The sequence below is a fragment of the Ctenopharyngodon idella genome, chromosome 7 (genome assembly GCF_019924925.1).
Source record: "Ctenopharyngodon idella isolate HZGC_01 chromosome 7, HZGC01, whole genome shotgun sequence".
Lineage (NCBI taxonomy): Eukaryota > Metazoa > Chordata > Actinopteri > Cypriniformes > Xenocyprididae > Ctenopharyngodon > Ctenopharyngodon idella.
In genome coordinates this window covers 22,584,753-22,697,500 of record NC_067226.1, presented here as the reverse complement: position 1 = coordinate 22,697,500, position 112,748 = coordinate 22,584,753, and the positions used below count along the sequence as shown (strand labels likewise).

Here is a 112,748-nt window from a genome sequence, read left to right as displayed (position 1 = left end):
ATGGATGTGGATGGAGGAGCTTTCTTCAGCTCATAATCGTTGATTTCACTCACTGCCCTTATAAAGCTTGGATGCGTCAGGATATTTATTAATATATCTCCAATGGTGTTCATCAGTAAGAAGAAAGTCATAAACACCTAGGATGGCTTGAGGGTGAGTAAAGCTTGGGGTAATTTTCATCTGAAAGTGAACTAATCTTAAAACTGTTTGTAAACATGTTCAACATGATCTCCATAAATGGGCAAAGCAACTGCATGATTCTAGAATCCTGTAAGGCCAAGCACACTGTATACTGTGTGTGTGTGTGTGTGTGTGTGTGTGTGTGTGTGTGTGTGTGTGTGTGTGTGTGTGTGTGTGTGTGTGTGTGTCTTTTTGTCGAGCTCCTCAGTAGTGTGGTGGATATATATTTTTGAGATATATAATTACAGTGCCCATAACCAACAGTGAAAATTATGATATTTTCAGTGGGCAAAGAGCCAGCAAAGCCAGTAGGTCTAAACTTACAGAGTAGGAGATGTGAGCTGGCCTGTGGGCGATGACATGACGGTACGGACTGCAGTCGTCCTCGCCCTCACCCTCCCCCACAAATAATTTCTCTCAGTCCATTACAATACATATAGCTACAACACACACGTCCATACTCTTACATGCATGCAGTAATGTTTTTCAGCCCAGCCTGTTATCAATCTTATGTGACAAGCCATTATCTTACCACACTTATATTCAAACAGACACAGAGAGCAAGAAATGCTGACAAAGCTCAACACAAACCACTCTCAGCAGATGTGTAGCACAGATTGAACACACACCCCCTCTAGCCTGCCCTAGACGAACGCATCCTTCCCATGTTTGTCCAGTCATTACATCTTCCATTTGCCCACAGCAAAATGCAAAAAGGAAAAAAAACATGCTTCCTGACTGTAAACTGCACTTACAGTACCAATGAAAGCACTACATATTCCATCAGCTAAAAGCCCTATACACACAACAATCCTCATATGAGCTACAGAACATCAGTACCATTAAGGTGCAGTCAATTTAGTGAAATTTTGTGGGCAAAAAATGTCCTTTGTCTATTATCAGTACTATATATGCAGTACAATACTTTCAAACCAAACAGATTTCTGTTGGTCAACACAGCAAATTCACGTGACCAACTTGAACCAGTTGCAAAATCCTTGAGGGGAAATATTTAAGCATCATGCAAAATTCCTAATATCATGGATTTCGATTGAAATTACTGGATTTTGCCCGTGAAAATTGTAACCGCACCTTTACAGCAACAGACCTTAGTCAGGGTAGTGCCATATTACATTTTTGACAGGAATTAAAATAAGGCTGTGAGGGATAGAAGTACAGTGCGTTCAACAGATTGTACCTTTCAGTAGACAGAAACTCAATGAAACAGTTTTAAAAGTTGTAAGATGTGAAAATTATATGATCTAGGATCTTTATACAATGCACGCCTTAAAGACTGTAAGTCTATCCCTCAAAGCCTCGTTTTCATCTGTGTTAAATTCAATATGATGTCTAACCCAACTAAGGTCTAAAGTGGAATTCGGTTCAATTCAATTCACATTTATTTGTATAGTGCTCAGATTTCATCAAAAATATCTTAATTTGTGTTCCAAAGATGAACGAAGGTCTTACAGATGTGGAACGACATGAGGGTGAGTAATAAATGACAATTTTCATTTTTGGGTCAACTAACCCTTTAAATGCAAACCCGCCACTGATTCTAAAGTTTTCATTGTTCGTGTCAATCTCTGTTGATCGCCTACACAACACTGATGCAAATACTAACACCTAACCCCTAACCTAACCCCCAACCATAACCTTAGACTAGCTTTGGTGGCACAACTCCATATACAGCATTACTGTTTGTCGTGATCGGATCCATATGGCTTTTCTGAGCTGTGAACTGAATTCATGAAATCTAAACTTTTGTTGACAGGTGACTGAGTAATTGAGTTGACCAATGATATCAGCAATGGGGCGGGATTTCACTTTGACAGTGATGCAGAAATGACACACTTCTCCTTTAAGACCTTATCTACAGCATATCTCCATATGTGTTAGCATTAACAGCAGCAGCTAGATGTAAAACATCTCACTTCCTCAGTGTACTGGTATGCAGTGGCAAAGTAGAGCGAAAGGTTAGAAGGCATTTCCCTCAATGGCATAGGCTCACTAGGTGGTGGGTCGGAAGCCAGGGGGCGGGGATTCTTCCTTCCTGGCTGCCTGTCAGCACAATAACAGGGTTTCCCAAATACAACAACACTGCTGGAGAATTACTGAGAAACTGCCACACACAAATGAGGACTAACAGGAAGGTTTGAGTGAGGTGTGGAGTGGCCTGTGGCCTGTGTGTGACAGGGTGTCTATAAGCAACATTAGATCTCTTTTTCAGATGCACAAATACCGCCCATACAGTGCTAGTATCATAATTTTAGCCTTCAGAATTACATAGTTCTGGCAAGAAACTGTGACGATGCAGGCTGATGGGTTTTAATTCATTTGGCAGTGATCACATCATTATCTACACAGCATGGCTGATTGGCTGCTGATGCAACAGCAACCAATGAGCTTGCTGCTGAAACATTCAAATATTTGGCATTGACGGCTGTTAGCAGTCTGCAGCGCGCTTTCAGATGACACCTAAATCAACATCTAAGATAATTAAAAAATGATCTTTTATTCCACATATGCGCTTTTGTGTGGTCCGGTTATCAGTTCCTAAATGAGCTATCTTACAAGATTATGAACTCGTCGCATTCAAGTGCTTCGTTGTTGGAAAGAACAGGAATCTTGGAGGACACCAGGTTTATTCTTACCTACTTACTGGGAAAGTCTTATTAAAGCCAAAATAATATTTAGCGTCCCATTCACTGACAACCATATAAACATTCACTGTGCTATCTAGATTGTCATCTTGCTATTTTCTTTGTAAATAAAACATACAATTCAAATGGTTATTCATATATGTAAATACGCACTACTTTAACGACAAGACAAGGTGATGTAGCTGTTGTGGAAAAAACTAATAAAGCATACCAGTCACAGCAGCAATCGTTCTCCCCTCCTCCATGTTTAAAATTTATGGCACACCCAACTCAAGAACTTGGGTACCAAAATTATCCCCGAGCTGTAACTGGAGAGGGCGTTCCTGTCCAATTTTTACTAGGAAACTCATATTTAATAATAATAATTATATTATAATTCCGATAGCACGTGAAGGCAGCATATACCTTTCAAATCATATGGATTACTTTTACGATGTCTTTATGAACTTTTTGAAGCTTTAACATTTTGGCGGAATATCAATGGAGGGATAGAAATCACTCAGGTTTCAATAAAAATATCTTCATTTGTGTTTCAAAGATGAACAAAAGTCTTATGGGTTTGGAACAACATGAGGGTAAGTAAATGATGTCAATTTTGAATGAAGTATCCAAATTTGACACACTATTAAGGGTTAAGTAAATGTTCTAAACCTTTTAGGGTCACGGTGTTAGATTTCATGTCATGAAAGTATAACATTTGATATGTATTATTAATATATCAAACATTTCATATGCATAGGTGCACTATCCTAGCAAAATACAAAGCACACACATTTATGCACATACATCTGATCTTCATTTCCTGGTGTCATGTTTACCGTAAAACTGGTCAATCAGGTTCAGTAACTCATCTGCAGTCTTTTCATTCTTTATTATGAAAACAAGAAACACCCCCACAAGCAGCAGTTGACTTCCATCTCTAAACCTTACACATCAAAGCTGTTAGACCAAATTCCTAAATATTTGACTACACACTCACAAACAAGTTTTAGTGGGTGGATGAATGCAGTGTGTAAGTTGTGGATTCTCCATTGCATTTTGTACTAAGGTGATGATGACTGTGTGCTAAAGGTAGATTGATTAAAAAAAAAAAACATCTGCCTGTGAGTGTGTGTGTGTGTGTGTTTGTGTGTGTGTTAACAAAGCAACACAGGTTGACCATGAATAAGCATCCCTCCAAGTGGGCCAGGGATGAGAAGAACGAAAGGACACAAGAAAGAGACACTATAAATGCTGGAAATGTAGGGTGTAATCAGGGAATGAGCAGTAATTCCATGAAATTTGTCTGAGCCTCACACACACACAATTGTGTGCCACCTGCTGATTAAGATAAACAATGTTTTGCCAGCACACTCAGCTAACAAAAGCCAGTCAGAAGATGGATCACATGACAACACACACCTGTAGCTATCCAAGAAGAGTCATTTGTGCATTAACAGCACAGCGTTATTCAGCGATATTTCAAAATATGAAAAAGTATGACAGAAACGTCCCCCCTCCTCTCCCCTCTCAATGACTTTCCCTTTGGTCACAGCACTGCCTGATCGGATCAGACCATTTACTGAATAGCAAGGGGTCTGTGGGTCTTTATGCCTAATATGGTCCAGTCATGAAGGCCAGACGGAGAGGCTGAATTCACCCTTTTTCTTTATTCATACTGGGCTGGTCGTAATACCCAAGGGCAGCCAGGATTACTGCCAGCCCACTACTAATGTCCCTATGCTTTTGTGTACCAGCAGAAAGTACAATCATTCACATTCAGCCTCTTTCTCTCAGCATCTCACTTTGTCTTTTTTTTCCATTAAAGCTTTGAAAGTGAAGATCAGAGAAACTGCTACGCTCACAAAGACAGTTTTCAGCAGTTTTTAGACAGTAATTATTTCTAAATGTAACTTGTTACAGGTTATTACTTGTTTTGTTTCACTGGCTGATATGAATTTCATCTTGGTTATTATTATACATCTCTATAACTATATATACATAAATATATAACTATATATAGCACAATATGTACACGTATCAGCATAGAAGCCACAACAGTTTTCTGTAGAAATACCCTATTTGCAGGTGTATGTCACCAATGAAAGAATGTCACCAGCGAACGTCTCCAATAACAGGGGGATTTCTGAGATAAAGTGAGTAGTTTTCATTCGGTCATATGATCTCGGCATGTCAGCCAGTATTATTTGAAACACATTTTTGTAAGTTGTAAAAGTCTTTACTGTCACTCTTTATCAAATGCATGTAAAAGTTTGTTCTTGTGCGTTATTCAGGTTCAGTTGAGCTTCTGCTTATGTTCGCTGATCAATGTTTATATGTAAATAAAAGCCTAAACTACTGAGTGCAACACTAGTGAACGATTTGTGCAAGTTTTTATGTACTTAACTCTCATCAGCCTCCTCTGTTTACTCTATGGGCTGTTAGAATTCCCTCCCTCATTTTTTGGCCTGCCCTCTTCAAGATGAACAGTAATCCTTGCAGTCTGGTTGCTAATCTTCTTTACCCGCCAAAACCAAGATGACCCAGACCTTAATCACCTGATCTCTCTACTGTAATTACATGATGAGGAGTGTTGGTGGTCTCGGCCCCTCTGCCCTCCACACACACATACATGAACACACGCACACGTGTGCGCACACACACACACACACTAACTGGTGATAGGGAGATTAAACTTGTGTTGTAGAAACTGGCAAGAACCAATGAAGGATGAGCAGATTATAATAAACAATACATCTGTTTTGCAAATATAATATTATATTTAATCAGGGGAGGATATCTATTTACACAATTTTCATATAAATGTCGGTAATAAAAGAATACACAAACAGAGTAAATAGCAGTCTAGCATTGTGTGAATGAGACATCTCTATTGTGTGTGTGTGTGTGTGTGTGTGTGTGTGTGTGTGTGTGTGTGTGTGTGTGTGTGTGTGTGTGCAGAACAGTTTACACCCACAGTCTCTTTATGACAAGATTAATGACAGTGAGGTCATCGCTATTTTGTTTGAATGTGGGTAGCATGATTCAAGTTTATAGTTTCTCATTTATTTCACTTCATGTGTACATAAGGGGTGACTACATGTATTTATTTGTTAGCTTAAAACTCAAGGCCGACAAGGGTTTTAATGGCTAATATCTACAACACAGGGTGACTGATGGCAGATGTAATGCCAATGTATATATAGCACCATGACAAAAGAAACATATAACTGTTAAAATCAAATAAACTCATATTTTACACAGTATTTATAACAGAATATCTATATTATGACCTGATAAGACTGAGCTCAACTACTGTTTATGAGTTCAGTAATGTTCAGGGGTCAGTAAGATTTTTTTTTTATGTTTCTGAAAGAAGTCTCTTATGCTCACCAAGACTATGTTTAATAGATAATTAATTGGCCTTGCCTATATCCATCGTCACTATTCAAGACAACTCAAAAAACAACAGTGGGCCCATTTAGTGACCAAGGCCAAAGGAGTGACCTAGAAATGCTCTAATTGGCCTCTACTATGTGTGTATGTGAATGTTTATGTACTCTGCAGCAGTCATTTTTACACTTTAGCCGCATTCCTGTTTGCACTTTATCACACACTGATAATGTCGAGCCAAAGGCTCACTTCCACTACTAACAATGGCGTACAAACACACTCACACTGTGGCATTGTCTGGAGGTCGCATTAATCTCTATCACACACTCTAATTCAAGGAACACAAGCTTTTTCTCCAGTTATACTGCCGTAATCTCGGTTAAAAGGCCTTGTTCAAAAATATTTGCTCATGAGGTTAGAGAAAGCAGAATGTGTGTTCATTTACTCATCCATTAATTATTAATGATTATCTAAACGGAGGAGTGCCTGCGATCCTGTTTAGATCCTGCTTTCCTCCTGCATCTTTCTTTTTGCTCTTATTCTCTCTCTAAGACCCCTCGAGGGGAGATCACTTCACATCAGTGTGTGTCTCTCTGTCGCTGTGGAGCATGAATAGATGCTCTTTCAGTGTAACACACACACACACACACACACACACACACACACACACACACACACACACACACACACACACACACACACACACACACACACACACACACACACAGCAGAATAGCAGGGAATAAATTTATCAGCAGTGCACTGACTTTCCCAGTTAGTGTCCTTGGACAAAACAATGGTACACATCTGAAAGCACAAACATAGTTGAGATAAACGCATTAACCACGGACCAACATCTGACCTCTCTCTCTTTTCTTGTCTCTCGTCTTCTATCAGGCCTTATTCTCTCTCAGTATGTCTTGCATTTTACCTTCAAATGCCATTGCCATTGTTTGTGTGTGTGTGTGTGTCATAAAGGCAGGATGCAATGAATTAACTCTTCAAGGCTATTATATGATTTTGTCTATAGCATACACACCCTTTAACAATAATAAATATTTATCCACGTCACACATACAGGTAGACCAGAAAAAAAGCTGGTTTTCATCTGGTCTTTCAACATTGATACTGAAAATGAAGCTGCTTTCTTGCACACATTCATGTGTCATCATATGTGTAGATGGGAAACTTGTGTAATTGAGACCGGGGATAGTTGTCACACTTTTCACTTCAGTGAATTTTTCTCAGCGCAGGTTTATTTCTGAAAATGAATTTTTGCATGGACACAGACCTTTAAATGCAAACAGATATTTAAAATAAAGTAATTCCAGGTAATTTCCAGGTTATTACTCAGGACAAAAGATGCAGTTCATTGAACAAATATTAAACTTTTGTGACATTTTCTCAGTCTATATGGCTTAAGTTGTCACAATGGGACCTGGGATTAAATTGGCCTATTGTGATTTCAGGTAAAGTTAAGCAGTAAAACAATTATGAAGCACAAAATGATGCGTGGAAATCCAAAAAGTAACATACATATAAAACCATTGAATTGGCAAAAAAAAAATATAATAAATTAAAGTATAATAAATTATTTTAATATTATAGGGGTGTAACGGTACATAGACGGTAGATTTTTGTATATGGGTCTTTCGGTTCGGCATGTGTACCGAACAAATACAGCATTGTTTTAACCGCTACATTTGCAGAACTTCTGTGTGCGGAACGTAATTTCAAACTCCGTGTTGCACTTCAAAGTAAACGATACATATGCATAAGTATTTATATGTCTATGAAATTATAAACCTATGTGGCTTGCCCTACCGTCAGATGCGTGTGTTGTTCAATGCATTTGATACACATTTTCCTCAGCACACAACAATATCTTACAATTGTATACTTAGAGTAAATGGTAAAAAGGCTATCCTGACAGCAAGCAGGTCTACGTTTAACATCACAGATTTCAATGAACGATTGCAAGGGTTGTGCTGTATTCTGACCCTGGCCGTATGGGTAAATTTAGGATTAGGTATGGGGGTTAGGATTATAGGCAATCAGGTAGCGGCCACAACGAGGGGAGTAATAATTTGGTGTGTGCATAACATGCTGCGTAACACACGAGAATGAACCTCATTGGTTACGCAGCACTTTTGAGCTTCCGGAAGAGGTTTGTTCTTGTGCGTCATTCATGTTCGGTTGAGCTTCTTTTTAGGTTTGCTGATTAAGGTTTATATGCGAATAAAAGCCTAAATTAAATCTGTTCATCATAAAAAGCGATCGAGTCTGTTCAGAAAATTTGGACTAAACCACTCGATTCATGTTCTTATGAAATTGCAAAGGCAGTCTATGGAAGGACAGAAAGCTCTCAGATTTCATCAAAAAGATCTTCATTTGTGTTACGAAGATGAACGAAAGTCTTATGAGGGTGAGTAATTAATCACAGAATTTTAATTTTGGGGTGAATTTCAAAGAATAAGTTTGCTAATTTTCAACCAGTTTTGTATTGTTACAGTGTCAGTAAATGGACAATATGTACTTTTTCTCCTTGTTACTACAGATCAAACTTCCACATTTTTGTATCCTCACCCATGGACAGTCGGATCAAAAGTGCCAAAAATCCTTGGATTTTTGGCACTTTTGGCACCACTTTGGGTGTTGAAGTTTTTGGCAAAATTGAGCGCCACAGCCCTTTTTCTCTGTTTTCTCTAGTCATGTAGCAAATTTCTTAAAAGACCATCTTGGCAGCGGTAAATTACCCCTTAAAAATGTGGCCCTTAAATTAATTTCTAATTGTATTGTGTTCACTTGTTTACTCAACAGCATCTATACATCACAATATGATGATATTGAGATTTTAGTTTGGAGGATAAACAATTATAATTTATGTGGGTTTTGATATACCAACATACAAAAACCACTGCTAAAGAAAATACATTTGTATAATTGGACTTTTCAAGGTTTTGAGTCAAAACCTTATTTCTGGCATATACACTGCTCAAAAAAAATTAAAGGAACACTTTAAAAAAACATCAGATCTCAATGGGGAAAAATATCATGCTGGATATCTATACTGATATGGACTGGGTAATGTGTTAGGAATGAAAGGATGCCACATCTTTTGATGGAAATGAAAATTATCAACCTACAGAGGACTGAATTCAAAGACACCCCAAAAATCAAAGTGAAAAAATTATGCAGCAGGCTAGATCATTTTGCTGAAATTTCATTGCAGCAACTCAAAAATGGTACTCAGTAGTTCGTATGGCCTCCACATGCTTGTATGCATGCCTGACAACGTCGGGGCATGCTCCTAATGAGACGACGGATGGTGTCCTGGGGCATTTCCTCCCAGATCTGGACCAGGGCGTCACTCCTGGACAGTCTGAGGTGCAACCTAGAGGTGTCGGATGGACCGAAACATAATGTCCCAGAGGTATTCTATTGGATTTAGGTCAGGCGAGCGTGGGGGCCATTCAATGGTATCAATTCTTCTCCAGACCCTTTCACGTCTGTCACATGCTCAGGGTGAACCTGCTCTCATCTGTGAAAAGCACAGGGTGCCAGTGGCAGACCTGCCAATTCTGGTGTTCAATGGCAAATGCCAATCGAGCTCCACGGTGCCGGGCAGTGAGCACAGGCCACACTAGAGGATGTCGGGCCCTCAGGCCACCCTCATGAAGTCTGTTTCTAATTGTTTGGTCAGAGACATTCACACCAGTGGCCTGCTGGAGGTCATTTTGTAGGGCTCTGGCAGTGCTCATCCTGTTCCTCCTTGCACAAAAGGAGCAGATACTGGTCCTGCTGATGGGTTAAGGACCTTCTACGGCCCTGTCCAGCTCTCCTAGAGTAACTGCCTGTCTCCTGGAATCTCCTCCATGCTTTTGAGACTGTGCTGGGAGACACAGCAAACCTTCTGGCAATGGCACGTGTTGATGTGCCATCCTGGAGGAGTTGGACTGCCTGTGCAACCTCTGTAGGGTTCAGGTATCGCCTCATGCTACCAGTAGTGACACTGACCCTAACCAAATGCAAAACTAGTGAAAAACGGTCAGAAAAGATGAGTAAGGAAAAAAATGTCAGTGGCCTCCACCTGTAAAACCATTCCTGTTTTGGGGGTCGTCTCATTGTTGCCCATCTAGTGCACCTGTTGTTAATTTCATTAACACCAAAGCCACTAAAACTGATTAACAACCCCCTCTGATACTTAACTGACCAGATCAATGTCCCAAGGTGCTATTCTCTGATTAAAAAGTGTTCCTTTAATTTTTTGAGCAGTGTATAGTGCAGCAACATTCTCATGTGACAACTAGCCCGTTTTAAAGTTGTATGATATTAAGCTCCTTCTCAAACATGTGCGTCAGATGTAAACAAACGAAACATAAATTTTTCAAGCAAACAAGCTGTGCCAAGTCTATATTTATAACACAAACAAACAAACAAGCACAGAAACAAATCTCAGCTGACTGTTGTCAGGCATGGTTGCCTGGTACCTCTGGACATAAGCTCTTACGTCTTACTCTGAGAGCCCTCAAGACTAATGAGAGAGAAAGCGAATGATGTAAAACACAGCTGCCTGTGTCCACTGTCAACACAGCCTTTGAAACTGTACATGTAAAACAAACACAATAGTCTGCATTCAGTCATTTCAAACAGCTTAAGTCCTAACACTATATATGGTCAAAACTCTAATATGCTTTAGTGGCTAAAATGAAACTGCACAATTTAAAATGTTTGACTAAATGTCATAACAAGATACAGTCAAATTTTTACCTGGTTTATTTGAGACTTTCTGCGTTGCTGTACATATTTAGAGTGACATCATCACTGTTTATACACCACTGCTGAGCTTTACAAAGTCTAGAGCGCACATGCTTATAGACACCCACTATACATCTGTAAATTGATCTGCTATATATTTATAAACTGATGCTATCGACCTCTGTCTCTGTGTGCATATGATGTGTTCTGGTTACAGTCCATTAGCATGTGGTTTAATGTTTATTGAACGAATGTTACTTTGTGTCCTAGCATTGTGACGGACATTGAGGGGAGTCGCTCACTTTATTAATATTAGGCAAACATAAGTTCCCTTACAATATATGATGAAAAACAGATCTTTTCATGTAATTTTACAGTAAAATACTGTAAAAAAGAAGAAAGAAGCCATCATAATTTACAGTTAAAAAGGTAGTTATGGTAGTTACTAAACAAATTTTAGTGACAGTGTTGCTACTTCATAAATTTACAAATTTTTTTGTAAAGGACAACAGTCTGTAAAATGTAGTTTGCTCTGTAAAGTTGTTTATACGTTTTTTCTGTACCAACCACAACTGCCAGTTATATTTAGTAAAAACATTTACTAAAAATCTCTTTGTGCTATGAAACTACCATTTAGCTAAATAATGAAGCGACGATTGTCTGCATTTCTGTAGAATATGATAGTAAGTGTCAGTTAACTGAAGCATTAATCTTTTCATTTTAAGTCTAATAACAGAACAGAACAGAACTGACAGATGCCACATTTCTCAATTCTCTGTTTGTGAACAGAGAAATCGTTTATATGGAATCTATCACCATATCCAAAATAAAGGTTCAAACATGCCTACGACCCTACTATATAGTAAGTGGAAAACATTATGTGAAAAAAGTAGTATGTTCACTTCTTTACTTAATAGCTGTATAGCAAAAATATGATGATACTGACATTTTAGTTTGGACGATAAAATTCACAAAAACAATTATAATTTATGAGGGTTTTGACCAATATACCAACATACAAAAACCACTGCTAGAGAAAACACACAATTGGACTTTTGACTCAAAACCTTATTTCTGATATACAGATATATTGAAGTGAAGTGAAGTGAAGTCACAGCCATTTTTGATGCGGCACCCAGGGAGCGATTGGGGGTTGGGTGCCTTGCTCAAGTTGTGGCATCTCAGTTGTGGGTAATGAGAGTGGAAAAGAGCACTGTTCATTCACTCCCCCACCTACATTTCTTGCCGGTACTGAAACTCGAACTTGCAACCTTCGGGTTACAAGGCTGACTTTCTAACCATTAGGCAACAACTGTTCACCTAAACCACTTGGTGCTTTCTATAGAGAGGTCTAACTGGAACAATGTATGATTATATGAAAACACACCTACACACTCAGACTAAGAGTGTTATATCTGATCTTTTGTCTTAGATGTCCTATTACACATCTATTTTATGGAGCCTGATACCATGCATGTCAATGTGTACAAATATTATGTGTAACATGCCTTTTGTTTTCTCTTCGGCAGAAGGTGAGATCTAAAATGATTTCCTGTTGTAAAAGCACACCCTGGATGCACTTCCTGTCTTCGAAAGACTGGATGAAAGGGACTGTGATAGAGAGAGTGAGTTATATAACTTATCTCCATTGGACAAATGTTTTTGAATGTTTGGTACATTTAAAATTAAAATTTTTATAGTGACGTTTTTTCCGGAATTTACAAATGACAGAATCTTCAAGCTTCTCTTATGCAAATCTAATGCTCACTAAATGACTAACCAGTGAGCATAGAGCATCTGAATGAAACACTTGTTTTCTGCACCCAGGACAGACAAAAACAGGCTGTAGGAAATGTGTAACAGGTGGTTTATGGGGTGAGTCATTGAACGCTCAATAAAATAAAATAAGTCTGTAAAATTATAAAAGAAGAGATGAGGCGAAAATCCATGAATCAGTAAGAGCTTTAAACTGTAGCCAGGAAAACAATGCATTATTTAGTGACCTACATGTTGACTGGAATATTTGACTGTGAACATTAATGCAGAATCGAAGACACACCCATGAAAAACAAACTGAATTTTTATGATGATGCATTACTCTACTTTCCCCTCCCTTCCAAACTGATAGAGTGACTGAAATCGAAATCACCTTCTTAATCTCTCAGATAACGGTCTGTCTGTGTGCAATTCATGAAGACATGTCTACATCACATTTTCCTGCCAAATAAAAGGCAAATTTAAAATGACATTTTGCAGAAAGAAAATCTCATTAAAATATGTCACACTGTGATATTATATTCTGCAATGCATCATTACTACACTACTATTCAAAAAGTTTGGGCTCTGTAAGAGTTAGAAATGTTCTTAATGTTCAAGTGTTTAATGCTCTCCAAGGCAGAATTTATTCAACAAATCCTTTCTATTTTGATTTTATATGATTATATATATATTTCATTCACACGATCAGGCATAACATTATGACCACCTTCCTAATATTGTGTTGGTCGCCCTTTTGCTGCCAAAACAGCCCTGACCCGTCGAGGCATGGACTCCACTAGACCCCTGAAGATGTGCTGTGGTATCTGGCACCAAGATGTTAGCAGCAGATCCTTTAAGTCCTGTAAGTTGCGAGGTGGGGCATCCATGGATCGGACTTGTTTGTTTAGCACATCCCACAGATGCTCGATTGGACTGAGATCTGGGGAATTTGGAGGCCAAGTCAACACCTCAAACTCGTTGTTGTGTTCCTCAAACCACTCCTGAACCATTTTTGCTTTGTGGCAGAACGCATTATCCTGCTGAAAGAGGCCACAGCCACCAGGGAATACCGTTTCCATGAAAGGGTGTGTATGGTCTGCAACAATGTTTAGGTGTGTGGTATCAAAGTAACATCCACATGAATGGCAGGACCCAAGGTTTCCCAGCAGAACATTGCCCAAAGCATCACACTGCCTCCGCCGGCTTGCCTTCTTCCCATAGAGCATCCTGGTGCCATGTGTTCCCCAGCTAAGCAACACACACGCACCCGGCCATCCATGTGATGTAAAAGAAAGCGTAATTCATTAGACCAGGCCACCTTCTTCCATTGCTCCGTGGTCCAGTTCTGATGCTCACGTGCCCACTGTCAGACCACAAGGGCCAGCCTTCGCTCCCCACGTGCATCTATGAGCCTTGGCTTAGTGAATTAGACCCGGTGTCACAATGAAAAAAAAAACAATCTTGATGGTCCTAAAAATAGGCTTACTTTTCTTTTAAGTAAATAAAAATTCTTATTCTTTCTTTTAAATTTGGGGTGAAATAAGTTCTTGACAGGTTTCGTGGGATTCACATGAAAGAAGATCATTTTTGGTCAAAGACTAAGTATCACACTAAGACAGACCCCTCTAATGCAATCCTATTAGTGGATAATACACAACACTGAACCTCACACTATTAGAAGTCGCTTCTGGTGATGCTCTCATTCCTCTCCGTTACACTCATCTGCTCTATTCTGTTCTCTCTCTGTGTTCTTTAACTCCAGTCACTCTCATCATATCACAAAGCTTTCAGCCTGGTTAATATTTTCACTCAGTTAAGTCGAAGTATGAGATCAAAGGCTGTGTGCGCTTTTAGAGTTTCATCCTCTTTCTATGCATCTCTCGATCATGCCCGACTCAGAACCCCTTTTACGTTGCAAAAACACAACACTTGAATTACCATAATGGAACAAGGCAATAATGATTTTCTACCATGCTGCTTTTACCAAAACCAGAGGAGCACAAAGAGGGAGGAGAGAGAGAAAGAGAGAGAGCAGGAAACACACACTCTGCTTCCTGTAACACTCTTTCCTTGCCCTGCTTGGCTTCATTCCAAATCATTCCAATTTGTGAAAGAATCTCTCCAGAGAGACATGCATCAAAATCATTTCTTTGTCTGAGATTTATTCCTGCTCGCTCGAAAGAGATAATTCTCAACCTTTTAGCTTGATTAGATAGAGAAAGAGAAAAAGAGGGTGGCATCTGTTGCACAGCCACCCGAAACATATGCAAAAAATCATTCCGCATCTTTTTCCCATTTCCCTCCTATGTTACAGCCACCGCACAGAAGCTCAGGCTGTGCCTGGACTTCCCAGCATCCACTTCTTCCCATATGGCCACGACAGGGAGTCTTTAGTGCTTTTCTTTGCACTCTGATCAGATTGCAGGCTCAGGATTGGAAGGGCTGATCCTAGATCGGCATAAACAGGCAAACTGCAACGAAACCAGTCGGGGAAAACCTCTATTTGACAAATTAACCTTCCTCAGTGTTTCACAAGCCATCCCGTTTTAATTACCACCTCCAGTGGCCAATTACAGGCCAGCAATAAAGAAAGGGATGAAAGAGAGAATGGCATGGGTTTTACATCTTCTACCTTCACCTCCACAGCACAATCAGTGATTTCCATTAGTCAGGCCTTTTCTGATTGAAACAGGGGAGGGTCGTATACATGTTTGTGTGTATGTGTGTATGCGTGTTGAGAGAACTCCAGTCTTCCTTTGTTCTCTCAAGGCTGCATCCTGCCATTAGGGGTTTGAATGGTTTGCTGGGTTTCCTTGCTGGCACAGTCATGGTTGGAGCAGACCCCGAAAATAACACTGCCAGAGTGTCGCTATATGGTTACCAATCTAGGTGAGGGTGTAAGACTTTAACCATTTATTGATAATAAAATTCGGTAACACTTTATTTTACAGAGTTGTTACAAGTGTTACATGTACTTACTATAGCAATAACTATAAATTACGCATAATTACAAGCAACTAACCCTAAACCAAACCCTAATCCTCCTAACCCTATAGTAAGTACATGTAGTTACTTAATATTACTCAGTACTTAATGTGTAATTACAGTGTAACAAAGACACCTTAAAATAACGTGTAACCGAAAATTCTTCCACCAAGCAATGTAGTTCTTCAGAAATGTTTAATAGAATTATTGCAAAGCAACACATAACCACAGCGGCACATTAATACTGATGTAATTAGGTCACAGGTGTGTGTTTATAGAGTATTTTAGAACAGCTTCCAATGTGGTTCAGCCATTGGAAGCACTAGCATAAAGAAAAAAAGATTAATCTCAGGATTTTAAGAATTGATATCAAATTATTCAAATGAACATTGCGATTAATCAGAAAAGAAAAAAGATTTTTTTTCCCAGCCCTAATAAGACCACACTTCGCCCCAACTCGGAGCATGCATCTTTGCTATCTATCTGTGTAGAAACAGGTACAAAGATAGCAAGTCAAAGTCTAATGGTTTATAAAAAAAATAAATAAATAAAAAATCACTTTCCCCAAGTATGAATAGTCAGCACTCAACTAAAGAAAAAAATGGAGGTGGAAAGAGTAACAGTATGCCAGAGAGTGCATCAAACAAACCAAAAGAAAGGGCTTAAATTCAGAACTAACTCAATATCTAAGATCAGATCAATACACACATATTACTTGAACTGTGTCATCATGTCCCATCTTTCCTTCAGATCAATACTTTCCAATCAGTGCAGAGCTCTGCAGCTCTAGACTCTGTCCCCTCTCGCTGACCCACAGCACCTTCTTCATCAATCATGACGGCTTATCACATATTCATGAGCTGAGTCAGTCACTGGCCAATGAGAGCAGGTAACTAAATGTGTTCCATTGAGAAATATACAAAAAATGTACCATTCTAAGAGATCAGTAAGAATTGTAAGAGCTTGAGGCTGTCTACACTTCTATGGCAATGACGTTGCGTTGGTAGGCATATGCCAACAACAACAACCGCAACATAGAGGGGTTTGCAATACAGATGGTGTCTTATTTGCAGCATAACAATGTGTAGCCGCCACGTTGGACTACGTCTTAAGAGGCAGCGGCAGAAATGTAGGAGGCTGGTATGAGCGGCTTTATTCCGTGCTGTCGTCTCCGCCAGTTTCAAAACATGATTCCTTTATATTGTCACTTTCTGCTCGTCCGGCACTTTGCAACAAACACAACTTTGTTTCTGTAGCGATTTTCAGCATGTTTCCTCTAACAACGTCTGATGTCTACATTTTACGCGACGTGAGTAAGTCACATAAACCACCCAAAATCTGATCATAGCAGACTGAAACAGATTTCCAGAAATTAGATTTGAATAGGACTTTAAACCACATATGAATGTAGCTCGTAACGGATTTCATATGACTTTTTGCTGTTCACACTTGCTAAATCTGATCGGATTTCAATTGGATATGCACAAAAATCGGATTTGGACTGAAAGGCTGAACGTAGCCAAAGTGACCGTTGCAAATCAGTTTGTTCTTTGTATCATAAGTAGCGTGAGTGATTGAAGTATGTTAGAAATGGAACGGGCTATCAGTTTAGTGATGGTAATTTGTCATGTCGCGTCGTGCCACATCCAGTGTAGACAGCATCAATGATTATAATGGGTTCTATTTGGTTTTGTCATGCCACGTTGCACCGCTCGCATCTGGTGAAGACACGGTGTAAGGGTGTGTTCACACTTGTAGTTCGGTTCTCTTGCTCTCTTTTGGTCCGGAGCAAAAAAGAAAATGATACATTTAGTCCTAGTTTGCTTAGCATTCACACTGTCATTTTTAAACACCGAACCTAAAGATACAAAACAACAACAACAAAAAAGGCTTTTATGGCATATACTTGCATACATAAGATGGTATTTTTAGAACTTGCGAAGAGCTTAGAAAATGTGTAAAGGAGTCAAAACAGTGGCAGGAATTCCTCCGTTACACACTCAAACAAAGATATGCTGCAATGAGATGGCATTTGCGACGCCTGTACCGAACTGTAATAGGCAACATCATTATGAGAAAAAACAGGCATGCTTGAGCATTTTGTGCTTTTTAGGGTCGCATCTATTTCAGTCGAACCATACCAGAGTTCGTTTGGAAGCGGACCGAGACCCAACTTTTCAGGGGTCTCGGTCCACTTGTTTGGTGCACACCAGGGTTCGGAAGGCAGCATTCTCAACAGAGTTTGTTTTAATCTAACCAAACCTGCCAAGTGTGAACACACCCTAAGAGTTTAATGCAAAGACCACAACACAGACAAATGGAACCGTACTGCACATTTGTACCAGACAGATCCAGGCTGAGGAAAACAGATAGACACTCATTAAAAATAAGCACATGAAACATTTAATGAGACACGGAGAGCTGTTTCCTACCACCCTGCAGTGTGAGTTTTATTGAGGGTGAAGCAGTCTTTACTCAGCTCTTCTAGCGAAGGTTGCCACAGTAGGGACCATCCCACCTCCCCCAGAGGGAGCACACACATAGTGTGTTTATATGTCACACTTCACCACAGAAACAGGTCGTTACATCTCCAGGTGTGGCACACAGAAGCTCAAAGGTCTGCTAATATAAACATCCAATGGCTGCATTACTGCATAGCCTTGAGCTGCTGAAATCAAATCAGTTATTCCTCTGAAGCAATTTGAAGAACTTTATTATAAGCTATAAAAAATTAAGCAATAATGTCAGCTGCTGCATCATAATACAAAGCATACCAATGACCTCAAAATTTGTGTTCTTTTGATTGGTTGATAGAAAAGTTGTTCCAAGACTAACAAGGATTTTGATCCAGCACTATGTAGGTACTTAGTGAAATCCCGGTAAGCTTAAAGGAGTCCGTGAGCACTCAACACATACTGATGAGTCAGGACACTGCATTACTGTCCACTCATCCTCTGCTGGGGACAGTTAGCCGGGTATGTGTGACAGAGATCAGAGGGTGTGTGTGGCTGATGCAGACATATGTCTTTGTACTTCTGATATATCAAGACTGAAGATCTACTTGGAGCCTCCTGCAACACAAAACACTTTTGTACCAGAAAGTTGATCTGATTGTTAAGCTTGAGCACTAATGGATTAGAAGTACTATATGGCGTGTATCTTATTGGGTGTGAGCCTTTGTGTAGGATGTGTGCGTCAGCGCATTTAGTAAAAGGCACTGGGGTGAAGAGCAAAGTATGACAATAATGAGAAAACAATGTATTTAAAATGAGCATTCAAGAGCTTTTACAGTCCTACTCGTATTAGTTTAAAGGTGCATTCAGTAGTCCTTTGGATTGCTGTTGCTCGTGTACTTTAAAGGGTTAGTTCACCCAAAAATGAAAATTCTGTCATTAATTACTCACCCTCATGTCCTTCCACACCCACAAGACCTTTGTTCATCTTCGGAACACAAATTAAGATATTCTTGATGAAATCCGAGAGGTTTCTGATCCCCCATAGAAAGCAACGCAAGTACCACATTCAAGGTCCAGAAAGGTAGTAAAGACATTGTTAAAATAGTCCACGTGACTACAGTGGTTTAACCTTAATGTTATGAAGGGAAGAGATTTATTTTTGTGCACAACAAAAATAATGACTTTATTCAACAATTTATTCCGTCATTCTCCTACGCAGTTGACGTAGTAAATGCAGTGCAGCGCTTCTAGGTTCTACGTCAGAATGCCGACTCAGTATTGGCTAAAGCTGATCACGTGGGCAGCACGACGCATGTGTGTGATGCTGACGCAGGAGCCAGCCAATGAGTCAGCGTTCTGACGTAGAACCTGGAAGCTCTGCACTGTATGTACAACATCAACTGCGTAGGAGACTAATAGGAAAGAGAAGAAATTGTTGAATAAAGTCGTTATTTTTGTTTTGTTTTTGTGCACAAAAAGTATTCTCGTCACTTCGTAACATTAAGGTTGAACCACTGTAGTCACATGGACTATGTCTTTACTACCTTTCTGGACCTTGAATGTGGTAATTACGTTGCTTTCTATTGGGGATCAGAAACCTCTTGGATTTCATCAAAAATATCTTAATTTGTGTTTCGAAGATGAACAAAAGCCTTACAGGTGTTTAACGACATGAGCGTGAGTAATTAATGACAGAAATTTCATTTTTGGGTGAAGTAACCCTTTAAGTACCGATACTACAATGGTGTTAGACGCTGCACTGGATCAGCATTATTGTCACCGGGTTTTATGTAAATTAAACTGTCACTAGTGAGCTTTAGTGAGCAGTCTATGCAATAATTAATTCCCTTATCTGTCCAACAAAAAAAGAAGCAAGCATGGCAATACTCAGGATTTTCTCCATCAAATCTTTACCTTGTGTATGCAGTACCAAGGCTTGCGCTCATTTTTTGTCTTTGTAGGTCTTTCTGGCTTCAGAACATTTCTGCTTCTTCAGGCATAGAGTTGATTCTCCCATTGTAACTGGTAAAGCATGACAATAAGTGTGTCTAATTTCTAATTGTCTAATTTTTGAAACACCATGGGTCACATGATTTCAACATGATGAAACGCACTTAGGGGGATGACCCGTACCATACACACTCTTCACTAAAACACAATTTTTTTCTTGTATATGCATGTAAAACTTGTGAAAGTTCAAATTCGAAAAAAAATGAAATTCTGAATAAAATACTTTATTCAGGTAGGTTTTTATATACTGACAGAGTTAAAAAAAAAAAACTAGAACGCTTCATAGCTGGAAAATCTGGCTATTCTCAGACATATGTGTGTGCGAATTGATAGAGAAAAGTAAAGCGCACAAAAAAAATAAAAAAATTTGTTATATGCACACAGACATGCATCAAATATGGCTTCACTCACATTACAATCTACACCAGGTCTGTATTACAGAGTCAAGCAGACAGACGGCAAACACACGTCGTTTTGGCTCTCAGTGACGGATTTAGCATCCCTGTCTGAGAATCGGTTGGGACAAGGCCGTGGATTTGTGTTGTCGTGGCTGAAATTGTCAGTCTGGGTTGTTAGGTAATCTGTCTGACCCTTAATCAGTTCATAGTCATTTTGTAACATGGAGACGCAGAGCAAGAGGAAGAGTGTAAGAGAAACGAGAGCAAGAGGAAGAGTGTAAGAGAAAAACAAGAAAGCTTATATCCTTCAACAGACTAGACAACCTATTCACAAATGCAGCATGACCTTTGACATTTGACCTAAGCTGTCTGCCACACTGGTCTTACCCTCTGATGCCTGGAAGGTCCTTTATTAGACCTTGTGTACCGTTAGCCTGCTGTGCCGTTTCTATTATATTAAGTTTGCATGAATATACCCTTGAAAAGAGATAATCTAATCAACACTGCACTTTAAAGTGTTTCTAAAGACATGCAATTAAATTAGAGGGATTCCCAAGAGAGCCCCTTCTCAGACAGCTATAAAACATTAACATTGGCAAAATACATGTTCAAGAAAATAGGATCAGATAAATTGTGCACCTTGTGTCATAGAAAATATTTGGTATATTTATGGGGGACTAAGCAAAAGAATTTGCAAAATGCAGTACACAAACTCTTCACACAGAGTTAAATTGTTATAAAACAAAATTAATACAGCTCTCATCAGTGTGCTTACGTTAGCTATGACATTTAACACAAAAAACCCATTGCTGCTTTGTTAGGAATGCAGCACAAAACGTCTGTGAGTTTTTCTGCTGATGCACATAAGCCCATAACGCTGTAGGAGTGAGCTGTGAAAAGAATGCAAAAGTCATGACCATGTGTAGGTGGAAGTGAAATATCTGAAACCAACGCACAAGATTCACCTTATTAAACCTGTCTACTTATATATTCCTTTACTTATTACTGCTGTTCCTCCATGTTTCCTAACTGCTGCTCTGATGTTTGTTTTGAGACTCCTTTTCTACTAAAGACATGAATCTGCCCATTCCACATCACCAAACAACCAGCCCTGAATGTTCAAATGGAAATCCTGAATTCTACAAATTACACACCATTGTATAAAGCATGTTTCCAAAACAGGAGATTTTGATTCAGTCATGCTTCATAACATCACATTAATGTGTGAAACGGGGACCATTGTGTTTGAGCTCCTAATCATGTTCATGTGAGTAGAATTAGAAACATGACTATTCGAGGGTATCCATATGAGCCAAGGATTTTTCTCCACGCACTCAGGCAGAGAGGTCAGACATACATGGACTGCACTGGAGTATATAACACATTTTGATTATCACAGGAGTAAAGATAAGTACTATGACCATGGCTCGTATCTCCACAGTAGCTACAAACACATAAGAGAATAGAAAGATAAACATGTTCTCACTGCAGGTCTCAATGTACATTTCATACAACAGTGCTCAAATTTAATGGGTCAAAAGATGTTCCTGATATCTAGTATAACATCACTCGGCTTGCCTGTGTTCATGGCATTCCCAAAAATGTTGTAATGTGTGGATATCCAATGCAACAGCACAATTGCAAGTGTAAGAAACCCTTTTAAACACAAGACACTTAAATGACTGTCAGAAGCAACTGTATGGACAGAATAAGCTTGATGCAAAAAGGTGTCTGCAGTGTGACTGAGAGTGTAGTGTCGTTTGTAGTGTGTCGTGAGAGGACTTTTTGTTCAGACAGTGCTCAGGTTAAGGTGGGTGATGAGTTGGGTGCTTTAGTGTTTTCAAGTAGCTAAATCTTTCCTCTGAGTGGCATTTCACATAATTTCAGCACCGGCATGCTTATGGAAAGCGAAAATCACTGTCTAGTATGCATTATGCAGTCTGCCCCAAACTGTCAACCGCTGTTTCATGGTAGCCTACATATAAATGCGCAGGTCTGACTGTATCTGCACGAGGAGCGAACTGCTGAGTGAGAGAGTATCGCCAGAATAAAGTTAAACACGCGAGTGAAAACATCATTCACTTTCACAAATCCAAAAAAAAACAATGTTGGAGGGAACATGACTGCCCCCAGGAAGGATTTGTCTCACACAAATACATATATATAAAAATGCATTTCCCCCTTCAAACTAGGCTTCATGACATTTAGCCTATTTATCTAATGTGAATCATTACAGCCTATAAGACTCGTGAAGTATAGAACCACTGAAGATGCATAAAGCTTACGATTACATACACACATATAATACTGAATCGACAACTGCCACAAATTAAACTATACCGCTGTTGTGTTTTATTTCTATGGTTATGTTTTCCATAGCTTCCACGTGTGCGCGCGCACAGGTTGTCACCTGCCTCCCGCCTGTTACGTTCACAGACTTTTCGTTGCTTTGAAAAATGCAAAAGCTCACACAAACACACACACCAAAAGTGTCAAATAACACTTTAAATATTTGACTTTTTGTGTGAGTACTTCTCTGTTTCAAACATTTCAAAGAGAGATGTCATTCTAATAGCTATTATTATTTATTGCATCAATTGAACTGAACTCACCTCCATGGTTGTTGATAGTGGCGCTACAAGATGAGATCGTGTAACACAGCAACACAGTTGAAGCAAACAGTCCAGTAACTGACTTCATGTTCCAACAACAGGAACCGCTTACTAGTTCGGAGACAGTCCTCTGTTTCCAGTCTCAGCTCCGGGTCATTATAACGAGGAAGATTGTAGATTTGGCTACGCACAGTTTAAATAGATTAAATAGTTAAAATATGGATGCTATTTTTACTAAACTAATTTAAAGTCAGCATATTCTTGCTGTCCGCAACAGAACAGAAATTCAAAACGTCCACGCTGTCCTTTTTCTTTGAGTCTCGAAATAATCACCAGCACAATTCAGCGCATCGCACAATATGGGTAAACCAAATCTGCTTGCTTCCGAGAAAATGTTAAACTTTCCCGAAGTTTAATCCAATGTGAAATACATTCGCTGCCAGAAGCTTGAAGCAGAAGAAGCGCGTGTAGCCTGCCCTGGCGTTCAAATCCTCCAGCTCTGGCTTGAACACAAATTCAATTGTCCCGTATGACCACCGGATATTCCCGTCCGAGTAAATGATATGTGAATATGTCCAACGTGGGATTTCAAAAACATATACAACAGAAAAAGCCAAATGTACAAGCCTGAGAAAGAAAACCAAAAGCGTGAATTCGATTTCCAGCCGTCTCAGTAATCTCTAATAGGCACAGAGGCAGTCAAGTGCTAGGTGCCCGCCCCATTGTTTACGTCACAACACAGGTAAAGCGTCTTGATTTGGAAAGATGTCGTGATGAATTTAACAATTCTGATGCCAATTCTTATACTATTTAACGATTCTGGTTCTGTTAACAATTATTGTAGGCTGCTGCCCTCAGCAGTCTGTTGCCAAATGATACAGATATTAAATCAGAAATAAATTTAATGCAATTCTTTCAAAATTTGTATTTAAAGGGGCAGCATAAAAATGCAACTCAATATTTGTTCCTAGCCTAGGCTATATATTGAATAGAAATAGCCTAATTAAACAAAAAAAGTAGGCATGTGGGTATTTCATGCATTCATTCTTTATAAAATAGGCATTGATTCACGTTAAAAGAAAATTATGAATCTTGAATCAGGCTATAAAATGGAACCGGTTCTAAATAAGACCTTATAGCGGTCAAAATCTTTAGTCAGTAGTAATTATAATAATTAGATTATTCATTTTCCCACAAGTCCGATTAAATAGCCACATATTTCTATTAATTATATTAAAATACTTAAAATTTAAACAAAACCTGTCCCAATTAGTGATAGGCTTATATGGCAGGAGGAGCTGTCATATATTTCTATTATTTATGATTAATGCAAGTCGTTGTTGCGACGGGAACGTGCATGAGCAGGGCATAGAGGGAGTGCTTTGATAAATCTACTCTTATTCCCGACAAAAGCACGGGGGAGGGCGGATTTGCGCAGGCCACGACCCGCTGTCCATCTGCCTCTCTGTAATCCGCGCAAGAACAACGACATCTGAGGGCTTCAGCACTCTCTGGATTTCACGGGGCAGCAGGACAAAGGCCAGCGAATCTAAGAGGCGGCAAGCGGTCAAAGGTGACGGAGGAACAAGTTGTGGACTGAATAGATAAAGGTTTTCTGAGGAAATATATCTTGAGCAACATCCAGGTCATCGATGAAAACAAACCATACTTGATGACTGTCGTTTAAACGATCCTAGTGTCGTAATGCGCGGTTTGTTTTATAGGCTCTAATTACTGACATTCCTCACGACGCCCCCCTCTGGACAGGTGAGCATCCTGTTTTACTGGATAAGTATGTGCTTGATTTTTTGTTCTTTCTCTAATTAAAGGAACATTTTGGTAATATTACTTTAATTGGTGACCATTTCAAATGTCTTTTCTGTGTTTGTTATCTGTCCTTTTGTAGGCTAATATCTTTTGAACTAACAAAAGCTGGGTCATGAATGACATATCCTCCATAGTGACATCAGTTTTTGGTGAAAACAACACGAACAAGTAGCTAGTTCTGTTAGAAACAAAGTATAGAAATTTGGATGATAATAAAAGTAAAAAATGTCCCTTTCAAAAAAGCAAAATTAACTTGTTGACACTTTCATATAAGCTAGGCTAATTCTCAATTCCACAATAAACAATGGCCAGTTGTTCCAGTTTTCTTGCCATTGTGTAAATAACCAAGCTATAATTAATTACTCTGCCTTTATTATGTTCTTAAACTCTCATCTAGCTGGGCATGAGTTCCACTCAACCTTACTGAACTCCAAAAAACTCTTTTATGGACCAAACAAAAGGACACCATAGGTGAATTCCTGGAGGCCCAAATGTGCTGCATGCATTTAATAGGCCTAACTGTTCCAATATCAGCTTCCCATACCTTCATCATCGCAGATTACGTACAACAACTGATCTCTGATCAGCTTCTAAGGTCTTTTATAGAAAGGTCATTTATAGAAAGACCAATCAGCTATGGCATGTTGAAAAGACCTTAAAGGGATTGTCATGGAACTTATCTGGTGGAGGACATTATTATTCTTCCCCTGAGCTGAGCGAGTAACACACAGTGTGGGGCCTGAACCCTTGAAGTGAGGTCTCGCTGTCCCCTGAGCATAAAGAAAGAAGTGTCGCGGTTTACATAGAGACCCCTATGGAGACCTCTGATTGGGATATTTCTAAAGGGTCACATCAATAGTGTAATATCTTAATGGGGGGAAGTGGAGGAATTATGTGTGTGTATGTGGTTCAGGTATACATTATGGGGACAAAATGTCCCTGTAAAGCTCGTAATTTCCGAAATCCTTGTCCTTGTGACGACATTTTTTGGTCACCATGAGGAAAACAGCTTATAAATCATACTAAGTAATGTTTTTTTGAAAATGTAAAAATGCAGACAGTTTTCTGTGATGGGTGGGTTAAGGTTTTTTCAATATTCAGTTTGTATAGTATAAAAATCATTATGTCCCAACATGAAAATCCAACATCCACCATTTTATGACTTTGTTGCATTCACATCCAACATCCAACAATGTGTGTGTTGTGTGAAATGAGTTAACTCTTAAAATATAAAAATGTATGTCAGTATCTGTCACTATCAGTGGATATGTGCATAGGCGAGATTGAAATTATAGAGTTTATGACATAAAATCAGACTGAATTAATTGCTTGGTGATCAGTTAAATGGAAATCAGTTAGCAAGCTCTTTAATTATGTTCATGTGTGTGTATCTGCTTGTCCCCATCAGTCCCAGACTAAAAGATGACCTTGCAGAAAACAGCACAGCTATGGACAAACAATATCATAATTGGATTAAATGTTTGTCTGGATAGTCACAGCATACAAACCCTCATTAATTAGGTGCGTGCATGTGTCTCATTAAAATGACCAGATAATGTATTAGTGCACTGAGGTCAGTGACACTGTGCAGCAAATGTTAATGAGTCATTTGTTATAAGGATAACAATTCACAGAGTTCAAAACTGTAAATGATCATAAAAAAATATAGGAATATATGAAAATTGGTCTTCCAAAATAGAGCAAGCTCTGCAAAAGTGAAAATTAATTTCTACTTGTCTAAAAAATGTTTATATCAATTTTTTTTTAAATTATAAGCTTCACATTTCTGCTTTTAAATCCTCCCAAAATTTGCCCCATTTACTTTCATAAGTGCCTCACCTAATTTATTTATTTTTTTTTAAGAAAATGAGGGACGAGTCAAATTGAGTCATTATTTGTGTGTGTGTATGTGTGTGTGCTAATAAACATTATGCCATAAATGCTGTTAAGCTTAAAGGGGACCTATTATGCCCCTTTTCACAAGATGCAATATAAGTCTCTGGTGTCCCCAGAATGTGTCTGTGAAGTTTCAGCTCACAATACCCCACAGATCATTTATTATAGCTTGTCAAATTTGCCCATATTTGTGAGCAAAAACACACCATTTTTGTGTGTGTGTCCCCTTAAATGCAAATAAGCTGCTGCTCCCGGCCCGCTTTCCAAAATATGGCAGAGCTTTAACAGCTCGCACTTCAAATACTCAACAACAACAAAGCTGGAGAATCTCATGCAGCCAAAATGACGATTGTCAGTAACGGTGTTCAGCCTTACATTGTTCAAACCGGAGTCGGACACTGATGGAGAGACTCAAGAAGAAGTTACAAATTTTTGAATGCAAGTGGATGTTTCTGAATGGTTAGTGGATAAATTTATGTAGTTGCTGTGGAGTTGATTCAACTCATCGACTAACATGTTAATCTTTTGTGCAAATCCAGTGTTGAATTCACCCTCGTTTGTAAAGCAGTCTGTTTTTTGTAGTCCTTAAAAAGCGATTTCTATAAAAGAAAATATCTCCCTTTGCATTGAACTTTGAGCGTCGTAACTTTGCAGATGTTGTTTATGCTCAAACAGCAACATTAAGCCCGGAACACACCAAGCCGACGGACTAAGTTTTCTCAGTGTGTTCCGCACCGTCGGCTGAAGTTGGTCCTCGTCTTTTTTTTGTTGAATCGGCGTCGGAGCTCGTCAGTCAGTCGGGCCATCTGATCATTCTGATTGGCTGTTCAGCCGCTGCCACCTGCTGGTACGGAAAGGCATTTCTTCTTATGCAGGCGCAGAACAGACGTGCTACTCGGGTGTCGAGCGTCGGTTTGGTGTGTCAGGGCAACTTTGGACCCAGATGCTGCCGACGTGAGCCAACCCCGCAGTCTGCTTTCGTTGCCACTAGTTCGTCGGCGTCGGCTTGGTGTGTTTTGGGCTTTACACACTAACTAAAGTTAAAAAAGTCATAATCAAGGACCACTTTAACTTATATTGAACCCAGAATATTCTGTAATTCTATAAAGCAGTGCTTCGTGACCAAAAGCTGTCCAAGATGGCTTTGGCAGGCACCAGCCAACCCAGCATGCACCAGGTCAAATCAAACTAACTTATAGTATGAACACGGAAAGAAATGTGCAGACTAATGCATATAATAATTCTGGAATATCAACAGCTGTGGAAAGAAAAGAGAAAATCAGAAAATCATCAAAACACAAATGAATGTGCCCCAATCATAAGAGTTTTTCATGCACCAATGTGGGCACACATTTTTAGAGCCATATTTCATCAGTATGTGTATTCCAGTTCATTTACCACTTCTCCCCCTCCCCCCAGCCCTTGTCTCTCACCTCCAATAAGTCCTCACCTTCCTCAGTGTGCCTCATTACTCCAACACTGTTCATTGACTGGCTGAGGGAGCGTGTTGAGTCATCAGCAGCAGAACTGCAGGTCATTAAGCGGTCCTGCCATTTACCCCGTGGTCTTCTCCACCCGTGTAATAACAGTATTACTCACTCCTTCACCTCAGGCAACTGGACCAGCAGGACACAGGTGATGTGATACCATCTCTAGAGATATCTGTTCACTATCTCTGGGCCACATCTCCAAATGGCCAATCTGGTTAGTTGCCCCTGAGTAGACAGACATGTCAGATGACTTTTAGCTCTGTGCTGGTGCTGCTGAGGGGGATGGTATGGTGTTACATGTACCATGGATGTTTTCCATCCCCCATCCTTGACAAGAAAAGGAATCACTGAGAATGTCAAGAGGAGATTTAATGTCTTGTGAGTTCATGCAAACAAAGTTTAAGGGAGAAATTATATAATATTATTCAGAATTATTAATTAAAAATATGCTGTAGACATAAAAGGAAAAATTTACAGCATTATTCTCAGTTTGCATCATAATTTATAAAGTAAATGTAGGGGTCTTGATTTAGTGGATTTTTACAACTGAAAAAAGACAGTGCCTGCATCCGAATATGCACACTTACCTACTATATATAGCAGGTTAAAAACTGAAAAGAATAGTATGTCCGAATTCAAGGTAGGTGAAAAGGTCTTTTCTGGTGAGATTCTGAAGTGCACATAACACTTTATTATCCCATGAGGATTTGTGAATGGCAGCAAAGAGACACTCTTGATGCTGGTAGGCAGTGTTTGGGGTAACACATTACAAGTAACGTGAGTTATGTAATCAGATTACTTTTTTCAGTGAAGTAACGCATTACTTTTAAATTTACAACAAAATATCTGAGTTTCTTTTTCAAACAAGTAACACAAGTTGCTTGGTTTTCCCATTTATTGGCTGACAGCTCTCCTGTCCCCATGTTGAGAGAAATCGTGAGTAAGTGCAGAGGTGTTGTGTGCGCTGTGTAAACATGATGGTTATAGCAGTTTAGACTGAATGTGAGAATGCATTTACTCATCTCACTTGCACAAAAACAGATTCCGTATTCTTCAAAATGAATAAAAACAGTGAAATGCAAACTTAGAATAACCTGCAATAATTAAAGCTGCTGTCCGTAAGATTTGCCTCTTAGTCGCCATCTCTGTTTCAAACCTGCAATTGCAGTTATATGCAGAATTATTATCTGTACGTGCATTGTGCATCGGCACGGCTCCTCAGCGTGGATGAATCTAATGTTTGCTGTCAGTCACCACACCGGTGTGGATACTGTACTTCAGAATCACAGATTGTAGTCTTGAAGTATGACCAAAGTAGGAATTTTCACAGGAAAATGTCATCTGAACAAGTAACATATCTGACACTTTTGTTCTGACCAACTGAGGGGAAAAAGCATTAGCCTACAATAAATCGCGCTGCCAATGGTGATTAAATCTAATGATCGCTTAACTCATATAGCATCAAACCGTGCAAATTATTATTGTTGTTATACTTTGATCTCAAATTGTTAATGTTAACAACATCAGCATTGCGTGACTATGTGTATTTAGTGTGTATTAGTGTTACCTGTAGATTTCAGTTTCTGTAGCCACTCCGCAGTCCGAAGTCTTTTGCTTTTGACCACGGTTGAATCTCCAGTTGTCACTGATGATTGTCATTTGGACCTTTCTGGATTACAATCCGCCATCAAAATGCTAAGTTTAATTATTTCAGTTGCTGTGAGAATATAAATGATCCGCTATCTCCAGCATCCTATTTGCAGGGACTCCTTCCTTCTGTTTACAGACGTGACGTAATGACGCAAAGACGAACTGCTGCATGCTTGAATTTCCCACGGAAATCCACCAGTATAATTTTATTACAAAACATTATTACAAGTTTACTGTTGTGAATCAGGCTAAAGTAAGGAGATAGTTTTAAACACTGGCTGGTTATGTACTTAATCAAAAATTGATTTTGGATCATTTTTAACCAAAAAAAGTTATGGACTGCAGCTTTAAATATGTTAAATTACACAAATTTATGTATTGAATCTCACTTTATTAACCACTTTATTATGATAATCTAATTCAACTATACAAATAAGCTAAACATTAAATCTGTTTCTTTTTTATTGCTGAAGTAAGGCCCTGTACCAAATGGCACACTATATATGCACTTTCGGTCTTGTAGACTTACTATGGCTGCCACATGCACGCGTCCCTTTAAGTCCATGAGAACGTAGGGTGTCCCATTTGTCATTTTAGGTTTCAGAAGGGTGCTCATAAGCACCCCCTTTGCGGTCGATATGCGCTCTCGATGCGCACTGAAGCGAGCTCCACAGCAGACTTCTTCCCGACAGTCAAAGGCTGAATCCCAAATGGCACAATTCTATGCACTTTCGGTCTTGTGGACATACAATGGCTGCCGCGTACGTGTGTCCGTTAAGTCCACGAGTCCGTAGGGTATCCCATTGATCATTTTAGGTTTCAGAAGGGTGCTCACGAGCCCCCTTTGTGGCCGCTATGTGCCCTCGATGCACACTTCAGCTGAGCCTGCAAGTTTGCGAGCTACTCAGAGGACTTTACCCGGCAGTCAAAGCGGCATTACGTCACAAAAGTGCGGACTCAGAGGAAGACTGTGAGGGTTTAGGGTGCCATTTAGGATTCAGCTAAAGCAGCATTACGTCACGAAAGTGCGGACTCAGAGGAAAACCATGAGGGTTTAGGGTGCAATTTGGGACTGGGCCAAAGTGGTGTTACGTCACAAAAGTGTGTACTCGTAGGAAGACCGCGAGTGTTTAGGATGCCATTTGTGACAGGGCCCAAGAATGTTTGACTTTCTTCTCCTGCATCCTATTCTTCTACAGACCAGAATAGCAGCACAGCTGAAAGGTTTGTTTGAGCTGCGCCCTCTACTGTACAGGTGTAAATTTACATTTCCTTCAGCCTGAGGCTTATTCATTTCACTTTTGGTGTGAAAACGCCTTTACATTTGCCAAAAATAGAAATTTTTTTGTTATTTCAAAAACGCAAAAGTAATGTAAAGCATTACTTTCCATAAAAACTAATTGAGTAACACAATTAGTTACTTTTTTAGGGAGTAATGCAATATTGTAACGCATTACATTTAAAAGTAACTTTCCTCAACACTGCTGGTAGTTCACATGACAATAACAGCATGAGGAATGTAGTCTGAATTTAATTTATACCACACACATTCATACTGTATAGAACATACTTTCTATAATGGTTTAAAAGTAATTACTTCTTCAGAAGTACCTCAGAAAGAGCGATTTCAGATGCAGCCCTTCACTTGTTTCGTTACTTAGTGAATCAGTGTTTTAAATGAATCAGTTAAGTGAATTATTGAATAAATCACACATAAAGACAGTTACTTGTCGCCACCTGCTGCTGAGACACTGAAAACCCTCACCACCACTGCACAGACTGCCAACACTCTTGAAAGTCTATCAAAGCTCTGTTTGGATAATCAAAATCGAGGACCTGAATACGGTTGTATAATTAAGAATACAACAATATGCATACTTTTTATGACATGAATTGATAACAGTAACTTTGTTTTAGCAAATCAGATATAACAAGTAGTCAAAAATACATGGGTTTAAAAAAAGACAACCTTGGACTATCTACACCCACACACTCACAAACAAAGAAATGTCAAGCCATTCTGTGCCAACACAACTTCATCACCTCTAATGTTGGTTTATATCATTAGTTTACTGCAGTATGTTCTTGTACTGAGAAGACTGTTTGATTTAATAAGCTCCTTATGAAAGAGCCATTTGCTCAATTATTAAGATGAGCTTTCCATTAAAACTAATTAGCCTATTACTCAGACAGGTAGACACACTCACACCTAAAAAAAGACACACACTCGAACACACGCACTCATTTCCACTGTGTGTTCTCATATAAAAACCTTGCTTTTACCCATTAAACATAATGCACATGCTTTTGCCTTCTCTTTCTTTCAGTCTCCCCATCCATGCTGCCCACTCGAGCACATTTCTGCCTTTCAACCCCATTTAATTCAATTAGATTACAATGATGGACAGAAAAATGGAAGGAATCTGAGACAATGAAAGTAAGGTGGTAATGGAGTGAAATAGAGGAAAAACACTGAGAGACCAAGAGTAAATTTTGAGACAGAGAAAACGGAGGGTAGTGAAATGAGATTTTGCTACTTTTCCTGATTGAGTTTATGAAATGCACAAATGTGTAGAATAGATGATTAAATGAAACTATAATGCCAAGAATCATTGTGCCAGCATTAATAATTAGGGCATGACTGAATGCAATAAAGTCATAAAATGCTTCAATCCGAGACATTTATTTCTTCTACCATTTGCAGGACAGACATCCACAGTAGGGGGTGCGATAAGGGGATTGTGGTAATCTCACGCCACACAAAATATCAAATCATCCACCAACAAATCACTGTCTGATTATTCCTGAGCAAACATCAGGGTCTTACAGGTCTCTAAGGAACTACTAAACTTGCCCTCGCTAAACAAACCGGAATATTCATGACTAATCTGCATATCTTAAGGAAGGAAGGGTGACCTACAATCATTAAATGGAGGATGGGAAATTTTTGTTTAGCTGTTTATGTCAGGTCGTATTGGAAGAGGCTCAAAGATTAGCACATGAACTTTGAGTAAAATTTTATGGGATAGCTGAGTGTTGAAGGAAACACTAAATATAAAAATGAATATATAAACAAACATGTCTTAAGAGAATAAGAGAGAGTATTATTCGTTATTTTCTCTGACATGTTCATAAAACATATAGGATTGATAAGTAGTCTCAGAAATCAGGTCTCCTTATAAGTAGTGATGAATATGTACGAGGAGGCGGTATGCATAGATTAAGCAGTGCATTTAAAGAAGATGTCAGTGAGTGGTTTCGCCATACATACTCTTTACAATGAGTCATTAGTACTAATCCACCATGAAAGACCTAGAATTTCAAAGAAGGGCAGATATTATGCTTTCAGTCGAAGCCCCACCTAATTAAGTAATGTATATGCATGATGCAGAACAGCTAGGGATGCCAAAGAAGCGGATGGATAAGTTTATGGGAAATTTTGTTTACTTTTTAGCCACTATAAAGAGAATCAGTGTCACGAGTGGTAATGAAGGATGATATACTCTGTATCTTAGATTAAATTTGAATGTGGCAAAAGACTGCCAGTAAACTAGAGCACAAGCATGAAATAAATAGGGGTTATGAATATATAATTATGCATCACATTTAAAAAAAAAAATAATAAAATAACTTTCAAAAAAATGTTTTCACATAAGGAAGGGATTTGGGCAGATGGCTGCTTTTGGGATCATGTTTCCACAAATACACTCCCCAATGCTGCAAACACAAGATGACAGAACATTCCGGAAAAAAAAACTCTAGTCCTTCCCTGAAGCGGCTTTGGGAATGTTTCTCTCTGATTACAGGTCAAATGAAGCCAAACTAGGGCTCAGAAAAGTTCTGCAACTCCAATCCAATAAACTACTGGTTTATGCATGATGTTATGCTGGCACTGTGCTAATGATGAATTCTATATGATGGATAATTATAGAATATGATTCATCTGGGATCATGAGGGAACTATATTCCAAAAATAAGGATCATGTAAGGAACTATTTTAAAATTAGTCTATGAGTCATGAGTATGGGTTTAAGCCCCATAAGTTTGACCACATACATGCCACAAATTTTGATGGACATCACTGCTTAAATGAATTTTCAGGGTTCAGTATAAATTAAGCTCAATCTACAATAATTGTGGCATAATTTTGATTACCATATATATATATTATTCTTCTTAAAAAAAACAAAAAACAAATCTGGGTTACAGTGATGCAGTTACAATGAAAATGGGGCCAATCTGTAACATTAAAATACTCAATACAAATTTCAATAATATATAGCCACAAAGCATATTGCATGTTAACATGATTTTTAGTGTTAAAAATCACTTACTAATGTTTTCTGTGTTAAATTAGACTACAGTAAATTCAATTTTATAACTTTGTTTTTGAAAATGTGACAGCGTAAACCAGGGGTACTCAAGTTCGGAGGCCAAGAGGGACGCATTTTAACCACATGAAATGCAAAGGGCCACAAATTATAACTTGGATCGTACGACTTTTATTTAGGTCTACTTAAGACAATATTTGTAGTTTTACTGAGTATTTACAAGTGCAGTTTATTATCTAGCTAAGTCTTAGTACTTTAATGGTTGTCCTATTTAAAGTGTCACTGAACATGAAAAATGGTATTTAAAAAAAGGATTAATAGCTTGTCTTGCTGTATTCTTAATGCACAAAAAACAAGAACTGATGAAAACAAGTCCTTATTTATAGTGAAATGTCTGCATTGTTTTCACAAGTAATTTCAGGTCTGGCTGTTGTTCACTGGCTGATGAGACAGTTTGTCAGTAAGAAAACATTGCACTTTTTTTATAGTCTTTTTATACTCCATTGCACCTTTTTAACACTTTTTGTAGCACTTAGCCTATTTATACTCAGGGTCGCTCAAAGGTTTTAATATTATTATTATTACCTAACTTTAAATTTGGTCAGAATCCAACAATCTTTTTTTTTTTTTTTTTTTTCAATCAGTCTCATGAATTCTCTAATTATAACCAACGTTGTAAACATGATAAATAAGATATTCTCCGTGTGCCCAATGATGTGACGATTTCTGTAATGGGAGCACTATCTGCTTGCTTTCGGTTTATAACACAATGACATTAAGAATAAAAGTTTTGTTTTTCATGCTGCTAAGAGGACTATCAGCAACTTACACACTGCAAAGTCTGAAGAGTGTCAACTGCATTATATGAAGGAAAAATAAGGTTACTTCGTTTTTTACTTGCGTGCAGAGTCGAGCCTTTGATAGCGTTCACGAACACAAGTGCTCGACACATGCGCACTAGAGAGATTCGTGCGTGTCTGGTCTTTTTCGCTCAAATAGTTACAATAAAATGTCTTTGTACTCGTTTAAAATAGATGTGCTGGTATCTTTTAATCCCCTCAGACGAGCGCTCTTCGACAAGACCGGCTATTGTGTTTGTTGTTAGGCCTACTCTAGTTCTGTATTCTCCGTTTCTTTTCAGACTGAAACAACAGTCCGTTTCAGTGCTGACACCTTGTGGACAAACTAAATTAGTGCAAAAATTATTCAATGCGCACGTGCAAAGTGCCTTCAGTCTACATTGTTCTTTGCGGTTAGAAAAACTGTTCTGCGCGAGTACACCATGCGCGTTCTGTGCTGATGATTACAGCGTCACGCGCAGTGTACGTCTATCCTAGTGTGCGTGTAAAAAAACTAAGTCCTAACTAATAACTAACTAATATCCGTGCTAATTTTGAACGCAAATTATAATAAAAAATACATTTATATGTAGCATGATGAGGGCCACAAATTTTATGCTGACGGACCGGATGCGTGCCGCGTGCCGCCTGTTGAGTAGGCTACCCCTGGGGTAAACCATGTAATGGCACAAACATAACGATTTAAACGATTTTACAGCTCAAGTTTTTGATGTAAGTGCTTTTATGAAAGTATAAGATTCACATTTCCATCTTTAATCTCTCTAAAAATCGCACCTCATTTACTTCCATTGTAACTGCCTCACTGTAACCTCAGATCAAGTACAATGATACTCCAAATAACATACTTTTTACACCATTTCAAAAAGGGAAGATCACAAAAAGTCATTAAAAAACACAGAGACATCAACTGGGCCCAAAGCTTCATTATCTTTTGCCATGAGCAACATTTTTTGGGAAAAGGAGACAGTATGAAAAATGGATAAAGACAGCAAAAGACAGAGAGAGGAATAGTGTCAAATTCACCCTGCCTGACAAAACTGCAATTCAACTGAAGTAATGTTATTAGCAAGAATCTCATAAGGCTATAGATGCCAGACAAGCTATTAAAAAGTAAATCCATAAAGAAATACACTAATTAAACATGTAGAAATGGGAAGCAGATGTAGACTAAGTGGCTGCTTCAATATTATAAGTTCTAAATAATGACTAAAGCTGCTGGTTTAATTGAGAACCATCACACTCACCACTTCCCTCAGAAAAAAAACCACTAACAGCTGGTATAAACATTTTTATATATGTAGAGAAATCTTTTCTTTTTCTTCAGCATGGCTGATCTCTTGGTTGCCATGGCAACTGCATGTACACACTGTAAACTGTGAGACTAAACTGTGAGTCCTTTAACCAGAGGCTGCTTGGCCTTGGATGTGTCAAATACAAGAGGCTTTAGGACCCCGAGGCCAGCAGCAGACAATCCATCTGCCACCATGTTGGCTCCAAGCCAATACTGCAGGCCACCCCCTGCAGAGCCAAGATGGCGGAATCGCACAAAAGGCATAGCAAATACATAGGTGGGGGGCATCAGGTGTTGCGTAGATGTGGCATCATATGGAGACTGTCTGGCTGTGAATGGGGCTGGGAGAGCAAGCTGCCGCTCAGTATGACAGGAGGATTGCATTAGCACATGTGGTAGCTGCTGATGTCTTGATTCTGTGGGGAATATTTTTGGGAATGTTGACTTCAAGGCATATGTTGTGAGATATGACGGAACGTATTCAAAGGAATTATATAGTGAGAAGTGAAATTTTAAAAGAGATTAGCGCTTTGGAAGTAGTTAAAAAAAGTGAAATAAATTAGCATTAGCATAACAACAACCAGCTAACTTTAGTATGTTAATGTTAATTACCCCTATTCTGGTTCCAAAATGTACAGTACACAAAGCAATGAATAGCTAGCAAATAATAAATGGGACCGGGCTTAGACATGTGTGGTCAAATTGTATCGCTGTGTAGTGTATGATATACTGTAAACCATTTCCCGAAGTATATGTTTACATACAAACAAAGATCTAACGTCCCTCTTTCCACATCAGCTTGACCTAATTTTTGTCTTTGTTCTTCTTGGTTCAGATCAAAGCAAAGCACCGTGAGAGTAAAACACAGAAGGGTTGAATATGTGAGAACCTGCCTCATGTTTGGTTGCTCAATAAGAACTCTTGAGTTCTTGAGTTAACAACTTTTTCGACTCTTTTAATAATGTGAAATTAAATTAAATATTGAACCTAAGTTGTTTTTTAACCTTTGTGTTCTGTTTAGATTGACTGTACAGTATATTCTTTGTGTTTGGGCTTGTGACCTAATGCTGTATTTGAGATTAACCTTTATTTTGCCTTTACATTTTTTTATTAATCTACAATCCTAGACTTAATAAAAACCTTAATCAGATATTATTGAAGCTTTAATCTGTTTGTTATAGTACAAAGTATTATGGTAGTACACATCTGGAAAGTGATTTTTATTCTCTGACCATGTAAAATGTTTCACAGAGGACATTGGATGCATATTTTCCATTAGAAATATTATTTATAATCATAGGATTAGGAAAGTCATGACAAATCAACGGCACATTTCAATGTTAAGGATGTCGTTAGTGTTATTACTCTGTCTGTCTCTCAGACCGCAAACAGAACAGGAGGGCTAATGGGGATGTAAACAATGAATGTTATGTTAACAGAAATATTAAGGACATCAAAGATAACATTGAGTAAAGCTGTTAGACAGAGATTAGACTAACAGACAGATATTCCACATTAAATCTAGTAAAAATGTCTTGCTGGTGATCATGCAGCTTAAACTAAGATCTTCCTCAGCAGGAATCTCTAATCCCCATTGGAAAAATTAAGAGATGTCACAGGATGATTGCCAAAGAAAATGGAACAGAATAGTGACAATAACCACAATAAATGACACATTAAATTTAAATGATTTTTGTTTATATATTTTTATACTGATCGTTCTTGCTTCATTGATGTTAACACGATCTTAATTTGTGCAGATGTGATTTGTTGGATTTTCAGATGCTCACTGTTTATCAGAGACAGAAATAAAACCTAGAGTAGACAAGACACAAACAGTCTAGACCATCCAGACAGGACTGATCACTTATATGTTGGATTAAGACTAGCAAATCCTGGATTATAATTTAAACAAACCTTAAAAAGTTAACCACATGGGTCGTGTGCAAAGAAAAAGGTGATGTTTAATTCATTTCGACTCTGTTCAACTGCACACCTCAGCATTGCTACAAATTTAAATCAAACCTTTAAATTCTGTTTATACCTCTTTCATCAGTTAAATTCTGTCAAATATAACTACAGTTATGTACACAATATTTATCAACAAATTCCCTGACTAACGAAATCTGTAAAGTGCTACAGGCTGTTGTGAACAATCACATGATAAAAGCCTGTTGGCATTTATTGCTTTCAGACATTCTGAATGTGTTAGAGATAGCGGATTCACTGCTGGAGGGAGGACAACATGCACAAAATATTGAGTGACCTATTCAGACAGTTGATGTTATGGGGCCCTAATCCATAACTCAGACAAAAAAACAAAAAAAAAAGAAGTATATTGACAGACACAGGAAAGGTATTTCCTGTTTTAGAAGTTCATTTTACATTTTAAAGGCATTTTCTTTTGTGCATTGTGATTGTAAGTTATGTATGTTGTTTTGTTTTCTTGAGGAATGTAATTGATTTGTTGACAGCTTCAATATTTGCAAAAGAAGTATGTAAATAAAGTAAAATCTGAGTCTATTTAAGATCCCTTAAAAATGGCTTCAAGTCTCTTTCTCCACATTTGCTGTATCATACAGTCTCAGAGGTGGGATTTGTCTGATTAATTATGACATTTGAGTTGAAATGATGACTAAGTTATGGAGTTTGTTGTCTCCAAACAGGCTGGAGGAAATAATGCCAAAGCAATGACTGTGGATCAACATTATAGGATTAATATTTCCTTCTAAACTTCCTTAAAATAGACACACAGATGGAACAATTATGAATAGTGCAAGTTATGCAGCATCATTCTGTGCAACGTGATTGGCATTTACATAAATGTTTACATCCACAATATGAGGATGGCAGACATTCATTAACAGAGTTGCCAAGCAAAACTTTTTATTTATGGTTGCCTGGAGGTTTGTTTTATCACAATCAGATTCCTTCAGTGATGTGGTCCAGACTCTCACCTTAAATGAACAGTTCACCCTACAATTCTATCATCAACTGTCTCACTTTCCTGTTATTCTCAAGCCATACTATCCAGATTAATGTATGCCTGAATGTTTTGTTCATCATGAGTCAGACTGATTGGGTTCTCGAGTTCAACTCAGTTCAACTGACTCAAGAATCCAATCACAGCAGTTAACAGATCACTGAAGGGAAAGATTATTACTGAACTTTCAATCAGTACAGCTCGGAACAACACAAGGGTGAGTAAATCATGAATTTTTAAAAATCTTTTTAACATAGTGTTTAGATAGAAAATCAGGTCAGTATGATGGCTTTGATCCATGTGATAAATCTAATTTGTTTTTAATCTCATTACTGGCAAGATCACCACAACATTATAATAAATACAGTATTTCTGTCAATGGAAAATGTTCCAAGTCATTTTAAGATGTAATTCTTCTCCCCATTGTGTTCATGAGAACATTTTTGCTTTTATGAAAGTTCATGAAAGCTGCGAGCAAAACAAGGGAAAGACATCTGTGGTAGTTGAATCACAGCAGAAAGAAAGCAGGAATCTGAAAAACATTTTGCTGGAGAGAAGAAATAATTGAACCACCCATAGAGGCATAATAATGGAAATTTTACTCTCATTCTCTCTGGTTATCAAAAGCATTCCCACTCCTTGTAACTCATAGGCAGAGACAGTGAAGTGCAGCACTTTTTTTTCTTGGAAAAGCTGACCTTCTCTATCTGATGGAGACACAAAGGCGCTCTCTCGTGCTTTCTTCTTCTCTCTTTCACTCCTCTTCTCGTACAATAGGATTAATGGCCTGATTTCTATTTCCCTTCTTGTACTCTTCCAAGTGGGGAGGTAACTAATCCACTTACTCAATGCTGAGTAAACCGAATGTCCATCAGCATCCTAAAACTGGGCCCTAGATTTTAATTGGCCAGGGAGAGTCTGAACTGTTTTCTCACCTTGTACAGCTCCACCCACAGTAAAAATAAGAGATTATCCATGTGACCCAGAATAAACAATATAAATATAGAGAAAAAGAAGACGACATTTCTGGTCCCAGGCAGCAGGTTCCATTGTGCAATATTCAATGGTAAAAAGCCAAAGCCTACAGGGAGAACTGAAATAATAGCACAGGACAATGACGCCATAGAGACGTATAGCTGGAACAGACACAAAAGCTTGAGCACTGCTGTGACTCTGTGATGTCACATCAGCAAGACTGGCTCCTGGCCATATGGGCTTAGAGATCCAAGCGATGCAATGCCTTCTTGCTGTTTCTGGCACTAATAGGCTAAATTTAATCAAAGCCAGCTCCCTCTGTTTGTTTTGTTCTATTTATACATTTTATGTATACTGAATTTGGGCATAAGATGGAATTAAAGCACCCCAAAATTACATTTTAAGAAACTGATTTCATAGTTTCCATTATGGTAAGTGTTTGCGCCCATGTTCCCCTCACTTCGGGTTTTCTTAGAAAAAGAGTTCAATTACAAGTGTCACTCTAGTTTAATGTTAGAGTACAACATGATTAACATCTCATGCTTTAAAGCCTGTGTGTGAGAAAGCAAGAAAAACTGAAGAGAGACAAAGAGAGAAAGAAAAAGAGAAAAGAAATGCACTCGTTGACACTCAGTTATATGATTACACAGCTCTTGGGTTTGTAAATATACTTACAAATGACTTACAGGTGAGTGCATCATCGCTGGCAATGTTAGTGACCTATCAAACAATCTGTATGCCCAGTGGGAAGACATTTAAAAATACCTGAAACCTGACAATAGCTAAATATGACACCCTTAAAGGGATTAGTTCACCCAAAAATGAAAATTCTGTCATTAATTACTCACCCTCATGTCGTTCCATACCCGCAAGACCTTCGTTCATCTTCAGAACACAAATTAAGATATTTTTGATAAAATCCGAGAGCTTTCTAGCCTCCGATAGATTGCAATGTTATTACCACCTATTGTTTGTTTTTTGTGCACAAAAAGTATTCTCGTCGCTTCATAACATTAAGGTTGAACCACTGTAGTCACGTGGACTATTTTAACAACGTCTTTACTATTTTTCTGGGCCTTGAAAGTGGTAATAACGCTGCAGTCTAAAGGAGACCAGAAAGCTCTCGGATTAAATCAGAAATATCTTAATTTGTGTTCCGAAGATGAACGAAGGTCTTACAAACGAAGGTTTGAAAAGACATGAGGGTGAATAATTAATGACAGAATTTTCATTTTTGGGTGAATTAACCCTTTAATATTTATCTGAGAGAGTGACAAATGCTATTGTTATCAAACAGTAATGGCAAGGCATAAGAAGATACATAACCAAATGCCAATATCCATTTTACCCTGACATCACCACAATGGATCCATTGCACAAAAGTAGATGTTCCAGTGGGTAGCAAGGCAACACATCCTTATAGGGTTTGAGGAATGGGTGGATTGATCTTTTAATACTAATGTTTTATTTTATTTATTTTTATATATTATTTTGTAAAATATAGAGAATGAACATGTATCATAAGAAAATCATAAGCTTTAATGACCTATTTAAACCTCAGAAATGCCAACAATTTTCCTTTTAATAAAAGCATCTGCTACTGGTATAAATGATTTTGACCTTAGAAGTATTTGATATTTTATAGCATATATACTGTAGTCTATATACATATGTGATATTCTAGTATCTTTTAGACTGAAAGGAAAAGTGGTATAACCCACCCCTATAGGCAGTATATTAATATGTATATTAATATAATCTTTAAAAAAAAAAAAAAAACACTAAAAAAAAAGTACAATATTAAACAGGTCTCGTATTTGTGAGTTTATTTATTTTTATTACAACAGAAATACCAGATGTACAAATCAGCATAGATAGAAGGGGCTATTGTCTTGGACAAAGTGAGGCCTTGGAGTCAAAAAGTTGAGAATCACTGCTAGACGGGATATAACCACTTTGTGACAGCTATGAAATGACAGCACTGCTGTAGATCTACAACACAAGGAAAGAGATTACTAAGCAGATACTCATGAATTAGCTGCTTTCAATATCCAGGGTGTAGTCAGTAAATTAATTAAAGACTTCAGTAATTATAAACACAGAGAGTGAGGAATAATAACAGCATTGTATTTCACATCGAATACAATGTATTTGGGAAAAACATGGAGAAATCCACTCTCAAGCCTATGAAAAAAATACTGCAATATTAAAAAGGCCTCTCTAAATATATCTAGGGCAGGTAAAGTTGACAGACCCTTACAGAGAGACGTCTCGGTGAGAGTCACTAGGAGGAGGAAGGAGAGGAAGCTCGACTGTCTCCCTCATCTGTGCAGCCAAGCCTGACCAGACACGTCCACAGTACCAGCATGCATCTCTCTGAAAGAGCCATAAGGCCTCACAGCTTGCTGGCAGAACGGTGCGATGTGACACTGCATTAGAATCCTTAGTACCAGTTGGCAGTCTCTCTCTCTCTCTGCCATTTCATTTCTGTGAGTGCAGAGTGACAGGAGTGAGGGCATAACTTCTGAAGTTTGTCATTCTTTCATGCTTTTAAGTTCATTTCCATAAAGAAAACATCTAAGTCTGCCAGGCATGACTATTTTTTCAATGATCCAGAGTGCCACAGAGGCCCATCTGTTTTCTGTGGAAATAGTTGTTTGCCTGAAGCACAAGGCTAATGATGAGTCTTTTACAGTCAGTTTTGACTATATAAGATACCAAGATAACATACCATAGGAATGGCGATTAAGAGTTGGTCTTTCATAACATCAACTAATAACATTTATAAGAGAAAAAAAATCTAACACCAAGCGAAAAAATGTAGGGTTGCACATTATATTTGCAACATACTGGTTATCTGCTGATATCTGCATTTTAAAAATAAATAAAAAAGAAAACAAAAGATCATCTTCAGCACTATAATTTAGCAATAGATTATAGCAAAGGTAGGCTATTCTCTTTAAATGGTTAGTTCACCCAAAAATGAAAATTCTCATTAATCACTCACCCTCATGTCGTTCCACACCCATAAGTCCTTCGTTCATCTTCAGAAACACAAATTAAGATACTTTGATGAAATCCGAGAGGTATATGACTCGTCCATAGACAGCAAACGCTTTCAAGGTCCAGAAAGGTAGTAAAGACATGAGGTTTGCGTCGTGCTTCTAACGTGTACAGCTTTGGCCAAAACTGAGCTGGCATTCGGACGTAAACACGGAAGCCTTCACTGTGCTTACTGTGTCAACTGCTTAAGGATAATGACAGGGAAGAGAAGAGATTGAGGAATAAAGTCTTTATTTTTTGTTTTGTTTTTATTCTCGTCGCTTCATAAAATTAAGGTTGAACCACTGCAGTCACATCGACTGTTTAACGATGTTTTTACTACTTTTTTATCCTCTTTTAAAAAGTGTACTTTCAAATATTTATCCATCATAATGTGCATATTTTAAAATGTCTAAATGCCTGCCATAAAAAAGCCTGACAGAGGTGCAGTGAACACTTCTTCATCAGTCACTGTATATGAACTGTCAGTGCCTTAAAGCCACAATATGTAAGATTTTTGGATTAAAATATCCAAAAACCACTAGAACAATGTTATATATTTTATTGACTTGTGTACATACATTATCCTAAATGTTTCCAAGAATGTTTAAATTCAGAGAAATAAGCAATTTTTAACCAGGACGTGGACGTGTCCGACTGTCCGTGCTTCACCTATCAGTGACGTTTATACCCGCGTTACCCTCAATTTCCGGTTTTATTAGAAACCATGGAAACACCAAAGACACTTTAATATATTACATGTTTTATTAGACAGGGAACAACTGTTTGGTTACATTTATAGACAGACAACGAATTATTGTTATATAGCTCAACACGTTTAGTCTTATTGTTTAAATCCAATTTTCTTGATTTTCCACGAGTACCATGCTTTTACCATGCCTCAGAGAAAAAACACTATTTTGTCAATTAGCTAACATAGCATAATCAGATGCAGCTTTAGTTTTAGTAACAGTATAACACAGCATTTTCTCCATCATACGTTTGCATTTAATCGCATGCCATTTATCAGCACGAGCCATCCAGCATTTATTAATATGATATTCTAAAATCGATCTAGCTTACTGCAGTGTGCAACAAGTGTCTCACAGCGTTCGCTCGGCAGCAACTCACTCAAATGTATCTAATATGATTAAACAGCGCTGTGTTACCTCATACGCTTGACCGGAAGAAGCGGAAGCGGTGACTGCGGCATAATAAGAGCTCCACTGCTCGCGAGGCGTGTGTCACATTCGTCTCTCATTAGCAATCTCTCCAGCAGCCTCGTTCAGCTCCGACAGCACTCGCCCTGCTCTGCTTCATACTACAGTAACGTTAATAATCTAATCCATGAACATGATTTCTGCCCGAGTCCCATCCCGATTCTTTTCCACCGGCTGTGAGGTGAAGACAACATCTCCCAAGATTCCGCGCTCAAACTTGGCGTCATCAAACCACGCCTTTGTTTTGAATAGGCGACATCTAGCAGCGAAAATTTTACATACTGTGCCTTTAATATTATTTAGCTTAATTAGCTTCCTGCGATAAAACTGTTCATGATGATCTTACACAAAGCACAGTAAGTCCACTGGCCTGTAACCTTCTAGTGCTACTTTGGCACATTTAGTGTTCCTAGCAGTACAGTATTGGTTCTTTCCACTGTTTTCATAGAGGGAAAAGTGCATCTTTGAGGACTTTACATCCTGTTCCTGTTCTTCCTGACCTAAGTCTGCACATCTCCGCTACCTGCTTCCTGTACCTCAAGCAACAGTGGCTGTAACTGAGGAAACCAGTGCTGAGACTAGTGCCTTGCTCTTTAAAAATAGGGTGGGGGACAAGAAAGCCAGACAGAGAAACACACACACACACACACACACACACACACACACACACACACACACGCACACACACGCACACACACATTTGTTTTTGTGAATTGTGGGGACATTCCATAGGCGTAATTTATACTGTACAAACCATATTTTCTATCGCCCTACACCAACCCTACCCCTAAACCTACCCATCACAGGAAACTGTGCACATTTTTACTTTCTCAAAAAAACTCATTCTGTATGATTTATAAGCCTTTTGAAAAATGGGGACATGGGGTAATGTCCTCATAAGTCACCCTCTCCTTGTAATACCTACAGTATGTCATACCCATGTCATTATACAAATTTGTGTCCTGATATGTCACAAAAACGCGCGCACACACACACACACACAGATTTCTTTTTTCATTCACAAACAGAACTACTCATGTAATAGGCACTTAGAATTTTTTGAACACATTCCATATCTCTAGTTTGCATAATGTCCGTTTCAAATGCGCTTTGCATTGTGTTTTGTACCTGCAGTGCATTCAACACATGTCATGCCTTATTTCAGTAAAGAAATTAGTCATTAGCCATGCCCTGCTGCTCTCATTCTCCATACTTCAATCAGGAACACAGTTTGAACAAAAGAAGGACTTCATAGGTCAGGTTCCCCAGCCAACATTTTCTTATCGTCTCTTGAGACAGGCTGGTAGAGTCCTCAGGAGACATGACAGATAAGGCTGTGAATTATAGAGAACATTAAAGCAACACTTTTTGCAAAGTGATTCAACCATTGCACCCCAGAGCTGTTGGATGGTTGCTTTTAACCAGAACGAAAGTTAAAATTAGCAAAGCACATTATACCACTGAACTGATGATGCAATACTGTTTTTCTCTTAAGAGGAAAAATGAACAATATATTTCAGTGAATAAAAACAAAAACATCAGTCTACGTCATGAGCAATGACTAGCACACTTCCTGTGTCAACCATGTCACTTCCTGTCCACAGGGGTGATGTTCCATATTGTGACTGGTTTGGGTCTGTTTAAAGAAACCAGGTTACCAGAAAAAACAGCTGTGGAAAAAAAAATAATAATAAAAATCACACACCCTTCGACTGATTTTTTCACAATTTCATGTAATGATAGTGGAAGTTCAAAGGCAACCGTGAGATCAATGAAATAGTAGTAAATAGTAAATAGATAGTTCACCCAAAAACAAAATCATTTGCTCTCCTTTCTTTGTCTAAACTCGATCTTTCTTCTGTGGAACACTACAGAGGATATTATAAAGAAATTATATATACCATAAATATATATAAAACTTTATGGTTGTTTGTTTTTGCTTTGTGAAATCAAACAGTCCAGCAATGCACAAAAGATATGATATTTCTAATATAGTCTAAAATAAATTATCTCATGAGAATTCAAGTGATTATCATTTTAAAAGTACAGTATTTTAAGTACCATATTACAAAATTGACATTTTAGAGCTCAAGTGCCATTTCACTAAATTAAACACTTTTTGGGGGAAAACAGGCTTTTATATTCTGAGTGAGAACATAAAATTTCAGAATTTTAAAAATAAAGCACCAATCATCAGTCAGTTTTCCACCTTTTCTCACCGTCATTTTTTTTTTCATGTGTGAGAAGATTACGACTCAAATCCAACCCCCTCAAAATCATCTTTCATGCAAGACTTTTCAAAAGCTATTTGAGAGGACCATTTCCATGACAACAGGACTGGATTAGGTTTAAAAAAAAAAAATACTTGCACCAATTGCAATTGTGAAGACCCTTGATTCTCAAAGGCACTTGATGATTTCTGAGGGGAGCGAACGGAGTGCCTGAAAAAGAAACACAAAGGAAAACCACTGAGCACTGCAATTTTAGGATAAAATCTGAGCACTGTATTTACATTTCTTTTCTATTTAGACTATATATAAAAAGACAGGTCTCAATAGAAGTACTTTTTTTTTTTTTATTGGAAGAGGTGTGAAGATTTTCCATTTTCTTTTCGGTTCTGCCTTCTCACCTCCATTCTCTTACAACATAATCAAGCAGCATGCGACGGACTCATGAATAGGATAATGAGGGGAACCCCTTTAGCTGTCTAGCATCGCTGTTAGCGCTTCCTTTCACTCTGTAGAGAGCCATTCAATGCAGCATCGTAACTGTCCAACATATATTTTTACACATTTTTATGATTTATTTCGATATCTGCATGCAGTATTCCATGTGTTCAGAAAAAAACAGGCACCACAACTACATAACTGATAGTTAAAGTAAAATGTAAAGAACTTTTGTTTCTTAATATAGAATTTTTACACAGAAATCATTGACAAAGTAAAAAGGGCTGCACACACCACATACCGTTTAGGATCTAAAATATTTATGCCCTGTTTTTAATCTAAGATAACAAAATATGCCAAAAGTACTGTAAATCCACCCCAGACACCTGTACCCAGATGACACATCTTTGGTAAGGCCATGACCTTGTCAAAGAGAGACTCAATCTGGAGCTGATGCAATCACCCAGAAGGCCATCCAGTGGGCTAGAAAATGAGGTCAAAGAACAGTAAATCTTGTACTGAAGGGATACATTCATGACTGAGTGGGGAGACAGGACTCAGATAGGATCCTGAAAGTGCATGATGACCCCATCAAGCAAGTTATACCACTAGTGATATCATCTCTGATGCTTTATACGACATCTTATTCTACTCTAAATGTTTAACAGCCATACACTGAATGCATTCTTATGTAACCGAGAACAAACAGCTCAGCAAATAATGGAAACACAAAAAAGGCAGACAGCGAAACTTTCACTTGAGTCATGTGAATTAAAGGGTTAGTTCACCCAAAAATGAAAATAATGTCATTAATTACTCACTCTCATGCCGTTCCACACCCGTAAGACCTTCGTTAATCTTTGGAACACAAATTAAGATATTTTTGTTGAAATACGATGGCTCAGTGTGGCCTCCATAGCCAGCAACGACATTTCCTCTCTCAAGATCCATTAATGTACTAAAAACATATTTAAATCAGTTCATGTGAGTACAGTGGCTAAATATTAATATTATAAAGTGATGAGAATATTTTTGGTGCGCCAAAAAACCCCCCAAAACAACGACTTATATAGTGATGGCCGATTTCAAAACACTGAGTCAGGAAGCTTCGGAGCGTTATTAATCAGCGTATCGAATCATTAAACCGCCAAACTGCTGAAATCACGTGACTTTGGCGCTCCGAACTGCTGATTCGACACGCTGATTCATTATGCTCCGAATCTTCCTGACGCAGTGTTTTGAAATCGGCCATCACTATATAAGTCGTTATTTTGTTTTTTTTTTGGCGCACCAAAAATATTCTCGTCGCTTTATAATATTAATATTGAACCACTGTACTCACATGAACTGATTTAAATATGTTTTTAGTACATTAATGGATCTTGAGAGAGGAAATGTCATTGCTGGCTATGGAGGCCTCACTGAGCCATCGGATTTAATCAAAAATATCTTAATTTGTGTTCCGAAGATTAACGAAGGTCTTACGGGTGTGGGACACCATAAGGGTGAGTAATAAATGACATTATTTTCATTTTTGGGTGAACTAACCCTTTAAAAATCCACACCACACAATCCAAACATTTTGGCTAGGATATACTAAAATGGAAGTAATTTCATCTTCTTTGCTTCCTTGGTCAGAGAAGGTCTATAATACATTTTTATTCTAATCTATAATGAAGCTGTTACTCATCCCAGTGGCAGTTGCCTGGCTTGCGCAGGAAAAATTAAAAGTGCAAAAAATAAAGGTCAATTTCATGCAAAAAAAAAAAGGGGAAAAAAAGGCATTGAACATTTACAATATTAGAGACACAGGGGAGCACAATGTTGCTACAAAAACAAATCAAGTGCGGGAACATGAGGAACAAAGGAAAAAGGAAACAAGCTGAAACAAACTAAGGGTACATTACACGGCAATAAAAACGAATATTAAAAAATTTTCCTTTGCATTTTTGAAAAGTTTCACGTACAGACAACAATGTTGTCAAACTGATCCCTGTTCACACAGGATCTTAAGAAACTACTAAAAAGGCAGTATTTTGCATGCCAGGCCAGTAGTTGGCGAGGTCACTTTGTAAAGAAACACTACGCACCTATAGACTGAACACGTAATTCGCATGCGTATGATGTTTTCTCAAATGTACATTTTGGTGGTTTACACTGAGAAAACGTTGAAACCCGTTTTCAAAAGTTTGAATTTTCAGGCCGCCATTGTTGTGTAAATGAATAGTCAAAACGCATTAAAAGTTCTCTCTTACGGTGTCATGTAAACATCCATAAAACAGTACACCTGACAATCATATGTTTAATTTTGCTTAAATATTTTCTATGAAATATCACCTGCAGGACAGTGACAGAAACTAACTTTCCCATTAAGGCATGATATTTGGCATGATATTTAAACTGATGTCCAGGGGCATTTTTTTCTGACCTTTAATAATAATTTTAATCTATTGGCAGTCTTAAAATACACTTGAAAACATAATTTTGTATAAAGAAGTATGCTTTACACATTATTCACTCTAGACATTAGTCAAATTAATTATAACAAACAGCTTAGCTTACATATCTTTCCTGAATGAAGTTCGAGGTTGTGATGGTCGTGTCCGATATCCTGGCTTTGCAAACGGTTCATACAGCAAATTTCCTTTTATGAATACACTAATTTTGAAGCGTTTATGCTGCCTCGATGTGCTATCGGAATTACCATATGAGTTTCCATTTGACCGAAATTCTAGAACGAAATTCTAGTCACAAGTCATTAAATGTGCAGCTCGAGTCATGTAACTCAAATCCCCCACCTCTGTTCTGAAGGGAGACTTTAATACTGCTTAGTGGGGATCAACCTTTTATTCTCTATATGTCAACATGAGAACAAGAAGCATTTACCTAATCCTGGGGCAAGAATTTTTTTTTTAATGTGAATCTAGTGATTGGGTTCATGGCTGAACAGATTTCAAATTAAGAAACTTGTGAGTAGAGAAAGAGCTAATCAAACCTTGATCATTTGAAAATGGAGAAGGTAATATAGGTTATGCAAAATAATTCTCCCCTCTAAAGTAACTTGAAACAGTTTAACAAATAATGTTTTATATGACCCCTTTAGTCTAGTAATGCATATAGAATATGTATCTTATTGTTTAAAAATATCTTTATAGTGAGACTATTTTATGCTTCCATGACATTTTCAGGGGCACTACAGAGTTGTGTACTTACTAAGGAGGTAAGAAAATGAATATGCAAAATTTAAAGAGTAACTACTTGCTTGCAACTTTAACCTTAATAGTTTTTCATTGCATGGTTTCACTTTACCATGCTTCTTGTGCATATTTACCCAAGATTGACAGTGTGGATTATATCACCGTCCTTTGTTTGAGTTCTTTGGAAACACTGTTGACCCTAGAGGATATTCATCTGAATAAGTGAGATATGTGCTAGTATATTAAAAAAATTGGATTGGTTAAAGCCATTGGAACCTGAGTTCGGCTCTGGTGGGATTTAAAGAGAGGCGTTTGGAATGCTTAGTGAGATGTTAAATTGTTTCTGGTAATTGCTCACGTTACAGTGGCAAAGTAAGTCCCAGAGTGCAAAACATCTAAACAAACTCCATCTTTAAATGGCTTGCATTCCCATTTCCTTCTTAACTTGTAGACACACACTGTTTTGAGATGAAATGTCCCCCAAGCATTCCAAAGCTTGGATTTCCGTTTTGCCAATTTCGGCAACAACGTCACTACTGGGATTGAAGCCTCTGCCTGCTTTCCCTTATCTCCAATGAACAGATGTGGGAGTTTCACGCTGATTCCTGCCTATAACGAAGAGGTGATGTGTCTTCATGTGTCAGTACTGATTTCACAACACAGCCTTCAGCTAAAGCCTCTTAAGGCTTCAGTAAGTGAGTCTGCAACCATCCCTGTGCAAATCACTGATTTTATTCATGCAGAAAACTGAACATCACAGATTAGATTTCATAATTTGACTATTCCCATTACATGGAAGTTGTGAAACTGCACCTGGGGAATTGTGATGAGAATTTTTAAAGTTTCTTCAGTAAATTTAAAAAGTAAGGGATTGATGGATATAGCCTAAGCTTTGTCCACTTTTCTGCTAATTATTATTAAATTATTATATTATATTATATTAATTATAGTGGAGTTCTTGATATCAATGAACCGATTAAAAATAACGAGTCACTCGAGATAGCACCAATTCAATCAAAACAATTAAACTGATTCATTGACAAGATCCGACTCAATAGAACGATTTGTTCACGAATCGATATAATTATGAGCGAGCGGCGGGGGGCGGGGATTCAGGACAAGCCAACGGTTAATAAAAACGGATTATATCGTGTGGTTCGTTGTTTAGTTATTCTTCAGTCTGTAACAAGTGGAAGGTAAATATAAAGTATTTGTAGACAATTTAACCACTCTACGAGTCAGAATAATAACAAGGCCTATATTTTGGAGAATCCAGTAACTAGACGTTTTTGAAATTCGGTCAAAATTAACCAAGCTGGAGCGAGATTTAGGTCACATTAGTGAAGACAGGTAAATGTTTGTAACATACAGCCCTTAAAAATAAATAAATATACATATATTTAAATTAAAATAATTATTTGTTACTTCACAGTGCTTGTAAACAAATGAAGCCCCTATTGAAATCCACGGACCGAGAGAGAGAGCGGGAGAGTGCCCGTATCACTGAATCTTACTAGTACTTGTAGTGACTGTACATGAATACTGAAGTAACACCTGCTTTGCTCTTTCGTCATACTTCCTCAGCTTTCTCATCAGCACTATCTGCTGCTCATCTCGGGGCAGCGAGTCTGTGGAGCTGTTTTTAGAGCAGACAAAGTGTCTTTTGTCGCCTGTGTCGTGCTTAAGCGGCGGGAAAGGCCTGAGGCGCAGCATTAGTGCGCTCAAAGAACTCTCTTGTCAAGTGGGATAGCATTGATGAGTCCTTAGATTGCAAAGAGCTGCTGCCTTATTTAACCAATTTGCCCCATCTGCCCTGGTATGGTTAACAATATCACTCATTGTGTTTTACAGCTTTGGAAAAAGAACTTATAAGGAGTCTCAGTCTTCTTTTCTCAGAAGAACATTTTTGTTCATATTTACTGTGATTATGGCTAATGTTCCCTATTAAGTTATTGTGGTGACATTACAGGACATTTTGTTCTGTTAAACTATTTATTTTGTGTTCCAATATGAAATGTGACTGCATTATGGGTATCACTCACTCTTTTTTTCCCACATGGAGAAATTAATGAAGAATTTCCAAACACTTCCTTGATCCGATATTGAAATCTCAGCTGTTACAAGTGGAAGTGGGTCTTGGTTTCGATGGGCAAATGTAGTCTGCTCTTATTTAGGTTTCTACCTAGGCGTGTGGGGAAAGATTTAGTGATTTCATCACCAAAAAAACACCCACATACACTGTTCATCACTGACAGCTGACCTGGAAAAGTTGTAAATTAGGCAATCATTGAATGAATATTAAATGCCGTTTGTACCTTTTCTTTGATTTTCCCAGATTTGATTTTAGTTCAGTATAATTACATCCATATTCATGTTCCTGTGTAGGAGAACCATGAGTGCCAGAAACAGATCCTGCTCTTCCTCCATCCTCCAAGCATGCAGTTCATCATCCTTTACCAGACAACCTTCTCGTGTGCTGATCGTGGATGCATCGCCGCCCTGGTGGTCAGAGACATGCACTGTTCTGTGTCAGGCCCTGGAGGATTTCTTTTTTCTGGCCAGTAGTCTGGCAGGACCTGTTCGTCTGCCATTGCTTAGCGTGTTTGCCATCAGTGTACAGCTGGAGTGCCTCCTACCCTTTGTGGTGAGGATGAGTATATGTGTATTTGTATCCATGTTTGACTAGGTGTGATACAGTAGGTGGGTGTTTAATAGACTAAAAAATGATGTATCTCTCCTTAAATGTCTTCCAACCTGTTCATTCCTTCATCTCATTCTCTTCACCAGCAAGTTAAGGGCAATTTGACACGTCTGCTGTCCTGTGTAGAGGAGCTGCGTTCTCTGCCTCAGGAGGGCTGTGTTCGGCAACGGGGGTCACTCCTTAAACAGGCAGTGCTGGACAGCCTGCAGCAGTTTAAACAATACATGTGCCATACAGCTCATGGGGACTTCAACAGCAACTTTGTGGAGGTTAGAATTTCCACAGCTAAAACTAAAAGTGCTTTCAATTGTGTATTTGTAAGGAAGATGATTTTGGCAAAGCACTTAATTTCCTATTAAATATGGGTGAATCTCATCAAATTTGGTCACATTTCAACATAAAAATCAGTAAAAAAAAAAAACTATTTTGCAGAAATGAAAGATAAGGACCCTTTTTGCATTGTAAGAGAGATCTTGATATTTTAGCTAATGTTATCTCCTAGTTTTTAGCACTGTAACATGAAAAAAAACAAACAAAAAATATTTAAATGCATGGTGGTACCACCAATTATTGTACTGTCTGTACTGTAATATGAATTTTAAAAAATCATTGTAGTCATTGCAAAATTATTTAATACACTAATATAATACACAGTAAAAAAAATGACTATTTGGGGTGCTATGTTTTCCGCAATGTAAAAAATTGTGGAATCCAGTCATAAAAATGAAATTTACTGTATTACGTGGAATGTCAAGGAATTGGGTAAAATTTGGAGAAACATCACTTAAAGAACATTACACAATATCACGCTACTTTTTTTGCCAAAACATGTAAGGAATTGTTCAAATTTCATTTAATTTAATGAATTACAATTTAAAAGGTGAATTCAATTGAAAAAATTGTACGCATTCATTTGCATTCATTTGATTCCCACCATTTATATGATAAATTTGTATTAAAAATCATAAAACACAATGCATACAAATTTTAATATACAATTTTATGAATTGAATTGATTTACATCTTTTTTATTAAAATTTGGGGAAAAAATAAAATGTATTTCATGAGGCTCTCTGTATTACAGTAAAGAAAACCATTAAAAAGTTACAAAACCAAACGCATTACACTAATGAAAATTGGGGGGTAAAATGTGCTCAGTTGTCCTAAAAATAATGTCACAATAATGAGTTCTTTTGATTTTCACCCATAAATGCCTTAATCTCTTATAAAGTAATTGTCCTATAATTTCTGCCCTGGTAACTCATCCTTCAAATCAACATTCACTGCCTTTCGATCTATGCATCTGCTCCCTGGCTTCATTTTAGAGTAATTCACCCCACTGCTTTGTTTAAACCTCACATCACAAGTAAAGACATTGTCTCGTCTGCATTGGGCCTCTTCAAAGCACAGGCATTCACATTCAGATTTCCTACCAATGAATCCAAAGCTCATTTACCCTCTACTATTAGCCTTGAATGAAGATGTTGGCGCACTAACACAGACCACATGGCCCTCAGCAGCCACTCTTCCCTCAGCAGGCTCCATTAAAACCCAGCACTAATGTCCCACCACAGGAAGCACAGCAGAGGACAAGTGCATTTAATCAGATTATACAGAATATTTTTTGTGCCCTAAATGGGATTATATGGTGTATATGGATTTGGTCTCACTTTGCAGTGACATAGACACAACAGAGCTATTGTAATTATGCCACAGATGTCTATCATAAGATGAGAGAGATGGCAGAAGCTTTCATGTATGTGATTGTAGCACTCTCTTTGTGACTCTCTCTGTTTAAAATGCAACAGATCATGTAGCAATGATTTGTACAAGATATTTATGTGGCACAGGGCACAGCTTTGATGACTGATTTATTTGTATCTTTAAATATGTTCTACAGTCTCATATTCTACACACAATTAAACCTCAGAGTAGATGTTTTTGTGCTGTGTAGTTTGTGAGAGATATCTCCCTCACATTCTGAGTTGGAATGTATATCAACAAGAGAGACAGCTAATGACCATAATCAGTTTTCATCCGTGCAATCATAAAAACAGGGCCAGCTTTGTAACCTTTTGGGTCCACTGTGTGAGTATTGTTTGGAAATGTCAGCAGAAATTTGGCATTATCTTCGATTTACAGAGAAACAAATGTAGCATATTTTCTCAAAATCGCTTTCTGTTGGCTATTTAAATCTTGAATCCCTTTACCAAAACTTGGGTTGATACATTATAAAGTGGATTATTACAAACAGACATGCCTGCTTAGCTGATTTTTGACTTATCAACTGCATTCTAACTGATGAATTTACATTTTTCAAGGTGACTGTATTAACCTGTCAGTCAGGACAGACAGTCCTCAGACAGCTGGAGCAGGACCTGAAAAACTCGGATCTGATGAGCCTGCGCAGACTTCTGGTGGTTCACATCACATTACAGCAGAGTCTCTCAGACAGATCTCCAGCCTGTAGCCTTGAGACACCATCATCAGAAGATGACCATGAAGGTAGGAGGACATATTTATCTCATGACATATTCTTACTTACTGAGAAAGTAGGTGAGCATTGGCCTTTGTCAAATATGGTCATTATGTTCTGCAACATCTGCCAACCATTGGATTTACGGAGAGTTCAACAGGCATTTTTAATACCTTCAGTATTAAGAAAAAAAGAGAAAGAAATCAGCTACATAACACAACAAATCTCAATTCAAAAGGGGTTTTGGGCGATGCTTTGTACTGTGTGCACGTTTCTGCCAAAACTCTGAGCCCTCTCTTGTTTTCTGCATAATTACCTTAATTAAGGTTTTGCGGTCGACAGTCTCAGGATTTCATACCACAGACTGAGTAAAATGAGATTCCCAGGGTAAAAGAGCAAACCAGACATCAATTCAAGAAACAGAGCCAAACATTCAAATCTCTGTGTGATCTGATAGGTAGTAATTTAGAAATCAAGGGAGGGCAGGGGAAGATGATTCAAATATAGGGGATGATGGGACAAGTTTATGTCTGCACATTTATAAACAACTTGAAATTATATCTTTGCTTAAAATTAAGGAATCTCTCTTTCTCTTCCTGTTTAAAGTAAATCGAATAGTAAGTGGGTTGCCTGAACTCTGCACTTTCATTTACATTTACTTTTTCCGAATAGTACTTTATAGTCTATTGGTTTGATTTTATGACTTATAAAATCTGGGTGGCACATACTTAACACTGCAATAATTTATACAGACTGTCAACAGTGAGGAATGTAAGATTGTTAATTTAAATTCTAGTTGGTGTAAGGCAGCTTTTTTTGTTCAGTTTAAATGTCTCACTGTTTTCCACTTCTTCAAACTGTGTTTTGAGTGTGTTAAAAGGGTGGAGTGCTCTTTTTATTTCCTTAACAGAGTAAATCTAGAGCAAATCTCTTGGCTGTCCTACTGCCTCAAAGCCAAAGAGGATACATCCCTGGAAAATGGGATGGGCTAGAGATTGCATAATATCTGCCCTTTGAAAAAGAAGTGTGCTTATTCATAATATTATTGAAATAAAAGGCCACTTAAGTGTACTTAAAGCAGGGCTCCAGACTGCGCCTAAAATGGTTGCATTTGCGACTAAAAATATTCATTTGTGAGTGATATTTTTGCTGACCATACAAATTCACACGTTATGACTGTAAAATTTGCAGTTATTTGCGTGTTCTGTGACCAGTAGCCTATCACATCATTTGTTGTGTTGATATAATTAAATGAGATGCTGCGTGTGAAAGTTTCACTGGGTTAGAGCGCCAAAATATGAACTGGTAGGGGAAAATATCACACACCAAACAGACGCCAAAGAACTAGAGCTGATGAAAGCCGACTATATGTTGTCGCCTCGCGTCGGTGCAAAAAACTGCATTTGAACACACCGTTCTGCTCCTACGTAAAGGAGACAAATGCCTATTTCCTATTTCTGCCTATAAATTCGCAGACTGCAGATATACACACAATGCAGCGCATTTTTACTGTTTTGAATATCAATCAAGCTGATCACTTTCATTATTTTACTCCGCTCATGCTCATCAGATAAATTTAAGGGCATAAAAGTAATCATTTTAAGGTTCCAGCTAGGCTCCAGTACTTGTGATGTCTACAGATAATGCTCAACTAAAATATATTGTTCGACCAACAATATCTTATCAATTAATTAACGTTCACACCCAACGTTCTTGGTTTTCTTCCTATTTATTAAATCCAGGCAATTGGTTGATAAAACACTGATTGAAATTAAGATACAATTTATACAAAATGAAATTCACTTTAAAGAAAGGCTTACTACAAAACAAAATTTAATGAAGTGGTCAAAATCACATCTGACCCATGCATGTCTCCCGACATATTGCGCAATTTTGAAACTTAAAAACTAATATTAGGCTATAGTCTAATATTTAAACATAAATATGAAACTAAATAGGCTACGTTTTCTTTGACCCTCTGGCCGACGAACGCGCCGGCGCGTTCTGATGGATTTTTCCTCATGACAGCTGAAACAACTTAAAATAGGTCTACTCCGTAATTTTTGGAGATACAGATTAGTGCAAGACATCATCACAAACTACAGATGGTCTACTTTTATTTGTGTGCACTCACAATAAAAACAAAACCTTCTGCTTTTGTAAAAAAAATATAAAAAAAAATAAAATAAAAAAACAGAATGCGCTTTCATCTGTCTTTGAATCTTTCTGAAACGTCTAAAAAATGAACTGAAACTCAATGAATAATTATCACACAAACATGAAACATACGTCTAAAGAAAGCATGAAATGTCTACTTTTAAGTAAAAAAATTCACATTTAAAACAAATATTCTCCTGCAATGTAATCTGTATGAAACTAAAGAGATGCACAATTTCTCCTGACTCATGTTGCGAATGTTAATGCTGCGAGGGTGTTTCTAATACAACGACATAATGACATATACCAAATAAAACAAGACTATTCATTCTGTGGAATATTTTAATAGTTTCCTCAAAGTAGGCTAGGCTACTTATTGTATAGGCATAATTTGGGGGTGGGACGTGTCTCGATCTCGCGGCACGCACAGACGTGCCTAAAAGAAAGAAATTCGATAAGAAATTCTTTGGTCTGTGTTAAATAAGAGGCGATCTCCCGCTGGAATGTGTTGTTTTTGCTCGTTGCCGCTGTTATCAGTTCTCTTGGCGCTCGTGCACAATGTGCAGTCTTCATACAGACGATCAAATGCTTCTTTCTGCTAAAAGCACAAAACAAAATGCACACAAACATGTCTTTGCTCTTGATATTCAATCACTGATGAACACCTTTGGTTTTAATGAGAAAAAAAAAGATAACACGAAAATGCTGAAACTATAAAGGGGAGATATATAAACACAACCTAAAAGTAATTTTTTAAATCACATCCTAAAAGTAAGTGATTTAAAAAATTAAGTTCCTTTTTGTTTGGCTCTTAAAAAAATCATTTGGCGCCTGTTTTTTCCCCCTATAGGAGCCAATGGCTCCTTAATGATTTTTTTTTGTCTGGAGCCCTGTAAAGAGAGTCACTTTCATGACTGTTTCTTAACACACTTAAAGGGTTAGTTCACCCAAAAATGAACATTATCCCATAATTTACTCACCCTCAAGCCATCCTAGGTGTATATGACTTTCTTCTTTCAACCAAACACAAGCGGAGTTATATTAAAAAAATATCCTGGCTCTTCCAAGCTTTATAATGGGAGTGAATGGTACCTTAGATTTTGAAGCCCAAAAAAGCACATCCATCCATCATAAAAGTATTCCATATGGCTCCAGGGGGTTAATAAAGGCCTTGCATTTTTGTAAGAAAAATATTCATATTTATAACTTTATAAGCTATAATCACTGGCTTTCGGTAATGGCCGTAGGGTGAGTAAATTATGAGATAATTTTCATTTTTGGGTGAACTAACCTTTTAAAGGCTCAACTTCCATTGGAATTAATTAAAAAATGCTCAACTTCCATTGGAATGAATTAAAAACACTCGCTCTGCTCCGCGCCAGTGGATGTGGAGCGCGTATGGAAAAAGAGAGAACGTGCACGAAGCTATAGATAACCGTTTGGCTTTAGATAAAACTACTAGAGGATATAGCGCTGAAATATCATTACCACAAACGATCCTGAGTGCTTGTGATGTGATCCGCACCACTGTTTTGATGCACTGCTCACTTCAACTAGAAACAGAAAAATGGTGCTACCGTTCTCACGGTCCAGATGGAAACATGCCGGGGTCTGGTCCGCCATTTGAATATCAGTGGTTTAGTTCATGCAAAACATCAATGTTCATTCTTTATGCTATCATTACCTAATCAGTAAACAATTATTTGAAGTAACTGCGTAAATTGAAAGCATGCATTGCATTGGACGATATAGTGCGATTAATTAAGATGTTTTTTTGTGGGCGGGTTGCAGGGGGTGGGGGGAATCACAATGCCAGCTCAACATCGTGATGTCTGTCAGCTATCAGCAATGGACGATGGCATTGTCTATCAGCCCAACCCTACTATGAACACTATCACCTGGGTTGTTCCACTAACCTGCTGCGCAGCAGTAACCAGACAGACTCCAAACAATGCCTTGAAATGCTTCAATAACAGCCAGGAGGACCTCATGTCAATCACAGAGAATCCCCACAACAAAAAGAGCACAACAGTTTATATAGAATAAGTGCATGGCAAAGGTGACATGATTCATTACATAATTTTTCTCTAATATGATTGGTTCTTCATATGTGTAATTCAGCAAACCCTCCTCTGTTACTAGGTAAATGCAAATATGGACTTCTTGATTACTTCAGCTTGTTATTCAAGTCATGAAGTTATATATTTACACAGCTGTGTAGTCTTGTCCATCTACATCCGATATTTCAACACACACTAACTTTTTGGCCCAAGTGTTGGGGGCATTTAGTTTTCAAAAGCATATAAATGTTAAAAAGGAATGTTAGTTATGATTAATTAAAAATTTCCTTCACAAGGGCAAACATGTTGAAGCTGATAGGCTGTCAAGTCATTTAAATGATCAGCTGTTTTCCCACAGAAGCAGATTATTCTGTGTAGTGAAGCCTCTCCTCCATTGACATCCTTTCCAAAAAACAGCCTCTTGTCTCCTTTCCTGTGTACTGCAGCATTACTCTTTTTTTGGCTAACCTTGGAGTCTTCTCTTAAAGCGGCTTTGTTACTAGTAATCCTGAAGACCTTGATTAGCTTTTTCAGGTGTGTTTGATAAGGACTGGAGATAAACTCTTCAGGAAAGTGGATCTCGAGGGCCAGAGCTGCCCACCCTTGTTCAATATAGTCACAGACGGTTCACTAATCTGACTGGACTGTTGTAGTCAGACAGATATGTCTAGTAAAGGGAAGTTTGAGGTCATGTAGTCCATTGTGTTTTGCTGGATCAAGTCCATACCAGCTTTTTTTATTGATTGTTCTGATGAGAGCAGCTAATGGGATAAGAACCTCTTGTCAGTTCACCCATACACACACACATATGCTGAAACACTGACTTTGTTTTGATATAGCTGCCCTACAAAATTAGGAGTGAGCAGTTAGACCGACATTGAGGTCTAGCATCCCTCCCTGTCTGACATCCTGTTTTTAACTTCCAACGGACAAACTCAAGTGTTAGGAGGACCTCACAATTAATATTTTGTGTGCCTGCGGAAGGAAATAAGACTGTGTGTGTGTGTGTGAGCGAGAGAGAGAGAGAGAGAGATACTGTACAGTTGGCTGAGATTATGTTTCTGTTTGTATCTTGGCCATGTTCTGGATTCAGACCACTTAATTCCTTCCATTGATTTGATTGTTTTAAATTAAATTGAATTGTAATTTTTTGTTAATGTTAACAGTAAAGGGGCATTTAACTCAAAATGATTTTCAGTGCCGTTTAATCTCTGTAACTATGAACACTTGCGATCGACTTTTCCTCCCTATTGTAACATATATCCAAGTAAAAACGACTTCTCGAATGAGAAAAATTTAGGACGAGACTTGATGACTTGACGGGTTGCTGGAGGGTGGGGACTATTGCCCAGTCCTTGCGACAGTGTACATGTTATCAAGGAAGAGATATCATTGTGAGGGGGAGGGGAAGTCAATGTTTTTGTTTAAAAATTACGAGGGCACATAAATTTAAAGAAAATAATGATGTGTAGTGCACTAATAAATCATTTATAATAAAACAGTGCAACATTCCTTTAAAAAATAATAATTTTGATTTCATGGTGACTAAGAATGCATGTTTTTGAAATGTTTGCAAGACTTTTTAAAAAGAAAGTGCTTATATATCATTTATTTTATTTAAGTATTCAACTTCTATCAAAATGTTCAGATGATGAATGACTCTAGAGCCATTTTCAAAATCTCTCACTGGCTCATGCATTTTCTATGCACTACATAGTGAAACCACATAGCTCATTATATGAGGAACCAGCGAATGAAAACAAGTTCGCGAATTCAGACATTGATTAGACACTTTGGAGGTGACACATAAACATCTTCGATACATAAAACATATATTAATTTTATCTTCTATATTTTTGACTGTTTGTCATGTTTAATTTATGTGTTCATAATTATTTAAAAGTTACAAGCATAAAATTCTCTGCAACCATTTCCATGTTGAATTATGGTTGAAGGAATAGATCAATATGAGAGCAGTTCCTTTCTCAATTCACTTTCACTGCATGGACAAGAATATCATGAACATTCTGCCCAGTGTGTCTTTACTGATTTGGAACAACATGAGGATGAATAAATGATGACAGAATTTTTCATTTTTGGGTGAAATATCCCTTTAAATTAGTTCCAAAATGTTGATGGAAAAATTTGTGGGATGAAAAACCATCTGTGTAGCACTCCATCAAATAAATCTCAGTGGTAGAGTGGCTAAATGGAGGCCACTCCTGTGTAAAATTCACATGACAACCCTTTCCTTCGATTGACAAAACCAGCTACCTCTCATTATCAGGCTAACACATGCAGTAGAACGCCAGAATACCATACCTATAGTAAAGCATAGTGGTGACAGCAGTATCATGTATTATTATTTATTGAGATAAAACTTACCTTATGCATAAATTACATGTAATGCATACGCTTCTTAAGACCCTATTAAATATCTTGATGAGCAGAGTTTTCTGTGTTGACATTACCTAGAAGTTGGGGTGGGCCATGCCAAAGGAAAGTTTGGATAACAATACTTGCATTTTTCCCATGACAGACGCTGCATATAAATCTCAGTTCAGGTTAGTAATTCAACCCTATTTTGATACCCTGTGCTGGAGAACTGTAGCTATTGTTGATGTTATCATGATGAATGCTCTCGTAACCACACTCTGGAGTCTTTTTGCAGTATGTGGTTAAACTCTTGAGCTGAAGAGATTTCAATTGCTCTCTCAAGTGACTACATTACCATAACATTAAAGTCTATGTATATTCAATGAACGCACTCCGAGACTGTTGGAGCCACTGGATACTTGACCTCTGATTTTATGGTACAGCAGTTTAAGTGAATAATGTGCAAAAAGAAGAATGCATCTTTAATGCATAATAAATATGCTTCTCACGGTGTTGCTAGTACATTGCTTTACCTTTTTCCAGTTTTACAAAGAAACTAAATTAAATCAGGGAGTCTTAGAAATGTACATTCTGTTACATCACTAACAAAGCATGTCTGTTAGAGCTGTGTTGCAGTGGACTGTGCACATGCTCAGGATGTGTGTGAGCTATTGGCTCATGGAGACCCAAGTTTCAAGTCATCATCATCGTTCACACCTGATCTCTTTACAATTTGTAAGAAATTGGAACAGTAGGATGGTTCTTGTGCAAATATTTTGTGATGGTCTTTTTCCTGGCTGCCGTATTAATCTAGCAGGTAGGGATTTTTTTTTCTGTGGTATATTCCTCACATATAAACAGAAAATGCTGAAAATGCAGAATCATTCTGTTGTAAAAATCATTAGTTGTTAATTTAGTTCATTTATCTATACAGCAGCTCTGGAGAAAACAGTGATGTCATTGTCCAGCTCAGTTCAGTCCACATACATTGGTGTCAATGCAAGCAGATCAAAAACACTGTTGAATATTGTAACACAGTTCGTATATACGGGAAGAAAGAGGCGGGAACCAGCGAACATTCAACATAACTTTAATATTAAATAAACAAAGAACAAAACGAAAGTAATGCCGGCAGACCCTCACGGACGTCTGCCGGCCACACAAACATAATAAAACCGTAAAATAAAGTCCAGGCCTGGTCCTCTATCGTCCTTCACTGTCGTCACTCCCCTTTTATGCTTCCGGAGCTCCTCCGTGAGAGATTCGAGGCACTGCTCACTTCGCCTCGCACCATTCCCTCACGGCTCTCGCCCGCCCTGCTCGTCACAAATATTAAGGGCCCTATCATACACCCGGCGCAAGGTGGCGCCAGGCACAACGCAAGTGTTTTTTGCTAATTTCAGCCCGACGGAGTTATCATTGTCACGTCCTGCACCACGTTGTTTAAATAGCAAATGCATTTGCGCCTATGGGCGTGCTGGTCCGAAAATGAGGTGGTCAGATATTTTGAATTTTCTTTGTCAAATTTGTGCAGTTTTTGCCATTTCCAGACGTTGTACTTTAACGAACTCCTCCTAGAGCTTTAATCAGATCAACATCATATTTGGTCAGTCTAATCTAAAGGCCTTTGTGACGTTAAATTGCGAAGATCTAGAGTTTTCACTGAAGGGTGTGTCCGTGGCGGCTTGACAAATTTCAATGTTTCGCCATGAAACAGGAAGTTGTTGTAACTCAGGTATACAATGTTGGATCTGCCCCAAACTTCACATGTGTGATAAGAGTCCTGGCCTAAAGACATCTATATGCCAATATTTAGTTAGTCACAGCGCCACCTGCTGGCAGCAGGAAATGGTATGCTTTACACTTTATTTCACTCCCAGAAACACATTTCAATATGCCACGAAGTACCAAACATACTAGAAACAGGTTAAATCATACAACACTTGGCTAAGTGCTAATGTATGTGATTAACGCCACAAAACAGGAAGTTGTTGTAACTCAGGCATACAATGTCCGATCTGCTCCAAACTTCACATGTTTGATAATAGTCCTGGCCTAAAGACATCTACTTGGCAATATTCAGTTACGGTCAAAGTGCCACCTGTTGGCAGTAGGAAGTGTGGCACTTTGAAATGACTTTGCCATATTTCTCCTGTATTCACTTGCTTACATGCATGTCGACCACTGTTCACTGTTTTCCTAAGGCCAACAGGTGGCGGTGAGCCCGGGTGCGAGGACCCTTTCATCACTGCTTGCAGCTTTAATTTTTTTTTTTGTTATTTAAAGAGCATGTTAGTAATATGCGCCTCTAGGCGTGCATACACTCTGCTTATTACACACACAGGGACGCGCAGCAGCACACAAACATGCCAAATATTAAAAATAAAAGGATTACTATGTAAAAGATTATTATTGTGTGCATAAAGAGAAAAATGCTTTGGTGGAATACGGCTTGTCCCGTAGATGGTCTTCTTGCATGCTATAACCTCACGTACGAGCAGTTCCGTTTCCTCGCTAGAGAAGCATTCAGTTTTTCCGCTTGCAAATTCCGCCATCTTAATAGTGAATCCGCCATGGCGCGAGTGCAACTGGGAGATGAGATTCTGATTGGTTTATTGCACGTTATGCCCAAAACACACCCATTACTCATTAAGAGACTAGGGACAACCCTTTAGACCATGCGCCGGGCGTGCCGACCATTTTTTCCGTTGTTAAACTAGCAAAAGTGGATTCGGACATGCCCTAAGTGCACTTGCGCCGTACGATTTAGACCATGCGCTTAGATCGTTAAAATAGGACACTATAGCCGCTTTTCCACCGTCAGGCCAAACGCTTCTTAGAATGGTAAGGAACGGTTCCAGTTGTGTTTCCACTGGAGTCTGGTATGGCACGGCACAATTACAAACTGTTCTCGGCCCGGAATTCGTGCTGGTAGAATGGGTGAACTGACGTCGGCACACGGGATTGGTCACTTGTCTGTTGCCTGGCTACCAGTTTCTCCGTAGCTGGCTAAGCGCTCTATTTGAGCGTCATAAGCACAAATTAATAATAAAATTAAAAGAAATATCTGATCCTCCTCCATAACGTGGTCGTTATTTACATCTAATATCATCAGTAAACCGTTGCGTTACCAAGGCAACAACTGACGCTTTTGTATTACATTCAAAAGAGCGGCCGTTATCAGCCCCACAGTGGAAAATGAAACCGTAAACCATACAAGCTGGCCCGAATTGACATGGAATGGAACGGTGATGCAATGAGAACCATTCGGCCCGATGGTGGTAAAGCAGCTTATGTGTCCCCAACTAAGCAAGCCAGAGGCGAAAGCGGCAAGGAATCCAAAAATGAAAAAAAAAAAAAAAAAAACCTTGGGAGAAACCAGGCTCAGTCGGGCGGCCAGTTCTCCTCTGGCCAACAACAAACGGTGCATGATTATGGTTGAGGCAGCATTACAGGTCATACTAGGTTACTAGGTTAAAATAGGTTCAGTGCAGCACTGCAGAATTTCTAGTTTGTACAAAGTGATTTGATTGATACCAAGATTTTGGCTTCGGTATGTTACTAAGCTGTAATACTTTACCTTTTATTGTAGGCAACAAATAAACCACCTTAGATGACTGGTGACATGAAACTGAAAATGATTTTATTAACAACCCTGCATAAAACCTTACATTAAACATAAAAGCTGCTTCAACTTATAAGTCCAAACAAGATGTGTAGATTTGTGTATCACTGGTGCAACAAGGCACAACAGTTAAAACAAAGCAATAAACTCAAACGTATTAGGAGAACACAGTAGATAAACTTTTGATTTATATATTTACTAAAATAATAAATACAAACTATGGATGATACAGTTTAGCTGCAAACTTTTGAATGTTTATATTTTTAAATTTTTTCTTCACAAAAGAAAAAATTACAAATGACAAGGGTGAATCATTGGTGAAAATGTTTCTTTAAAACATCATGTGGAGTTTCTGTGTATATTGTTTTGTCTCTACTCAAAATAATGCCATAATTTCAGTGAGTTGAAGGCGAGATATCGTTTGTGTTTTCTGCCATTTCTATCACTTACTTGGCTTTTTGCATGTCATACTGACTAAATGCTGAACTGTCTTCAGGTACCAAAATGTGTGCAGTTCTGGTATTAAACAGTTTTAAATTTTTGGTATTGCAGTATTGTTTACCGCACAACCCTAGTCCAAAAAAGGTGTTATCCTAAAAATTTAAATGAATATCTTTTTCACATATGGAAAAGACAACGTCTTTCACTTTGTTGAAGTCATGGTTTCACCACTGGCTAGTTAGAAGACAACATAACATGTCTAGACTGTCTCTGTGTATGTATCTCCCTGTAAACTTCTTCATCTCATCTACTCTTTTTCTCATATATTCCATGCCTCATTTTCTCCCCCTCTCAGTCTGCAACCCTGTTTTTATTCATTTCAGAAGTGACAGATTTAGCGATGTGGTTTGGGAGAGTCATGGGAGCAGAAGGGTCCTGCCGTACCACCCATGCCCATCTCTCTCTCTTTCCAACTCACCCCTCCTTTGGGTCTGTAGTGTTGCCATGGTAATTTCATGGCGTGATTAGGGTAACATGCTGATGTGAAAAGCAGGACCTATGTTAATGTCACTCAGGCTGTTGTTTGGTAAGATAAAGTGTGAGTGGGTGTGATTGTGTTGAACTTTTGGGATATATTGGCAGTTGTTAGGAAGCTCACAGCAAAATAGGTCTGTAGATTAGCCCCATGTGGCTGGACTGGCCTCGACAACAGACAGAATGAACCATTTTTTTTTTTTATTTGTGAATTGTGCTAAAAGGCTTAGCTCTCTGTGTGTGCACCAACCATCTGTTGCCATTGCAAGTTTTCTCATTTTTAGTTTCATCTTGTTCATTTTCAATTATGCTATCTCATTCATCACACCGCAGCCAAAAATTCATAGCCTAGCAAATCATAATCTCTTTTCTTACACGTATATTTATTCATTTAACAGATGCTTTTATCCAAAGTGACTTCAAATGAGCAATACAACAAAGCGATTCATCCTAAGGAGGCAGTAACATGACAGCTGCATTGACAGGATTCAGTAAGTTCCTCTTATAAAAAATAGAAAAGATAAGTCTGTAGTCGTTTCTTGAAATTGCTAGTGACTGAGGGAAGATCATTCAACCAGCACAGAGCAGTGAAAGCAAAATTTCCCTAAACTGATTTTGTGCCCCTCTGTGAATGTACCACTTGAACACGAAGGGCCCTATTTTAATGATCTAAGCGCATGGTCTAAAGCACACGGCGCAGTTGCACTTAGGGCGTGTCAGAATCCTCTTTTGCTAGTTTAATGACGGAAAAAATGGTTGGCTCGCTAGGCGCATGGTCCAAAAGGGTTTTTACCTACTCTTTTAATGAGTCATGGGTGTGTTTTGGGCGTAACATGCAATAAACCAATCAGAGTCTCATCTCCCATTCCCTGTAAAAGCTAGTTGCGCTTGCAACATGGAGGATTCTCTATTTACATGGCAGAATTTGCAAGCAGAAAGACTTCTCCAAAGACTTCTCCAGAGAAGAATCCTTTTATTTTTAATATTTAAAAATGTTTGTGTACTGCTGCTGTGTACTGTACTGCTGCGTCCCTGTGTGTGTAACAAGCAGAGCGTACGCATGTTGTGCACCCGCCTATAGGCGCATATTACTAACGCGCTCTTTAAATAACAAAAAAATTAAAAATACTGCGCCATTGACTTTAGACCAGGCTTGAGTTGGTCAATGGCGCAGTCATTTTCAGTTGCCTCAAAATAGTAAGGAGTGCTTTTTATTCAGCATGGATGCATTAAATTGCTCAAAAGTGACAGTAAAGACATTTACGTATAATGTTACAAAAGATATCTATTCCAAATAAATGCTGTTCTTTTGAACATTTATCAAAGAATCCTGAAAAATGTATCATGGTTTCTACAAAAATATTAAGCAGCACAATTGTTTTAACATTGATAATAATCAGAAATGTTTCTTGTGCACCAGAATCAGCATATTAGAATGATTTTTGAAGGATCATGTGACACTAAAGACTGGAGTAATGATGCTGAAAATTCAGCTTTGCCATTGCAGGAATACATTTTCCAATATATTAAAATAGAAAACAATTGTTTTAAATTGTAGTACTATTTCACAATATTATAATATTTATTTTTGATCAAATAAATGCAGCCTTAATGAGCATAAGAGACTTCTTTCAAAAACATGACCAACAGTAGTAAAATTAAGGCAGCTTAAATTTTCTTTAAGTGCATTTTTTGTATACTGCATCCCACAGGATTTTTTGAGACTGTGGTGGCTGGGCATCGGTCTCTCTAGGAATGTCACAGCGCGCAAAAGCGCTGCGCATTGAAAAGTTCACGGCACAAAGAGAATCCCTGTGTACATGTGCATCTAACAGTTTATTAATCATACGTTTCTTCTCACTTTTAAATTCCAGTTATTGTGTGTGTGACGCCAATCATAATCCTTGTGTTGTGCGATCTAATAGACACCCTGTAGCCAGTATGATGACATCATTCAGAAACAGCAATAAACTCCAGCAGGATAAAGCCATTTTATACAAATCCACATCTACACATTAGCCCTTTATCTACACATCAAGTATTATAATGGGAATATATCATATTGGAGAGTTTTACCGTGCTGACTATCGTTACCAAACGTGACGCGCTGTTTGAGTGCTGAACAGAGAATGATTGACTGCTGCAGCGGAGGGAAGACGAGTTTCCTTAAACTTAAATTTAACGATATACATATTCTTCTGTCCCTCACATGAAGCTATGCAATGGCTTCAGATGACTTTGAATATAGTACACGAAAACTTAATTGGTGCTAGTCTATTTCTTTTGCTCCATTTTTGCCGTATAAAAGAGCGCAGTTATCAATTGGTTATTTAAATATCGCGACAGGCCTAATTTCCGTTTAATTTTGAGACTGGCGGGACAAATTAGAATGTGGCGGGCCGCCACAGTCTAATTAATGTATGGGTAACACTGTGCATAGTATACTACATTCTACATATTTTACTGTCCGACTGTAGTGGTTAGTGAGTTTTGTGAGTCCTCACTTTTGAGTCTATATGGATTCTTTGGTGTCACTTTGGAGTCTAAATATGAGTGACTTAAGTTACATCAGGTGAAACAGACTCTCCCATACACATTTTCTCAAACGCATGCATGCACACAGACTCCTGACGCAACTTGCCATCAGTGGAGAGTAATGAAGACAGCCTTGTAATCTTTTAGAGGCCATGCAAACACTTTATCCAAGTTCTGGAAATACACCATGTTTCATCAATCAAATATAATTTCATCAATCCACAGGGATCGAATGTTGTTTTCATTGCTCAGTCAGGGCTGGTCTCAGATATACTTCTTAGAGATATCCTCATATGACTTCATTAGTGGATAGTTTCTTGTTGTAGAAACAAGCTCTCAGTAATATCTAATTTGCTTGTTTAAATCAGCAGCATTTTGCTTCATCTATTGGTCCATAGTTTCTCGATCTGAGCCTTTCCTTTTCTGTGAATGTGCGATACTTCTGATTTATTAGGCACTATAGGTAAATAACTAGAAGAATAACAAAGTTCAGTAAATGGTAAAACTATTTGAACTAAAAATCAGTGTTTATGCATATGATAATGAATTAAAATAATATGATAACAAATAGCAGTTTGCAATATCAAGCAGCATAATGGACTGTTTTTATACAGCTAAAATAACTGGAAGCGGATGACACTGGAAGCCTCGCACATTCAAGCTACAAATGGCTGCTCCCGCTCTTAAGTTAAAAATAAGGTAGATAAGCCCTGGTTTTAGAGGGCTAGTTAATTAATGTATTATTTAGTTCGCAAACCTGAATATGTTCCTCTGTTCCTAGAGCTCAAAAGCCAAGGTCAAGGGTTTGATTCCCAGAGAATACACATACAGTACTTTGTGTGAATGCACTATAAGCTGCTTTGAATATTGTAAATGTTAATGTGGGATTAATAGGTGAGACAAATCAGATTATTAGAAACATAATCCATAGAGCAGAAACACTTATAAGGTGAAAAGGAAACAATGGAGGAAGTGTAGACGAAGGAGAGTAGATGAAACTGGGAAAAGGGAAACTGGAGGGGAAAAGGGGGATTAAAGATGTAGGGCTGAAAAACAATAAGGTGCACAATTAAAGAATTAAGAAATTGAACAAAGGAAAATGACAGACACAGAAAAACAAGATCCTAAGTGTGAGCTTGAAGGACGGTGCACTAACTTAAGCCTGGAAACAGAATGTGGTAAGGAGGATGATGTCAAAAACATCTTTTGCCTGCAGCGAATGTGTAGAACAAAGAATAACCATAAATTCCCATTCATCCATGACAGATTAACTGTGACTCATCAGTAGGAGTCTTTTTTTGAGGATGTACACATTCAGCTGGCTCTTCTCTTGGATCATGTAAAATCGGTGTCCTCTGCCCACATGCCAAAACATCAGAAGGACATTTCATATGAAACTTGCTACAAGCATGTCTGTAAATCATTTGTAGTCAAAGGATGGAGGCTTTTTTTGCATTGCCCTGAGAGGCAGATTAAAAAGGCACGTGCCCTTGAAACTAATTGGGGCTTTCTCTTGCATGTTGTTTTTATGTGCTAGTATAACATTTCAAGGACCTAAAATCTCATTTTGCCCTCGTATGATTCAAGGCGAGAGACTCATTTTTGTTTTTTTGTGGAGCAACAGAAGCATTTCGGATATTTAGATTTTCCTCTCTATCTCTGTTTTTGTCCCTTTCCCAAAATGGAGAAAATGTAGCTCTTAGAAATGAGATGATGGATGTGTGTAGGAGTGTGTGTGTGTGGGTGTGTGTGTGTGTGTACGGGAGTGTCTGGCTGGCATGGTGGTCTGTCCTCACACTCAGTTTCATCACTTAGTGTGCATTTCCCATGAGAATATGACTATGGTGATGATTCTGTTTGTAGAGGATTTAAAAGTAAAATGTTCTCTCTCCCTTTCTGTGCTTTTGATCTTGGTCTGTCTTTGACTCTCTCTCTTCTTAAAAACAGGAGAGCTATTTTGAGTTTGCAGTCTTTCATTTTGCGTCTTACCTTTTTAATGCAGCGATGAAAGAGCGAGGGGGTTTATGCTTGGCTCCGCTTGTTGACTTTTTCAGTTTGATGTGTCTGTACCTGTAATGTAAATGACAATTGATGAAATTGTTACTCAACAAAGAGACATCTTTGTTAAATTTGGTACAGTAAATGCAATGCTTACCCTGAGCAGGCAGTTTATGCCAGTAACTGATTTGTTTAACCCAAATTTCTGATTTCTGAGTATCTGTCAGTATTGTCATATATTTTATAAATAATGTATATACACTACCGTTCAGAAGTTTGGGGTCGGTACGATTTTTAATGTTTTGATACAAATATATATATATTTTTTTTATATCAAAAATAAAGTAAAAACACTAATATTGTAAAATATTATTATAATATAATATAATATTGTAAAATGTTATTATAATATAACATTATAGTATCACCAATATTATTATAATATATAATATTATAATAATATTGTAAAAATATTATTATAATTTGAAATAACCAATTTATATTTTAATACATTTCAAAATGTAATTTATTTCTGTGATATAAAAGCTGAATTTTCAGCAGCCATTACGCCAGTCTTCAGTGTCACATGATCCTTTATTTTAGAAATTAAATTGTTACATTTTTTTAGGATTTTTTTGATTAATAGAAAGTTAAAACGACAAGCATTTATTTGAAATATAAATATATTGTAACATTATAAATGTATTTACTGTCTTTTGATTAATAAATCCTTGCTGCATAAAAATACAAATTTCTAAAAAATAAAATCTTACTGAATCTTACTAAAACTGCTATTGGCAATTTCAGTGTTTGTTACAGGTATGACAAATACAAAACTTAAGTTCAGAATATCTCATCAGCACGCACAAGCTTAGCATTCAGTATACAATGTTAATAACTTGACATGTATGAAGCCAAATCTTCAAAATGTCTATGAATGTGCCATTTTTCATTATGAACGTGAGGTGTCTGACACCTTTAATAAAGATTGCCCCATAAACGTCACATGAAAAGCAAACTATTTTGGTTAATTATTTTACATATAGCTGTAAGCAACAGAAATCTGGCTACCCAAGACTTATTCCTTAAAGGGTTAGTTCACCCCAAATATTTTGTCATCATTTACTCATCCTCATGTCTTTCCAAACCTGTACAACTTTCTTTCTTCTGTAAAAAATTAAAGATTATGTTTTAAAAATTTCTTCATACATTGTCAGTGACATCTAATGCTGTTTTGGAAATGCAAAAAAAAAGTGTTTGTGTGTGTTGGCGCATATATTGCCTGTGTATATCAACATGCTTATCAAAAAAAGAAAAAAAAATGTTTTTCTCCTCGATGCAGTGTCAAATGTCAGATGTTTTACTTTTCTTGATAAGAGTAGCTTCAACTGAAATGTTCCATATTGTTGTTTTTCCATGCGTGCTGAGCTGGAAGAGTATCCATCCTGTACAGAGGCTGAACTCAGCAGTCTGTATTTCAGGAAATTACCCTCAGTGCTGACAGTGGAAAAGGTCACAGCAAGTCATAGCTGGTATGGCAATGATTCCATCAAAATATTAACAGGTGTGTGTACAGGTGATGGCTACTCATCACCCTTTAATATTCATTTTGTACATGCTGACACTGTATTTCCCATTTGGCATCAGTTATTGTGATAATAGACGCAAAGAAATAATCTTTTCAGAAAAAAATCCAACACCCAACACTTTAATTTTTGTTACATCAGAGAACAAGACAATTTGTTCAATTATCACAAAGACTAATTAACTCTGTACTTAGTTGGGGCATTATGCATGATAAGTCAAAACTTGCCTGATCTCGCTTTGATTTAAAATGATAAATTACCCCCCATTAGTATTCACCAATGAATGAGTTGTCCAGTCCATGGCCTGACAGATTGTTATCTTCACTGAAAGCTATTAGAGAGGTCTGAGGATATGGATGTTTCACAGTTTGCGTAAATGGATTTGGGGTGATCTATCTGTTACACACTTAGGGAAACATTCCCTAAACTGAAAAAAAAAAAGAAAAATATTTTTTTTAAATTACATTGTTGAATGACTCTCTTCTCATCTTGACATCATGTTTCTACTTTACAGAGCAAAATATACTTTGTAAAAGTTTCAAGCATGTTTTTTAAACTTGGCATCCTAACACTTCTGTCAAAATAAGTAAACTAAGCCACTAAAATGTTATGAGGCTGTTATGAGTTTAATGTATTCATTTCAGATTATATTTCTAAAACTGCAAAGTGATTTTATTTTAAACAGTTTTTGCCTCATTTTTAAGTGATACAGATGGCAAGGGTTTGTCAGGCCATAGACACTAAGCTGTAAGTACAACAGCACCCCCTGGTTAAAGGCGGAGCCTTATAGGCACAGCAGCACTTCTCAAAAACATTGATTTAAGCAGAGCTCTTACAGCTGCATGAATCAGTTTATAAACTTGTGAATGAAAAAAGGGGCAAAAGTTTAAACAGTAAAGCAGCAAGCACATTTGAATGGGATGGTAATGAAATTGCAAAGGGTGTAGTTTGATATGAAAAAAGAATTATAATGACAGAAGTGGCATCAGGAGATGCAATCTATGTGTCAAAAGGAAGCGATATGGGGGATGTGTGTCATTTGCCTTTTACACTAAGCCTTTTACACTCTCCATTCACACTTGTGTTTTCCTCACCCTCTCCATCTGGGCCACATCTACTGCATATGAGCAAGAGCACTGAGATGCACAGGCTGTATTTATTCAGTACTGCTGACCTAAACTGTTCTGCACCTCATTAGAGCACATTTGACTCAATGATACAGTGGAAACTGAATCCAATGTAGGCTGACAGTTTGTTTGGAGGCATAGGAATAAGCAATTGCTTTTAATAAACGGTATCTAATTGATTTAAATGGTGCTGCTATTTGACCCTGAGAGTTTAACCTTCTGTGCAGAATATGTTCACCAGAACTGTTCAGTTTTGCCCCAGTGATTGTGGTCATATCATGGTTGAGATGGTCTATCATGGTTGAGATAGATTTCATTGTTCTCCTTCTCTTACTCCAGCTATCAGGGTTTTCTTCCAGTTATTGAGTTTGTTTGGGAATGAAAGATTAAAGATGTACTGTGAAACCCCATTACACTCTTAAGACCCTATAGCACTCTAGAGAACACATGAATAATTTAGAGGGACTCCGAGTCCAGAGAGAGTGGCCATGATTGTTCACATACATTTCAGTTTCCACTTTAACTGTTGCAGCACATTACATGTAAAGTCAGCATAAATTCCATTTTTCATTTTAAATTTCAAGTATTTTTCCAGTTGCTATTTTCAAAATGCATGTTATAGATCTTTTTGTGAACAATTCATGCATGCGTTTTTTTGTTAGTTTTTTTTTTTTTTTGACCTCGTAATGTGTAATCAAAATGTCATAAGTGGGCCTTCCAGTGACGTATGCAGGACTTCTCCAATCATTTTGTCTGCTTAAAATTTGCCCTTGCAAGCTCACGTCCATCTGCCTGTGCTTTGGAGTGAAATGCCTACATTTCAAAATCCAATCAATAACCAATGCATAGAACTAAGTCACAATCACAATACAGAATAAAAGATCTGTCGCTACTTCAGTTTCATTGTGATTATGTCGATACAGCACGGACGTGACAATTTTGTCAATGTTTTGTTGAAAGGAATAAACATTTTTTAAATTTCGGTTCATCATATAAAGCTATCATGTGGCTTGAGAGGACTTGCGCCCAAGTCACTTGGATCACTTTTATGATACACTTTTACTTTTACGGAGTGTCTTTTTACATTGTGCAAATAGCCCACCTTGTTGGCAGACGCTATTTACACTAACTGTGCCCACCATTTTCTGATTGAGCCAGACAAAATTACAAAAGAAATACCGCTGATAACAGGATCAGTGGCATAGAGAGTAAGGCGGGTGGCATTAGCATCCAACTACTATTTATACTTTATGTGAACAAAATACTTTTTGTTGCTATTTACACTTAGTTTTATTTACACATGTAAATAGCATCTATCATTTGTACTCAGTGCAAATAGAGGTTCCCTTACTTTTATGATGCTTTGCATCCTTTTGATGCTTCTGTTCTTAAAAATTTTTCCTTCTGTGTTTCACGAAAGAAAGTTCACAGTAGTAAATGAGTAGGTAATGCCAGAATTTTTAAAGAAATTTAAGACATTTAACTGACATTTATGTTAAGGTCAGAAATATAAATATTTGTAATGTGTGACTTTGAATGATCATTCATAATCTGAGTACAATTAGTCATTTTAGTTAGAAATTATAGTTTTAGCCAGGTGAAACTGGATTCTGGTTTACATTACAAATTTACTGAGCCTAAAACAGCTAACATAGCAAGAATTTATTATGTAAATATTTGCAAGATTAAATATCACACAGCACAGGCACATTTTGAGGTATTTCAAGCTGTCTTTGGAATGTTTAGTCTTGATGAGATACAGAATTTGTTTAACAGCGTCCTCTACTGGTTGTTTTGAGTACTACAACCTTTGTCTCACAGGACATAGGGTGCTTCTCAAATGGAAGACTGCATCCTAGTAAGGTTGCATATCTCGGCTGCCACGTTATCAAGTGACACCGAAGGCCGTCGCAATTTGAATTACCCTTAGAAGGCAGTCTTTGTTTCGCGTCCTTTATTTAGCTCATTTTGAAGGATGCATCTAGTGTATCCTTTGCATTCTTCAATCACCCACAATCTTTTGCACACATTCGAATTAATGAAAAAGAACTAACAGAAAAGAAGTCAGACTCACCTCTGAGCTTGTAAGACAAAAATAATGTTTTCGGAGATGAAGGCATACATGTTATCTTTTGTTTTGGTGTAAATTATTCAAGTCAAGTCACCTTTATTTATATAGCGCTTTACACAATACAGATTGTTTCAAAGCAGCTTTAATGTGATAACAGGAAAAATGATGCATTTCAGCTGTTGTTCAGCTGAAGTCAGTTCAGTGTTGATTCAGTTACATTGTAAAGATCGTCAATTATTAAATCAGTTCATTTCATCTATAAAGCAGTTCTGCAGAAAACAGTGATGTCATCGTCTAGCTCAGTTCAGTTCTCATCCAATAGTGTCAGTGCAGTCAAATCAATAATATTTTTAAATATTAAGTATGCCAACTAAGCAAGCCAGAGGCGACAGTGGCAAGAATCCCAAATTCCATCAGGTGACAGAATGGAGAGAAAAGAACCTTGGGAGAAACCAGTTCTCCTCTGGCCAATGAACGAACACAGTGTGATTATGATTCAGGCTGCATCACAGCACTAAACTGCCAATTAGGGATGCACCGATACCATTTTTTAAGGGCCGAGTACAAGTACCGATACTTTTTTCTAGTACTCGCCGGTACCGGTACCGATACCGATGCCTATACTTGTAATTTCTCTTTCTCTCTCTCTCTCTCTCTCTCTCTTTTTTTTTTTTTTTTGGTGATGTTGCAGTTTTCCAAGCACAACCCAGTGAGACTAATGAATGTAGGACAGCTTCTTTATTATTACTCTAATGAAAAAAGTAATAATTTTTATGTGCTTGTCACAAACTTAAAGAACAAAAATTTCGCAGTGTCCAATAACCTTCAAAGGGCATAATATATATAAGTTGTTACATAAAAAGAAATTTACAAACAAATTACAAACAATACAACAAATACTATAGAGATACAAATTAAATAAACTTGTTTTTCAGATATAGTAGGTTTATTTACCATATATACATTTATTTAACATATTTTGTTGTTTTAATTAATTAATGACAAATATAGGCTATGGTCCCTTTAAGACCGAATCCATGGATACTGACACATGTCCTGTTTTCACCCAAATGTTTACATCCACTTAAGCCATAACCGACTGTATTTACGTGAGATACTCCACACGATGGACATTTTGACAACTACAGGTGCATCTCAATAAATTAGAATGTCATGGAAAAGTTCATTTATTTCAGTAATTCAACTCAAATTGTGGAACTCGTGTATTAAATAAATTCAGTGCACACAGACTGAAGTACTTTAAGTCTTTGGTTCTTTTAATTGTGATGATTTTAGCTTACATTTAACAAAAACCCACCAATTCACTATCTCAGTAAATTAGAATACTTCAGATCAATAAAAAAAAACATTTTTAGTGAATTGTTGGCCTTCTGGAAAGTATGTTCATTTACTGTATATGTACTCAATACTTGGTAGGGGCTCCTTTTGCTTTAATTACTGCCTCAATTTGCCGTGGCATGGAGGCGATCAGTCTGTGGCACTGCTCAGGTGTAATGGAAGCCGAGGTTTCTTTGACAGTGGCCTTCAGCTCATCTGCATTGTTAGGTCTGGTGTCTCTCATCTTCCTCTTGACAATACCCCATAGATTCTCTATGGGGTTCAGGTCTGGTGAGTTTGATGGCCAGTCAAGCACAGAAACACCATGGTCATTGAACCAGCTTTTGGTACCTTTGGCAGTGTGGGAAGGTGCCAAATCCTGCTGGAAAATGAAATCAGCATCTCCATAAAGCTTGTCAGCTGAAGGAAGCATGAAGTGCTCTAAAATTTCCTGGTAGATGGCTGCGCTGACTGTGGACTTCAGAAAACACAGTGGACCAACACCAGCAGAAGACATGGCACCCAAAATCATCACTGACTGTGGAAACTTCACACTGGACTTCAAGCAACATGGTTTCTGTGCCTCTCCACTCTTCCTCCGGACTCTGGGACCTTGATTTCCAAATGAAATGCAAAATTTACTTTCATCTGAAAAGAGGACTTTGGACCACTGAGCCACAGTCCAGTTCTTTTTCTCCTTAGCCCAGGTAAGACGCTTCTGACGTTGTCTTTGGTTCAAAAGTGGCTTGGTACGTGGAATGTGACAGTTGTGGCCCATTTCCTGAAGACGTATGTGTGCGGTGGCTCTTGATGCACTGACTCCAGCTTCAGTCCACTCCTTTTGAAGCTCTCCTAAGTTCTTAAATCGGCTTCATCTGACAATCTTCTCAAGCCTGCGGTCATTCCTTTCACTTGTACACCTTTTCCTACCACACTTTTTCCTTCCAGTCAACTTTCCATGAATATGCTTTGGTACAGCACTCTGCGCACAGCCAGCTCTTTCAGCAATGACCCTCTGTGGCTTACCCTCATTGTAGAGGGTCTTGATGATCATCTTCTGGACAACTGTCAAGTCAGCAGACTTCCCCATGACTGCTGTTGGGATTACTGACCTAAACTCAGTATTTATACCCTGAGAATGGTAATTTAATAGAACTTGAAATTAAATATTCTAATAATTTGAGATACTGATTTTTTTATTTTGATGAGCAGCAAGCTGTAATCATCAAAATGAAAACAAAAAAAGTCTGGAAATATTTTACTTTATGTCTAATAAATCTAGAATATATTTAAGTTTTACTTTTTGAATTAAATTACAGAAAAAAAGAAACTTTTTCATGATATTCTAATTTATTGAGATGCACCTGTATGTGTGCATTTGACCATTCAGGCGCAAGGAGAACTGATCATGCGCAAGAGAGAGAGAGAGAGAGCATGCGCAAGAGAGAGCGCTTCTGGTCTGTGTCATTCAGCACGATTCCGCCTATCCTGCCTTTACTAAACGATAATGAATTGTGATTGAAAGCATGCAGTTCGCAATGTGTGTTGTCATCATTAATTTTGAAGTATTCCCACACCTCTGAGGCTGACATTGTTTCTGCTGCTGCCGCCGGTGTATCTCTGCAAGGAAAATTCTGTCAGTTACGTCACGTGAGGTATCAGTCTTTGGTATCGGGGGTATTTTTACGAGTACGAGTGCAAGTACATGAGCTTGGTATCGGGCCCGATACTGGTATCGGTATCGGTGCATCCCTACTGCCAATAATGTAAACCACTGGGAGACCGCAGACAGTTATCATTCACTGTATTGCATTAATAGAAAGCCAGTTGATATAATTATTTTTCCAAAATTAAGTTTTAATAGTATTTTTGTGCTGTGACAGTGTGGGCGGGAATGTGTGATGTAGCCATGTGCAATTACTACCATTTTATTCTAGTTTTTAAATGCTGAGGAGGACTCTATGCTGCCTTCCATTTGAGAAGCACCCATTTGCTATTTGCCAGATGTTGTTTTATCTATAGAATGAAGTTCAGGGTTTAAATGTCATAAAAGAGCCATAATAATGAAAGTAGGAGCAATAAAAAAATAAGGAAGGTTATGGATTAACACTGCTTTGATTTGAACAGCCTTTTTATTATGAACCCCTGAACAATTACAGTATGCTACTAGTTATCTTGCGGTTCCAAAATGAATTTAAATATATTCCTATTATTAATTTATTTTTATTATTAATGCATTAAATTGAAAATTAATGAGTTCTTTTAAGAATTTATAAAGTATAGCTTCAATTTACAAAGTATGTTTGCAAAAAGAAAACTGAAGGTTTAAATCTATCTTGAATTTATTTTGGTTAAAAATTAACACGCAGTAGAAGAGTAATAACACTAGCAAACAAATGTTTTTGTTAATAAATAGACTTAAAAACAAGCTTCACGTTAGTTCGTGTTTGAGCGTTAAGCTCAACTTCCATTGGAATGAATTAAAAACGTTCACTTGGAATGAATTAAAAATGCCAATTTAGTAGACATCGCCCAGTGAACACGCGCTGTTTAATGTGCTGCACGTCTGGAGAAAGAGAGAACACACACGGAGCTGAAAGGGCTTAAATGAAGTGCGTTTGGCTTTAGATAAAACTACTAGAGGATATAGCGCTGAAATATCATTACCACAAACAGTTTTGACGCGCTGCTCACTTCAACTAGAAACAGTAAAATGGTGCTACCGTTCTGTCTCGCGGTCCGGATGGAAACATGTGGGGTCCGGAAGCGATCATGTGGACCGCGGTCCTCCATTTGAATATCAGTGGTTTAGTTTATGTAAAACATCTAGTAGCCTAAAATTCGTTTGCCGTTTTTTTGCACAATAAATTCTTTACTGTTTAAATTGTGTTGTATTGTGATCGGGAACATCACGATGCCGGCTCAACATCGTGATATCTGTCAGCCGTCGGCGATGGACGGTGGCATCGTCTATCAGCCCAACCCTTGTAGTAATATCTGTATTATGTAACATACGTTGCCTTAATCAAAAATTTTCATTAACTTATTGTGTGATACTATTTCAAAGTGATTTCCATCATTTTGACAGATAATAAATTGTATTTACCTGTGAAACAAACCTGGAAAGAGACGTGAGGATTTGAGAAGAAAAACGAGAGATTCTTTGTGCATTCCAGTGAATTATTAATGGGATATATTGTGAATTAAATCGGGAGAAGAGACCACAAATGTGCAGTATATGTTGTCCTTTTTCATACTATTACAGCGGAATGCAAAGGGAAAAAAGAAAATAATCAGGAGCAACCGAAAAGTTGTCTTGCCTTAGATATTCTTGTCGCGTTAAAATACTAAGCGTTAACGTTATTCTCATGATGCCTGAAAATAAAACATGAAGGAAAATTGACAGCTCATTTATTCAAAATGATGGATAAGCTTTATTTGTAGGGCAACCTTATTATTTGAAATGATTAGTTTCAGTCTTTTAGAATGGAAGTTCCCCAAACCGGAAGTGCCACCCATAATTCAAAACGCAGTAGGCTCCTCAGGAATAAGGTGAATAGGAAATGTCAAGCTTCTTAGGGGGGTCTTGCAGTATTGATTTGGAGAAGGAGGGGGCCTTGGTGTAAAAAAGGTTGCCCCACTGCTATAGGGGTTACTGAATCAGAGGTCTTGCACATTCACAGGAAATAGCTTAATTCTGTTTTGATAACTAAGGTGGATAACTTTTTCTCAGTACTTTTTTGCTTATAAATTCAAAGGTGTAATATCTTCCCTTTCATCTTGTAGAAAGTCCGTTGATGGGGACAGAGATGGAACTCCAGCTGGTGGAGGGCACAGTTGTGGCCTTGGAGAGTGCTCTGAAAATGTGGCTTCATGACCAGGGCGGAGACAGAGAACAACTGCACTTGTTGTTACCCCCTTCTCTCACAGCACAGGGTTCTACACCACATCCTGCCAACAACAGGCCAAGCCCAGGTATACACAGCTTGTAAACAAATTTTAAGAATTTATTTTAGACTTGTGTTGGTTTATCCACTAAAATATTTATTCGAAAATCAATTTCTTGCCGTACGCAGCTCCAAAATGAATATTTTAGTGAAGCTTGTGTTGTGTATTGTATGTCTGCTTATGTATGTGTATGTGATGTTGCTTATGCTCATACTCTCTGCAGTCTGTTTGAAGTGTGACATGCAGGAGAGACTTCTCAGTCCAGCCCTGCTTCCCAGCACTCCTGACCTTGGAGTGAAGACTGAGAGCATGCACGATTTCCAGCCTCCAAACAAGAGTCTGGCCAACCCCACGCCACAGCGCCTACGAGTTGTCAAGTACAGTCAGATCTGTAGTTAGATTTTGTTTTAGGAACTAAGATTTTAGATTTTGTAAGCAAATGACAGTAGATTAGCCGTAAACGTGTTTTTGACTTTTTTTTTTTTTTTTATGAACAGGGTTTTGCCACAGAGCTCCCAAAGTGCTGTGATAACATCACAGACCTGGGAAAGTCCATAATAGTGGTTTTGATGGCTAATAATGTTCATATATATTCAGTAGGAACACAAAAACTCAGTATGTATGTGGCCTCTGAAACATAATTAATGTACAAGTATGCTGTGTGAGGGAGAGGAGGATAAAAAAAGTCTATGCAAAAGTCAATATGAAGGAGACCATTCTGTTTGAGTCCTCTGTTTCCAACACACAGTCATACATTGTATTCCCCTTAAATGTTTTGCATATGATTTTCATGCACATGAGGTCATTCTTTTGGGTACTGTGATACAATCATACCACTTGTCCCCACCTAGTCATCATGGGCCAATTTGACATACACTTGCATAATTCCCTTTCGCATGGTTTTTTTTTTTTTTTACTCATCCACATTTAGTTTTTTACAGGGTTTGTGAGACGCTTATACTTTTTAAGAAATTAATACTTTTTTTTTTTAGCAAGCATGCATTTAATTGATCAAAAGTAACAGTAAAACAATTATAATGTTACAAAAGATTTCTATTTCAAATAATTGCTGTACTTTTCTGAACTTTATTAATCAAAGAATCCTAAAAAATATCAAAATTAAAAAAAAAAAGAAGCACAACTGTTTTCAACACTGATAATAATAAGCACCAATTCAGCATATTAGAATGATTTCTGGAGGATCATGTGGCACTGAAGACTGGAGTTTTACATTTATAAATGAATTAAAATATAAAACATTTTAAAAAAAAAAAATGTATTTACTGTATTTTTGATGAAATAAATGCAGTCATAAGAGACACTTAAAAAATTGCATTTTGTTTTTTTAATAGTACTCTGATTAAACTATTTAACATAAGTATTAACACATATGCCACAAGATTAACTTACTAAATTTATAGTAATAATATATTTTTAATAATGATTAATAATTCAATAATTAAGCATTAATTTAAAGATATACACCTTCAGATCTAGCTGTTGTGTGTGTGTGACAGAGTTCTTCATGCCGATGGAGTGTGTCAGTCTGTGCTGTATGGACTACCGCTCGTCATCAGACCAACCTCATGCTGGCAGCTGGACTGGGATGAAATGGAAACAAACCACCAAACATTTCATGCTCTCTGCCACATACTAAAAGTCAGTTCTTGACTGTGTGTTTCTATATGTGTGTTCATAGAGCACAGCTGTGTGATAATTAGTTATGTAAGGGATGTGAAAATGTTGTTTTAAAGTAAAAAAAGAAAGAGTGAAAAAAAGCTACACCATATATAAATCTGTTTGTCAGACCCGTGACTGGTTCCTGTTGGTGCGCTCAGACCCGGGGTCAGGATCAGGCTCAGGTTCTGGTGTTTTCTCCTACTATGTACTTCAGTCCTCTGGTTCACTCTCTCTGCTTTTGAAACCTGCGCTGACACGAGAACTGATGCTGCCCTGCTCTCTGCCTGTCTCAATGGAGGACCCAACACTTCCTGCAGTTGCCACTGTGGAGGTGCCGTTACATAAAGGCAGACATCTAATGCATGGTCCTGACATAATGAACAATCATTGTTTAAAAAACACTGAATAGCTTACATACAACTTGAGTCATTTAGAATCAACAATTGGTTGAGTGTAATTACTCGTATTAAATGGATTCTGTCCTCATTTACTCATCCTCATGTCACTCCAAAACTGTATGAATTTTTTTTTTCTTAAAAGAAGATCTTTTGAAGAATGTTGGGGTCCAAACAACATTGGACCCCACTGACTTTCATTGTATGGTTAAAAAAAAGAAATTTTTTCAGAATATCTTCTTTTGTTTTCCACAAAAGGTTTAGAATGACTTGAAGAGTAAATGATGACAGAATTGTATCTCTGTAAAAGGATAGTTCACCCAAAAAATAAAATGATCCTATTATTTACTCACCCTCAAGCCATCCTAGGTTTATATGTCTATCTTCTTTCAGATGAACACAATTGGAGGTATATTTAAAAAAAAATATCCTGGCTCTATCCTGGCTTTATAATGGTAGTAAACGGGGGGGCCTGTTTAAAGCCCCCAAAAAGTGCATCCATCCATCATAAATATAATCCATACGGCTCCAGGGGGTTAATAAAGACCTTCTGAAGCGAAGCGATGGTTTTTTGTACGAAAAATATCCATATTTAAAACTAAAACATATTTAATAACTAGCTTTCAGCAGACGGCCGTACGTATTGATTTGTGGCAAAAGAATAAACCCTTGACTTGACGCATGATGCAATGACGAACACGGAAGCTCAGAGGATAGAGCAAAACAAAACACCGGTCATGAATTAGAAGTGTAAAATGAGAAATTTTAATGAGAAATGTCAGAGGATTTTGATATAAGAGAAGAGGAGCTTCAGTTTGTTGCACAGCCCTATTTGTTTAAACCGCGAGTGGCGTCTAAACTTATGATACCCCTACATCCTGTGTCATACATCGCTTTAGGGGTTACTCATTTACTCATTTAGAGGTTACTCAGTCGACTTGGCCAGTATGTATACGGTCGTCTGGCAGAAGCTAGTTATTTTATTTTATAAAGTTTTAAATATGGATATTTTTCTTACAAAAATGCATCGCTTCACTTCAGAAGGCCTTTATTAACCACCTGGAGCCGTATGGATTATATTTATGATGGATGGAGGCATTTTTTTGGACTCCAAAACAGGCCCCCCATTCACTACCATTATTTAAGCTCGGTAAAGCCCAGGATATTTTTAAATATATCTCCGATTGTGTTCGTCTGAAAAAAGATCATATACAGAAGTCATAGGATGGATTGAAAGTGAGTAAATCATGGGATAATTTTCATTTTTTGGGTGAACTATCCCTTTAAGAGAGTTCACTAACACTTCACAAAATATCATAATAATCTTTAATCATGTTTAATCATGTTACACCTCCATGATGATCATGTGATCACTGTGTCCAGAGCTCCCTAGAGCAGCTTGAGAAGGACCCTGTTTTTAACCCTCTCTGTCTGGACTCCAACCTTTACCTGCACCTAAGATTCAGAGGTTTGCTTACCCGCTCATCGCAACCATTTGGAGCACAAGGCCAGGGCAGAGGCCATCGCAGGGGCGCCAATCGACCACCAGAGGGCTCCACACAGCGTCAGGTTAGAGGAGTATAATGAAACAAAACTAGATACAGTATGTGCAACACAGAAATGAGGGGAAAAAAATAAAGATCTGCAGTTTGCTATAACTAAACAGTTATAGAGTTGATAGCTGTAGAATTATTGGTATTATTATGATTATTGAGTAACTTGTTTTGTCACACCTCCATTATAAAAACATAATGACATAAAACCTGATATTGTGCCAGTAGTGTTGACTTAAGTTGACCTAAATAGATTAAATGTAATCAGGTTAAAGCAAAGAAGAGGCGTGTGTCAAACTTCAGCAAACTGAAATGTCAACATGGTGTCATTTTAGTTCAGCTCTAAATCTGACATTTTAGAAAACAAACTAAATAATGCAAATACAGAGAGAGGAAGTATCTGTAACCATCTATCAACAAAGACTATGGCAAATGGTTGAATTGAGAAATTCTTTGTGTGTGTGATGTTGGAAGGGGAAATTTATTGCCCCAGAGAGCAAAAACGAAACCAGGCACTGGCCTAATATTGAAACACCCACGCAAAGGGAAGACAAAAAAAGAGAGAATGAGAGAGATAAAGAGCAATAAAAATAAATGTGTTCCTTTTTTTGAATCTGTCCACAATCCGATTTAACATGACCAATTTTCCAACCTCAAGCGCTTTGTGATGTCACACATTATAAATAGAAGAAAGATATACTGCAAATTCAAAACAAAAATGTAGTCATTCTTCTAGTGCACTGAAAAACAGATGTAACAAGCGGATCTTATATTCTAAATAAAGCCTGTTCCATCAGTTGAGAGAGTTTTGTGTCAAACTTGATTGTTATATTCTCCAGCATATATTTGAGATTCGGTGTAAATGAAGCATCTGACTCTTTCGTGCAAAGAGTCACATGATCAATGTAGCAGATTTACTTATTTAATTAGTGACCTACATCATAATGTTGTTTGTTTCAAAATCCTTTTGTGCAATACAGGAAATTTTTGCCTAAAAGGGCTAAAGCTGCATATACAGAGAAGTGTTAGAAGTCACAATGACACTTAAAGCTCTGCTTGGAGGAGGAGGAGCAAAAATTAAATTTTCCATTCTTCCACTTCTTGGCAAGCAGAAATTCTAGTCATTGCTTTGGTTGAGTCTTGAATAAGATTTTCTTTTAAAATGTGCAGCCAAACTTGAAGCCTATGGTAGAGAGTTAGACATGCTTGCTCTTGTTCATTCTTTTATTTTTTCTGTGCTGTCATTTTTGGTCGCAGGGTCGGCAGTCTCAGAGTCGTGCGCGAGCCACGGTGGCCCCTCTGCCGTCCATTCCTCTAAACAAGATGCCTCGCCCTTCACTAAACCTCAGCCACTCCCGACCCTGTGCCCCTGCCCTCTTTTTCCAGGACAGCTATGAGGAGGAAGACCCTCTGATCATCCAGTAAGATGAGAGAGAGAGAGAGCATAATACTTTCACTGTGAGAGGAAATCACACTCACATTGACTAACACTAACTGCTGTGCACAGCCAGAATTCAGAGCAGTCGTTTCTAAACTCCCACAGACAGGATGTTACATACTTGCACATCACCGGATATATTCTGTTATATGTACAGCTAATTTGAAATGTATATGTTCTATATAATCTATTTTGGTTTACTATTCAGAAAACACTGTACTGTTTTGTGCATCTCTGTTTCTCTCATCTAACACAAAGCATGTTTTAAAAACTCAGTATACACCTTCAGCTAACTATAAAAAGAAAAGAAAAACTTTTTTTCTTTAGAAAAAAGTAAATTGTTCCTCGGTTATCAGATACAATTTAATAGTGCAACATCACAGCTTCATTTATCTCCTTACATCTAAAAAACATTACACCTTCAATTAAATAACCTTATTACTTCTCCACAAAAAATGTCTTTCAATCAAAAAAAGTCACTGACACTGCAAAATCAGTCCTCATATCTCAGACGCCAAGTATGCAAAAAACAAGCTGCTTTGTTACCCAAATGTTTGCAATTAATTCAGTCCTCATAGTAACAGCATGATTTCGCTCTTTTGGAGGAGTAATTAAACTAACCGTTTAACAAAGGCTACACCGCAACTGGGAAAATCTTGACAAAAAATAATAGTTGTGAGCTGCTGAGGCTGCTGAAAAAAAATAAAATACAAAACCACAGAATTGTAAAAGGACAAGAAGAAAGGCTGTTTAAAGAGAGCGAACTGCTTTCTCAGTGTAAATGCTGTGGATAAAAAGCTCTGTAGAGAGTTGAGGAGGAAGAGGGCCAGAGTAGTGGAAAAGTAGAGCCATTGTCTTCCTTTTTGGAAGCTGCCAGTACAGCCTCAAGGGAAACACACTGTACTCAGCTGAGCAGGAATTCAAGGCCTTCAGTGAGTTACAGAGAGCAAAGAGAGGGGGAAAGACAAGAAAGAGGTCACTCTGTGAAGCTCCGCGACCTCGCGGAACAAGGTTCAGCATTGGAGGCAGTGGTTTAGAGTTGTGAGAGCTGAGGGATGCGATTCTGAAAGCAGACTGAGGTCAGAGCTCTGATGTTACTCAATGGGCCTCTCTTACTAGAGCCCATCATGTATTGCCTCATTAAGCTTTCCGCCATTCCACCCACCTGGCACCGCCTACGCCTTTATGACATCGTGGTGAGGTTTGGCATTGTGCAAAAGGCAGAAAAAGCAGACATAGAGAGATGATCTCACGTCATTCTCCCCTTTTTTCATATTTTACGTTCACAATTTCCTAACTCGTTCAGTAGTTACGAAAGAGATACAAAGTTTTTTTTTTTTTTTTTTTTTTTCCAAATGTCTCTTTACTTCTGATCGACTAATGTATTTAGCATGTGTTGTTTTAGGGACCAGAGCCCAAATCACTTAAGTTAAGAAAAAACATTGTAATAATTTTTGGAGTATTACTGCTAAGGGTTTTCTTAATGTAGGGGGTTTATAATATTTTGACAGTATTGTTAAAAATACAGATCTAAACAGAATCTCTGATTCAGTTTATTAATTCTAAACTGTTAAATTAAGTAGTTCTCTGTTTCTGTACCTTTTAATTTAAATTTTTTCTTAATATTGTACTTTCTTTATAAACCAATATACTAATACTGCTAAAAAACATTTATAAACTGTTTATTTATATATTACATTCTATATTGTTAACACTATGTATATTATTACTTGGATAAATGTTAAAAATATTAATTGCAGTTGTTTAATGTTTGTCTTTTGCACTTTTAAAAATAAAAAAAAAACCTTAAAAATTGACATTTTACATGAATAATCAAATAATCAAGCCTAATATATTTTTAGTGTCAGAATAAGGTATAAAAGGTATCCATTAAAAAGAACTGTTAAAATTTGACTATATCTTATGTTTTTATAGAAGAACGATCTTAGCGTTCTCAGTTTTCCAAAATCAATATATTATTGATTATAAATCAATGTATTATTGATTATATTGATTATATGCTGATATTTAACGATATAATCAATATTTACTATATATTAATGCTGCTTAAACATATATTGATTATATTATTAATTACAGTAAGAATCAGTAACAAGGTTTTTCAGAAAATTTTGAATAATCATTTGTCAATATGCATGCATTCCAGGAGTATATTTTAAGTATACAGTAATGCACATATTGGGTGATTAACACAGAAATCATGTTCATTGATGTGTACTTTTAAGTACGGTATAGATTTTATTTCAATCACCGAGTTTCTTTTAATTGAACTTTAGTTGAAAGACATAGCATTTTCAAGAAACAGATGCACTTCCCCATCATTTGCTTCACACTTCAGAGAACAACAGCTCAGTTCTGTTTTCCGTTTGGTTATCCAAGCATTAAGTGGCCAGCGGAACGAAAACATAAACGGAACATTCAAGAAAACAGGAACTAGTACAACATGAGAAGTGCATCCAAACTGAACCAGTGTGCACCTTTTTTTATCCATATGATGCCAAATCTGAAACTGATAACTTGACCTCTTTAACACATACACTATTTAAAGTTTTGGTGGTAACGTGGGTCTTTAAATAGAAAGCATCTGTGTATAGCATGATGAACCAAGTTTACACCAAATTTAGCTCGTCTCAAATATTTACTCAGTATGTTTGTATTATATCCAACAACAAGTAATTCAATAGACAAATAACCGTCAAAGTCAAATTAAATTAAAAAATGATACTTATTGCAAATGACAATAAGAAGAGAGAGGAAAAAAGGTGCCAGTCCACTTCCTTTTTAATACCTATGAGTAATCCGCTGTTAAAATGTACCACTGCAACCCAGTATGATGGTAAACTATGCTTAGCCAGACCTTGGACCAAATGAATGCATTCTTTTTAGATGAAAGACTCGGCTCTGTCAACACATTCACTGCTTTTCTGCTTAAGAGCACCAAACATTGAAAAAATACAGCAGAATGTGATGAATAGATCAGATTTTGGCGGTCCACTTAAAAGAAAAAAAACTTTAGCAGTGGAAGAAAAGACTGGGGGAGACTGGAGAGAGGACAAAAGGAAATAAGTGAGAGGGCCAATGAGAAAGAAAACAGGACAGGGAACAGTCTGTACCTTCACACACTGCCAGGCAGACACATATTAACTCAGCCAACTTCCATCTGAAGTAAGGCCACTGTTTTACACAGATGGTTAATATTCACTTTGCATCAGGATTATCCCTCAGATGTCAGACACTTTTCAGGACGAAAGAGGACTAGATGAATAAGGGACTGAGAGTGAAGGATAGGGCATTCAGGGTAATTTTCATGCCCCCTTAACAAACCAAGTCCAGATTTTTCCTAGGATGTGCATATACTTGTACATTTTCGGAAATGGGAAAAGTATTCTCTTGTATTATAATTTTTATTATCATCATCATGATCATGTTGAACAACAGCACAGCTGCTGACTCATCCGCATACACTCATACATATAAAACACACACACACAAGCACACACGGCAGTGGATTAGTATCCTTTTGCTACAATCTCCATGCAAAACAATGCAAGGTTTGTACGTGCAATAACTGACCTGCCAGTGAAGTCTCTGCACTTCAACAATTAAATTGGATTTGTCAGATAATGTTTAGACAACAACACCAAGTGTTATGACAAATGCTTCATAATCTCTTCCGATACATAAGTCACAGACTCAGATTTACAAAACATGACTACTTTGCCCAAGAAGTGCAAAACTCTGGCATATGCCAATACAAGCCCTTTCAGAGGGCATTATCCACACAAAAGTTTTGTATAGTCTTAGTTCTCAGACAGTTTGTCAGTCAGTGACTACATGACTAAGGTTTCAGTCTGAGCCCTGACACTGAGCACTCCCTTCTTAACGTGGACGGATTTCCTTTATCCGTGACTGCCTAAATGTCGACAAAGTTTAAGTCAAATGTCTCCTAAGTTGTCGTAGATGATGTCTGGAGACTGCGTGGTAGGATGCCACGCATTTGGAGGCGGCTGATGTCTAGATACTTTGCTGTAAATCTCCATGATGTTTCCAGCACCAGCACCTCTTCTACCAACTTCCATGCTGTTGTCATGGCTGTTGCTACTGTTATTGTTGTTCAGGTTAGCACTGGCTTTATTTTGAGGCAGCAGAAGAGGGTCTTTCTTGGGCAGTGCTACTTTGCTTGGTTTGGGTGCTGTGATGGGTTTGGGGCCTTTTGGTCTGGGCATTGGCACAGGTTGTTGAGCCACCTCGTGACCTTGAGGCTCCTCCATTCCCCTGGTTTTCCAGGGTTGCATTTCAAACCGTGCTTCATCATAAAGCGTGATGATAGGCAGTGCAGATCCGGCACGTCCCTCTGGCTCATCATAAATGTGCTCTGTTGGACCTCCATCTGCAGGGTGCCTGCTTCGCCCATCGAATCCCAATGACATTGTCCTCTGCACCTCCAGACTGATCTGATCATAGATGTCTGAGTAGAACGGCTCAGGCTTGATTCCTGTGCCCTGGCGGCTACCCCCCTCTTCGCCTGTCGGCCTGAGGCGTGGGATAGGAGTAGGTATGACTTTGATACTGTCCACCGGGTCCGAGTACAAACAGTCTCCTAGAGAGGGCGGCGCACGTACAGAGTCAGCAGGCTCCGAGTAGAGACTCCCTTGGTCCTCTAACAGATTTTTGGACCCACGAGGCATGGGAGATCGTGGCGGGGTCCCACCAACTGGAGGTGGCGGCTCTGGAAGGCTTCGGCCCTTTAAGTTTTTCCCATCCTCCTTTCTACCAAAGACACCATCCGCAGACCCAGGCTTGCTACCACCAGAATCTCCATCTGGTTCACGACTATTTGCTTCTGAGATGGCAGCACGGATCTGCTGGAGAGCTGGGCAGTCAGAGTCTAATGATGGAAAGCTTTGATGTCGTTCTTCAGCTTGGGCTTTCTGCTCCCGAATGGATTCCTCAACAATGTGAAATATCTCATTCCCCTGCTTTGTCTCAAAGGTGAAGTTCCCTGGCCCAGATTCACAGCGTCGCCCGGCTTCAAAAGAGAACATAACCTGCAGAGCATGTCAGAAATGTGACAAAATGTTAGTGACATTTCTTCACTTTAATTCTAATTCTCTTTTAGGGTCATTCTGTGTCAAATAAACCAAATTTCAGAAATTGGAGAGGGGGGTCATTTTTACCCCCCTGTAATCTGACATAAACCCTGTAATCTCAAGTTAAAATTGTCATTTTGACCCTCTACAAAATAGTACATCCATGACATTTAATATTTTGGCTTTCTTCTTCATTTATGTATTTCTTTCACCAGAATAAAACAAAATTATCAAAATCAAAAATTTTAGCCGGGGACCTCTGGTTGAGATGAAATTACCGTATACACAAATACTTGCTATTTAAATGAACCTTCTTTAAATGAACATATCAGCATCTTACTTGAAAAAAACAAATATGGACCCAGCACACTGGACTTATTGATCTTTTTGGACCCACTTTATATTAGGTGTCTTTAACTACTATATAATAACATTAAATTATTAATTTGATATAATGCACTTTTTGTGTAAATGCCTGTTTTTACATTTACTTATATTTAAAATACCTGCATTTAATTAAATCTGTACTTAATTTTTCTGTTGACCTGACCCTTACTCCTTAAACCTACACATACCAAAGTAAACCTGTCCCTAATCTTACCTGTATCCCACCTTGATAACAGCAAAAGTGTTTCACAATACAGAATTAACACAATAAGTGTGTTGTACCTAGCAATTTTTCTGGCATTAGTACATTGCAGTTAAAGACACCTAATATAAAGTAGGACCATCTTTTAAAACCATCATGACCTGCATTCAATAGTTCTTCACCGCATTAGCTCTGCCTTCCGCCCACTCATAAGGGATAGAGGAAGGCCAACTTCCTGTACCAAGGCAGTTTCTATAGTAATGACAGGAAGCAGAGTTGGAAACAACAGTGCTTAAGTTCCTGCTTTATATGTCATCTGTAGTATGAGGCCAGCTGTCTGCAACAATGCTGGGTTAATGTAAACAGCCGTTAGATAATTTTAGACATGATGTGTGCTGTCTACATGCTAATGTGTGTGTCTATTGGCTATGTATATACAAAGTCAAGGCTAAGTCCATTTTAAAGGTCCTCTATCACTTGTTACCCTCCTACAGATGATATTCAGTGGCACTGAATGTCATGCAATTGAACATTTTTAGCAATCCACACTGATTTTGTATTGGTTTGAAATCTTTGTATGCTTTAATTTAGGACAGTTCAAAATCAGAAAATAACACTTACCCTATCTCTTCCATAGCGACGGAGAAGTTTGTAGGGCCATATGAGTAACTCCTTTTTAGTCTTGGGGTCCTTCAGAATAAGGTTGTCCACATTAGCCCTGAGCCAGTAATTACCAGAGAGACCACAGCGCTCTGATGCTTCTGTCCTCTGGACACTCACCCAAAATTCATTAACTGCAAAATGGAAAATGGGATGTTCTGAGTTCACTTCAAATATAATATCGCAAGTGTGTGGGTCAATGACAAAAAGAAAAATCCATAATAAAGGAAAAAGAAACCTTTAAAATCAAGTTTAATGTACTCTTTTAATTCATGCTGGTTTTGAATTTTTTTTTTTTTTTTTTTTAATTACAATTTTCAAGAACAGGTTCAATTTATTAATTCTAAAAATGTGATCCTTAGATCTTTAATACATCTGAATATGCATGTTTCAATTTTTCAAATTTTTCAAATTTATTTTTCAAGGTATAAGGTTTTTTTTTTTAATATAACAAATTACATTTTTGGAGAGTTGCATCACATTTTTACTAACTTTGTGTTTTATAAAAAGGCCAAATCTGATTATTTATTGACCTTGAGGGTCTGCAGGGGTCCTCTCTCTATGATATCATTCCCTGTTTTGTTTGTTCTCCATGTTTCTGCATGATGGTTGCACCACGTGTCTCTGATTTGGCGTACAAAAGTTTTTAAAATATTTTCTTAAAATATTTTTGTAATGAATAATTATAAAGATGAAAGAAAGAATGCCAAACTATTTATTAGGCTTTTGATCATTTAATAGGCATTGATCACCTAAAGCGCAAAAGCGATGGTGCAGCACTCTTCAAATTGAAAGCACAATCATCGTTTAAATCACCATATTGCATTTTTAGTTTTAGTAGTATGATGATTCAAAGCGTTTTAAATGGTTTCTTCTTATCATGTAAGTGCATTAATAGAGGGAGAGACAGTGTATTGCATTAGAAAAAATGAAAGTTTACAGAGTTTTAGTGACAGTACTACATTAAACTACTATATACAGTATAATGTTGAATATAATGTATAATAATGCAATGTATTTGTGGGTGCTGATAATGCCAAATGTCTGATTTTAAAAAGGGGCCTACATTATTTTAAACATATGTAGTCAGTGCAAGCATATGTGTCTAACATAATTCTATATTTTTAGCTTTAGCATTGAGAACCAGGACCAAGTCCATTCAAGTCAGTCAAGTCCTGATGTAATACCAAATTTAGCATTTTAATCAACAGCACATTTCATTAACTTTTTACCATATGTCTTAAAAATAATAATAATTATAATAAACTTCATTTTGGCTTAGTAGTATAGTATTGTGAATTGTATTGAATTGTGACATGAGTGTATCGTTACACCCCTAAATTTGTGTACTGACAAGACTAACAGAAGTAGATTCTCTGACTTAAAAGTAAAACTGAAAATTCTTTGAATCACAGGAAATTAGCCAACACTGGTCTTTTTCAAATCACATAGGAACAGTCCACAATATAAAAAGTAAAACCAGGATGTTTTTCATTTGATGGGTAACGTACATTATTTCCCTGCTAAATTCAGCACAGATACGCTTCTGCTTATCAGAGACTAAAGGCCATGACCGATTACCCTACTTTCCTATGCTTCTCTAAATGCTCCCATGCAAACTGATAACACATATAAAATAAGTTGCTCCACTGTAATCTATACTCATTGTCTTGGCTATCTCTGGATTGGCTTTTACCCAAAATACCCCTGGACAGGCCACCAACCATCATTATTCAATACACTCTGATGCCCACTGTCATACACTATCACTATCATGCCAGAAAAGGTCTATATAAAGGACATAATTGAGTCAGAGTGCTAAGACTGTATTGTTGCAAAGGCTTAAATGTCAGCTCCCTCACACTTTGAGGAAGTCAGTGCTGCCCTTACTAAAAACAGAAGTGTTCACAAACTATTTCCCTAGAAACACTCAAGAATGCACAGCAGGAGAAGAGGTAGTTTGTGCATTAAGTGGACTTAACAGTGGCTCCTTAACTGTTTACCTTGCATAGCACTGGATGAAGCGAGTGCCAGCAATGAAGGAGGGGGTAGGGGAAATGCCTGAGATTCTGCTCTACTTTCTGTCTTCCTCCATTTCGCTTGTTAGCCCTTTCACTCTGTGACTATTCAAATAAAACGAGTGACACAACCAACTATGTCTTTCTGGAAACAGCTATTGAATGTGTAACCACATTCATGAGCTCTAATATTTTGGGCTTTGTGACTAACATGAGCAGGGAATTTGCATGCAGTCCATTTGCATCTAACAGAACATTTCTGTCTATTCACTGATCTCGGATCAGTTTTGATGGTCTAGATTTACATATAACTTCAATCTAGCAACCAAAAAGTAACTGAATTGACAGTAGAGATGACGTCAAGTCCTGCGTTTTGAGAAACTCATTGCACATTATGGAAATAACACTTGGAGTTGTATAGCTCAATTGAAAAACCGACTGGCTCACACAACCAACAAGTTGGTTAAAACACATGAGTAAATTCATACTGTGCCTTCCAGTGTCCTTTCTTACCTTCCTCTCTGGAGTAATAAATGAGATTCTCTGCCATTTGAAGCTCTTGCTGTCCATTTGAGTCAAAACTACCAAGAGAACCACTTCCTCCCTTTAAGTGATAGAGAGAGAGAAAGTGAGACAGAAAGAAAGATGCTGAGTTAGTATAAGTGCAGCTGTGTTATTCCCAACATATCTGGAATGAATTTTAATGTTCCAGTTGCATCCATAACCTTGTTATAATATGGCTGAAAGGTTATCACACTTGTCATATAATTTAACAGAATTCATTCATTGTTAAACTGGCAAAACTACTATCAGTTATTGTAAGATTGTAAAAAAAAAAAAAACCCAGATCTCTCGTTCTTCTTCAGATTCCAGGGCGAAGTTACAAACGTTAACCACATAGAACCTTTAACCATTTAAAAGTCTCCATGATGTCGTCTCACCTGAAAAGCAATCTCGCACATCTTCTCCACCCACTCATTGGTAATATATTTCTCAGCTGCAAAGACGTACGTCTTGTCATTGGTCTCCACACAGAAGGCAGCCATGTTTTCTTTGGGGCAGGTTTCAGTGACAGCAGGGAGTATGCTGATGCATTCTGACAGACGGATTATCTTCTTGTCCATTTTCTTAGTGCTAGGTTTATCACTGGCGCTGCCCGAGCAATCATAAAACTCAAGCCGTGCGATGCCGTTTTGACTGGCTGGGTACAGTACGAACCAGTTCTTCTTCCATTTCTAAAAAGGAGAGAGGGAGAAGAGGAAGTTTGTACTCTTCTATGAAGATCTGGCAGTGTCTTAGGCAAAATCAACTATTATTCACTCATGGGTCTAAAAACTTCTGAAAATACATACACAACTATTAAACTATTTCTGTTAGTTTGAAACTAAACAGACACATACACAGAATATAGGTCATGTCCATTAAATTAAAATTCACCCTATCTATTTTATTTAAAAAAAATATATTATTTTGAGCTTGTAATTTTTAATCAAAATGTCATAATTAGACAATGGCAGACTTTTCACTGGTGATGTATACTGGAATCCTCCAATTATTTAGTCTGGTTAAATGCCATCCTGTTGTTAAAAATCAACCGCATGTTCAGATATGCCTCCATCCAATTAACAACCAATGGATAGAACCAGGTCCCTGCCGTACATTTTTCTTTTTCAATAATTAGTTTCACTCGCATATATGGAATATGGAAGAAAAGATCTGTCGCTACTTTCGTTACATTGCGACTTTAAAAACAAACTTCCATTTAGCTGCAAATCATTGTTAAAATCAAGGCCATAAAATCTAGAATTTTGTACAAGAGGTACAATTGTACAATTTTGTCAAACTTGCATCACTTTCTTTATTTAGCATGTGGGGTCATAATGCTGAGGTCAACTAGAGGAACTTGACAATGACTTCTAAGCCCCTTCCTCCAGATGGACAACAAAAAGCATACTCTGCAGCAAACAAAAGACATCTATGTGTGTATGGGTGTGTGTGAGAGGGTGAGTGTGGGTCAGTTCCTCATATTGTTTGTAACGTAACAAGAAAAGACAATGATCTTCAAGCACAAGTATTTCAAGCTGATTCAATATTGTGATGCAGATGTGTAGTTGCTTGAATAAACTAATGCAGTGTACAGTACACACTACCAAAGTCTACTAATAATGTTGGTAAAATTTTTACGTCAAAACAGCAGTCATAATTCAGAAATAATTTTCTACCCTGTTTTTGACATTTTGGTGTACAAGTTGCATGTCTCCTTTAAGACCTCATGTAAACAGCTATGATTGGGTTACATCTTTGCATGAAATATGAATATTATACATGTGGAACTAGAGATGTTCATTTAGTTTTTTTTTTTCCTAACCGACAACTGACGCTTGTTAACTGATCATTAACCGTTAATCAACAACATTGTCAAATTAGAATTAAATTAAATTAGAATGAATAGGTGTCTGTGACTGCGACCCATTATAAATATCAAAATTTGTTTTCCAGGGGTTTGTGCAAATAGCAGCATAAACAACAGAACATGAGGATTCACACATTGTCACATCACGCACATGCAGCGCTTCTGTGAAAGGAAAAAAAAAGCAGAATATACCTGTTTTGTTTTTATTGTGAGTAAACAAATTTAGAGTTTGAATAATGTCTTACTCTTATCTGTATGACTATAAATGACGGAGTAGTATTTTAAGTTGTTTCCTCTGTTATAAGGAAAAAATTCAAGTGATCACGCCAGGGCCTCACACGCACACACACACACAACATATCAGTTCTAGCACTGCTAACAGGCTGTGAAAATGAACACAGCCTGTTCATTATAAAAATAAAATACAGCGATACGAACATATAAAAAGTTACAATTGCTCAATTCAAATAGTCCGTAGTGCAATCTGTGCCATTCAGTGTGAGCACCACCCCACTGTTAAGCCAAGCACAATATTTGCACATGTGAAGGATGATATTTTACGTGGATATTGTAACGCGAGTGAAGTACAAAGCCTAGTTTACATAGTAAATAATAGTTTAGCATGCAAATACATCACAAAACGGAAACATTTGGATTTGTGCTAAATGAGAGCGGTAGGTTACGTAAGCCAAACGGCGGTTTCTGTTTCAGTTTCACTTTAAATGAATTTGTTTTGGCTTGAAGTTTTATATTTTTCATTCTTGTTCTGTTCTGAATACCGTTAAATTGAAAAAAATGATTTGGAGTGAGGGGAACTAAACTGGCCTATAGCTATGTTTATAATATTTGTAAACATTTCGCTTTATTTACCGGTATTTTACATTATTTCTAAATGTAATAAAATGTGAATTATCTGTTTGTTTGTTTTTTCTTTCAAAAACACAATTTTATATGTAGATAATTTTTAAACCAAGCAGCAAACATTTTAGAATATCTTGAAAAATTACTTTAAAAATTATTTCATTTACTTTTTAAACCGTTTAACTGATAGTATTAATCGGTAAAAATACTGATGTTGATGTTTAACCAGTTGATTATGAGCGTATACCTATGTGGAACTATATGAAAATGCAATTATGATTACAGTTGCTGTGGGGGTTTTGGCAAGAGAGCAGAACTTGCAATGAACTAAAAAGATTAACAGCTTTGATCACTTTCTGTATATAATTTAATCACAATTTGAATAACAGTTGTTTTCATGGTACTAAAAAGAACAATGTGAAGCTGACATTTCAGTAAACAGCTAACTACATAAGTCATTACATATCAAGACAATCATTTATCATAGATCAGGCTTTAGAATTAACATAATTACGTGTTATGGCATTAAATCACGTTAAAATAAAAAGCTACTTCCCAAATGTTAAAATGCTTTGGAAGGTATGCAAAAAAGATGCTCTTCCACAACAAAGGACTGCATAGCATTTGGAAAAAGTTTCAGGAATCTATTTTTATCCCAAGTGATCCTGTTGTAATATCTGTCCCTTCACTAAGATTAGACCAGTCGACCAGCCATCAACTGGTTTCGATTGTTTTGTTTTAACTAATCACATTTCCTGACTTGTACACAAACTGCACTGTAATCATTTCCCAAATATCATTTGTGTGGAAATATTACAAAGTCTGTAAACAGGACGCTAACACAGGCCAGAGATGGAAAACAAAGACAATGCAAAGAGGAGAGGAGAGCACAGATGAACTGGCAGAGAAAATATACCAGTAGCAAGCTGACTGTTCGTTAATGCGTTAAATATTGTAAGGAAAATAAAAATATTGAACTGGGGGTTGGGGTTTATATGAATGTATCTCTGTATGACTATCTTCAGAAAAGTTTTGATGGCATTTTCTTTTCCTCTACCTCTGTATAATGCCAATTAAAGTAGTGTTTATAAGCGAAGAGCTGCTTTGCGTACGGTGGTAACAAAGGAAATGATATACCGCTGCTGTTCCATAAGCGTCACCTACTGTCAGGGAGTAAATTTGCATTTTAAGCCTTATAAAGCTATCCGTTTGGGATGTACACTCAGGATGTTGGGGTCTCTAGAGAACCCAGACAATAAAATGTGATTGTGTATCAAATTAATGTTTTTTGTAATTTTACTCATTTTATTAATATTTTTACTCTACATTTGTACAGTTTTAAATTTATATCAAATTAAAAAAGTTTTTTTTAATTTTTTTTTTTTTTTTTTCAAAATAACCATTTATGTAAAATTCACTTTAAAAAAAAATCCACATTTCTAATTTTTATTCATGGAGATAACATGGACAATTTGCCATGGTGTAGTGTAAGATTTTTGCCATTTGTTGGAAAATACAGTTTTAAAAGTAAAATAATTATCACTATAACCAGTTTTGGATGATTTTATTTGACAAATTATAACAGCACATTTTATAGTCTCACTAATATATTCGTGTGTGTGTGTGTGTGTCTGTGTGGTTGTGGTTCTCCATGTTGGACGTGTCATGACATGGTGTCACCACTTTATTTTTGTAGTGCTTCTGCATTTTGGCTGATTTTATTTGAGTTTGTGTTTGAGAGCATTTTGCATTGTGGCTGTTTTAAAGTGTTGCCACTTTATTTCTGTCTATGCGTGTTCTGCTATGTGTTCTGTTGTGTCTGATTTTCAGGAGCAATTTTATCCAAAAAAAATATTACAGCAAACGTCATTTGGGGTCAAAAAGACCCCGAATAGCTTATAAGGGTTCATTCAGTACATCTGCAGTTTTTGCTTCATGCAGGTATGTTTTAGCATAAGAACAAAATGAGTTTACTGTAAGCCATTAGCAATGAAACTATGTGGAAATGTTATGCTTTCACTCTAATGGCAACTTCCCTCACCACAGATTCTATTCACAAGTCCACATTCCTCAATATAGTAACTCTCAGCGCACTGAATAAGAGTCTTGTTGGGTCATTCATGTATCTTATCTGCCTTAATCAACCTCTTTTACACAACAAGACAGTCACAGGAGTTCACAGCACATATAGCACCCATCATGGGAAGGGTCACCCGCCCCCTTTAGTTACTGTTGCTATGTCCGACAAGCCATGCCGATCTCTCGCCACACATCATGTTCTCACGCAGTGAAAAATACATTGCGGAGCAAAGAGGACACTGACAACGCATGGACAGACAAGACAGAGCACGCTACTTTTAATATGAAACAAAGTCTCAAATTTTGTCATTTTTAGAGAAATTTAAACAATAAATACCTTTTTGTGGCTCTTTAATGTGTCGTGACAGATCGCTGCAGCGCCCTCAGTTCAAACAGCTCGTGAACCGATCGTCTCTCCCTACTAGTTCATTTATAGCATCAAATAAACATGAATGAACATGAGAAGGAATGTTGTTTCAATCGCGAAAAGATGTCAGTACACACCATTTTTCAAGTTCAAGTCCACCTACGTTAATCTGCTAACTCCCCTGACTGCTTTGTCGGACAAAATGGTGGATTTGGCGTTATGATTGGTTAGATTGCCTGTCAATCAAACTCCTAGCGAAGGGTCAATTACCACAATGCCACATGCTTTAAAATACAGCACACCTGAGCACATGGTGAACTGACTACTATCTGTCATGCAAAAATCAGATAAACTGAACTCCATAGAATAAATCACAAATGTGTCTACCTTTTAGACAGACTCCAACACTTGACCATTGCGCAATGTCATCAGATACTGTACAGACAGCAGATGTCAATGTGGTAAGGATGATGTGTGGGATTACCCAGCATGCACTGTTTCCTCCACCACTCTGCAGGTGTTTGTGCAGCCATGTTCATTTAAAAAAAACTCCCCTTTCCTTTTGACTGACTGATGCATTCAATGAGGAATTAGGACTATACCAATGCCAGTGGATACAAATTCAAACATTGGTGTAACTGAACACTTTACACAGTACATATCACATTACATATCATATTAATTAATGCCACAATCAAATTAATCAGAATGGGGTGGTGTGGCATTATTTTATTTATACAGAGCTTGTATAGCCAATAAGGCAACACTTGAGGAATATACTGTGCAGGATGGAAATTATGCAAATGATCAGAAAGAAAGAGAGTGACTGATAACTTTATCAAATCTGCATCCAAAGCTAATCTGATGAAATGTTTAAGTATGCTTCTGCATGCACATTTGCTGCACTTTCTATAGGCTAAATAATTATGTAAAAGAACACAGCTTGCTTATATAAAAATATGCTCGCAGTACAAATATACAGGCTTTAACCCAAAAATATTAATTTCCTGTTGGTAACAGCCTAATACTTGCAAAGCACAAACATGTGAAACAGTAAAAGTTAACAGATATGCTGATAGATATGCACAGACACAGTCACATGTGATTTCATCTTGTTAATAAGTAGCCAAATGTGAAAGATAAACTGTGAAAGTAACTTTAAAGTTCAAACTTTAATAATATATATATATATATTTTTTTTTCATACATAAAACATTAACTTGATCCCCAACACTGGCACCAAAATGAATGACTCCTTTAGAAAATATTCACCTGTTACCATTACCAAATAGATATTCTGACATGAGGTGGGCGATATACCAGTAGACACGATTAACGGGTAGAAATTTGTACCATGTGACTGCTGCAGATTCATTTAGCCGTTGATAATGTTTCAAGTGATATTATATGCGCTCCAAAATAAAAGATAACCAGTCCGTTCTCAGGTGCGTAAATCAAGAAAAGTTTGATCAACCAAAAAGCCAAAATTGTCTGCACACTGAAAAACATAGAATTAGACCAAAGCAAGGGTCAATCACAAAAATTACTTATAATAATAATAATAATAATAAGTTGATAATGTTGCCATAGAAACACATAATTCCGAGGACGTGAACAGCCCCGAATAGAACATCATGTTTTGTCAGCTCGACACTATGGTAATTACGACGTGGTGTGAATGCAGCATATAGTCTCAGATGTTAGTGTGCTGGTCAGGAAAGCTTATCGTTTGCATGCATTTTTAAGCTTTGCGGTTTAAAAACAAGTAATTTTAAACCGTTGAAGCTCAATAAGCAACGAAAGAGAACTCTGTATGCGCATGCTGTCTGCATGAGAGATGGTTTCTGAGCGCTGTGATATAATGATATAAGATTTTGGTCATATCGCCCACCCCTATTCTGACGTGCATTTCCATTCATGAAATTGGAAATGAACATGAAAATATAAAAACAGTTGGATTTGATTAATATTTTGCATTATCAAACTCTCATTGTGGTCCAAATACTGATATAAAGGTAAAGTACAGTTCAATAGTATGAATTATATATTAACTCTCAAATAATTCTCAAAAGCTCTTTTAAAACAAATATGACTGTTGCTCAGTGACATACTTAGAGATGACGAGAGAAAAAATAACTTTTTATTCACTGCACAAAGTGTGCCTTCCCATTTGCCAATAAAAGTAACAGAGACCAGAGATAAAAAAAAAGAACAAGACAGTGGTAAAACAAATTTTCCAATTTGTGTATTTGAGTATGTCTCCAAAAAAGAAAGCTATAAGACTGACATTTGACTACAAAAGAAAAAAGTGCATATATATATATTGCTTTCACACATTCCCAGGGGTTTCCAAACTTTTTCCCCCACCCCTACGAACTCATACTAAGTCATAACCCTACTAAGTCAGAATTTCGGTATCATGACAACACTATATTCAGTAGTGTTTTATATTGGTTGTTTATTAAATAGAGTGCTCAGGTACTCTAAAGTTTCTTGAACTGTAGTAAAAGTAAGAGCAAAGGCCAAGGTGTGCCAGGCAAAAGATATCACTCCTCCATACACAAACGAGTCTAAGGACTGTAAACTGTTTGCCCTGTCACAATATATGCTTCACACAATTACGGCATGCAGTAAAGGCTGTGTTTCAAACAATACAGAGATACCGTTTTTCTCCAGAGTTATGTGATATGAAATTCCAACATTTCTCCAAAAGGGGTTTTAAACTACACTTAAGTTAGCCCTATTTCACAATTTTTTGAAAGGGTTTAGTTCTACATTGGGTTAAGCAACCGTCAACCAATTATAAACCACCTCAGTGCTCAATGAATATTCATGCTTTTGTACAGTAGCACAAATTGATGTTTAGTCTCTGTCTGAAGGAAAGAGTTTGAAAATGTGAAACAGAAATGTGTATGACACACCATTGTGTTACATAAGAGATCTACGTGGTAACATTTCCATATATGGACAAGCAGTTACTAAAACAGGTTATGTGCTTGTTGCATGCTGTATTTGGCAATGTTATTGACCTCATGAATATGAAAATAAAAACATTTATACAGGTCTTACAAATGTAGTGTTCGAAATATTGAAACCTGACTACCATGGATTTAGCTCTTGTTAGTTCAGAGAATAGAGAAACTGTTCAATCATGGCTGTGCTCATGCTAATGTTGGGTGTGAAATGAAAACAGCTCTCTATGGTAAGGCAAATTAAATAAAGATAATTGATAGTACTAAGAAAAAGAATAAAAGCAACTGCTTTGTTTGGTCAAATGTTTTACTTTGCACACCTTACACAGAGTTGTCAAACATGGTACATGTACTTTCATACAACATTGTCATGTTATTTTTATTGTCCAACCTTGCGTTTCCGTTTTTTTTTTTTTGTTTGTTTGTTTTTTTGACAGTGTGTCTCACAAACCCAGTGACATGTTGCGTTGTTCCAGCCTCCAACTATCCAAACTTTCATTACTAAACAAAAACCTTACATCAGTGAAGGGCATGAGGTTTTATGTCCCCCAAAAGTGCAATCATGTCTTCACGATGCCAGGGACTGACACTCGCATTGTGCAGAAAACACATTTTCGGTACATTACAATTGTAATCATACATTTCTTATTCACTCTTTTACATTTGTTAAGTTGAACTCTATTTCTGCTGCATGTATAGATAGTACTATTAATCTGTAGACAAAAAACAACAACTCTCACAACAGCATGTGATTCAGTCATCACACTATGAGTCTATCATCAGCCTCTAAAGAGGCATCACCAAGCACACAAGTTTACTTTTAGTCCTGGAAAACTAGTGTTATAGTTGACAATATATCTTGTATTTGGCTATTTAGTTGTAAACTAAGCTATAACCTTCTTACAACGTTCATGTGCTCCTGATCTGAGAAAAACCTGCATGTATGAATGGCAGCATTAATGTATTATCCTCAGTTTGAATTTCTGCTGTTGCCTGAGGCTAAATACATGTAGCTGTGCTGTGTGTTCGTAATTTGCTTACTTCCATATAACAAAGACGTTTCAGACAGAGATAGACAGAGGAAGTAGTGAATAATGAATTAATGACAAGCCAATGCTCCAGCAAGATGTTTTTGATCCAACACAGGTCTGACTAAAGACATATGACTCATATCAATGTCTAAAGAACGACAAAAATACATGCCTAACATATTCAATGAGAGAGAAAACAAAACAGAGCCTTTTGTGGTCATGTGTCTGTGATGTAGCATTTTCCACTGCACGTGGACAGAGAAGAGAGTGGAAATTATTTAGAGACACAGCTGGCCGCATGTATGTAGGCTATAACCTTGTTCAGTGGTTAGATATCACTCATGAAAAAGAAAAGGAATCTATGTTTATGTTACTGACCCAAAAACATAGAATACGCATGAAGTCAGTTTAAAGTTGAAGATGCACTGTAGCACAGGATCTGATGTACTCATTCATGTGACAATCTCATGACACAGAAGAGGAATAGATAAGTCATTCTTTCTTACTGTTAAAGAAACTACTTAAATTGTCTTCAATGTTAATTTAGATTCTTTCTTTTTTTTAAATGTTGACATTTAAAACATTTTGGTTGATTTTATAGGACCTCTTTCTACTGTCACTCTCTATATGATTGGATAAATTTGAATTTGTAAATATTAAAACATTGGTATTAAAATATTGGCACATCAGTAATGTGATGCACTTTTAAAGTTACTTAAAAGAACATACTTAAAAGTACATATTTATATTTTCAGACTGGAAGTCTGTGCATCACAAAATTGTATGGTTACGCATACATTTTCATTATTGTTTCTTTAAAGAAAAAGCTGTTGTGCAATTTTGTTTTAAAATAATAGTAATATTTGAAGAAAAACTTGTCTACCAAAGTCAGTGTTGCACAAAATCAATGCAACTTTTTTCAACAGGCCTATCATATTTTGACATTTCATAGAAAAGACTGATCTTAAAAAAGTCTTGATATGCTCTACATTTGTTAAAAATGTTTAAAACAATACTTTTTAATTTGATAAATGTTTGAAAACTTTGCATTGCAAAATAATGTGTGCACACTCAAGTGTATTGAAGGTGCCAAAAAAAAAAAAAAAAAAAATTGTTGTTAATTTATTTATTTATTTATTTTACTTGATGGTTACCCCACATAAGTCACCGAATCAAAATTTGTGAGAAAAAAAAAATGTATATAAAGTTTTTCAAACAAGAATACAAAGATGACATGTGTAAGAAGTTGACACATGTGTTTAAACTAGTGAGATACTCCTGTTTATCATGTCAGACATCGTCATAAGTCATTGACTCTCAAATCAAACAATATATGAGACAAGCTCTTACCTTTCCAAACTTCTGATGCTGGACGTACAGCTGTCCCTCCTTAACGTGAGTGTCCATTTTTAAAATACTCTACCGCGGCACAACAAGATAAAGGATAAATATATTTCTCAGTCTTTAGACTTTTTTCCGATTTCCTACCGCGCGAACTTCCGCTTGGCAAACTTTTGCTTCAGGGGCGTTTCGACGGGAAATCATTAAGATTAATCTAACGGTTAAATGAATGTTTGGAGGGAAAAAGCGAAATGTTATAACAGAGTGTTTTCATACTGCTGGTCCTGAGTTTTGAGACGCTGCTCTGCTGCTGATCTCTCTCTCTCTCTCTCTCTCTCTCTTCTCCTCGCGATAGAGGAAGCGCGCGCGCGCCTACAGCCTTTCCTCCCACCTACTCCTCAACCCAAACATAGGCAAAGCATGACGCCTGAAACCATCTCTTTTCACTTGCAGTTATTATAGCTTTCGTAATGTCTGTGTTATAATGCCTGTTATAATGGCGTCAGAGAAAAAAAATCACAAGACAGGTGCAGCACCTGTCTTGTGATTTTTCACTGACAACATTATTATTAGTTTGATGTTGCTAATTTATGACTGCCAGTTGTTATGCTGAGGTGCTGTTACTGCTAATTTAATTTATGTATTTACATCCATTGATTTGATTTCTCCACCATTAACAGCATTCATTTAGCACTGAAATAATGAGGAAAAAATCCAGGGTGTCCTATTGACTTATATGATTAGTCTTTTTATTTTTAGAGAAGAATGCACTGTTTTGTCTAAGCATTTGATCCATGTCCTTCATTGGGCTGCCTCATAGAGTTTTCCCACACATGTGTTTTCATATTGTAGATCAAATGATTTGTTTTTCTTTTATCCTTGATATTGTACTGTACATATTGTGCAAATGTAAACATTTGATTTTCTATTATAAATTAAACACTGGTGCAAATCGTGCTGGTTAATGTCGCCATGGTAAAGTTGTGATAGTTATGGAAGCATGTATAATGGGTTAAAGCAGTAAAAGTTCAAAATGTACAAACAAATCAGTGATATTTTACACCTTTTTGCATAATTTTGCAGCAAAAGTTTTTTTTTTTTTTTTTTTTTTGAATCTGCCAGGAAGTTATGGTATAGATGTATAATTTCCAGCTTTTATAGCAAACATTAAAAGTCTAAACTACAGCAGAACAAAGAAACATGATTATATATATATATATATATATATATATATATATATATATATATATATATATATACATAGAGAGAGAGAGAGAGTTGAAATCTGAAATCCTGACCCCAGCCAGGGAAAAATAGAAGAAATTCATATTGTTCAACCTGAATGGTTAAAAACCTCAACTCCATTCTCAGAGTTAAGATCAGAATCAAAAGCAAACCAAATTAGTCAACCAAATTTTGAAAATATTTTTCATTTCTGTAGCTGTATTTTTGTACTTGTCTTGTATCCATCAACATTTTTAAGAATGCATTTGTAAGTTTACAATGCAAATAATGTAAATAGTAAAAATTAATTGGATAAAAGAAAACTATTTAATTATTTCATAGTACATCTGCGATCGTGAGAGACTTTGTACAGAAGGGATTCGTTCAATAATGCTGCCATCTATTGGTCAGAGTTTGTGATGCATGGATGTTTTTTTAATTATTTAATAATTATTTTAATAATTTTCAATTGTGTGTTCATTGTTTAATTATGTTTATAATGGTTGTTTTAATACAAACAAACCTTTAATTAAAAAATTCTGGAAAAAATAAAAATGAAATATGACAAAAAACCCCGAATCATATTATCTTATCTTCACTTAGATATAGAGAGATGAGATAGAGAGATTTTATGTGAATTTAGGTAATAAAAAAAATAGCTATCTGTCAAAGTCCTTGTGTTATGCACTGAAAGTTGTTTGAAGCAGCTGACTGTGATCGGTCATGTGACTAAAGAGGAAGCAGTCGAGATGAGCGTTGTGTACGGAGGAGTGGAGGGGTGAGTTTATGACAAAAACATTATTATGAAAACGAATATAATCCATTTTAATGACATTTTAAAATAAAAACCGTTGTATTAAAAAGCATTATGATGGGCGTTGCTCTAAGCGCGTTCTTCCTGCCAGTCGTTTGCGAATGAATAAATGAAAGTGACAGTAGCTTCAGAGTAATGAATGAGAGAATTTGATTGACAGTGGTGGGACACACTCTAAAGCAGTGCTGGTTTCTGCTGAGGGACATATCCTCGCTGAGACAGATGGACCATGTACAAACCACTGGGTGAGATCAGAGAACATCCTTCAATATAGACTGAAGTTATCTATTGTGTACTTGAGTCCATCTACAGCATTTTCTGTTCATTATAGTTGGTTGGTGTTGATAATTGTATCAATGGTATCAACGACATGGTCCAGAAGGCTAAAATCAAGGCAGGGCTGGACCCGGACACACCACTTTGTTCATTGGTGAGGCGATGCATCAGTCAGTAATCCTCAACATATTCACCTTCATCAGGTCCCTTTGACATTGTCTACATTGTGTGTTGACAGGGCATGTCTTTGAGTGGTGGAGAGCAGAAGACTGCTATCCAGAAGCTGATTGATGACATGAGGGAGAGATACCCTAAACTGAGTCAAAGTTATTTCATTACCACCGATGCCATTGGTGCTATGGCAACTGCCAGTGACTATGGTATTATATGTAGCGTATTTGCAACCAGAAGTAGTAAAGAATCTCACAACACAACTGTCATCCTAACTTTTTCTTTTTCTGTCTCTTTGTCATAGGAGGAATAGTAGTGATATCAGGCACTGGTTCAAACTGCAAGCTGGTGAATCCAGATGGCACACAGGTTGGCTGTGGGGGCTGGGGTCACATGATGGGAGACGAGGGCTCAGGTAACCATGTGGAAGGAGAAACCGACTGATGTCACAGCACTGTGTCTGTGATCACACACACCCAGTCTTATCTTAGAAAGATTTTATCTTAATCTTACAAATAAATTCCTCGCAAAGGCTCAGGCACACATTCAAACCAAATTCGGAGGTGGTCATATTTACGCTCGGTGACTTCATGCATTTTTACTGATGAGATTGCAGTCCATGGAAGTTTGGGAGCCCTGTAATCCACATACCTTTTAGGAAAGTAGTGTAAATATGCTCAGAGACACAAATTTGTCCTGTGCAATAGCTAAGGATTAACTACTTACTTATTGGGTAGTCATTGTACTAAAACTAGGGGTTTACACTACTGTTGAAAAGTTTGGGGTCGGTTTTTAAATGTTTTTGAACATCTCGCCAATGCTGCATTCATTTAATCAAAAATACAGTAAAAACGGTAATATTGTGAAATAATGTTACAATTTAAAACTATTTTATTCCTATGATAATAAAGCTGAATTTTCAGCATCATTACTCCGGTTTTCAGACACATGATCCTTCAGAAATCATTCTAAAATGCTGATTTGGTGCTTAAGAATGTTGAAAACATTTTTGTGGAAACCGTGATACATTTTTTTTTCTAGTGTTCTTTGATGAATAGAAAGTTCAAAAGAACCACCTTTATTTGAAATATAAATCTTTTGTAACTTTAAAAATATATTTTCTGTCACATTTAATGAAATGAATGTGTCCTTGCTGAATTAAAAGTATTTATAAAATACTGACCCCAGACTTTTACTGTACATGCATTGTCTGATGTCAGGCTACCAGGTCTAAATGATGTTTTATTAACAAAGTTCAGGAGGAGCAACGTTCAAATAATCTGACTAATCATCACGTCATTTCAGCCAGCTATCAACAATCAGTAATCAACATATCTACCCAATCAGCATGAGTGAAGGCCTATATATAAACACAGTCGACTCGCCCATATTCCTCGACAGTTTTTTCAGCATCCCTCCACCACCCCGTCTCCTCACACTCGCCTGTTTACTTTCCTAACCAGAAATACGGGGGGAGTACTCTGGGTTCGGGCCAAATACCGAGCTCGGAGCTCTTTACTGGGACAGCACACCAAACACGCATACTATTATGCTTACTATTTACTATCCGATTATTTGTAAGTGTGAACTCGTAAAACAGCAATATGTATCGGCCCTTTCTGAACTGATCTGATCATCCAAGATGGATGTTATTACCAAATATTAACAGGGCCTAAGATTTTCTTTTTCTCTGTCTTTATCTTCCTGTAGCATACTGGATTTCTCACATGGCTGTTAAAACCGTCTTTGATGCCAGAGATAACCTCGTCAAATCTCCTCATGATATCACCTATGTTAAGGAGGCCATGGAAGAATATTTCCAGGTTAGGACTTGTTCATTTGATTTAATTTTGTGCTTAAATTGATACTTGGAATAGAAATAATGGTGTTTCCTTGTCATGTTCATCTCCAGGTGTCGGATTTGATGGGAATGCTTCCTCATTTGTACAGAAACTTTCAGAAGTCACACTTCGCAGGATTCTGTAGGAAACTAGCTGAAGGTATGCTACTAATGAATGCAGCTAAGGTTGTGTGTGCAATGCATTACGTCACACATTTTGACTGTTTGTGTGTGCATCAGGTGGCAGTGCTGGTGATGCTTTGTGCCAACACGTGTTCACGGAGGCTGGAAAAGCCCTCGCGCAGCACATTGTAGCTGTCCTGCCCAAAGTACACCAGGTAAAAAAAAAAAAAACACCCACAGTAATAGAGCCATTCTCACTTCTTTTTCTGATCATTTGTCACTGTCATCTCTCATTCATTCAGGATTTGTTTTCTGGTGAGCTTGGCTTGCCTGTTCTGTGTGTCGGTTCTGTGTGGCGCAGCTGGGAACTGATGAAACCAGGTGTGTAATGTATTTATAGAGTTTTTCTTCTTCCCTGCACTAATCTCACATCTGAGAATGTTCAAATTTGTCCTGTCGAAAGTATGTAGTGATACAGAAATTGTGGCTGGTAATTTTTTATGGCCTTTAACCAGTATCTTTTTTAATATTATATTGTAAATTCAAATTGTTTTGCCTGCATAAAAAGTGAAAAAAGCTCTGATCTTTTGATCAGGAATCAAAATTTTTTAATGTACAGTAGAAAGAACTTTGAAATGTAGACCGTTTGAAAAAGTTATTTGAATATATATATATATATATATATATTTTTTTTTTTTTTAAATGAGTAATAATCATGATAATTAAAAAAAAAAAAAAAAATGGTAATATCGGCTGATATGGTCACCTGCAGTGTTGGGAATTAGTTGCTTTTTTTAGGGAGTGACGCAATATTTTAATGCATTACTTTTGAAAGTAACTTTCCCCAACACCAGTATATTGTGCATCCCTATTTGAAATAAAATCTTGAAATTTGAAATAAAAATTGAGAAGAAATGTCACCTACACAAGGCTTGCTTGTTTCTTGTAAACAGCACGACTATGTTGTATGTTTGTTTGCTGCCAAATTACTGTTGTTTTGACACCCAGCCCACTTGTATGAATTTGCGCATTACTCAGGACCATAAAAGAGAGACTTGTTAAGACCACAATCACATTAGGGCTGTTTGGTTTTGGCAAACATTATAATCTCAATTATTTTTTGTCAATAATGAGATCACGATTATGTAACAGTTAGTATAGACTGCAAACTACTACATTTTTAAGGAAGTGCGGAATCTGGGAAAAGGATGTGCTGAAATTATAACACAAGATGAAGCAAAAACATCATTGCGAAATAGAATGCGGCAAAGTAATCTTGATTATCCTGTTTTCGTAATCGTTGGAAGCCAAGAAATTGTAATTGAAAATAAAATTTGTTTAATCGCCCAGCCCTAATTCACATAAACTAAACATTGTGATTTGGTGTTTTTGTGCTGCAGGTTTCACTCAGGTCCTCTCACAGGCTCAGGCTCATGGTTTCAGTCACTTCTGTAAGTACAGCCTGCTTACTTTACGTCAGTCCTCTGCTCTAGGTGGCGCTAAAATGGGGGCAGAGAATGCAGGAGCCAGCCTCCCTATGGACTACTCAGCCAACGCCAATGTGTTTTTCAGCCACACCTTCAATCAGTGATCGGGAAGAAACAGACCTGAGATGAGAGTTGCCGCTACAGTTTTATGTTGATCTGAAATGAGAACTTCCTGTTTTTAAACTGACTGAGAAATGTTTCCAGACTTTCCTCTTGGTGGTGCTGTTTCTTAAACACCCATATCTTATCAATCAACTTATTATATGTATCTATGATATAAATCTCCCCCAAATTTTGAAGGCTTCCTATTAAATGCACATACATGTACCTTTTTTTTTTTTAATTAAAAAAAGCAATTTCTGAACATTTTTGATATAAATATGGTAAAATCTTGGTAAATATGGTGGAATAATTTTGTTAATAAACATTTACAAAAGCACTTTTTTTTGTCATTAAAAACTATAGGTTCCTATAGGTAATTTGAAAATAAAAAATGTATAATTTTTATTTAAATATAAAATCGAAATATGTACATTTTTAGTGTAGTAAAAACATTTGTTTCTTAATGGGCAGTCTTTTGGATGAAGTAAAAAAGATTATGTACAGGGAATAGTAGAGTTGGGCTGCTACGACTTGGACATGGACTCGAGTGCAATTCTGAACTCGGAAGGACTTGGGTGGACTTGTACTCAAACTTGACAATGACTAAAAT

At 37.4% G+C, this 112,748-nt stretch overlaps 4 protein-coding genes across 4 annotated transcripts in view; 2 read left to right on the top strand and 2 right to left on the bottom strand.

Annotated features, from left to right (window-relative positions):
• The window catches only part of sema4f (sema domain, immunoglobulin domain (Ig), transmembrane domain (TM) and short cytoplasmic domain, (semaphorin) 4F), a 73,989-nt gene extending 50,063 nt beyond the window's left edge, over positions 1-23,926 (bottom strand). The window contains exon 1 of the mRNA XM_051899569.1: positions 23,193-23,926. Coding sequence (XP_051755529.1) covers positions 23,193-23,280 — 88 coding nt within the window. The 5' untranslated portion in view covers positions 23,281-23,926. The remainder of the gene's footprint in view (positions 1-23,192) is intronic.
• A 27,805-nt stretch (positions 23,927-51,731) lies between these two features.
• Positions 51,732-90,649, top strand: m1ap (meiosis 1 associated protein). Its single transcript, XM_051899586.1, has 10 exons — positions 51,732-51,816; positions 53,006-53,264; positions 53,408-53,590; positions 55,643-55,826; positions 81,432-81,620; positions 81,817-81,970; positions 83,111-83,252; positions 83,401-83,604; positions 85,052-85,237; positions 86,479-90,649. Exons 2-10 carry the CDS (start codon positions 53,013-53,015, stop codon positions 86,644-86,646), a joined length of 1,662 nt encoding a protein of 553 aa, XP_051755546.1. The 5' UTR covers positions 51,732-51,816; positions 53,006-53,012; the 3' UTR covers positions 86,647-90,649.
• Positions 90,066-106,573, bottom strand: dok1b (docking protein 1b). Its single transcript, XM_051899585.1, has 5 exons — positions 106,111-106,573; positions 95,979-96,272; positions 95,551-95,641; positions 92,981-93,153; positions 90,066-91,728 (listed from the first exon to the last, which is right to left on the bottom strand). Exons 1-5 carry the CDS (start codon positions 106,165-106,167, stop codon positions 90,616-90,618), a joined length of 1,728 nt encoding a protein of 575 aa, XP_051755545.1. The 5' UTR covers positions 106,168-106,573; the 3' UTR covers positions 90,066-90,615.
• A 1,166-nt stretch (positions 106,574-107,739) lies between these two features.
• Positions 107,740-112,475, top strand: nagk (N-acetylglucosamine kinase). The gene is made up of 10 exons (XM_051899589.1): positions 107,740-108,103; positions 108,300-108,384; positions 108,471-108,569; positions 108,654-108,795; positions 108,891-109,001; positions 110,297-110,409; positions 110,499-110,586; positions 110,667-110,764; positions 110,852-110,930; positions 111,950-112,475. The coding sequence occupies exons 1-10, from the start codon at positions 108,075-108,077 to the stop codon at positions 112,138-112,140; spliced, it is 1,035 nt and encodes a 344-aa protein (XP_051755549.1). The 5' UTR covers positions 107,740-108,074; the 3' UTR covers positions 112,141-112,475.
• The last annotated feature ends 273 nt before the right edge of the window (positions 112,476-112,748 follow it).

Excerpts from the sequence above, each read along its gene's own strand:
- m1ap (XM_051899586.1), top strand. The coding sequence starts at position 53,013 with ATGAGTGCCAGAAACAGATCCTGCTCTTCCTCCATCCTCCAAGCATGC. Across the intron at positions 55,827-81,431 it reads ATCAGAAGATGACCATGAAG|AAAGTCCGTTGATGGGGACA; the intron begins GTAGGAGGACAT and ends TTCATCTTGTAG. Across the intron at positions 83,253-83,400 it reads CTCTCTGCCACATACTAAAA|ACCCGTGACTGGTTCCTGTT; the intron begins GTCAGTTCTTGA and ends TCTGTTTGTCAG.
- dok1b (XM_051899585.1), bottom strand. The coding sequence starts at position 106,167 with ATGGACACTCACGTTAAGGAGGGACAGCTGTACGTCCAGCATCAGAAG. Across the intron at positions 93,154-95,550 it reads TTATTACTCCAGAGAGGAAG|TTAATGAATTTTGGGTGAGT; the intron begins GTAAGAAAGGAC and ends TCCATTTTGCAG. Across the intron at positions 91,729-92,980 it reads GTCGCTATGGAAGAGATAGG|GTTATGTTCTCTTTTGAAGC; the intron begins GTAAGTGTTATT and ends CATGCTCTGCAG.
- nagk (XM_051899589.1), top strand. The coding sequence starts at position 108,075 with ATGAGCGTTGTGTACGGAGGAGTGGAGGG. Across the intron at positions 108,796-108,890 it reads GGCAACTGCCAGTGACTATG|GAGGAATAGTAGTGATATCA; the intron begins GTATTATATGTA and ends TCTTTGTCATAG. Across the intron at positions 110,765-110,851 it reads TCCTGCCCAAAGTACACCAG|GATTTGTTTTCTGGTGAGCT; the intron begins GTAAAAAAAAAA and ends TCATTCATTCAG.